This window comes from Astatotilapia calliptera, chromosome 15, assembly GCF_900246225.1.
Source record: "Astatotilapia calliptera chromosome 15, fAstCal1.2, whole genome shotgun sequence".
Lineage (NCBI taxonomy): Eukaryota > Metazoa > Chordata > Actinopteri > Cichliformes > Cichlidae > Astatotilapia > Astatotilapia calliptera.
In genome coordinates, this window is record NC_039316.1 from 36,510,545 (window position 1) to 36,613,486 (window position 102,942).

A 102,942-nucleotide genomic window follows, 5' to 3' on the forward strand; every position below is an offset into this window, starting at 1 on the left:
GGACTCACCCCCCTCGGTTCCCATCATCCATCAGGCAGGCAGCAACCTGGGTGACTGCTGGAGCCTCACTCCAACTTGACTGGACATCCAGGCAGAAATGACACAGAGAAGTAGAAAAGATAAGATGGATAAGAAAAGTGAGCACATTCTTGTAATTCAGCCCTTTTTTCCCTGACGTGGTAAAGGTTTGAAAGCCTAACATAAGTTTTTATACACTTTAAATGACAGCTTAAAAAATTAATAACAAATCAGGTCGGTGAAATTCAACACAGAAGCCTATTTCCTCTAAAGTCCAAGTCAAAGTGGCTCAGAGATGTCACCCTCTCCCCCTCACTCCTCTCCTTTTATCCCCTTCACCTCTTTCTACTCTGTTTGTTTTGCTTGTATTAGCACCCCGAAGGGCCAAATTATGGATCGACGAAAGGACATCCATCTCCATCTCGCCTTAGCCCCTCGCTCGTGCTAAAGTAAGTGGCCAATTAACTCAGCGACGACCGTGTGTGCTTGTCCCCCATCTCGCTCTAGATTAATGACCAACCAACGCTTTCCCTCCCCAGGCCCATTTATCAGAACCCACAACTAGGTCAGATGATGATTAAACATCCGGACCGCTGGGGCCTCCTGGGGACCAGGTCCCAGCATTACTGTGGGCTCCAATTGGATTTAATTGCTCTCCCTTCTCTTGGCTTTGAGAGGAAAAAGAGACAGTTTCATTGGCAGGTCCTATTAGCCTGTGAGGCGACGAGCACTAAAGAGTCTGGGATGTCGCATTTCCTGAGACTGTGTGTTTGAAGAGGACTTGTAGGGCTTAGTGCACTTCATTAAAATACACTCATTTAGACCAACTGGACATCCCTGGAGTTGCTACAATGTGGCTGTCTTGTATCAAAGACTCGATGGCCTAGAGTAAGTTGGTACAGGAGTAGAGAAGCTGGGAAACAGGAAGGCCATTTATTAAAGAGGAATTCAAGTTTTATATAACCTGGGTCTTAGTTTTGGCCATCATGTGATACTATAACTGAATTGTCAAAGTAGCTGATTGCTCAGATTGGGGACGGAGTTCAATTCCAGCCCAGCAGCAGTAAGTAGTTGTATGAGGATGTTTTTTACAAGCTCCTGCGTCATTAGCCAACCTAGCTGAACACGCTATTTTAAATGATGCAAACTCCTCGCACACCTTCGTTTTGGGTCCTGAAGGACCTTTCAGTGGCCCCGCTCGCACCCACCACGCTTCCTCTCCCTGCACGTGTAACTGATCAGTACTTGCTCTGCTGAATGTGTGAGCAGTGCGTGAAGTAAGTTAGCCGGAGATCCTTGATGAAATTAGTTTGGGAGACAGTTCTAATAGAATTAACTCAGTCAGTCAGCGAGTCAGTCTCTTCAGGCGGCCCAAAGCCATCAGCAGCTGGGTGAACTGAAGTGAATTAGGAGTCTGGCAACATCTTTTAATCAGCTGCTAATTCAGTCCTGAGTCAACAACTGGAGGAAGTACTGTGTGTGTTTGTGTGTTTCTCTGTAATTGAATAGCCTGCTACACTCCTCCAAGACTCTTTTTTAGTCCTATTTCCAATTAGAAAAACTAGTTACACAAAAGCTCTTCTGATAAACATAACTGCAGCAACAAGCAATATTTTTTATTTAATTTTTTTTAATTGTTGTTAAACAGTAAATCAAAATGAAACTCTTGACTCTCATAATTCACTAAAGGCTATTTCTGATTCTACTGATGATTGGTAAGGAGACGAGGAGAAATTTTATATTCTTGAAAACATCCTCGTCGCCATCGTGGCAGAGCTCGTCTGTGGCTGACTGCTTGTCACGCGGTGCTGGCCAGAATGAAGGAGGGTATCGATGGCATTTGAAAAGCAGCAGAGCGCTGTGGCCAGTCTGACCCTGTCATGCCCCGTCCTTTCAGCACAAGGCCTTTCAAACGCAGCTGGACAATAACAAATGTCGTCCGGCCTCTGAGCCGATTAGGAACCGGACCAGCCACAGAGGGACAGCGACATGGTCTGACCCCAACGAAATCTAACAACACCCCTCTTACTGACCCATTTGGGGGGGGCATAGGGGCCAAGGTCAGCGGCCAAGGTGACCTCTGATCTCCCGCCATGTTTGGACACGTCCACACACAATGCGTGGCCTAAAGCTGGTGATTAGAATATGTGGCGATGAAGGCGGGCAAGAGGGCTCTGAACTGTTGCAGGCAAGTTGTTTGCATCTGTGTGTATGTTGTTGGCATGGTGACCTGGTCAGTGGACCTCAGACCACCGGACCTTCGCTGAAACCCCCTCCTTACCTCCCCCTGATGTGCAGCTCTTGTCTCAGGTCTCTTTGTTGCAGGGCCAGGAGGGAGGAATTACACCAGGGATGATCCCGTATTACTGGGCCTGCCTGCCTTTCAGGTTGGGCTTAGTTTTGTTGGCTGGCTTTGGTCTTATTCTCCTCGTAGTCTTGCCACCAGTGAGTTGATCCCTTTGATGTCCCCATACACTGACCACCAGATTGCAACAATTCCCAGTTTATCCTTGCACAAACCTGCCTGGACTGTGTGTCAGGGACACACAGCACAGAGGGTGAAACTGAATCATTATTTTGTACATGAGGTGAAACTTTGGCTTTTACTACAATGCAATTATACACAGGACATGTTGACAGGAAGTAATTCTTCAGTAATAAAAAATATTTGATCATAAATCGTGTTTATTGGGCTTCTATTTAAACTCCAGTCTATATTGTAACATATACATACATACGTATTATTGCAACAAAAACAAAAATGAGATAAAAAAAATAATGCAGTTGTTTATTTTCAAATCATCTGAACTCGTGCCAGCATCCAGTGATGATGAAACTTTCAAATGTAAAGATGGTGAGTTGTCCACTGTGTGGACAAGTTGTTGAACAATTTAAGAGCATTGTTTCTGAGCATAAAATTACACAGAATTTAGGGGCTTGATTGGTTGCAGTGCTTAGTAACTTTAAAGAATTAGAGAATCGGATAAACTCGGTACACAAGTGCCAAGGCCAGAAACTAATAACCTGAGGAATCTTCGGTTCTCAGATGACGCTGCTTTAGAAATGAAGAGACATAATTGTCAGTGAAGACACTTTGTGCCTGCATCCACAAATGCATGTAAAACTCTATCATTAAAAGAAAAGGAGAAGAACTTAAAACAGCTCCAAAAATGGTGCAACCTACTCGAAACCTCGAGCTCATTCGAGATTGACTGGTGCAAAGTGGAAAATGGTAAATGTAGTGATTCTCATGTAAAGCTTTTCTTCTCTACTTGAGCACTCAAAGCGCTTTATGCAACATGCTTCATTTACTCATTCGCACATATTCGTGCAAGCGCTTCTTTTCTATGCCTAAGTGTTGTTTATCTAACATTCACACTCTGTTGAAAGCAACTTGGGGTTCAGTATTTTGCCCAAGGATACTGTGACATGCAGGCTGGAGCACCCCGAGATTGAACCACCAACTTTCTAATTAGTAGATGACCTACCTACACAGTTTTCCCTCTTTCTCCTGAGCTAAAGACACCCCAAAAAACCTCTCCTGTGGTATGATGTTTCAAAATCTGAAGCTGTTTGTAGAAATCCTCCCTGGAAAGGAGACCCTGAACACTTGAGGAGCTGAAATTCTTTCTCAAGTAAGGAGGGGAAACACTTTAAGGTGCAAACTACAGTAACAATAATTGAAACATGTCCTTCTTTTAACTGTCACTGAATTCCATTTTTGTTGACATTTTGCTCAGCATCCAAACTTTTATGAAGACGCTGGTTTTAATTTGCCATCATATTCATGAACAATGTGGATAAAATCAAACAAGCATGTTTTTGATACTGAGGTTTACACTTCGCCAGCTTTGCTCTTCCTCGTCTTATTTCGTTTTCTCACCATTTCCTTCTATTGATCTTATGTTTTAATCAAGAATTATAAAATCCAATACCACTTTCTTTTTTGTGTCATATAAAAAATGTAAAATCTAGACTAAGCCGTTCCTGATCTCAAATCAAATCAAATCAAATCAAATCACTTTTTATTGTCACATCACATGTGCAGGCACACTGGCACAGCACATGCGAGTGAAATTCTTGTGTGCGAGCCCCACAAGCAACAGAGATGTGCAAACACAACAACACAAACGAGCAAAATACAAGAATGGCCAACCTGAAACTAATAAATATATGTACAATATATAATAGTGTATGCATTTCTGGATGTGTATACTAAATATTTTCCTACATGTGTGTGTGTGTGTGTGTGTGTGTGTGTGTGTGTGTGTGTGTGTGTGTGTGTGTGTATATACACATTTTTACAAATTAAATAGTAAAAAAATAAAATAAAATAATAATAATAATAATAATAATAATAAAATATATAAAATATACAGAGTTGAATATGTGCAGCGCCCCCTGCATCCTGTAGCTGGCCCGTCCATTTGGACTGTATTAATCTGCGACCCACAGCTAACCCCTCACCTGGCAGCGCTGTGCGCATATGTAGGAGGCAGTGTAGTGAGACGCCTTGTGTGACCAGTGGTCCATACAGGGTATGTGCGTGTTTGTATGTTATTGTGTGCATGTGTGTCGCAGTGGAGCAATAATCGCTGGGGGTCTCGCTCTAACGCCCCTGTGTGTACTCATTCAGCACAGAGGTCGTGTGTCAGGGGGTCAAAGGGTCTACTGGGGGGAGGGGGATGTAGTGGTTATCACTGGTGGTGACTTGGGGGTACGAGGGCGGCGAGTGGGGAGGGTGCAGAGGGGGTGGTCGGTGCACATGCCTCAAGGTAGATAGACTATCTTAATTGGCCTCTGGAGATTACAGTGTGTGTGTGAGTGCTCACTGTCTGGGAAGATAAAGCTGCTGTATCTCTATGGACATGAAATAAGAGGATAGGATGATGATGATGTGCACGTAAGTGTGAGGAGTTTTTGTGTTTGTTAGCAGAAATGTGTTTGGGCACAGAAAACCTACAAGTGGACATCAGCTGGATTCAGCTGGAACACTCGAGCTTATACAAAAGAAAAGAAAAACTGACTTGAAACAAATGAGCAAAACAAGAAAAAATGATCGATCCAAAAAACAAACCTACAAAGCAAATAAATGGAAACATTTCATCTTTGGCTCATCAAACCTTAGTAAGACAGACGGATCCCCAGTGTTGGTGAGCGTGGCTTTCAGTACTCTGAACACATGTAGGAGATCCTCAGATCCTTACACATAGCAAAGATGAGGCAAAGACTAACACATTTCTCCTTCACATTCTTTATATCTCGTGTTTTCTGAAAGCAGCTGGCCTGTGTGTGTGTGTGTGTGTGTGTGTGTGTGTGTGTGTGTGTGTGTGTGTGTGTGTGTGTGTGTGTGTGTGTGTGTGTGTGTGTGTGTGTGTGTGTGTGCACTGCTATGCCCGTGTTTGCTCAAGAACAGTCAGTCTTGTGCCCTGTGACCACATTATCCACCTATTAAAGTCCTTATTTACCTCCCTCCTCTTAAAAGGACAGGCCATGTCTGGCTGATAAAAGGCTGCTAAGTGTGTTTCTCTCAAGGCTGGAGAGACGACGACGACTACAGTCGCCGAGTGTTGGCAGAGCAAACATTCCTGAGAACTCAGGATTACATATACACACACACACACACAAACCCAGGCAATGGCTGATAGAAATGAAGGTTTAATCTAAAGGAAGCAGACTTGTTAACAAGCACATGCAAACACACTACATGCAAAGAACTACATGCATTGATATCATTGTATCTTTTTGCTTGTTTTAATCTATGAAATGCATTGCATTGTGGGAAAACATTAAGGACAAACATTAAGGATTTTGCTGGTCTTTTGACAGTGAGTGAGTATGCAGTCAAGATTTGGGACATTGATGTTCTTTATGTATATTAACACCAACTTAAACTGATGCACCCCACGCTTAAACTCCATGAAAAAAACCATACTCACACACACACACACACACACGGCCTGTAGTTGTCCAGCAGTATTACAGCTGCTCTCTAGCAACAGTCAAACTCAGTGGGCGCAGAAAAAACTTGACTGACTGGTTCAATATTTGCTGGTCCAGAGAGGAGGCGTGTGGAGGTTGCAGGAGGTCAGGAGTTCAGCGGGGCGAAGCGTTGACCTTTCAGCTCTGACTCGACTGACCAGCAGGTGAACAAACAGGAGGATGATCGAATGGCACAGAGGTGGGTTTTACTTTGACAGTTTAGTTTTGCAAGATGCATGGGGAAGAGGGGGCGGGGGCCAAAGAAAGGCACAAAAAGCTTAAAGTTTACATTTTGAAGACATCCCTGACAAACTGCGATCAGACAATGAGAGCTAAAAGTCGCACACACAGAAGAGTGAGGCAAGTTTATTTGAAAATACAGCAAATCAACACCACACAGTTTTGGCGTCATGTTCAATTTAAACAAACGTGCCTTTCTCTGGGCTGTTCGTCATTCGGTTCAGCATCCTGCTGAATCCCGTTTAATCTCATTTTCAGGTCTCATTTGTGCAGAGGTCATGTGAAAAAAGGTGTAAAACAAACGCGCAAAAATTCCTGACAACACTGAATACGTAACGTGGCAATTCTCTTGTCTTAATCCGGCGTCATGTCAGGCAGGTTGAAGTCCAAGTATTCTGGGAAACACTGAACCATTCACGTAACTTAAGCCTGTTTTTTACTGTTAATTCCCTGAACACATGTAAAACAGGCCGGGTTGAAAATGCAAATCTAATTAAAAGTGTAAGCTCAGTGAAAATGAGATTAGGACTCGGTGAAAAAAGACAAAAGGCGCGCAAAGTTGATTACTTTACCAAAGGTGTCGTCATTTCTGCTCGGCTTTAATGCACTAATGAAACAGAGCCTCGCCTCAAACATTCACATTCAGCCACGCTCTGTGTTTGCGTTTGGTTTTAGTGCCTGCTAAGATACTATTGATGGCCAGTCAAGTAATGTCACCAGACCGTTTTTGGTCTGCCCTCACTATGGCACTTAGACGATGAAAGCCGGTCCTCAGCGTCCCCCATCCTGCAACAAGTGCAGTCCCCTGCCACTGCCACTGTGCAGGAGGACTGATGTAAGTAGTGTGGACAGATACAATTTCAGCCTGGCAACACAGCCAGGATCTGTCAGCCCTCCCCTCTGTTTACCTAAAGGCTAAGGCTGCTGAGCCCAGGCCTCACCTGCTGGCCTCACTGGTTGCCATGAAGGCTCACATAATCCCACTAAGTCCATGCAAGCCCAGAGCCGCTTCATGTGCTAAAAGCTCCACATCCCTCCCTCTCACTAAGACCTCCACTCGATCAAGAAACAGTTTGTGGGGTGATCGGTTTTTCCATGGCAACTTTGCATATCTCTATTCTGCGGAGGGAAAGTTCCCACCCCTCTGTCACACACACACACACACACACACACACACACACACACACACACACACACACACACACACACACACACACATACCTCTGCCCTGGGTTTCAGCATTTCAGCACTTAGCTGAGCCTAACTGCCATGAATATTTGAGGTGGGATGTTCCTGAATCCCTCCAAAAGCGTCACTCATTAAGACTGCAGTCACACTGTAAACTCAGTTCTTTATAGAATCAGCTACAAAATTAGGACAATAACTTGTAAAAATTTTACCTTCATACTGTGAAAATTGTCTTAGTTTACAGGCCCCTGAACTATATGTGGATTGGTTGAATTATATCTTAAGTTTTCTTTCCTGTATTATTAAACCTTTATAACATCACAAGTTCACAATAGAGCCACATAAAAGGGCACATTTGATCTCTTTAAAAAATGCAACTAAGTCAATTTTACTCAAAGTTCCACAATCTAAAGCTACAGTCTCATCTTTGTTCAGCAAAATGTTTCTTTAACCATCTTTAGGCATCAATCTGATAAGAAACACTGTATCATAGTTTCAATAGTAAAATAGTAAATCTATTCAATTCAATTCAATAGTAAAATCGAATTTAATTATTTAACTATGATGGCTTGGAATAACATGTTTGCTTCCTTAATTTCAAGAAGTGCATTTTGGGTAAACTTTAAAGGGTCGTATCAAGCATTCAGCACAATCACTCATCGGTGTAGCCACCTAATCACAGAGACGCCATATAAAGGCACGTGTATGAAGCAGTCTTGTTTTTAAATAAAATGCTGTTATACTAGTCTGCACACAGAGTTCAGCATCCGTTATGACTGGATTTGTCTCTTCGCATTGATTACCCAGCAACAGAAGAATTAGACACATTTTTAATACTACTAAAAAAAATAAGTGATTCAGATGTGAGATAACCCTTTGATGTGATACTTCATGTTACGGTTTGGGGTATGTTTGTTTCTCTCACACAGCTGAGCCTGCGTGTGGGTTGGTAGGAAAATACAGGTCGGCCTGTGGGGATTTATTCATGGGGACCGGTTCCCCTCGACAATGACCTGATTCATTTATGACGTCCTGCGCTGTGAGACGATGAGGTCATTTCATGGATTCTTTCGGGCGGGATGTCAGACATGAATGGTGAGAACATGCGGCGGACCTCTGCAGCGCCACTCCCGTGGACACACACACGCTCACAGATACAGGACCACCACGGGATTCACATGGTCGACCTTCGTGAGCTCAACATAAGCACAGAGCGCTGCAATAATTTATAACTGGCACAGAGCAGGAACCGGCTCTATCTATGTGTGTGAGCCTGGGTTGTGACAGGGAAGGTCAGTGACCTCTATGACTTGGCTAAAATCCCCATGGGCCTAATTCAGCTCTGGAATGGACCCCACAGAGCAATGGGAAGATGGCTTCAACATAATGAACACAAAGGCCAATTGTGACGCTATTCTCTGCAGGGCAGAAAGCAGCGGGCCCCGGGGACAGTAGAAGGTTTGTTGGTTAAATCAGAGGAGGAAGCCTGTTGCTTCAACAAGCTTCTGATAAGATTCATCAGCAGTGACTCAACAGTGGCCGTTTGTCTCCTGGGGCACAAAGTGTTAGATTTACATCCACTGTTTCCACTGAGGGGCTGATAAGTGCCTCCCATCAGCCAAATCAGTGTCTTTTATGTATTAATAGTGTCCCCTTAAATTTTACAAGTAGCCCGTCATGCAGCGAGACTAACACAGTGTTTCTTGTAGTATATTTCCTATGGTCTGTGGAATAAATTGCCATTTCTTTAAATATACTGTAATTTTAGCATTTTACTGACTGTTATTGATGTATTCAGATGTTAGGTGCTACAAAAGCAGGATTGGCCCCATTCATCATTTCTTATTTTTTTGCATATTTATCACACCCAGATGCTTCAAATCACCACATTTTTATATTTGACAAAGATAAAGAAAAAAAAATCAGACTCAGATTTATTGTCATTCAATTATTGACATTATATCAACAAATAACCGATTCTTTAGGTCTTGGCATTTTCACCAAACAAGAGGTGAAATAATTAGCATAAACACTAGAATAATCTTTAAAAACAAAGCATTAAATATGCCAATTTAAAGTAACGAATAATCCTCATCATGCCATCTGACTGGTTACAAATTCATTTTGCAACACGACTACAACAACATACCGCCAGAAACATGAAGAGCTGTCTTTACTGGGAGACTGTGACTCCACCGTTATGGATGTAATAATTGAAAGTCCTCTGACTTTGCCTTGCACAAAATCAATAGAGAACAATTCATTGAGCAAGCACAAGAGTGGATGTCTTTAACCCTCATCCACCAGAGGATGTTTTAAATCAGCAGACATGTACAATAAATTCTGAATTTCTGCCTCTCCCTCTGAGTCAACCAGCAAGCCGATAAGAGAGGAGACAGAAAGGCGAGAACAAAGTGGGTGCTGCCAACAAGAAGGCAAACAAATGCTAACACTGCTGCTACTGCCAAAAAACGCCCATCCCCACAACTTATTACCCTTTTCTTGGACTCATTCAAGGTTTTCATCATCTGCCGAGCCACCACACCCCCAGTGAAAAGGCCCTGAATGTGTCTGTATGATTAGATGGTGGATTTAAAAAAAATGAAGCAACAAGATTGGGCTTTTCTTTTTCTGCAGAAAGACTAGAAATGAAGCTTTGTGCAGGTCCACTGCTGTGGCACATTTGACAGGTCTGGCCTGACTGCTTTTGTGTCAGCAGCATAAAGGGGATTGAGAGAAAACACAAACCGCGTCACTGTGCTGTTGTGGCGCCTGGCTATTAGTCAACGTGACGGTCTTTGCAGATGCTAATGGGTTATAGTGTGTCCAGGCCGGCCTCCCTCGCTCCCTGAACATGGCTATCTGATAGCACAAAGGCCTTCTGCTGAAGGTTGACTTTTCCCCCTTTCTTTTCATGACTGCTAGAGTCATTAGGCTTTTTTCTTTTTTTTCACTTTGTTTTTAAGAAAACAGCGGGATATAATAGTAGGACAGAAAGAAGCATTTTCATGTGTAAAGCCTCAGGTGATGGTTCAGAGGCTGATGCCCTTTGAGTAATGCAAGGATGCAATAACAACCAGGCTCTTGTGAAAGAAGAGAAAATGCCCAGAAGTGGAGGACCTCTGGACTCTGACTTATTAATCAGGCAGAGCCTCTCCCTGCTGCCTCGGGCTACAGTGAGTTTCAGTCTGATCTGGGATAAGATAGCAGCCTGCAGAGTTTGTTCAAACCCGGGCCAGGGGCTTCACTCCAAACAGCAGCAGCCAGCTTTATGATAAAAGTACACAACATGATAAATCCATACATAGAACACATAGACGCTTCATCAAACAGGGAAGTAGCAAGCTTGACATCACCCCCGACTTGTTCTGTCTTCAAACTTCAGGCTGAGTATTTTTACTATTGCCACGAGTGTGCTTTTAAACCAGATGTGATGAGCGTGGGGCAGATTTGTATGTCTATATGATATTCACCTGTCAGCCACAAGTAGGCTGTTTATTCATTTCATTAAATTTTCATTCAATAATGAATGAAACTAGTGATTGAGACCACAAAATTATCAGTAAAGCATTTACTGAGAAGGTAAATAAAAAAAACATCTGTCTTTTATATACGGTTCATGTTACAGAGCAGACAAACACTGAAGGTTCAGACAGATGGAGTCTCGACTCTTAATATTTTATTACGTACACCTTGCTGGTACTGGACTAGATCCCCTTTACCTGCCTTCATTCTTCATGGTGCAACAAGATGCTGGAAACATTTCTCAGATATTTTGGCCCATGTTGACATGATAGCATCACACAGCTGCTGCTGCTTTGTTGGACATCTTTCATGAGATGCTCCTGTTGTACCTCACTCCAAACAGGCTCTACTGGTGTGTGATGGCTGCAGCTACAGCCATACAGTGGTAATATCTACCAAACATCAGGGTGTTTTTTGTCTGCTGATCAGCCACCATTTATTTCCCCTTTGTCTCTTTAGGCAGGTCTGCTTGTTTGAGTTTGTATTATTGGGTGTCATCAGCTTTTGAGTAGAGTTCTGTTACTTTGACCTCTTCTATGGGCCCAAGATTTAGATTTCTCTGCATAATTTAACCACGTTTGTGTTTGGGTTAAACAAAAAGACGGTCCATCACATGGTGACTGTGGAGGCCATCCGAGTACAGTAAACTCAGTTTTGTAACATGGTGGTTATCCTGCTTTCATGTTGTTTTTATGCTTAATTCTGCCATCTGAATGTTGCAGTAGGAAATCAGACTCAGAAGAACAGGCAGCATTTTTTCTTCTTTTCCCTGGTTTTGGTGGCTCTGTGTTAATTGTAGCCTCAGTTTCCTGTTGTTAGCTGACAGGAGCGAAGCCTGCTGTGTAGCACATCTGCATCAAGGTTTGCCATACTGTGCACTGACAGATGCCTTTCTGCATACTTTGGCTGTAACAAGTGGTTATTCCAGTTAATCATGTCTAGAGTTTCTGTCATGTGATTGGCTAAATAGATATTTTTATGAATGTGCAGTATAGGTGCACCTAAAGACTGACAAGAATGGAAGGAAACTACGTACAGTTAGTGTACTGGAGGCATTATAAGAGAATCATAAAGAATTCTGCCTTAAACTCATTGGGAAAATTTATTAAGAGCAAAACAGCCGAATGAGATGACAAGAGGTTCTAGTGATTCTAAGAATTTACTTTATTTCTCTGTGACCAAGGAAATGAATGATTATTTAAATTGGAATAGCAGTTTGTAGGACGCTGAAGTGCTGGTTAATACAATACCCCCTCCACTGCTGGATGGCCAGAACAGCTGCTCTGTGGATTAAACTGCAAGCTAATAAGCTCACAGTGATAATGTTCACATGCAAACAGGTAGACTGCACAATTTTAGTTTACCCGTTAGTCTATTAACATTAAAACAACCTATTAAAGTTTTTTTCATGTAATTCAGAAAATCATAGCAGCACAAAGCTATCACGAGTCACCCAGAAAAAGCAATCATCTTGATGATGGTACCTTAAACAAATCAGAGGGTCACGATAGTATAATTAGTCATGTTTTGGATCCTGAATATAAAACTGTTATGTCAGTGTAGACTCACCTGAGTAGCATTGTTAGAGGCCACTAGCATGAACCAGCAGGCAAAACTGCAAAAAGCTTCCAGCGCTGCAAACATCGGTTTAACGCTGACATGTCATGAAACAACCAAACAAACGAAATAATGATTTCTTTATTTGTCAATTTTATTTTCAATTTGTACTTTTAAACACAATTTAATAAATAAAGCACAGCGGATGGGATACACCATGCAAACATTATTTTCTACAACATAAAACACGTTTTTGAACCAACTCAACAACTCTGTTACACAGTTCTGCGTTCAGGTGCTGTACATGATAGTAGCTCCACGACTGCCCATTAAGTTTTATATTTTATCTTTTCCCCATGTACAGATAGGAAGGAAGGAAGAGGAACTAACACGGTCTCACCACCCCCCCCTTCAGGCAAATATAAACAGTTTTCCCAGCTTGGTACAATGAGGAGATGTCTACGTGGGTGATGGAGGTGCAAGATAAGAGGGGCTGAAGATAAGAACGAGGAAAGAGCAAAAAGACTGGAAACGAGTGGCTGATGGGAGAATCTGTGATTTGACCAAAGCATTTAAAATCTTCCCTTCCTCTTTTCTTCTTTGTGCGCGATCAAATGCTTAAGCTACAACAGCATAAGGAGGGGACAATCGTGCCTGTGCTGCATACACAAACATTACCGCGAAAGAACATGAAACCTGGTGTAGGTTGGAACCAAACCCACCCTGAGTGACTGGACACTGGACCGGGATGGACTAGGCGAGTCCACAGAAATGTGCGATAACTGACAGATGATATCAGCTCTGATCTTTCAAAGGTTATGTAACCTGTTGTGTTTGTTTACTGAAAGCGCCTCAAGCAAACTGCAGAGGTCTTTTTAGTAAGGTGTTTACATTATGCTTAAGGATTCTAAATTAATTCTTAATTAATTTAGAATACTTGTTTTTGTATTGCACAAACCAAGAAACGCCACATAGACAGATCTGCATGGACTCAGACATTTGAGCTTGGAGCTAAATCAGGTAATTGTATGCAAATACTTAATTTTTGCTAATTAAACTTCAAAAGAACCAAATAATAAGAAATAAAATCAAAGTGTTGCATTGTATATTGTATATCATATCCTCTTAATCCTGCAAAGAAGTAGTATGCAGTATTAATTGACTATGTTCTGCAGGTTGCAGAAGGAACACCTAATTTAGGGGAACATATAGCCTGCATGGAGAATCCCCTCGCAGCACAGAGAGACAACGGTAAGTGCTTTAAGTTGGAAGTGCAACCAAACTAAACCAAGACTTGTTCTGTGCCTACCAGCCTACTAACTTGGCATGTTTTAGGAGCACCAGGTGAGACAAAAGGAGCCAATGGCAATAGGGTCTCTCTGTACACAGATCAGTGAATACACACCTGCATAATTACATATACACAAAGAAAACCAGGACATAACGTAAAGTGGAAAAGAAATAAGAAAGTTGGAGATAAACATGTACACAATTTACTCATTTATTGAAAACAAGCGGTCAGACGTCTGTCAGGACTCTGCAAGCTTCTTATTAGGTTTGGGCTCCTGTACAGAAGTCCCTCTGGTCACCCCAAGAAAAAGTTACAAGAAAATCGCAGAGAAAGCCTGAAAACTGTTCCTTCATCTTATCGCTCTGTGCAGGTCCGTCTCTCCATAGGTGTCCGCGGGGTGGAGGGGTGGGTATGATGTGTGTGGTGAGTGTTTGGGGCGAAGACAGTCATTTACAGATGAGTCGTCTTTGCTCAGTGCATTTCTCTGTTGTGATCCAAACTTTATTTTCAAGAGCTCTGATAACAACAAGAATATAAGACGGGCTGCGTTTAGTGAACAGGGCATCAGTTTGGTTAGGAGCTGACAGTTACAGAGACAAATACCTGGTTCATCTATTTCTCCTTGTGAAGAGCTTCTATGAAGGCTTCAAGTTTCTCCTGGATCTCACGAACTTTCTCTGCAGAGAAGCAAACGGTGGGTTTGTTAAGAGAACAGAATCGTCAGCAAACACAAAATTAGCTGGCAATAACTTCAGTAACTTTAAAATTGTTTGTCCTCCACTAATAAAAGAAACCACAGAGGTAAAGTTAATATATTACTGGGAACACGTCATACTTTTTAATCTCCGAGGACCTGGCGTCCATGTATGTGGACATTACACTTTGGGTTGTCTAGACCAAAATAATAAATTTTGCTCTACAAGGGCCTGATATCCACTTATGAGGATGTTATACTGCCACTGTTCTATTGAAATTTGAAGCAAATGTCCTCCTACGGGGATCTTATTTTTCTCAGAAACAAAAATGAGGTGAAAAGAAAAGAAAAGAAAAGAAAATCACATCATTCTTTGTTTTTACATTCATCAGGTCCCAATCAGCCCAAATAGCAAAGAGAAATTAAAAATGAATGCCATGAAAGAGTTCAGGTCTTAGGAGGTTAATAACACAGTAAAGTAACATGTTACTGTATGAAATTGAGTAATTAAAATGACCTCCTAAGACCCGAACTCTTCCACGGCATGCATTTTTAATTTCTCTTTGATATTTGGTCACATTGGGTCCCAATGAATGTAAAAACAAAGAATTACCAGAATTTTTTTTTTACATTATTTTTAAGAAAAATAAGAGCCACATATGAGGATATTAGTTTAAAATTTTAGAGCCTTGTAGAGCAAAATTCTGTATTTTGGTCAAAATAACCCAAAATGTGATGTCCACATATGGCCTGGTCCTAGGAGGTTAAAGTTACAATTATGTTGTTACTTGTGTCGAGTAGTTCTTCAGTTATCAGCATGTCAGGCAGACAGAAAGCAAATAAATAGAATGTAAAAAACAACATGAGCTGATTTCAGTTCATGACGATGTTATAATATTTATTTATTGTGATTTGCCTGCCACAGAGAAAAAACCCCACTTAAAGTTTTGTACATTATTTTTACAAGAGCACAACAATGAAGTTCAAACTGCATCCAGGACAGAAACAACCACATTATTACTGCTAACACAAACTCAGCTCTTTGCAACCATCTGCACAGACAGCATGCTAACACAGAGTGACCCAAGAACCCAGAGTGATGCTGAAGCTGACTGTATGCTGACACCAGCCCAGCAGCCAGAGCCTGAACTTAACATAACAAAGGCAGTGATGACCAATCTGGACTTTAAGCCTCCGTTTCTACCTGTTCATGTTTCTAAGGTAGAATCACTGTGAAGATTGCTTTAAAGTCTCTCTGTGAATGTGTTCATCTTTGCGTTGTGTTACTGGCTTTGTGTTCATACTTAAATACTAAGAGAAAGTACGTACGTGTCCTCGTTAGGATGGGGATTTGTGTTGGCGTGTGGAGATGTGACCTGAGATTTATACAGTGAACTGGTAATTATGCCACTTTGGCTTTCAGATCATCGTACATGTGAGGAACATAACAGTAATTAATGAGTTGTGTGACGAGTAATTAAATAACGTACTGCATTACTGTTAAAAAAAAGTAGCAGCTAATGAATTCAGCTTTTGTTGAGTAATACAAGTTATCTGATTTGTCTTTCTCTGTTACATATACAAAAACTATAACTATGTGGACAAATACTGAGCTTTTATTTGCTTGCAGAACTTTACTGTGATTTCCTGTGCATCAGCCAATTTTCTTTAAAAACTGAGAATTTGATTTCTGCAGCTTTTGCAGTTAAGAAAACACTAAAATGTCAGTAAACAGAACCAGGATGAGGTGGAGGTTTAATAAATCTGCTCTCATTCCTGTGATATACCTCTACAGTTAGACACTTCAACACATTCTCCACCAATACACCAGATGGTCCCCTCTGACAGTGACAGCAAAACCTCAAGGCAGGCCTCCTTCGCACATCATGATGACGGCTTGCGTACCCATTCCCGGTTAGCACGGACCACATCAAAGCTCTCGCTCCCCCTCCCCTTTTAAAAAAAAAAAAAAATACTATGTACCTTCAGGGCAGACACGAAGAGAGACACCGTAACAACAACATTTCACATCAATGGGGGTCTACTGAAGAAATAGTCACTCACTTCTTTTCGTGATTAAACTCCTATTGTCCTGAGACTGCGTAAGACGAGCAATCCTTCCACCCAACGTGTACTGTCACACGAGATGAGCGAGCCGTCTAAAGCGGACTTAATTGCTGATTAAACAGTGGTGGAAGGAAGTCTGCGGGCCAGCGCGGGAGAAAAGGAAGCCGTGGCTTGCGATGCCAGCTGTACCTCCAGGCCCGGCTGGCTGGCTGCGCAGCTTCTCTGTCACCCTTGTTAATCTGTCTGGATCTCCCCCAAGCACAAACTCAAACATGAGCTCTGAAAAACAAACTAGCAGTGCACTATATTGATCAGTCAGCGGCAAAGAGATCCAGAGACGAACCATTGTCGATTGTTTTCCTACGAGGCAGGCCGCAGAAAACACGGCTTTTAAAAGACTTTTAAAGAAGATAAATCACTGAGGCTTGGACCCCGGAGCAACAGTGACCAAAGTGTCCATTTCACATCAGTACAAAAGTGATAACTGCGTGCGTGCTTTGCAGTGAAACTAAATATCACACTCAGGCGCTTGTTTGCAGCCCCCCCTTTGAAGGGAGCATGGCTGCTTAGGTATCCTTTCCTTGATTGATGGGAAGAGAAACAGTTGTTGGGAGAGATGAAGGCACGCCCACACTTATGTCCTACAAAACTGAAAACTGGCAAAGCTGAGAAGTCCTGGATTACAAAAATAACCTAAAAAAAAAAACAAAAAAAAAAAAACAGACACACACACACACACACACAGGTAGGCAGAACTGAGAAAAACTGACTGACAGCCAGAAAAGCTTGGCTGTGAGACGCACACACCACCCAAATGTCTTGAAAACCAGCAAGCGCTGCACAGTCATGTCACCTCCACCTTTTTTCACCTTCCCACACATTTACCGCTGGCAGGTGGCAGGGAAAAAAAACGAAGGAAAAAAATCCCCGGCCTTTGATACTCCGTTAACACACTCGGGCAAAATGGCAGGGCGTTAGGGGGAGATTACAACACCTAATGGAGGCATTAAAGGGGGCCTGTCGAGGTGCACGCTGACAAGTCGCTGCAGCAGGTGTGGGGCTGAATGAAACCTAAACCTCTGGTATGCCATTCGAACACGCAGCGCACAACAAGGCACGGCTCAAAGGCTGCTCGCAGAGTTTGGCTTCACAGGCTGTGTGTCCTGACCACAGGACAACATAACTCAATCCGACCCAATAAGAACGGGATTAGCAACATCTGTCCGACGTGAAGAAAGAGATGGGAGTTATGGGGTGAAGGGGGAGGTGAGGGGGTTTTGGCTGGTGTGAGGAAAGGAGGATACTGGCTGTCAGATCATCAAAAACTTGGGAAATCCCCTGGCTCAAGCTTCAAAGCTTTGCAGTGGGTTTAGATGTGGCTGATGATAAGGTGCTCTATAGAGCTTCAGCATTTCAAATATAGACTGCTTAGCACAGGTCAAACATTAAGGATCCTTTCCAGCTACCAGGCAGAGATTCTGAGCTCTGCTAGCTCACTGGAGGCAGCAGTGGTCTAGAGGTGAGATTAGGGGGTTTGCGATAAAGAAAAGACACTAGTCTAATTTCCCGAACCGCCTGAGAAAGCTTACACTGGGAGGGTGAAATCCACTCTTCTATAACACCTGCTGCTGAGGCAACTGAAAACCCATCACTCATCCAGTGGACCACAGTATTATCTAACTCCTATCAAGTTAAGTAGATGTCATTACTATTCAGGTGTATTTAGAGAATAATAGTGGTAGAGAGCTGCTGAATGCAACTCTTTTTCGCTGCCTTGGGGGCGAAACGGTAATTTGCCGGTCACCATTATATTTTGGAAATATTCGACAATGGCTTGTTACTGCATTACAAATGCTATTCAAACTTTATTTTAAGACTCTGACATCTGGGCCTGTAGGGAAGCTGTCAGAGCTGGTTTGGTTGATTATGTTGTGAAAGGGTTACAGGCTTCACGCCGACAGTTTGTTTACTCTGTTACAAATTCATTGACGGGTTTGTAAACTTAAAGCTTTTACCTGTGATTCTGCTTAATGTTTACGCAGAGACAATGTTCAGCCCGCTTACTGGTCAGGACGGGAGCAACAAAAGTAAACACAGGAAGCAGGTGCTGTGTTCTGGACTATTGGACAGCATGAAGAATTTACATTTACAGCTAGTTGCTAGCCCATAGAGATCTTTAGCTTGCCTCATCCCAGAACAAGAAGCTGTTTTTAGCTCATACTTACAATGTACACCTGGTAGTTGTTCAGATCGAGGTCGGAGCACGTTCACACCATAAACGAACCGCTCCGGAGACCCTCCGAAGGGTCTCAGTGCGGCTGTTCTGGTTAGCACCCGAGTGTGATTACTGTCTTTACCTCTACGCAAATGAACTGCACCGAAGAGGAAAACAAACCAGTTCGATTTAAGCAGACTAAACACCACAGACGTGAAAACACCTGACACATGGAATAGCAGGAAAGCACTCTGATAAAACAGGCTGGTTGCTTGTAAAGTTAGATCCGTGTAAAAAAAACCAAAAGCATACATGAAGTGTAATGGCTTCAGGTAGACTGTAGCGGAGTTTGCAGTAAAGCAAAACGTTGATTTATGAAGTAACTTGCTGTAATTCATCAGTTCCACTTGCAGCCATGCTCAATTAGCTGTACATCAAATAGCCATATATATTTTATTTAGACTAGATGTAGATCAAAGGAGCAAAGCCCATTTACCATTCTCTTAAAGCAGGATGCTTAACGACTTTAAAATGAGCAGCTTTCAGGAGCCCAGGAGGACACGGGTGGATGTGAATGGCATCTTTCAGAACAGCCAATATTTTCTGTGGATAGAAACTGTGAGGAACAGATATTTATTCCCTCCTTTACCATCTGTTTGCTACCAAAGGACCGGATAAAAAAAAAAAAAAAAAGGCCACAACAAGGCTTTCTTTTCACCGTCCTGTGGAAACGCAACAAAAAAAAGTGGACAGAGTCACCATTGCCTGTTCCACACTGAGCAGTGGGAGTAGCGATCTAAAACTCAATTTAAGCGCCTGTTTACCTAAGAGATGAGCCTCAAAACACATTCATTCAACCGCTCACCCCTTTATCTGGTCATGAATATTCCCATAATCCTCTGGCCTCTATCCCAGAGGCCCCTTCTTTAAGATGCTTGGTGGTGTGTGGGTTACCAAGTGTGGAGGGACTAGCAGACTAAAAGAAAGACAGGGGAGCCTTTTCCGTAAATCCTCTTTTTCAAGGCCTTCCCTCGGCTGATCTCCACATGAAATGATATCTCATTCACTCTCACTCTGTAGAAACTCCTAAGCCTGCCATGGCTGAACTGCTGGCAGAAGGACTGATCCCGAAAGCCTTTAATTGACCTGTAATTAGACTGTGTGGCCCTGCTGGACAAGTAGCCACCACAGAGGAGAGAGAAAAAGACCTGGGGGAACTGCAACTTACTGTGAAGAAGGAGGGGAAAAAACCTAATCCCCTTCCTCTGGGATGTGGTCACTCTTCTTCATTCAATGTGAAAGGGAGGGAGCAGTGAAGAAAAGATGGCTGTCGTGAAAAAAGTGGCGACAGAAAGATTTCGCTGGATGAGTTTGGCGCCAAGGTTCAGGCTTCTTTCGCATGCCGCTCTGACAGGAGAGCAACAGTTTGCAGAACGGCCACTGGAGAGAGTGGCGTGGGGGCTTGGTTCCTGTCCCAGCCTGTCATCATTCACGAAGAAACTTTTTATAGCTCATGACTGCCAAGGTCATAGTGTAGGTGGGGACAGCGAATATTTAACTCTCTGGCCTTTCCTTCTCCGAAAGCTGATCTCTTAATGTAACAAACAGAAAAGCCATTTTCCTCAGCATGCTATTGCTTGATTTGTCACTAAATCTGGATAGTCACGCTATAACAGAAACTGGTCCATGGGAGACCCCGGGAGTGCCGGTATGTCAACAGCCCTAACGCCATGTCAGTGACAGAGCAATGAATCAGCCCTCGCACTTGAGTCTCTTATCTAGAAAACAGATGCCTGTGAGAACGCAGTTTAACCTGGGGAAAGACACAGAGTGGTCTGAACAGGTCAAAACGTGGGGTCAGCCAAAGGGCAGTCTAAATAAAAACAGCAAAATGCTTTGAAAAGAGCCAGGTGATGACTGCTGGTCAGACTTTTAGTGCAAAAGATTGTAAAACTGGGGACAAATTTGGAATAAATTTGCATTTTCGATGGCTTTAACTCTACGGTACATAACAGACATATTAAAAATATATCAGGAAATTCTATAAAACAAGTCTGAGACAGTAAATCTGCTCATGACTCATGGTGTAAATCACAGCTCGTCAGGAGTAGACGTTTTCCGAGACTCACCTCGTGCACTCAAATGGAGGCCAGTTGTGAGGCTAAGTGGCAATCAATCACGAGGATCCACATGAGCCCGGGGATGTGAAGCAGAGTCTGGCTAAACTGATATCTTGTCATGATTCCTCAAAGAAACTCCCCTGCACTGAATCAGCCACAGGTGTGCGGCTAAGGTTAACTGCCAATGAACTCTGCATTAAGCACATGCAAGTAAGACGGGGCCAGCGTTCCTCATCCCTTTTCCACCCTCAGGTAAATACATGCTTCCAGCTGCTCTGGACTCCACACACCTTATATCGATATAACACCGGAAAGACAGAAAACGCCTAAAATACCTTTGAGCCACAAAAACTTGGTAACTTAGTGAACTGCAGGTGTTTTACCTGCAAAGATGGAGAAAGTAGCACCGTTTCCTCTTTTAGTTTACAAGTATTCTTGTAAAATACGCTGCTCGAGAATCCCTTTTATTTATAAAAAAACACTTATGCAAAGCAGCCGGCATAATAGATTTTTTGGAAACCTAATGATTTCATATTTGCGCCTGTTTAGTTGGACCATTTCCTTGCAAGCTCTCCAATCAATCCTACATTACTTTTATAATAGTATAATGGAAACAAAATGCATCATATTGGCAACAAATCTCTCGCATTTGCACCACATTTTTATTTTGCTATACTGCAACACAGAATCCACAACAATAAAAATCCATTATAAAAAACAAAAACAGAAAACTACACCATGTGCTGTTTTAAACTGCCTACAAGAGAGAGCGTATGGTTTTCCTATTACCTCATTTTAAACAGCACCTGATGTCAGAGCTTGGTGTGTGCATGTGTGTGAGTGACACGGCGATCAGTGGGAATGGCTCCCCGGTGGCCAAACTGTGCTGGGAACATGTGAACAGAAGCCTTGCTTTTCCCTCCCATCACCACACATCTTTCTCTTTCCTATTTTCCCACACTTAACTCTCTCTTTCCCTGAGGGGAATGAGAGATGGCTTCACAATCTCCTTCATTTTTCCCCCTTTTTTTGTTTGCATCACCACTTCCATCATCACCTCTTGCCTGGTTGTCATCTAAAGCACGCAGCTTTTTTTCCTGCTTCTGTAGTCCATTTGATTTATTCACAGATCTTCTATCTAGGGAGGATATTTCCAAGCAGACAAACGGGTGTTACGACGCTGTGGTCTGAATAATGCAGTCCAAAGATTAACAACAAACTGAATAACACTGGAGCTGTTTCAATGAATGAAACTCAATTTTTTAATCTTGTACTGCTTGCGTTTCTTCCTCTTTTTCTAAATTAAACGGTGATGCAAAGGTAATTAAGTCCTCTGTCTAACCCTGTTTAAACAAATGCTCATGACTAATGATCAGCAATAACAACAGCTTGTCAATCATATGATGGGCATGCCTGTGTGTGCACAAGTGTGTGTGTGCAAAACAAAGATTCCTGGTGCTTGACATGGGAGGATGGATAGATGGATGCGCCAGAGTGCAGGAAGGAAGCGAGAAGTCAGCGAGGAATAAAGGGGAAGAGACAGATGATGGGAAAGTGGAAAGAGAAACAGGTCTTGACTTTGGTAAACGGTGGCAGCTGGCTGGTGGGAGAGCTTTGATAACAAGAAAAGAAAGAGCACAATGAAAGAGAAACCAGTAATACACAGCAGTTGGAAAAAACTGTTGATGGTATTATAGCTGGAAGTAACAGAAAGGAGACTTGAAGAAACAGTTAAGCCGAGCAAAGGTAACGAGGGAGTAACTGAAGAAGCAATCCACTTTATTGTGGTAGGAAGTTCAAGCTAGACAGTTTCAAAAATTACCTTGAAAAACAAGACAAGACGCGTTGAAAATCAGCTGGCATTTATGTAAAGATAGCTAGTCTTATTAACCACTCAAAACGCAATTGTGAACCACTATTCATACACACACACACACACACACACACACACACACACACACACACACACACACACACACACGGAGCTATTTGGAGTTCAGGAGGAGGAGAGGGGGAGCTGGGAATCAAACCAACAACCTTTTGATTGCTAGGCATCCTGAACAACGGCTGCTCTCCGTATGACAACAGCAACAATCAGCGAATATTACGGGGAAATAAAACTCCCTCTAATAAAGCAGATATTATGGAAAAACATCTTAGTCTCTCTTCACTTGTACTTTACTGAACAAGTGAACAAAGAGAGCTGTCAAAATGTGGAAAAACCAAAAAGGATTTACAGATATCTGATTGTGCCTCACAACAGAAAAGCAGTAAGTCCCACAACATTTACCAAACAACATGAAATGAAATACACAAAGTACTGCTTCATATTTGCCAGTGTTATGACAACTTCTAGATCTACTGTTGGTGTACTTGATGCTCCCAAGGAGAAAATGAATCATCTGGCAGTGACTCTGCAGTCTGAGGTTTCCTTCTTTGTGGGGGGAAGAAAAAAAAAAAACCTACTTGTAACACTAATAAGACTCCCGGTTTACAAAACCACACTTCTGACTAGTGTAGATGCATTCAGAGGCAATTAGAGTTAAGGCAGGATACCACAAACAGCTACACACGTCTGATTGGTGATCAGATATATACAAAACACAAACGTAGTACACACAGTAGGTGGGAGGTGACAAGAAGCTTTATACTATGTAGTTGCCAGTGGACCAAAAAAAAAAAAAAGCTTTGTTAATAAGTGAGGACTAACATTTAAGAAAAAAATAGGAGTGCAGAAAAGTCTGTCTGCAAAATCACTGGTCACTGTAGAGCATGGGTGTCAAACATAAAGCCCTGATACCGAACTTCGTCTGACAAAGATGAATCCAGCCAATGGGAAGCTTCAGAAAAAGGTGAAAGAGGGCATACAGTTTGGACTTTTAACTTTTCACAAGTTTTACAGCTTTTCCTACTGATGACCTCCCCCAAGGCCATTCATACTGGACCAAAGTATTTAAGTAATAGAGTGAAGTAATTGATTTTTTATATATTAAGATATCTCAGGAATTAAATGTGTCGTTTAACTTATTCACACTGTCAGAAGAGGGAGTCAGATCTGGGTTGTGGAGGCAGCAGTTTAAACTCAAACATTCCTCATCCCAGCCAGCTGAGGGACATAATCTCTTCAGCCTTTCCTGGGAATGCCAGAGGGGAGAGTCCCAGTTGGACATGTTCAAACCCCTCACCACACACATTCTGACAGTTCCTAGACAGACGTCTGAACCACTGCAGCACGGTCCTTCTGATTTGCTGGAGTAACAGCTCTGAGTTCCTCTCTCTGAGCCCAGGCACCGTTTCTGCTGCTTGTATCTGTAATATTGTCTTGGTCGGCCGTAAAAAAACCCCCAAAAAAAACAAAAAACAATATAGTGGCAGTTCTGTCTTCACAACAGCAGATCAGTACAGAGGCCACATCACTGCAAACACTACACAGAACTGCCTGTAAATCTCAGGTTCCACTGTACCCTTGCTTCTGAACAAGACCCTGAAACAGTTGAATTTGTCCACTTGGGGCAGCAACTCATATTTAAACCTGAAGTGGGCACTCACCCTTTTTCGGTTGAGAGCCATGGTACACGCTGCAAGAGTGTGAGCTTGTGGTTGCCATTCAATGAAGCCACCAGGCCCACATCCTCAGCAAAAAAGACAACCCGAGATCCTGAAATCTGGAAGGTGCTGGGTTTCATGAATATAGTCAGTGACAAAGGGCAGCCCTAGAGGATTCAAACACCCGCTGGGAAAGAGTGTGGAAATGCTGTGTTCTGAATGCAGTTGTACAGAGATTAAAAATTATTCATGGAAATTTCATAACTGGTGAGTGTTTTGGCCAATTCCTTGCTGGCTGTGATTTGACAACTTGCAGTATCAATAGCATAAAAAGTATGAAACCGTGGTAGAATCTGCTGAAATGGGAAACTGTCGTTCAGCTGTGGACATCGTGGCAGCTGTGTTTATTGTAAATGTTCTCATTCTGAATAAAAAGACACCTCTGACCGTGTGCCATTGTAGTTTGACATAAAAACATAGTTGAGGAAAAAGCTAGTTAAGCATCTTTAATGATTGTTTGTGTGCAGATCTGGAAATATGTCTAATTCTAAACAAGCTTCAATAGCAGCAGCATTAATTCCTAATGAATTATGACCTTAAAGTCATAAAGAAAAGCAACAGAAGCACCGCAAATCTTTGTACAAGCAACAGCAGCAACAGCATGCCACCACCCTCTGCTCCCCTCTCTTCTGAATGAGGGAACATGTGCACACAACACCTTAAGATGATACGTCATCCCTTACAGCAGGGGAGAACAGAGGAGCACTTCTCAATGAGCCTTCCCTAATCACTCTGGAGGAAGCTGCTCAAAAGAGGACGAGGGGGAGGAGATGAAAGGAAACGAAGTGAGCGTGAGGCTGAGAGGGCATTCCGCTGAGCAAGCCCAGACAACCACAGCCTCATTGTGTTCGGCTTCCACGCGAGAAAAAGGAGAAAGTGACTGCATGTGCAAACACGCAAACACTTCACACATTAGCACTGTTTTCAGAGCACCTTCTGTTGACACCTTTCATTCCACGACCCTCAGCTAACCCTCGCGTCACAAAAGCTCAAATCCATAATTTTCCACACGCTCTTGCATTTATCAGAGCCAATGAGCCTGCTGCTGAGGAGATGAACTTAATGTAAAAGGTTATTCGGTCCCAGGTGTTCATCTGAATCGACCCCTCCCAAAATGTGTCAGCAACCAAAGTGTGAGACTGATTGATTTTGTTGTCCAAGCAGCGTGAAATGCCTAACTTCCCGTGTAGTGACAATCATGAGCTGTCAACATGGATTCAAACTTTAAAAAAGGAAAGAAAGACTAAATGTGTTTTATCATTTCATCTCAAAACAGTCAAACACATTTGTGGTGAACACTGTAATCAATTATTCAGAAGTTTTACGTTTAAAGCAGAGATGCTCAGTCTTGTACAAAGGAATAACAGACAATAAGTTCACAAAAAAGATATCAAAGAGTGATCAAATACATTTAGAAAAATCAAAAAATCCCCCCCAAAAATCCCAAATAACAGATCCCAGAGTAGTCATGCATCGCTAGCAAAGCTGAGCAATACATTTTTTTGTGCTTAAAAACGCCACTGCAGCATGTTCATAGATAGAGTCTAGTCAGTGTTCTGTTAATGGCTTATTTAATGAGTCACAAATACACAACAGTGGCAGTACAGACATACTGCAGTTTCATTACTGTTTACGTTCAAGTTCTGCCATGATGGCTAACACTGGATTGGTGGGTCTACTGTGACTTTTTGAGTTGGAAATCGAGTTGAGGGGGGCGTTGCAGATGAAAATACCACCTGGGAACTTGGAAATTCAACCGTAATGACCAAATCTGAAATATATTATTACAAACAACCATGACCAGGTTTTAAACTCGCCAACTAACCTATTAAAAATAAATAAATAGGGATGTAATACTGTATGTTGAAAAAACCCATCCATTTGTGGAGAAATATGAGTTTTTAATCTTGGGACTGAAAATATTTTGGGGAAAGTAGAAAGGAGGTGCAAATGTGCATTTCTATTTATATATTCAGGGACCAGTGCACTGTGTGCACGTTCTTCAACAATCTGACAAGGTAGATAAAAAGCCACCAATGTGGGAGTGACTGCTGGAATCTGCTCCTTCCTGTTCCAAAACAGCCAAACTGGCTCTAGGAAGAAATAAAAAACTGTTCCACCTTCCATTTACACACCGGATTTCGATTTGTGGACACTGCAAGCAAAGCAGTATCTATTATTGTATGATCTACTCTGCAACATAAAGCGCCTTGAGGTGACCGTTGTTGTGATTTGGCGCTATATAAATAAAATTGAATTGAATTGAACTGCAGATGTGTGGTGAAATAACGAGTCTGCATTTATACTAATAATAGTATCAGATGATTTTTTTTAAGTATAAAAACGCATGAATACACATGAAGACACATGAATACACTAAACTCAATGTTAACATAAACATTAAACACCAACTCCTTGAACAGATCTGTGTGTTACAACTGACAAATATCTCACACAAAACAAAGTGCTGACATAGAAAAATGGTGCAAACTCACGACATTAAATACGACATTCACGGCTTGATAAAATAAAAGCAATCCTTGAAACAATGTGGTACAGTGCGCTGTCTATAATCAGCCACCACAGTAGCTCTAACAAGCACAGACACATGCAAACACACTCAAACACATACACACTGCACTACGTTTCTATGAGGGTCAATGAAGCAGCCAAGCGACAGCCCAGTGGTCTCCTAAGAGGGCTCTGCCTGCACATTAGGCCTGGGCTTTGCTCCAGAGACGGCACTGTGCCATACAGCTGGTCCGGCACACGCTGACAAACACACACACACCCCTGCTTTGCAGCGTACTATTAATTAACAGAGTTTTCATGCTCTCCCTCACGCACACACCTGACCTGTATTTGTAACCCGAGTGATCGTAGGTCTGTCTGCGAGTAGGGGCAAATACGAGTTTAACAGCAGTCCACCCCTGGAAGCGCATTTCTGCTTTTAAGTGTGTTTATCTTTTCTAATGTCTCCCATCTCTCCCACTTTCTCTCCTCTCTAACCAGAGAGGCTATAAAGGTGAAGGTGAGCCCTCCTCTGAGATTTGCCCATTGTGTTTTTCTTTCCCTCTGCCAAGGGAGAAAAGTGATAGACAGGATCAGGTGGATAGATTTTAACAGAGGCAGTGAAATAGTGTCACAATGACCCAGGGAGTTGGAGCCAGGTTAAAAAAAAAAATAGCTGGATCAAGTAGCCTATGGTATCAGCTGGCTGACCTGTGGGGTCAGGCCATAGTTTGGGCCTGAGGCAATCTGACCTGTTGTTTCTAAAAGGTCTGGAGAATGAAGGAGAAACGATATTGCAAAGAAAAGATGATTTCATGATTGATGGAACTACATTGAATAAGGCTGTTTCACACAGATGCAGACAAAAAAAAAACAAACAAAAATCTTCTCCTGTCGAGAACTGCATGTTTCGGAAGGAACCATGTGTGATTCCTATCATGTGTTCTTAAATGTAGTAACCGCCTGATGTTGCTAAAGACAGATTTAGGGTCTCCTAACAGCGGAAATGTCCTTAAAAGTACAAAGTAATCACTACCTGATACTTCTAATTAAGAATGCTTAAGTTGGGTTTTATTAATTATGCTTTGCCATGTCCAGTTACTATATTTGCACGAGTGAAAAGCTTCTGCAAAGGAAACCTTTATGATGAGCCTTTCAGTTAAAAAAGGAACCAAAAAAAAAAAAAAAAGAAGAAATCTTTGCCCAGAGGAGATTGAGGCATGTCACCAACTCAGCCCATAAGCCACGTGGTTCAGTCTAGACTCAAGGACCCACATACCCACACACTTAGGTCTAGGCTGTGTTACACCGAATGCCCTGCGCAAAGTGTCCGACAGCTAATGACCCAGATCCTCCACTCACCTACTAACTCAACCTGACAGACTGACAAAGCTCAAACTCTGGAACATACATTTTATTAGCAGGAGGAAAAGAAAAAAAATTGACATCACTGTAAAATTAGGGCTGCAAAAGGGCGGCGTGCTGTGAGGTACATTTCCAGCAGACTGCAATATTAGGCTGGAATGTTAGTTATGAGTTACAACAAAATAAGTGGTGTTATATTTCAGTCGGCAGTAGAGATAGGAGTGAAGGGAGTGAGATATGAGGAGTAAAATGCAATAAAGAAAACTGCATCTCATGGTCAGTGGTTCATGGTGACTCACAGAGCATTTTATTCTGTTTACATTTACGTTCATTATACCTTCAAATTACAATAAACAGATTTGTTTTTCCTGATGTCAAAATTCCCATCTGACCCTCCAAATGATGGCTGCTTGTATTGATGCAGATTTAAAGAGTGAAGTAAACACTTCACTACAAATAATTCATAAAGAAACAAAATAAATGTGTGTGCATGCACAGGTGTGGTCCTACACTACATGGTTTCTTAAGAAATTCCAGACACACTCCTACATCTATTAGTGAGGACAGTCTTTCCAGATGGAAAGTGGGGATGTCATGTTTGGAAAAGTTTATGGATCCACTTGCCTTATAGAATTTGCAAGGCCAGGCAGGTCTAGACATGGCTGACGGTGTGTGGAATGGAGAGGGGGCTCTGTGACAGAAAAACCCTCAGCAAAAACCTCCGTGTGTGTTTCTGTCTTCTCTGAGTGCCTCTTAATGTAGCATGACTATGCCTACTTAAATACTGTACATGTGGTCTGCTGTTGTTTACATGGAAGGTAATAAAAGCACTAATGTGTTTTTGACAATCAGAGCTTACATGCAACATATGAAAGTCAACAAAATCTAAAAGAAGTTGACAGGAGAATGATTCCTGCAAAAACTGACTTCACTCTAATGTGTGTATTTGAGGCACGTATTGTTCTTTAAACTCTGAGATCATGCAGGCATTTGCAGTGTTTTAACACTGTGCTTTGACTTGGATTAAATGTGAGAAAATTACAACTTAAAGGCAAGTGTGTCTAAATTGTTGTGTACTTCTGTGGTGACAGGAACAGTCATTATGCATGCGCATGCTCGTGTGTGTGTCACAGATACTTCTGAAATGGCAGCAAGCCATGTGTGCCACTTTGCAAACACAAACTGCTTAGCAAGCAGAGCTTCTCTGAATAAGACCAATGCTGGAGAAGACTCATTGCACCAGCTTTTAATTAAGAGCCTTCAAAAGGCTGACAGGTAAAAATTAGCAGATATATCGGTCCACCCCCGAGAAAAGTTTCCCAAAACTCACTTACAGAGGAGATACAGCACATGTGCACTGCGTCGCTGTAGGAACAGAGTGTCTTATTTTGTAATTAACATCAGTACGAATTACTTTTGAGAACGAGTCATTTTATTTGCAAAAACATCTGTGCTTAAGCAAGAGCAGTTTCCTCAAAATTACAGAAGGAAAGGAGGAGATGGGTCAATCATTAATAATCAGTTCTTGCTAGAGTCCAAGTGAACACTTGTGCAAAATTTAAAGGAACTCCCAGTAGGCGTTGAAGAGATTATGTGCACAAGATTAAAAATCTCTTCTGGGGTTGTGTCAGGAAGGGCGTACCACGTAAAACACAGCCAAATTAAACGGGCAGAGCTAGGCGCTGTGGTTACCCCTTATCAGATTGCTGAAAACAGCTGCTTCTTTTTTTAAATAAAAAGTATAAATTTAAATACACTTCTATTATTTAGCTAATGTCTTAATTTCTTTGCTTATTTAAGCTTAATGTGAGAGCATCTATGGTGCGTGTTGTCATTTATATTAACCTACTGTTACTTGATGACGACTGATATAGATGAATTAACCTCAGCGATTTCTCCAACTCTTTTTAGTTTTAAAATGAGAAGCAGTTTTATTAAACTGAACTATTGCCTGAGCTCCTCTCCATCTCTACTCCTCAAAGACTCAGCATCTCTTTTTATATCCAATCATGTATTTGAACCTATTACTAATTCAATAAATTAGTTCTGAAATGTTCCACGTGATGCGTTTTTAAGAAACACAAAACTTTTCTGGTCTTTTCTGTTATTCTGTTTCCCCCGTTTGAACTTCTCATTGCTGTAAAAAATAAGCTTACATATAAATAAATATTCCTTTAAATAATGTTCTTCTGCTTGAACAATTCATTTGTACGTCTTTGTACATTTTTCAAATAGAAACAGCTTTAAATGCTTTACAAATATTTTCTGTCTGCTTTTACCTACTTCTTAGAGAGCATCCTATTTTCTAGGCAACTGAAAACAGGCCTTTTTAGCCGGCCTGTACTGTTAGCTTAACTTAAATGCAATAATACTGCCATACTGGACTAATCAATATAAATTCCTGAAGCATCACTGCCACCTACTGATGACTCTAGGATTTTATAGAATGGATCCACGTGCTTAATATAACGTAGTTGACCTGAGTGGTCAAAGTAAGATATGCATACAGTACGGTGCAAAGGTTTTAGGCAGGTGTGGGGAAAAAAAAAGAGAAAGTTTTCAGCCGAGTTCCTTCAAAAACTGTGTGCAAGTGTATCAAGAAGAATTGATGCTGTCTTGAAGGCAAAGGGTCGCTACACCAAATATTGATTTCATTTAGATTTCTCTTTTGTTCATTCACTGCATTTTGTTGATTGATGAAAATAAATGATTAACACTCATTCTTTGTTTACAGCATTTTTTTTTCTTACCTGGCTAAAACGTTTGCACATTACTGTATATAATATCTGATAGTGTAGTAGGTTAGCATGCAAACTACTGTGACGTTGAGTTAAGAACTGTGAAGCTTAAATAGGAACAATCAGACTCAGCAGGTGTTTCTTTATAGCCTTTGTGTATCTGCAGTGTATTTTCTGCTCTGCAAGTGTTTGTGTGTCTTACTGAGATCCTCAGCCAGCTGGACTCGGCGGCCAGTTATGAGTTGGGTCTTCTTTTCCATGTCTTCTCCAAAGTCATCCAACACTTCCTTCACGTTTTTCTCCAATCGGCGCACTGGCGAGCACGGACACAGAGACAGATACACAAGAAACAATAATAATCAATGCCTGGCCCAACAACAATGAAATGCACTTTTCTGTCGATCTTTTGTTTTGATGAATCAAGTTATGAAAACACTTTATAATAATTAAAAAGACTCGGAGAAGGACTGTCACTCTCACATTTGTCTTTACTTTATAGATAATCTGGATAACTACTGGAACCTTGCTAAAGGATATAAAAATCACTAAGCCCAACAATGAAAGTGCAGAGACGACTTCAGTCAAACATTTCTAACCAACAGTGAAATCTGATCTCAGTATCAGCTTTGGGGATGGCGTGCAACTAGATTCACTGCACTGCATTTTTCACATGTTTCACACAAAGTACCACTGATGGAACAACTTACTCCACCAGGAGGGAAAAAATCAAAAGGAGGAAGTAAAATTCCTGCCAATAACCTGTTGGTTTTACAAAAAGATACAAGAAAAACAAACCCACAGAAATGACAACTACAAGGCTGAAATCATTAAAAATAGAAGGTTTGATATTCTATAGTTTTACCTTTGTTCCATAAATAGCTACAACTGCTGTTATGGAAATAACATAGCCCCCAGCCCCAGTCCACAGTGCTCACCTTCAGTGTTGGTAAGTTGCTGTCGTAGAGTGTTGGCTGTTATAACCAGCATCCTCTGTATCCTCCAAAACAGCACCACATCATTGCACTCCAACTGCAGAAACAAACAGGGATATCACATTTTTATTTTTTATTTTTGGCCTGGGACAGACACAAATCAAGGGTGTGTACCCGCTAGGTCTTCCGCCTTCAGTACACAGGGTGCCCCAGAGTAAAGTTACATTTTTTCCAAACTAACCCTGACCTCAGGTGAAACTGCATAAATACATAAAAAAAAATAAAAGACAACTCTTTCTACTTACCTCAGAGTCAACAAAGTGTCTCTGGTAGTAGTAGAAACCCCTCTTGCAGAGGTTGCAGTGTGACAGTGCCTTCTGTAAGAAGTGTCGCCGATAAAGCTGATGCCACGTATCCTTGATCTGAGCAAGTATGGAAATATTTCACCAGTTAACAGAGGCCAAACATAAGTGCCAGGTATTGCTGTTACAAAAAAAATGTTTGGAATAATCCGTTCCATCTCACCAGCATCGGGTCAACTTCTACACTCCGTGCCTCCAGGTTCTTCCGTACTGTGGTGACTTCATCATTAGCCAGGTAAGCCGTGTGCTCATCGTGCAGCTTCAGCAGGCGGTCCAGCTCATTTTTTGTTTCATTCCGAATATGCTGCAAGGTTTAGAAAAGCAAGTCTTCACTTCAAGGAGCATTTGAATGTAAAATATTACATATTTATATGTAAGCTCTACAGTGTGGATGGAATTAGACCATTGTGTAAGGTGATAGCTTTTATTGATCTTCCACTTCACAGCTTCAAAGCTCCTTATAAAAACTACTGCACCATCACAACTATGACTTCTGAGGAAATCCTGCAATTCTGACCTGATCTGGTGTACGATTCTTCCAACTCAGCCACCTCTCCTTCCAGTCTGGGCCCACCATGTCTTTGATTACTGATTCAGCTGCAGGTCGAGAGCAAAGAGCAAAACAGAACAAAATTAAATCATACGTCAGAAAAAACAGCATGCCTCATTGTGGCAGCAAAAGCACCACAAAAGCATGATCACCTAAAACCTGGTCAGGACAGGTGTGTGACTGATGTCTGGGACAAAAGTAAGAACCTGAAACTGTGTTGATGTGATTCCAACTAAAAACCAAAACTACAAAGAACCATAAAAGTCTACAAATGTTTTTGTGTGGTTAAGACTGCGAGGAGAGTTTTAACATATGATCCTATCATAGCCAACGTACTGTCTTTGAGGCGTGACTGCAGGGTTTCCTCCATGAACTGGATTGCTGCATCCCACTGGGGCTTGTCTGTGATGGAGCGGTCTTCGAGGGCATTGTGCTGAATCACCCTCTGACACAACCACACACAGAGGTACAAAAAACACATTCCACTTGTTAGCATCAGTGCTTCTTTGCATCACGACTACATTCTCTATGCTGATGGCATCTCATCATGAAATTCTGTCTGCTCTGGGAGCTTCAATAAACAAGTGTGCACTTTCTGCTTGTGAGGGTATTTTACTGTGTGTTTACCAGGCTGTCCAGGGCCCTCTCATTCCACTTATGCCTCTTGATACTGTCATCCTTCACAGCCTCCTTCAACTTGTCAAAAATGTCATCCTGGTCTTTGCCTTTGTATTCAGCCATGAAGCGGGCAAACTCCTCCTGCAGTGTCTCCCAGGCAATCTGACAGGGGCAAAGTATGCAAAATATAAGGAGGGAAAAGGGGCTATTAGAATAAAGCCACTGCTGGATTTAATTGTTTTTACAAGTTCTACAGTCTGTGTTAATCGAGTTAGAGTCAAGATACTCATAAAAAAAACAACACACAGCAAAAAGAAAAGAAATACTAAACAATAGAATATGACAGTGAACTAGGGCTGTGCAATATGACCAAAATCTCACATCCCGATATAAGACATCTATCGTCCGATAACGATATAAATCACAAAAATGTAACATTTTTTTTGTAAATTCTGTGAATCTCTGGCGGCTCGACTTGCGTGAAATGTTTCCAGCTGGGCGTTGTGTAGCTGGAGTCGAGTTTTTTTAACCGATGCATGAAACGATACATTTTTAGACATAAGTTGTAACGGCCGCCGTTTTCTTTGTGAGTATTTATTACACGGCGTGCTGCGGGGAAAAGCCTGTTCTAACGTTTGAGTCTAAGGTCTATTTTTTAGCACCCGACGGCTCTTTTTTGCTTCTCATCCATAAACTCTGCATACTCTTTCACGTGATTCAGTTTATTTTGAAAAGTCTCAACAGGATCTTGAGCTTTATTGTGAAAGGTTTATGTGGAAAATAAACAAGCGGACACGTGACGCGATGGAGTTACCGTTGTTGTTGCTAACGACAACGCATAAATACAGGCGCTTGTCTGTCCGTAGTGTGGTTATATTAAATATAAGAGAAAGAGAGAACTTTAAGAAATTAATATAGCCACTACAGTGACCATCAAAACGAAAAAATATTGCAGTAAACAGTTTATTTTTGCGACACCACGAAACAAACGATAGCGTAAAATTAAACATAGACATTTTTATATCGTCATCCGATATATATCGTTATATCAAACAGCCCTACAGTGAACTCACCAAAATGTAATAAAAAAATTCTTAAAATAACAACAATCACTTTAACTGAATGAATCATGATATGAGCTGACTAATAAAGCAAGTGTGCTGCACCTCCAGTGCTTTGTGCGGGAGCTGCTTGTCAGTCCACTGTTTGAGCTTGATGTCTACAGTGGTGTTAAAGGTACCAGAGTCCATTGTTTGGGCAGCAGGCAGGTAGATGTTCTCAATTACATGGGTGGAAACACGTTCCCACAGCTTTTTCTGTAGAATAGATTCCCTACAAGAAGGAAAAAAAACAAGTCAGTTCTGAAAGAGATGTGCGCCGACTTGTACCAAACTTTGTAGCTCAATAACTCTAACCCATGTTAAGATCTTGAAGATTTGGATTATCACTTTTAGTTACAGATAGAAGACAGACAAAAACACAAAAAGAGTGCTTTGGACCAAGGTGTCCAGCTGAGTGCAGTTAAGTCGTCAGCCGGAGCAGGAAAACAATGAGCAAAGAGGGACGCTCGACTGTAAACTCCAACATCTATACTATGACCCTGTTAAAAGCTAACAGCATCCACACTCTCCACAGCGACGCAGAACAAAACCCAGGATTCCCCCGAGTCCCAAATCCCGCTGAGACCAGGGAAGCGTTGCACTTATCTCATTTATCATAAACGCACAGCCATATTTCATTAGGTCCCCTTTTGTTCCAGCTAGCACTCCTCACTGTCAATAAGAGCCATTTCCAATAATGCTGGCTGGCTGCTGGCTGGCTAACAGGGCCACCCCTGCTCCTGTCCATGGGCCATTCATCAGATTATTGATCAGAGAAAACTGATGCCACGCACACAGGCGATTCCCACAACAGCATGCATAGATCTCATTTAAGCAAGGTTTTACTCATTGTGGTATTCACATACAGCTACATGCAGACAAAGATCTGCTTTTTAGCTCATGGCTGGTTAAGTACTAATGCACATTTTAACACTGCTCTTTCCCCATAACATGAAATATCATTCACCTCACAAACAACTAAAACTAACAAAGTCACTGAAATGATGGTGAGACCAACTAAAGAATAATAAATCATGATGTTAGTTCAAGAGGAACTTACCAGTGTTGTGGAGTCACCTGACTCAAACTAATAACTTCATCCAAGATTTCATTTTTAGCCTTTTCAAACAGTTCATTCTGCAAAAAGATTAAATACTACATTAAAAACCTTTAATGTAATTTTAAATTACATTATGCAATTTTAACATATTAATAAACTCTTATTTCTTAAGGACATTTTTTTAAAAAAACACAAATGTAATTTATAAAATATCCATCACTAATGAGCAAGCTTGCTTTTATAAAGAACTATGTGAGAGTTCAAAGAAATGGCTGTTTGTGTTTCCTACCCTGTCCAGCTCTCTTAGACGAGGGTAGTTGTTCTTCCATTCTGTCTCCAGGTTGAATCGTGAAGCTGGTTAAAGCAGGGATCATGAAAAGGAATATTTAAACAAACATTTTCAACTTCAATATGAACAAATTTCAATCTTACGTGGTTTAAAATCACTGCACACCTGAATGACCCACAGGAAATAAACAAATAATCCTGATAAGAGAACTAACTGGTAAAAACTTCCATAACGACAGTAATGCAATTGTTGGTTTAGTGATAAAACCTCTAAATAAAGAGCAACTACTGTTATCATCGATTACATCCACACAGTTCTAAAGAGGGACCATCAGCATTCAGACTGGATGGATTGTATGAAAACTGTTTTGTACCTGATGAGGGTCACTTAGTCTGAGATGTTGTGATTTAATAAAATAGTAGTAGGTGAGACAGTGTGCAGAGGCTATAATATATTTTTAAACAGTCTTACACATGAAACGTGACATTATAATTTTAATATAGACGGCAACATCATAAAGCTCCAACAGACCCTAATCATCAAATTATCTAGTGCTCATTCTTCTGCCTGGCTGAAACTGAACACTTAAATCTTTCTTTCTTTTTCACCATGGAGATTATGCTCCATCCTTTGACAGATCTCGATCATCATCAAGCAATGAGCCTATACAGAGAGAGCCTGGCCTTTTCTCACATAGCATGATATGACGGCAGCCTTCAGTCACCAGATGGTGTTTATTCTCTAATAACAGGGGATGAGGGTTTTGCACACTTACTCTCCCTAACTGGTCTCTGGGGAGGAGGGAAGATGGGGCCAATCACACAATTTTATCAAAAGTCAGAGTTTTACCTCTCGCGTATGCACACAGAGACACACTAGCACACTGAGCTTCTTGCCCCTTTCCACAGCTCCCTACCCACAGTGGAGATTAGGCTAATTGCTGGTTTGTGGAGATGTGGTGGCGCCAAGAATGGAGGATGGAAGTTGGCTGCATGTGATTTGATGGGATATGGATCGATGCTCAACACAATGGACCTATGGGATGTGAAGTCTCATGGCCATAAATCTCTTATGCTGTTAGCAATGAGCTTGAGACTGTCTAGACTAATTGTAGTTGGAAGTCAAGACAGAGGGGGTGGAAAAGTATGGCAGAGTGGCTGAGGAAAGCCAATATAGGGAGACTGAAAAGAGTAAGATCAGCTACTCCTTTTACTGTTAATCCTAACATGCCTATTCACATTATTAACATGCACATCACTGCAAACAGATCTGACCATATAAATGTTTCATTGCAAACAACCAATCTATATGAATCAATTGGTTCTTTATAGGATAAAATTAAATGCTGAAGGTGCTGTCATACCTTTGAAGACATCAGCTTGTTGCTCTACAGACTCCCGCACCATCTTCCAGAAGCAGTCAGCGACGGCCAGACTCAAGTTCTTTGTAGTCACCTGGTGAGCTTTCAGCATGCCGTCCCTAGTTGTGCACACAAATTATTTCTCAACTCTGGAATTACTTATTTGATGAACTTTTAGAAGCTGCATATTAGATGGTATAACTTGCCTGAGTAACCTAGAGTTCTGAAAGAAGTCCTCTTCATAGTCTTTGATGGAGTCTATGCTTTCAGCACTGCTTCCTGGACACAAGCAATTAGCAATAAAAAGTATGAGCAAATAATTTAACATAAATTAGCGACTATTCTATGCAATGCTGTGTGTTACATAATGTATTTCTATCAAATAGTGGCCGAGTCTTTTATTTAGCCCAAAGGCAGAAGGCCTTTATTTGAGAGCAAGCTTGTACTAAATGTAGCCTTCATTTAGTAGAATACGTGTCATGCTCATGTAGGAAGGCTTGCTGCTCTGCTCCAGTTCGCAATTTAAAAATTACTGCATTTGCATTACTGCATTTCTCTGAATGCATCACAGAAAACAATGACTTCCTTATGGCAAAGATGAATGAGACACCTTGTGATTCCCTGCACATGTTCTTTGTTTTAACAGCAGGCATCCCTGAATGCTTTCTGCTTTCCTCACATAGGGAGGGTCATCTACCTGGCTACCTACTTCACCTGCTGTTTAGTTAAGCTAAAGTGGAGATAAAACATTTTAAAACAAATTTCTCTATGGAAATGTGACATTATTGACCTAAAAGTCATCATTAAGGGACACAAAAATAAATGTAGCATGCTGGAGTTCACAGTAGTGGACGTCACCTTTTCCTGTTACAACAGCAAAGTAGCCCAGGGCTTTCATGGGAAACAGCTTGCCTTCCACTATTTGCTGAATCTGAAAAAGAAGATGGCAAAAAAAACCAAAAGACAAATATGACTGAAATTCTCTATTCTGTTGTGTGCACACTGTTTTCTGAAACCAGGTGCTGACTTGCCAAGAAAATCTGGTTAAACTGTAAGGATTTAGCGCCCTCTTGTGGTGTAGTTGCAAATAGCTCTAATCACACTGCAATAATTGCATGACGAATCAACATGATCACTTTTAAGAAGTCATTTTAACACGATGAACAACAATGTCATGATAATGTTTTTTTCAGGTGTCAAGAATCATTAGGCAGACCTGTATTTTTGCCACTACATTAAGAAATTAAAATAAAATAAAGCTTTCGAAGCTGTTAATAGTATATCTTTTACCTATAAAGTAACTATTTTACAACATTTTCTTAGATGGCAAAGATTAGTTACTCTGCTTGGGCTGGCCAGGTTCTTCTCAGCCAGGTCCACTTTGGTCAGGACAAAGATGGTCCTCTTTCCCTGAGGGTCCATCTGGCTAACCAGGTCTGTTACAATGCTCCGCTCTGCATCCACACTGCCATCTGGACAACGAGCAAGAGGGTTAGTCCACGTAGAGATCACCTCTTCTCTCACTTTGATATGTGCTGGTTTTATTACTGTAAATGGAAACATATGCATATCTTACCCTGAATACAGAGGATGATTGCATTGGGGTTTTGCATGTAGGCCTTGCTGATGCTGAAGATGGTTTCCTTAGTGTCTGTTGCCATGCCCGCAGTCACCGTCTACAAGACATTAAATAACTTTTTAAGACTGCAATTTTCACAAAAAGTGAAATAGTGACTCTAACAGCAACTTCTACACTTTAGGAAAACAAATAAATTTTTGATTTTTTAAAAATTATCTATTACATATTGGTAAATCAATATAAGGTAAATTATAGAAAAAAACCCAAATGAAATCCTAATACAGCCAAAGGAATTTGAAACATTATTATACGCAGAATATAGACTTACACTGATTACACCCGGTAAGTCAACGAGTACCATCCTCTGGATGCCAGGCCCTTTAACGCTCAAGGATATTGTCTAACATACAGAATAGAAAACATCATTTCATGAAACACTGCAGGAAAAAAAACTTTATGTTTAATCTGAGTGTTAGTATATGTACAACCTCAGAGCTGACTGTCTGTCCTTCCTTCACACTTTTCCTCATCCTCAGCTCAATCTCATGCCTGAGAGCAGCCAGCTGTGGGACACAGAAAGAAAGAGCACAATAAATACTTTAATGAAACAACTAGCTTGAAGTTGTAGTTTCTATCAAATGGATGGATTGAAGACTGTGTCACTTACATCTTCCTCTTTGGTTAGGTCAAACTCTCGGCCACTGTCCTTGAACATGGCCACGTGGTGAGGGCCTTCACTTAATGTTACCTACACAACATAAGAGTTTTTATGTATTTAAAAAAATGAGTCAATGTTGGTTTAACTTCCCAGAATGCTTGTGTGACAACACTCAAAAACATCTTTGTTGTTCCTTATGTAAACCTGTTTATGATGACATTTTCTGACCATGTTGTGAAAAAATATTCAATTAAATAAGGGCCATATAAATATGAAATCTTTCACACACACGCGAACCACACTGGCCACACACACCTTGACGGGAGAGCGTGTCATCATCTCTCCTGAGCCCCTGGGAAATATCCTGGCTTGTGCTATCATCTCGAGCACGCTGGTCTTTCCAGCACTCTGATCGCCCACCACAACGACCTGAAGCACAAGTTTAGGAAGAGGGTGAGACCACACAAAGAGACAGGGAAAGGTAAACAGCTCAACCAAACAGCGTTGGGATAATGGAAAATGAAACAGAAGGCCTTCTGTGATCCAGTAACAATAAATGCAAGTTTGGCAACATATTTACAAAGTTTTGATGCACACTCAATCATCCACGTAAGGAAATCCCAAAAAGTTGATTCGTTGATTAACAGAATCAACCTTTCGGGTATTTAGGAAGTTGTTTGTTGATTTTTATGAGTCAAGCTATCAATTCTAACACACACCCACGAACACACACAAAAATGACACAAAAATGTTGTTTCTTAAAAAACACACAGATGTTCAACAAATAAAGCTCATATGTACCCTGGGTAGGTGGTCCTGGGTGTTGTAGTTGGCATCATAGTCCGACAAGACATCCAGGACTTCAGAATACATATCAATAAGGGATTTCTACACAAGGAGACAGAACAGTAATTAATTATCAGTCTTTGAGTAATTAGCTGTCACAACAAAGAAGAGCTGGAGAATAACTAAATCTATGAAAGGCAACACTTTTTTTTATCATTAACAGATATTAATCATAATAAAATGTAACTGCCCAACACTCTGGGACCTATCTGGAAAATATTCCAGATATCTGCAATGCTCACATCTGAAAAAGCAATCCCAATTAAAGTAAAATCTAGACCAGGAAAAAGAGAATCTGTATGTGTTTAATATGTTCATAACCCACCTTCACTTTCCTTTGGTGAATGCCCTTATCATCTTTTTGCAGCACCACTTTCCTCAACTCTTTGTTTTCCTTCTCCAGTCTCTCCAGCATGCGCTGATATCTTAGCTAATGGACAAATAGCAGTGTCAAAACTAACAACCAGAAACATTTCAACATTTACATTTAAGCAAGGAGAAAGTCACAGCTACTGTACCTGAGTGCGCAGCAGCTCTTCTTGGAGCTGGTCTATCTTTTCTTTGTCAGATGACTAAAGATCACAGAAGAGACAAAGAAAAAAAAAAAAAAAAAAAAAAAACAACAACAACAAACGTTAATGCTTCCTTTCTCTTCTGAATACAAGAGCTAACCCCACGACTCTCACAGAACACCTTCAAACAACTGAACTCCCACCGGCATCATAAAGGCTCAATCCGTGCATTCTGTCTACGGAGAGAGTTGAAAGTCAAGTTAATGCAAGAGAGGAACACAAATTTCAGGCACATACTATCATTCTGGCATCGCTCAGCTTCAATCAACACACTATGATTCACAAACAGGCACAAATCACAGAGTGAACTTAATCACAAATTCACTGCCATTACAGCTTAATTTTAATGATTGGACAAACTGTATTTTATTTTGTATATTATATATATGCAACATGTTTGGAACAATGAGATGTGGGACAGGAAGCAGGAGGCACAGCAGACATGGACAAATGATAGAAGAAGAAGAAAAGGAATTTAAAGACACACCAAACTATTTCATTAAAAACCATTTCTATACTGCACAACAGGGGTAAGAAATGTTCTTCAACTTACATTCTTGCAATACATAGCAAAGATTTTTGAAAAGCTAAGAGATCGCTTCATTATTTTTAAGGAGCTTTAAGGAGCTCTTAAAGAGCTTAAGCGTGTTGATGAAGTAAATTGATAAAGAAAAGTTAGATCCACTCATGAGAGTTTAAAAAAAAAAGTGTAGCTCACACCATGCGGCAGGCTTCACTCCACTCCATGCAGCGCTTCTGCACAATAATGCAGTACTGCTGATGATTATCCAGCCACTTGCGTGGGAGAATGACGCTGGCTATAGTCACCATTTCTAGCAAACCCAGCTGTTGTGGTCCATGCAAGCCCTTTCAACAGCACACTGGCAAAACAAACTCAAACTACACAGTCAAAGAAGACGACTGCTTTTTAATACTGTAGAGGGTGGAATAAAATCTGCTGACAGGCCAATTTATGTGGACTACAAGTTTAACAAAAACAAATATATATACACCAACTTTACACCAGCTGAAAATCTTATGAGGTCACCGCTACAGTAACTGTTTAGTATACTCATGTGTGGTTATTTTCACACTTTTAATTGTGCCCATCAGCACCGCTGAGGTAAAGAGGCTTGAACCTTTCAGAGAGGAAACACTGATTTTCACTGGGTGTGAAGTTACTCTAGTGTTTTTTTTTTAAGGTAGCGCTGGCTGACATTACTTAGTCCAACGATTTAAATCTGTGCTGTAGCTATAAAGCTTTAGGAGTCTCTTGTATGATAGAGCAGATCTAAGCGGGACTGGACCTTCACCTTGCGTGACTGTTGAGGGGGGCTGGGGTTCGGAGCAGGCTCTGACGGTTGGGGGCGTGCACTACTGGCTGCAGCGGCCCGTCGGACCTCCTCCTCGTGCCGCTGGATCTGCTGCTGAATAAGAATGAGCTCGCCAAGCAGACCCTGCTGAGGTATGTCATAGTGAGAAAAAGGCAGGAGGCGCAACAAAAACATCTGCAGGCCACGGGGCAGGCCAGCATTACAGGCCACTGCAGTAACCCAACACAGGGCTACAGCAGAGGGCGTCTGTCTTTGTCTCTGGGATTTATTTTGTTTTTGAGTCAAAATTAAACTGTATTAATTAAGGGTTGTCATTAAAACGAATCACAGTCTTTGGCTGTGTTAATCTTGCCACCATCATCAGTGTAACTGAGCAAAGTCAGCCTCTCCTAAATCCAAAACACAGAGATGCTGAACTTTGTCAGACTGAAGGCAGAAGAGGCAACTAATACGACAACCAGTGCCTCTCAGCGAGTGGCAGCAACTGTGATACTGTTGCATTTGCTCATTATTATGCTCCACTGAGGATTTTTGGCTATCTGCTCATCATGAGTGGAACAACACTTTGCCTGAAGTTCATAATTCCTCAATAACACAACTTCTGTAAAACAAGTTTCAAGTTTTGACCAAAATGTTTAGATGTGCTGCAAAACAACGTTAAATGGACCTGAAAACAACTGGTCGGAAGTTGATGATTAACCAAGCGAAGCAGGCACTGAGATATCGGTCAGGGTGAAGCACAAAGCATACTAAATAGCAGGAAAAATAGTTCAAGAGTCCCCACCATGACGTATGTCAAATTGTGTGCATCCTTTTGCTTTTTCACTCTGTGAAATGTGCAAATAATATAATAAAAAGTGGTGTTTTGTTCATGTTGGAGACCATGATCATAGAAAAAATAGGGAATAGGAAAGTTTTGTTTTGTAAAAGCACCTCCTAATACTCCAAGTCGCTGTCACTTTCCTTTAAACTTTAGAGACTGTTAAACAAGCACACTTATACACAATCACATACACCACACATATGCACGCAGACACAAACAAGGTAAAAATAGATAAATAAATAATAGGACATGGATGCGCTGAAACAGAAAACAAAACAAACATACATACAAAGTACAAAACATACAAAACAGCACAAGGACAACAGAAATGAAATAACTGTGTAAATAAGGAAATAAAGTTAAAAGAAGCAACTATCCACCGACGTGAGACAACAGTCAATAAACTTCGCACATGTTCAGCAGTGTGTGTAAGAACTTGCAGTTAACACTTTGATTTGGTGCTGTACAGTTTGCAGGTACAGGTTTAAAACTTTGATGAAGATCAAACTACTCTAGCAGCACTTACAGACAGCTTTTTGGCAATTTACCATCTTTAATTAACACTGTTCTTGTACAAACTTTGTTCTCACTATTACACCTTTATATATCTGTGTATCGGCTGGTAAGATTGTGTTTAACTCACATTTCACATTCAGAAGAACTCACTGAATCAAAACGAACCCCAAGTAGTACACTGCTAAAGACTATGGACCTCAATCGCTGCCAGGTCTTCAAAGCACATTACATTTAAAAATGTACAATTTTTTCGAGTAATACAAACTAACATTTACGTTTCTTGGGGGGCATTTTGATTTAAATGATCATAGTTCTTTTCCTTGAAGCGAAAAGTAGCAGACAGGAGCTGAGCGAGACCAAGCTGTGTCAGAGTAAAGAGAAGAAAAACTAGGAAGTGTGAGTAGATTCTATCTACTTGCCTTTTTGTACTGCTTGTCACCAGCTTCATGTGCGACTGCAGCAGAGGAATCTGTGGCATTTAGTGGAGGATCACCTGAAGTTTCTATCAGAGGAGACATAACAACCCAGGATAAGATTACTAATGCAAATACATAAATATTATTACATGCAGCTCAAACTAGGAGAGTTGTGACTATGGCTAAAAGACCCCCGATAGAAAAATAGAAGAGCAGAATGACTAAAATTCAAATGTCTGGAAAATGTAGCACTACATAAGTTTTTCAAGCTATTCAGGAACGTATAACAGTCTGATAATCATCAGAAAACTTAGCACAGCTAGGACTAGATGTTGAAGCACTGAAATACTGTAAATGGTTCCATCCGTTTGACGCTGACGTCTTTGACTCTGATTAACTTCCATACCTTGTTAGGAACACAGTTTTAGATGGACAAAAAGCAATTCAAGAATTGACTTCTTTAAGATCTTTACATTTAATTTTCTAATATTCCTTTGGCACCTAATCAAAACTGGTGAAATTAAGTTTTCCAGACATGTTATGACAATGCACAAGGAAAACTCTACTAAGCAACAGAATGAACATGTACAGAGAAAAATGTAGTAGCATTGGGAATAAGTATATTGATTATATCAATGGACAAATATTTTTCCTGAAGCCATTACAGGTACATTAAGTGTTAATAGTGCGTGAGTAAGAGCCAGAGACACTCCCTGCTGTTATTATGACTCCTTGCAAAGGCGTGGTCACATCTGTGTGGGAATCCCTTCAGGTAAATATTTCACATACTGTTGTGCAATGAACTACCTTTATTAATCTTAACCCATTTAAGGGTTACATTATTGTTATTTAATTAATTTCAGCTAATTGTTTGGATTGATTATTAGAATTCATTTACATCTTAATCAGCTTTGTGTTCATTTTCCAACCATTTGAATAACAATAAGTTTGAGCAAAACAAACCTGCCCCAACGATTAGTGATGAAAGAATGACAGAAGCAAAAAACCCTGGTGAGAAAAAAGGGTGGAAGTCAAAGGAGGCAAAGAATACACAACACAGTAGGACAAAGCACAGCCGAGGACAGTCCGGTTTAAAGAAAGGAAAACGGAAAAGGGGAGATACTACAGGTAAAAACAATGATCTGCATTTATGAGCTCTCCAGACCCTTTCTGTAGATTTTTCTTAAAAATAAAAAAATAAAAATTTATGCTCTAAATTAACTATGGAAAGGTAAACTTCAAGGTTTCTATGAATTTGGGGTGACTTCAAGATGCAGTAGAGAAATCTTCTACCAATTCAAGCAAAGCTTAGTCCAAGATTAGACCTTTTAACCCTCATAGTTACACTTACTGAACTCGGTAAATAGTCTGAACAATGACAGCAGCATTTAACTGCATATCCCAGGAAGATGCTCTGCTACTGCCTTCAGAGCCAAAATCATGGCCACCATGCCAGTGCTGTGGCGAGACAATTGTCAGATAGCCACAGAAAGAAAAGAGGGGAGTGGGCAGCACTACTGAGAGCTGGGTTTACACACCTAACAACAGATGCAGACCAGAAGCTCCTTTGACTTCACTACCCAAACTCACACCTGTGAAGAACGTGGAGGACAACAGGAGGGTAGGGGGGGAGGAGAAAGGAAGAACAACACAAGATAAAAATCATAAAAGACAGAAGCAAAGGGATGATGGTCAAAGCAGGGACACAGCTAGCTAGATGATGTATATTAATACAAAGATACTGCTGTGCCAGAGCTTTAAGTGACCTAGCTAATTAATAGAAAACTGTTAAAATTGATAAGAACACCCTCAAATGGGCGTCATCTTGAAAAAAGCCATAAATGTTACAGTTATCATTAGTGCCTTTTCATTATGAAAGCATAACCGATCCTTCATCATTTGTAGGCAGAATATAATATTTAGTATTTATTTAAACATTAATGCTGATGTACGATGACAAAAAACATGATCAAATCCTCATCCAGTCAAAATGCCTCCTACACAATACTCAGTGAGGCTCATTAGTACAAAGTGTGTGAATGTGTGTGTGAATGGGTGGATGACTGGATATGTAAAGCGCTTTGGGGTCCTTAGGGACTAGTAAAGCGCTATATAAATACAGGCCATTTACCATTTTATTTAAATCTAAGCTTTCATGTTCCCAGGAACAAACTTGTACTGTAGTGAAATTCCTTATCACAGGAAACGTCATACAGTTTACACAATCAGTTTGTACAGATAATGTTTTTAAATGAAAGTCATGAAATAACAGACATGTATACATTTATATTGGTATAATACCACACATAAATGCTGCACATGGACCCATCTAAATGGTGACACCATGAAACCAAAGTCAGCAATAAAACAAAATCGCAATTACTGGACGGTTCAGTTAATAAGGAATCATTTAATAACCACAACCAGAGGTAGAAAGGGTGTAGCAGAAAAATCAGCAAGTAACAGGATACAGAAGTCTACTTGCTCATTCTGCTCAGGTCCCTTAGAGGTCGGAGACCAAAAATGCAACCCTTGGAGTATGTTACAGGTAAGAAGGTAGAAGAGGAAAGCAGGTTTGCTTCAGTGAAGCTACTGTAACCTTCATTCTAAATCCTGACACTCAGATGTCTGCACATGCTATTTTTTACAATAATATGTAATTGCATTAAGTGAATGCTGATGCTTTGTTTACTCACCAGAGGTGAGGAGGCTTTTGAGGAACGTGAAGTTCTCCCCAATTTTGTCAAAGTCGGGTAGTAGTTTGGCTATTTCTTCCATCTCTGGTAGAGCTTTGGCCAGTTTATCTGCAGGTGAAAATGGATAACACAGTCAGGTGGAAAAGACAGAGCTGCAGCTCATGATACAGCTGGTGGAAAACAATGTGAGGGATTTAATCATTATTGTTTGTAAAAAAAAAAAAAAAAAATTACCAAGATCTATTTGTTCGCTCAGTTCCCAAACAAAATCAGGAATCACCCAGTTGTATTCACTAAAATCAGGCAGCATTTCCTTCCACTCATCATAGGTCTGGTAGAAAACATAAACAAACAAAAAAACATCACCGCTTCAGTATGTTTAACAGTTTTCCTGCATCTCACATGACAAGCAAAGCACAACACTCCACACTGACCTTCTTAGCTGTATACCCTCCTCCCACTGCACTCCCCAGCAGAATATATCTGAGCTTCAGCAACCGAGCAGCAAGGCGAGCCACCCAGAAGTTGCGCTGCTGCTGGTACCCGTGGCCCCCAGAGCCCGGGTGAGGCTTCGGCGGCCGCATGGGCAACCGAGACATGGAGGTGAAATAGCGGGCTGCTGTGCGATGAGGAGGGCGCTGAGGGTTGCCGTTTCCAGAGTAACGGTGATGGATAGCACGGGAGAGAGGGTGCAGCTTCTGCAAGGGTATCCGAAATCTCACCCCCATGTTGTTGGCCACCAGGTTCCTGCAGGCCACGCTGAGATGAGGTGTGGATGAAAAAAATAAAGACACCTCATTTCCACAGAACAGTTACAAAAGCAGTCATTTTTGTTCAAGGTAGCCCCAATAGACTGCAGCAACACGCAGGAAAGCAGATGGCACACGTTTTCAGGTTTGACATTGAACGTTATAAACAACCCAGTTTATTACAATAAATCACTTAACTAAGTGTACAGACACAGTTAACAGGGGTCTGTCAATCTATCGTTTTTGTTTTTAAATAACGCAGCTGCTGTACACACTCAGCGACCGAGCTAGACTTTTAGCCGGTTTATGCTAGGGTAACGTTTATGCTGCAGTAGCACCAGCAACATAAACCAAACGCACTCCACACGTAGACAGCCGTGATAACTCCTATAATATGTGTCCTTTATCTTTCTTACTATGACATGGGGCTGCTGTCATCTACACAGAACCAGGTCGGCCGTCCTGAGCTGTCAGAGGAAGCAGCTTCATATGTGCTCGCCTCACACCGTAGCTAACCCTGGCTTCTGTTTCCTTCATTAAATACAAACTCACCAGGCAGCTCTGCTCCCTACACGCAGCATGATGCTGTTAAAGCAGCTTCACGGAGATGTCGTTCAGATTCACTACTTAGGTACAGTTTAATTCATCTTCCCAAACAACACACATTTGCTTGCCCGTTGTGGCGGCTAACTAGCTAACAAGGACACAATCGGAATGACAGTCCACTTCCGGTGAGTGGTTCCACCGCCTAAAGAGCACTGACAAAATAAACGATGTAGGGAATTGGTTCCTATACGTACCTCTGCTATAATATCTCTTTTCGGTTTGACTGCAGAGTTTTATAAATCATTTTCTAATCTCCTGGCTCCGTTTTTACTGCAGATTTTTACAGAAAGTATAGAGAATAACACCCTCCCTCCTCTTACTCAAGGTCTCATAACACTTATTCCAAAACCAAACAAAGACTTACTCTTTATTGATAATTGGAGACCCATCTCCCTGCTCAATAATGACTATAAGATTATGGCTTTAATACTTGCTAACAGAATTAAAGAGGTCTTGGAAACAATTACTGATGAGACACAATCAGGCTTTATGAGAAACAGACACATTTCTAATAACATTAGACTGGTTTTGGATTTACTTGATTACTCTGATCTGGTACCTGACAATAGCTTCATTCTCTTCCTGGATTTTTATAAGGCTTTTGATACAATTGAACATCAATTTATTTTCCACTCTTTGGAAAAATTTGGCTTTGGCAAGTTTTTCTGTAAAGCTGTCAAAACCTTATACACAAATGGCAATGGTTCTATTAAAATGATTAACGGCTCCACCCCGAGATTTGACCTGAAACGTGGTATTCGCCAAGGATGTCCTATTTCACCATATTTATTTTTACTTTGTACACAAATTCTTGCAACTAATATTTCAAACAGTGTTGTACAAGGAATCACCATAGCTGATAAGGAGCTCGTCATCAGCCAGTTAGCCGATGACACCACACTCTTCTCGAAGAATGCAAACCAAATCCCTCCAGCTCTTACTGTGATTAGTGATTTCTCTGAGGCCTCTGGTTTATGCCTAAATCTAAAAAAAGTGTGAGTTACTAGCAATTAAAGACTGCCCTGCAAATACTATCTGTAATATCGCTGTTAAATAAGAAGTCACATACTTGGGACTGTTAATATCCAAAGACTAAAAATCAAGATGCTCTTCAAACTTCACTCCAATTGTACAGAAAACCCTAAAAAAGTTCAACCAGTGGCTGCAAAGGGACTTGTCTTTGAAAGGTAGAGTGTTAATTACTAAAGCTGAAGGGATATCCCGATTAACATATGCTGCTCTCTCCTTACATCTGGATAAGAAAATTAGTAAAGATATTGACCGTATGCTCTTTAATTTTATATGGAAAAACCGTACGCATTATATTAGAAAAACTGTTGTGATGAATAAATATGAATCAGGTGGGCTTAACGTCTTAGACTTTTCTACTTTAAATAACACTTTCAAAATTAATTGGGCTAAACATTTTCTTAAAAACCCTACCTCTATCTGGAACTTTATACCATATTATATTTTCTCTCGTTTTGGTGGCTTTAATTTTACTTTAAATTGTAATTACAATGTTGAGAAACTCCCTGTAAAGCTTTCATCCTTCCATAAGCAGGTCCTCTTAAGATAAGATAAGATAAGATAAGATAACCTTTATTAGTCCCACACGTGGGAAATTTGTTTTGTCACAGCAGGAAGTGGACAGTGCAAAAGTTATGACGCAAAAATTAGAATACAATAAGAATAAATACAGTACACAACTGTACAGAATAGAATAAAATAAAATACTATATACAGTAGAATAAAATAGAATAAAAATATACAATAAGATAAAAATAGAATACGAATGCTATATACAACTGAGTAAAAATACAACGATGCCAGAAAAGATTATTGCACTTAGTGTTATTGCACATGTATGGATGTGTGTGCTTGATCAGTTAAAGTCTTTGTTGTGGAGTCTGACAGCAGTGGGGAGGAAAGACCTGCGAAATCTCTCCGTCCCACACCGTGGGTGCCGCAGTCTCCCACTGAAGGAGCTGCTCAGTGCTGTCACAGTCTGCTGCATGGGGTGGGAGATGTTGTCCAACAGGGATGACAGCTTAGCCGCCGTTCTCCTGTCACTCACCACCTCCACTGGGTCCAGAGGGCATCCTAGAACAGAGCTGGCCCTTCGGATCACCCTGTTCAGTCTCTTCTTCTTCTTCTTAGCGTGGACCCTCATTTATAAACACAACTTCTCACCTCACAAATACCTTATCTGGAACAACAGAGATATTTTATATAAAAATAAATCACTTTTCCTGGAAACTTGGGTCCAAAATGGGATCCTATTGGTGGCTCAGCTGGTTAATAAAGAGGGACAACTACTTACTTACAACGACTTTATTGCACTATATAATTTTCCAATCAGTGTTCAGGAATTCTCAATGGTGCTTGGTGCCATACCCTCAGGGACTTTAATGTTATATAAAAACACTGACAGCTCAATCTCTACCTCAGTCACTCTCCCTGATCCAGCTGAGTCACCAATAGGAAAAATCTGCTTTTCACAGGAACTTGGTAACAGTAATAAGAAAATACGTCGTTTATTCCAAGAAGATATCGTCTCTCTCCCATATATAATATCTTATTGGAACCGATATGTTCCAGATATCAAGTGGAAGACAGTCTGGATGGTCCCCCATAAATATTTGATTGTAAATAAGGTGAAAGAAGTCTCATTTAAAATTCTACATAAATGTTATCCAGCCAGTCACTACATGGTAAAATTTAAAAGGTAAATTAATACTAATTGTACTTTCTGTGGGGATCATCCAGAAACTGTGAGACATCTTTTTTGGTACTGTTCTTTTACACAGAGATTCTGGAAGAATTTAGCAGCTTTGTTATTGTCCATATTTTAAGGGAGTTTTCTTTACGATGGGAAAATGTTTTATTCTGTTTCTTTAAGTTCCCCAAGAAGTATGATAAATGTTTACTAACAAAACACCATATTTCTGTCATTATTTTAAGGATGTGGAAATGTACATACAATCAATATCAGACTGCACCAACAAAAAGGCTCTCAAAACAATATATGTATGTGAATTTTTGCGTGTATCCTTATAATTGTTACCTTTTTCTTTTACCCTTGGCTTTTTGTGTTAATGTTCTGTTGTTTTGTATACTTCATCTGTTCGTATGTTGTATACTCATTGTTTGTTAAATAAAGTTAAAAAAAAAAAAAAAATAATAATAATAATATCTCTTTTCAAATGACACCCCCGTCATCTGTGTCGGGGTTTTTAGGGATAACCATAACAATGTGCACTACATATGTTTAGGAAATAAAGCTGCCATTATTTCTTCTTTTTATACTGTGTTTTTTCGATTTTTAAATGTCTCTATAGTTCAATATAATTCAATGTTATTTATGTAATGTCAATTGACAACAACAGGTGCCCCGGAGGCTACTAGAGCATGCACCTATAGTATAAGTTTGACCATCCTAGATGACTTCCTTCTTTAGTCATTACATTCACAAGATGCAGAGAAAGCGTAACTTTTCAAATACCTCAGGCTTTCGTCTCCATTTCCCTTCCTTAAGGATGGCTTCTTGATAACCAGCCTTTGCTCATTTCAGATGAAGCTTCAATGAACAGTGGCTCACACGGATCTCAGGTTTTTGTTGGATTTTTCCCTATTTTTAAAAAAAATGCATACGGTCTATGTGATGTAGATAGGACAAGTCGAGGAAAAAAGAAGTAACAGGCCTGAAACTCTTTCCAACACTGCACTTTACGCTGAGATATTTTCTGGAGAAATTGCCTGTTAATGCAAAAGTACGGTTTCATGCCTCGCAAATTATTATCTCCGGCATTTTACGTAGATTCAACTAAAAAGAAGGTAGAAAAATGCGATGGGCTGCTTGCACCTTGCCTAAAACGACCATTTTAATTTGGTTCTTTACCAAGTTGTCTGTTACAAGCAGACAGCATTGCTTTACCCTTTGAGTTAAGTGTCTTTTTATGCTTTAATCAGTCATAGCCCATTATAAAGAAAGTCTGGCTCCTTGGAAACATAATATAGGTTATGAGAGGTGACTCAAGACTTTCACACAACACTAACAAAAGTAATATATTTTAAAATGTTTTAATTTTACATGCAAATAACCCATATCCCAGTTTGGGGGTTCAATTCTGTAAATAGGCAAGCTAATGTATTTTCTGCTCAGGTTGATTCTTGTTAAATCTTCTTCCACTTCATTTTCTGTAGCATTTCAACCCTCACATTATCCTATTCACGAAAATTACTATTATCATCAAGGTTGCTTTAAAAAACATTTATTGAAAAGAAAGAAATCAAGATAAATTTGAAATACAATCCTCAGGGAAAAAGAACTTAACATAAATAAGAAATAAATTATAAAGTACAAAATTCTTTAAAAACAATTTACATCTCTGCTAAAAAGTAAATACATATACCCTCTTGCTGAGGTAAGGGACCTGCAAATAATAAGCACAGCAAATAAATTGCCCTGAAAGAAAAAACAAAAACAAAAAACCCAGATTGGCTGTGATAAAGTTATTAAATCAACTGGGTTTTTTCCCCCCATTCAGTTTGGGTTTCAACTTTTATTTCTTAATTCGTAACAAATACATGATCAAATAGACCCAGTTCCCTGAGGAAACGACATCCACGAGTGTTCATTCACTCAGATTTAATTCAGATTAAATTTAGATTTAATCTAAATGCCATTCGGTGGTGTGTTTTAAATACATGGTTTAAATAAGAGGCCAATGCTAACTGAACAGTTGGTGTCCTGTACCTGTTTAAGAGCATAGAGGTTTCAGCATAAGATCCACTGCTTCTATACAGTTGTTACAGTAAAAGGCAAAACCCGAGTACAGGGAAAAGCAATAGTAGTACTCACACTTTGCACATCTATAGGTGGAACTGTTTGTGTTGAAGTGCACAGTGATGATGCAGCTGAGACTGAAACATTTTGCTCCTAAGCAGCTATGTATGTATGACAACAGGCCTCTGATGTTGAACAACAATGCACATTCTGCTAAATTACATTTACACTTTACATGGAAGTGTTTAAAAAACTCTAGACAAAAAAAAAAAAAAAGAAAAAAGTAAAATACATACACATGACGATCAGGACAAAGATTGTCAGATGATGCTCATATTCTGAATGAGCTAAGCAGAGATGCCTAACCTACTGCAGCTGAATTCCCTTTTTGTGACAGAATTTAATTCATAGTTTACACACAAGAGAAACCAAAGAAAAAGTGAAAAACAAAACAGAAACCGATCTTTTTTTTCTTCTTCTTCTTTTTTTTTTTTTTTTTAAAGAGAAATCTTTGAAATTACGATGGTGAACATTTCACTTCATCCAAACTCTAAAGGTTTGGATGAAGTTTATAACACGTTTTTGCCCAAATGATATTAATCCAAGTGCCCTAATCATACTTTGCAAAACTCGATTCAAACTATGAAATAAATGCCCAGGATTTATGCCCCCAAAACAAAGATAATGCAACTCCATAACAAAAGTGAAAGTACAGATTAATCCATAATCCAAAAATAGACAAATGATTGTAACACAGTACCAAAAAAAGTAGAAAAAGACACACCAGCCCTTTGATAATTCAAAAACCATAATTGTTTTTATAACTTTCGACTCTTCTGCACACACTAGAAATGTACATCTCATATATGATCCAACCTCTAACATTATTAACATTATCACCACTAAAAACCGTCTTTTGCTTTGTTGAAACTGACACAGGACAGATGAAACCTCTCTCTTTCACTCAGTCTTTTTTTGGAAAGAAAAAAGTGTGATGAAAAGTCTTTGGAAATATCAATAATTGTAATATTGCATTGGATTAAATTTTGTAGGTTTTTTTGCATTACATTCATTCTTAACCTCACAGGTCACCTAGAAAAAAATATATATAATTAATATAGAAAAGCGAGAAAGTCGTGTGACGGATGTGACCAGTGTCAGAGCACACATGCCAAATCGCTTTCAGTCAACATGACGACACACTTTAACCATTCTGCTAATGAGCACAAAAATGCCAATGTGAGCCATGCTTTGAATTCGCATGAATACAAATCATCACATCTGCATCCCATCTATAGAGCCTTCTTTACGCACAAAGTAATAATGAACAATGCATCCAAGGAAAGGTTTATGCAACATGGAGCCCAACTTTCACATGAATGCATCTGAATAGACACTGCTGAAATGGCTTTTAGCACTGGAGCAACCTTACATTATTATTACTAATATGACAATTTCCACTGTATAGAAAAACAATCAGTGAACCAGATAAATACTTGAAGAAGAGTCAGACAATAACAGCGCTGTTAGGATGTCTGAGAATTCATTTGCTCCATTTTCCCCTGGAGGAATCAAGTTTCTTTTTAATCGTTTTTCTTTCTGTACGGCGTCACATAATCTCTAATGAGCACTCTGAAGAAACCGAACCACTACAATTCATGAAAGGCAACCTGCTGTGCTTTACACTTACACTGATACAGTTAACCTGATTTGTGCAAGTTGGTTTAAAGTGATACTACAGTCTTCCTATACTGGTTTTTAATCTGCCTGTAAAGAAGTTTGCCCATTTCTCCACGTCCATGGCTATAAATGCACAATGTAAAAAAAATCTTCATACTCTTTCATATGAGAATGCTCATCTTTCTCATCCATCTGTTTGGTCAGTAATGACTGAAACCCATTTTAAAAGACTGAACTTTCCCCATTAGATTTTATTAGGGAGAGCCTTCAATCATTTACAGCTCCTTCAAAATCTAGTGGGGTGAGTCTGAAAGACATTTCATGGAGTATTACTGTAAATGCCAAATAAAGAGGAGTGAGCATAAATACAGCTCTTGACTCTTTGCAATCAGGCTACGTGTAATATAGAAATTTGGCTGCGTAAACATCCATCTTGTACAGGTTTTGTCATTTCATGATTGCTTTAAAACAGCGAGTGGATCAGTTGCACAGCTGCTATAATGTAGTACAGTATTGTAATCAGTCTTCCATAGGAAGAAATCTCCTTTTAAAACTGAAAATGTAAGCATGTACTTCTGCCTTTTTGGAGCCAATCTAAAAAGGCTTTGAATATGCAGATGCTTAGATTCATATGGTATCATGCATGTGGTTAGCTGTCCACAATAATCAGACAGATTCATGCCGTTTCTGATGTAGATTCTTTCCTTTTTTGTAATACATAAATGTAATGTTAATCTTTCTTAATTCTATAGTTAAGCTTTGTAACTGAAGTGCTATTTCTAGCATTGCAACCATCAACTATCTTCAGAGCGTGGCCATAGAGAGCTGGTTTCATGCATGTTTTTCCATGTTTTCTGCAGACAGGACATGGCTCATACAGTAGATGCAAACAAAATATTTATGATTTAAAGTTCCACTAGCAGCCCATAATTCTATAAAGCTTATTACACACTAGAAAACAATTTGAAAGAGTAGAGAGAAGCACAGTAAGTAGAGGCGACTTTGCTAGATTTTCAGCACTAGAAGGCCAAAGCAGTATAGATCAGCGGTCCCCAACCCGGGCCGCGAGAGTTGAGGCTCAGGTGTGAAATTTATGGTTTTCAGGGGTTTTATCGGTTTTCAGCGTTATTTTGTTATCGTTTTTATCATTAACTCTGTTTTCCTGGGTCTTTTCACGTGTGTTATGAATAAATCTTCTTTTTTTTCAGTACCGGTACTAGTTTAAATTTGTTGTATTTATCCGCGACACCTTAACGGCCGGTCCGTGAAAATATTGTCGGGCATAAACCGGTCCGTGGTGCAAAAAAGGTTGGGGACCGCTGGTATAGATGGATAGGGAGGTGCCAAACGGAGGCATTGCTGTTCCCAGTCAGCGTTAACAGCATATGATCCTGACAATTATTATAAAGATGCAATATTCTATGTAAATTCTATTAGTATGATATATTAACATTAATGCCAGTACTGTTAAGATAGATGAGAATTCAGTCATTTGTTTTAGAGGTAGCATGTTTGGACAAAACAAACAAAAAAACCCATAATGGAAGTACATCAAATATTCACTGTTTTTTGTTTGTTTTTTTAAACATAATCATATCCTTCTACAGCATCAAGGTTCCCCCCCTATTATTTACCAAGCCATAATGGCCTGACTGAAAGTTGACTGAAACTTGGCATAAATTACACTTAATTTCAATCAATTTGTAAAAAAACACTCTCCCTAACCTTCCTAACCATGGAAATGAGAAGTTCCCGAGAACAGACTGATTTTGAAACAGGTCACATCTAATTATAGCAGGTCAACAAATCATGGAACAAATTTATCTGATGGTAGATTTAAAAAATAATTCTGTATTCTTCAGATGTTTAACATGATCTCCGATAGCCAATTAGATATGAGTGTGTCTTTACTTCAAAGCAGGAATATAAAGGTACTTCCCCTTATGGGTGTGTAACTGCACAAAGCACTAAATGCAGCCAGTATACAATTGCAAACCTCCCCACAGCTGACTGAAATTCTATGTATCTACATTAGCTGCAAAAGAGCACTACACAGTAGCAATTAGAGCTTGCAATATTCACATCAGCTAAGATATGTGCAAATGTCTGTTGAGAAACACATCCTATCCAACGCCGTACTTCTCCATTCTCTGAAACACCTACACATCCCATTCCACTCTTAATCAAAACTCTAGTATTGTGGTCAATATTGTAATCTGCAGACCTTGTTATTTATGACAATCATATAAAAGGAATAACTTAATTAGGATTAAACACCTTAACTGAGATTTCTGACAGAACACGTATGTGAGAGGCTAGCTCTGGAGTGTAGTGGGCCCCGGCCTCTCTTTTCCACCCCCTTGCACACACACAAAGCGAGGTTATGCTGAACCTGTGTTGAACGTTGATTTGAAGGGGCCAATGCACCATTTTGATGGCTTTTCAATGGTTCTTCTAGACTGAGTTGAATGCTGCTTAGTTTCAGTAAAGACACTGTAATAAAGGAGGATTTCAATTTGTGACATTTAAAGGTGAAACATACAAGACTGGTAGCTTAAAACTGCTTAAAAATTTACAAATTATCAGAAGATTGTATGACAGCTACTGAAGTAAGGATGATAACGAGGTAGCGCCAGCCCGTACTGAAGTGTAATACCGCACTGTATCTCAAGGTGAGACACTGAGTCACTGTTGCATAAAGCCTGCGTCAGTCTAACATGAAGGAAGGAAGAGCTCTTCCCAGAGATTGCTTTTTCTTTTATAAGGAGTAAAACAGTGGAGCCCAACCTGCTATGGTCAGTTTAAGCCTTGTGCTGTTTGCTGCACTTATCCTTCTTTGCAAATGAAAAGCAAAGTAAAAGCAGCACTACTTCCAGAGGAGCTGCTGCATGACCCTGTAAAACAACACTGACCTTTTCGAGAGTAAGGTGTTCAACATATTGCACCTTTAACGATAAATAAAAAGCGACCTGAGAGCGTGTGTGGGGGTGAACCAAAGAGAGCAAGAGTACTGAGCGAAGTTCAATGTAAATTCATTTGGTAGATGTGTGTCATAGATTTTTTTTGCGCAATAATACAGTATCTGAAACTATACAGCATTGGAGCACGAACAGTGAAGGCAAGCAGTTATCCCATGACAGTTCCATTGAAATTTACTGAACACACCTCATATGCATGTTTCCTGTATGAAAGGTAGAAGCTGAATAAGCTAGTACAGGCTGTGGGGTGCTAGGAGTTGATTATGATTTGATAGGCAGAGCCATTTTCTGGGCGTGGCTTGGCTTCAGTGGTAGTGGTGGGCTTCGGAGGCCAGTCAGGGTCCACACTGAGCTCCTGGGCAAGGTGCATGTAGCGAGCTTTGGGTCTCATCTTGCGGGGGCAACACTGGCAGGACAGACACTTGTGTCCATACAGATCATTGGCTCCCTGTGAATACCACAACATGAAAAATAATCAATTAAGTAAAACTGCAGAAAGGTTCCCTGACAGACAAAGTTTGTGTGTGTTTTTTAATGAATACTTGAACAGCCAAATCAAACAAAACTGCTACATGCAAAATATAAATATGCTCATATAGTGTCAAAGTTGTAATATGCATATTTCTTGACACTGATAAACTATAGCAACTGTGCGTGCATGCAGATTAAAACAAAATTCAGCATGATTCTGGTCTACAGACAGCTTAAAGACTGAGCCTTCTCCTTAAAAACAAGCTCATGGATTCAAAGAACAAACAGACAAAGGATCTTTACATTACAAACATAGACAAAAGGGTAACTTAGAAACCACACACTGACAAAGACATTTAAGGTCTCACTATTCAAATACAAACATACTACACTTGATGAGATCCAGTGACAATGTTGAGTGATGCTAAGAAGGGCAGCAAGCAGAGGGCCTGCAGACTACCACAGGGGGTGGAGCGGTGGGGGGGAGGGGTGTGTGTCATACTTGCTAGGCAATGGGAAATATGTATTATTATTATTGTTGTTATTATTAATAAGAGTAGATGAATGTTTTGCTCAGCATTCTGCATGTCTATTGCATGGAAGCATATCACTTATTTAAATGACCTACAGTACAGAAAAACATTAAAACTACACACATTAGATATGATGAGATTATGGGTTTACTTCACCGAAGGCCAGCGCTGCTTCAATAGCAACAATCTATGACATCCAGCAATAGTTTCAACATTTGATGTCATGTGGCTCAGCCTGAATAAAACTGAGTTACCACGTTTTTAAGCCCTGACCAGAGTGCCCGTTAGAGGGACAAAGGGAGGAGCGTACAGATCAGAAGACTGAGGTTTTGCACATGCACGTGGTTAGCAGTTACATTAGAAGAAAAAAGTGGGAACAGAGAGAGAGAGAGAACACCACACAAGAGTAAAAAGAAAGGGCTAGAGAAAAAGGTGTCAGATATTTCCAACCTGTGGTGCCGGGGCGGCAGGAGTGACGCCAAAGTTGCCCTGTTTGTCTCGGCTGAACACAAGCTTCCGTAAGACGATGTCAAGGATGATGGTCTATGGGATGGTGCAGTGGGCAGGGGAAAGAATTACAGAGAGTCTGGTTTGATTTCACAAAGCTCCTGTTATAGAGGTGCGCAACTGATTTTTAGTGCCACACTGCTTTAAAGTACCAAGTATAGCAGTTTTCTTTCCTTCCATGAAACTGAGTGTTAATCATTGCATGTGAGGTTAAAATTAAGCTTATTAGTAAGAAGGCCGTGCATGGTTATTGTCGTCTAAAAAAAATACTGCAAGCTCTTGATGAAACTGAATCTGCTTGCTGTGTTTTTGTCCCTCCAATTCACTTCAAAGATGAAGGGAAACTGCACTGTTAGTTTAGGAAAAGGCTCCATCTACGGGGGCATACTAAGCAGTACGTGAATGCAAGGGCAGCCATCTAAAAGGAGGGCAGAAACAGTGATACTGCTCCAGCGAGTCAGCAGGCAGGCATTAATAATCCAGTGTCGTGAAGGTTTACAGAAATAAATTCTAAAAAGCATCCTTAATTAGACAAACATGTGGAGTAAAATACCCACAAATGCACATATTGTAACAAAATAAAGTCACATTCTTTAAACGGTTAACTATTAAAAACCTCACACTTTGCTTCTTTCCGTTTCTGCTTTACAACACAAAACTGATCTTGCTGTCCAGTTAAACGAGATAAAGATGAGCACACTGCATGAGAAAACAAAATCTGAACATGGGGAAAACATCAGCTGTTACCCAAGTGTGAACGTGTGGATCTTACCTCCACCAAAACAGACACAGCAGCATTGACTAAGATGATGAGGAAAAGTTTTAGCCTCCATTCAAACGGGATGCAAACAATCTACACAGACAGAGAAACACTCGTCAATGAAGCGACAAGAAAAAGTTATAAAGTTAGTCTTACCAAGACAGCCCTGCCTTAAAGCTTTATGCACGCGCAATACTACAGTAAGTCAAAAACAAAGTCAGAATCTCCATTTACATGAATAAATACCAAGAAAAGATGGAGCCTGAGGTGATAAATAAAGCTGTATCTTACATTAAAGTATATAAAGTGTGCATTTAATGTCTTCCCACCTCCATAAACCCATTAATGACGTCTACTCGGTAGAACAAGATGAACAGCAGGAAAACATATAAACTCCCAGCAGACAGCACAAAAGGCCCTGTGAAGAAAACACGCAAATAAAATTGTAGAGTTTACTTTTTAGGGCATATATATATATGTGTACACACACACACACACACGTACACACACGTACACACACACACACACACACACACACACACACACACGTTAGGGAAAAGTTTCTTACAATTCTTATAGCTCGGCTGCCTGAAAGGTTTGCCTTTGGAGAAAACAATAGCAACAATGAGATACTGGAAGGAAGAGACGTAGAAGAGGCTGGTGTTCTCATAGTTTTGGATGTTGTGCTCGTCCTCTTCTGTCTCATTTTCAAAGTCCATTTCAATGTGTGATGTGAGGTTGCAGACACTGTGTGAAGACAGAGAAGTCATTAAGAAAATTTTCACTCTGTGGTCCTTTTGTACTGCATCTAGAAAGTAATCACAGCGCTTCACATGTTCAGAATCTTATAGCCTTTTCCAAAATGGATTAAATTCATTTTTCAACACAAAAATTATACACACAAATCCCACAGTTACAAAGTAAAAAACGTTACTTGAAATTCGTGCAAATCTGGTCACCTCCCTGACTAAGGCCCTGGTGGTTCAAAGTTGATACAATCCCATCTCAGAGGTCTACAGATAATTCCTCGGACATCCTGGCTTGCTTTGCGCTTTGACACATGGGATCTTATTAATTGACATGTGTGCCTTTCCAAATCATCCCCAATCAACTGAATTCGCCACAAGTGGCCTTCAATCAAGTTGAAGATCATCTCACATGATCAGTGGAAACAATAAGATCAATTCTGAGTGTCACGGGAAAGGCTGTGAATACTTATGCACAGGTTATATATTTGTTTCGATTTTTAATACATTTGCAAGAATTTCATTGTGGTGGATTAAATTCTATTGTGTGCAGAATTTAATCCATCATGTAACAAAATGTGGAACACGATAACATGACAACGTTTAAAACTTATAATGAAACCAAGTTATTATTTGATTTGGGTATTTGTCTGCTACACATTAGAAGTAATAGTCAGTGCTCACTCGGTAAGTGGCGTCCAAACTTTGTACCAGGGCTGCTGTTTGACCCAAAGGAATGTCCAGATCTGGAAGCCCAAGCAGATGAGGATCTGGGTCAGCACAGAGAACAGCAGAGGCCCTGAGATCAGACCTGATGGAGGACGACGGGACACCAGCTCTTTCCACGCTGGGTTCAGACTCACTGATAAGGGGCAGAGTGAATAGTGAGGATTATTACATTCAGAACAAATAAACACACATATCGCTTATCCTTGATACTTTAGTTGTACTTACTGGTAAAGACAATGAGGAGGATGATAGCAATGTCGATGAAGAGGAACTGGAAATCGCCAAGGTTACTTAAAATCTAAAAACCAAAAACAACACGGTACAGATGACAAAAATCTGAATTCACTGGATTTCTCATCTAACTAAGCAGGCAGTTTTACGTACAGAGTAGAGGAGAGTGACGCTGATGTACTGGATGATGCTGTAGAGGGCCATAAACTTAAACACACAGAAGGAGGTGATAAGAGCAGCACGGCCCTCCCTGCAAAAACAAAGCAAACTGTGTCTTAACAACATAACTGGGGGGAAAAATTGCTCACGGAACAACAAATTCAACTCCTCAAAACATTTGAATAATAGTGTGACACTGTGTGTAAGAGCCAAAGTCAATGTTTATGTTTTTCCTTTTTTGTTCTGGTGGCACAGGTGTATAGCTTTACCTGCGTCTCAGGTGATGTATGTGGGTGTGGTCACAGTCTATTTACCTGATGTCGGTGTACGCAGCAGGTGTGTTGGGTGAGTGGTTTGTGGGCAAACTTTTCTGTTGAACGTCATTTTTTGGCACACCAGTTAATCCATGCGCTAGTTGTAAATTGATTGAAAGCGCAAATGTTTGTTTTTGTTTTGTTCTTAAAATAAATGCGCAAAGTATAAGTTCGACTCATTATGGATTATTGGAGGCGCGTCACAGGGACACAACCAACTCAGCCGGCCGCGGCTTTATTTACGGATGAAAGTCGCAACACTGTGTATATTTGCCAGACTGCAAATTCAGCCTATAAGATACTTATTCTTAATACCGTTTTATTCATTTATGGATCAGCATGTAAATAAAAATACAGACCTGATGAGGTTAGGGACACAGGAGATGTTGGGGGTCCTTGAGGTGAAGGGAGATGCTACTGAGGCTTCGAGCTCCGACAGAGAGATCCCACTATGAGCCCTCTTCAAAGCCTGGGTGAGATAAGTTAGCATTATATACATACTGCTGTCAGATTGTGTCCATTACAGAGAGCTGTTGTCCAAATGATGAAGGTGTACATACCCCACAGTCATTCGCGCCATCACCACACATTCCAACAAAGTAGCTGCGAGCACATGAGAACAAACAGTAAATCTTTACTCAGTGTAATGCTTTTTAAAGTCGTTGCAAGATCAAAGCTACGATGCCACAAACTTTCAGTTTTGACTTAAAAGCTGATTCTGCTGCTCATTAATGACAAACTGTCCAGCAGCACACGATGGGAATGTTAAATAACAGAATGTTGAAATCTCATTTTTGACAAGTTCAAAGCTACATCCCATATTTGACTAAATACTCACTCGACACCCTGCAGCGTCTCAATCAGCTGGGTTTTCTGGTCAGGTGCCATTCTGGCAAACACTGTGCCGCGCAACACGAGCTATAAAGCAGAGCACACAATCAGGAGTCAGAAACAAAGACGTATTTGATGCAACTTCTGTTCCATTTTCGTTTGAGCAGTTTCTTACCTTTTGAAGCATATCTGGGAAATGTTCATCGATTACAGCAAATGATTTTCCGTTCATAGCAAAGTGGTAGAGCTCTTGGCTTTTGGGATCATCTATGTGACAGACATCCTCCAGGCTTATGTTCACTTCCTGTTCCAAAGTATGAGAAATTTTAAGAAATGCATCGAGATTTAAAAAAACAAAAACAGGAACATTCAATAATTACTAAAAACCAAGTCTTTGAACTGTTTTAACAATCAACAAAGACATCTTTATATTATTTAACAAAGGTTCTGAACCCACACAGAAATTCACTATTGAATGTTAAAATCTGCTGCATTTTATCTAATCAATAAATAACTTCTATAACTTGTAATCGATGTTAATCAAATAACAGGTAATGGGTTTTGGATGATCTGATCACACACCTTTGTTTTGTATTTGATCTGCTGAAAACCTTTACATTTCCTTTAGTAGACAAGATACTGCTCAATTTATATGTGACATTACGAGCTATGTTTAGCTGAAGTATGTTCAGCTGCCTGTGTGTTGTACCAGTGTTAGAATTAGACCCATCGATTCACCTGAAGTCGGGATGCACTGCGAGGTTTGTCAGCGTATCTCCAGGTGATCTTGGCGGCTTGTCCATCGTGTGGAGGGAGGGCATCGGCAATTATGACTGTGTCCTGGGGAGGGATCATTCCGCAGTCGCGGGCCACAGAGATGGCCGTCAGCATGTTGTCACCTGCAAAGTGATTACGATATTAATTTTGCTATAACATCCCACAATTCAGTCATTTGCTTGTCATGTTTTCATCTTCAGCCTTGGGTTATAAATAAGTTACCCAAGGGTTTGCTTGGCTGTGACTGATGATAGATGATGAATTATGAATGATGAAATACAAGCTCAGTGTCACCTCACCCTAAGTGACACCACAGTAGAGTTTGGGGGCTAATGGAGATGGATGAGCTTGCAAAAAACAGGTTAAAAGTGAGCCAGAGTACGTGCAAACCATGGATCAATTGTGAAACAATCAATTCTTTTTAAGGCTCAAAGTTGAATTTGATTCACAGCCAAGTACAGTGAGTCTAGACAGGAACACCTGGTTAAAGTATACACGCAGAGTAAACTATTGCTGGCATACCTGTGACCTCTCATTTGTTATGCAATGATGGAAAATACCAGCATGTTCTCACCAGTAACCATGACTGTGCGAATGTTGGCTTGATGAAGGTCCTGCAGCACCCCTGGAGTTTCTGGCTTCAGCTTGTTCTGCATGATGATGAGACCCAGGAACTCCATGTTTGCTTCTATGTGATCCCTAATTCAACGAAAGACATATGAATGTGTTTGTGTCTAACAAAATCCCCATATTAAACATACATTTCTTCCCAGTAAATTATCTCTCATTAAAATATTTTTTTGTTCCACACAGAGCCACTTCCCTTTATTTTCTTATTCAGATCACAGAATGCATGTATTACATCAATGCAAAGTACACTACCTGTTGATGTTCTGGACCTTGTGCCAAGTAAGTTTTGATTCGAGCCGCCGATGAGCGAGAGCAATGACTCTGAAACCCTGCTTCGTGTAGCCTTCCAAAACCGCTGCAAAGTTTTCTGGCACTGCAAAGAAATGAATACAATAACAAGAGAGCCAATCAGTGATTCATCAGTAACAAACAGCAAGAAAAGAAGACAGAAACCCAAGAATTATAGATTCACAGTGCAAGCACCAACACTAACAACAACACTAAATACTAATTTTGGAGCAACAAAATCATTATCTTGAAGTATGCTCAATCATCCAGGGAAGAAAGTCCCAAAAAGTTGATTCTGCTCATCAGAAAACAGTTTCCAGATGAACAGAATCTACTTTTGGGACAAAATCATGGATATACCAGGTCAAAGATACATTTGTAGAAAAATGTATAAAAGAAAAAATAAAACAAATTGTAAGACAACATGCACATCTCTACATTTTGGACACCTCACCCGTCTCTCTTCTGCAGAGACTAGTCACAACCTCTGGTGCACCTTTCATGTAGGCATCCATACGTTTCTCCCCGAGGAGACGAGCTACTACACTCATTCTCTGGAGCGCTGAAGAAAAAGGGAACTGGCGCACAATACCAATCTCATAGGCTGCCTGCATATGCACACGTAAAGACAAACAAAATAAAATTATTTGTTTATTAGAAAGAGAAAGATGAAATGCTAAAATCGAGTTAAAAGTATACCAGTTATACACAAAGGCACTATAGAAATGAATAAAACACAAATACTCACATCACCAAATTACTCTTTTTAAAAATAAAATGAAATGAACAGTTAACTTTGACAGGCATGAAAAGAAATACAACTACTACTTACCGAGAGCTCATAGAGTTCCTATAAAAACAAAAACAAAAACACACAACAACAAATAAACCAGTCATTAAGAGTAAAAATACACTGTTCTTTTTAATGTTATAATAACATGGACACACACACAAAAAAATGCACGTTTAGATGCTGGACAGATATATTCATATAATTTTATACTTTTTCTAGACTCTGAAGGCCTGTGGTGTCCTGCTAACAACCGGGTTGCTGTACATACCATGTCCTGCTCTGGTGTTACAGCAGGCTCCGGGGGCAACAGCTGCTTAGGCGGTCGAACGACAGTGGGCATGATACGATTATGAAGAGACGTTTCCTCCTCGGTAGCCTCTTCCAGGATCTGGGCAGGTAAATATAAGTAAATGTTTACATTTCATACCAAGAAGCTTTTTAGATGTGCAACATTAAGACATTGAAATAATGCTTACATGTCTTTTAGGCAGAGGTAACATTTACTTTGAATAATTTTATCCAGACATGCCAAAGACATACTAAAAATCAGAACAGCGCAGCTTTTGTATATAATCTAAAACTCGTACACTAGATTAGTACAAAAGAAGAGGACCTTTCTAATCTCGAGCCATCAACATGATTGGAATCATGCAGATGTTTTTGTGGCAGGTTATAAAGCAATAATGCGTTAATGCCCAGTTTAGCAAAATTGTATCCAGCCTAAATACTGACAGAAGGGAGAATAAAGGGGACACTGCATCACAAAATGGATTCATGAGTCTCATAACTCTAGCCTGCCCTTACAGACATTTAGCTCGTGGATAGATACAGATGAACTCACCCAGCCTGTAGCCTCAAACATTTTGAGGTCCAGCGGGTCCCCAGACAGCTGGCCTTCTATTTTGGTAAGTGAGTGGCATGTGGCCATGCAAGCCACAAACTGGGACTTGACAAGATTTTCCTTGTAGGCATTTTCTTCTGACAGGTGGAAGCTGGAGAGGCAGAAGAAGTGGGCGGTGAAGAGAGATTAAATTATACTCCTTTAACTACATTGTGGGAGTCATAAGAAATTGGGATGATCTGATATCGTCGTGTTGGTGTTGTTCCCACATCATCATAATAAATGTTGTTCCAGGTTCAACATTGCAAGTGACCAATCACCTTCTTGTGACATAACACTTCTGCAAGCCAAGCGATTCGTTCAATTATGAAATTCCAATGTTGCAAGAACAATATGTATAATGCTTACCGTTCATTAAAGAACAGTATCCTGAAATGCAAAGAATTCAAATCGCTGGATCGGAGGACAGAGGGAGTTTCTCGCAAGTTAAGTACTTTTCTTTTCACGGCTGTTTTTTTTCCGAAGTCGCAACAGTATGACGTCACAACAATGTGATTGGTCACTTGCAATGTTGAACCTGGAACAACATTTATTATGATGATGTGGGAACAACACCAACACGAGGATATCAGATCGTGCAAGAAATTGATTGAGAAATGAGCATTTGCAAGATAAAAACTTTTAATCTATCTGGTAAATAAATGATTAGGCCTTTAAAATTCAGAGCTATTACAATTCAGTTTTCTAACGATAACCTTAGTACTAGAAAAAAGACATATCATCCAGCCACTGCTTATTACAATGCATGATCAGTTTTAGGCATCACTGGGAATCTCAGAGACAAGCAGATTTCTTGGTTTCTGCTCGTATCCAAATTTCTTCTGAGCTGTTTGAAACAACCATGACAGGAACAACACATCCGAGTTGATTAAAAGACTAGTAAATGTCTATGTAATTTAATGTTAACACCCCAGATCCTCAGTGTAATTTGTGCATTTACAGCAACTGTGTCAAACATAAGGTCTGGGAGCCAGAATCAGCCCAGCAAAGACTCCACTCCAGCCCACTGGAAATCTTTGAAAAATGAAATGAAAACTTTATATTTTGTAGTTACTGAATTTTACACATTTATCAGAGTTTTACTGTTCTGACCCATTTAAGATCAAAGTGGGCAGCATGTGGCCCACAATGTAAAATGAGTCTGACATCCCTGATTTAGAGGGATATGAAATGTTACACAGATACACTCCAGTATATTCTAAGCTCTTTTTAACAGTTTATCAGTGGCTGAAATAAATGACACCTTCAGATTTTTAGTTTCTTTAGGCTACAACATGCAGTAAAATAGGCTCACGTTTACTAATTTAGGGCACAGAGCATCTTACCTGCCATTCTCAACCCTCTGGACTCCCCACAGGTCTAACCCATCTTCTGTCAGAGTTCCAGTCTTTAAAGATAAAAGATAATGAAATTCAACTGAATCAACACGGGGTGATCTTTGCTACCAGTTGCTTCTACATATGACATGGCACTAAAATTCTACAGAGTGACTTAAGCACCGTCTTTTACAACTGATAATCTGAATAAATTAGAGACTCACTTTGTCAAAGCACACCAGATTGATCTGGCCGCAGATATTAATTCTCTGTGGGCTGATGCAGAAAATGCCAATACGTTTTAGGCGTCGCTGTGCATACACAATGCCGGCTGTCATAGCGGCTGGCAGCGCTGGTGGTACTGTTATGGTGACAATGTCCAGGGACTCAATGATGATGGTCTTAGCTGGCACCTAACAAACAAAAAACTGCAGATGTTTGCATGTTTGACAACCCTGATTCTCGACAACTCACAAAGAGCCCATGTTCTTCAGTGCTAAGAGATACACAAATGTGTGAGAAGACTGTCAGTTTTCTGGAGAACAAAATATTTGTTTCTACTGGCCACAGAGGATGACTCACTCCTAGAACAGCTGCCTCAGGCATTTCAACCAACCCGATTAAATTGTATTGCATTAAAAAGGGAAACCATCTGAAAACGTAATCATCTTACAAGATTTTTTGGAGAAAAAGAAAAACTGAAAGAGGAGACCGATCATTCTCCTTTAACTTTCTGCATTACCTCGTTCATGATACTGAGTACAATGGAGTAAACAAAGCCGATTCCAGCCACAGCCACCAGACACAACAGGAAGAGGTAGGCATCGCGGTACAGCTTGAAGTCGGTGGGTTTGGGATAAAGGATGGAGCGCACCAGCTGGCCTTTAGCTGTGCTGAAACCTGAGTGAAGAAAATGAATCTTTGGTCATTTTTAAGTCTTAGGCCCTTTCTCAATTCTCAAGTACGCGAGTCCGTGCTCGCGTTCTCGGCGAGTCCGGACTTGCCGAGAATGCGAGCACGGACTCGCGATTTGTACAACTGGAACACCAGCGTACTTGATGATGTCACAGGTCTGGAGTTTTTACTGCCGTCCCCTCTTAATTTAGCTGTGAGTAATATGTTATGAAGCTTAACTTTAATCACAGCCAAACCGGTTTACTCAGGAACAAATAAAACACTGAAATAAACCAAACATTAACATTTAGAAGTGAACGAAGTGACTTATATATCATGTTTAACCTCAGTAGCGAAATCTCTATTAATAAAAATAGTGTACATGTGTGACTTAATAAAAACAAGCAGGTGAGATGTTAGAATGTTTTTATTTTTATTTTAGTGGACACTCAATACAATAGACAGCTGCTGGGGTTTGTTTAACCTGAGTAGCGAAAAGACCGCGGGGGGGTTGAAAACGATGTGCCGGGAGTCCGCTGTTCTCGCCGGCTCTAGTGATCCTCGACCTCGCGGTCTGCTATGGAGCTGGCGGGTCACAGACGTCTCCGAAAACGTCAGAGCACGTTTGGAAATATATAATATCTTGATAAATCGAGCAGATATTTGAAGTTTACACAGCTACATTCTCGCTTGAAAATAACTTAAAAGTTTATTTTGTGACCCAGAAAGAGTAATATTTAAAAGTTTTTAGCCGCGCTCGTCCGCCATTGCTGCGTTTTGGACGAAATGCATTCTGGGTTATTTAGCTGTACCAAGTCCACACAATAATAATAATAATAATAATGGATTGGATTTATATAGCGCTTTTCAAGGCACCCAAAGCGCTTTACAATGCCACTATTCATTCACTCTCACATTCACACACTGGTGGAGGCAAGCTACGGTTGTAGCCACAGCTGCCCTGGGGCAGACTGACAGAAGCGAGGCTGCCATATCGCGCCATCGGCCCCTCTGGCCAACACCAGTAGGCAAGTAGGGTAAAGTGTCTTGCCCAAGGACACAACGACCAGGACAGAGAGCCCGGGGATCGAACCGGCGACCTTCCGGTTACAGATACGCTTCCCAACCCCCTGAGCCACGGTCGCCCCAATGCATGCGCGATAAAACGGGCGGAGCGAGAACACATCCGGGAATTTTTCGCTTTCTCGGCTTGATGCGTACTTTGAATTGGAACAGTACTCGCTCTCCGACTGATGACGTGTCACGAGTACACGAGAACGCAAGTACGCATATTGAGACAGGCCCTTACTTTCTTTCATTCTGTCATTTGAACTGAGGCAAAATGTTCTGACCAAACGGACTTTTATAGATCAAACAGCAAGCTTGTTGTTCTAAATTGACAAACCATTTTATTCCAGCCAACTTTATCAAGCTCCCACTTTGCAGTAAAGTAAAGGATTTCATTAGAGACTATGTCACTAACTTAAACATATGGTAAATGGTAAATGTCCTGTATTTGTATAGTGCTTTACTTAGTCCCTATGGACCCCAAAGCGCTTTACACTACATTCAGTCATCCACCCATTCACACACACACACTCACATACTGGTGATGGCAAGCTACATTGTAGCCACAGCCACCCTGGGGCGCACTGACAGAGGCGAGGCTGCCGGACACTGGCGCCACCGGGGTCTCTGACCACCACCAGTGGGCAACGGGTGAAGAGTCTTGCCCAAGGACACAACGACCGAGACTGTCGGAGCTCGAACCAGCAACCTTCCGATTACAAGACGAACTGCCAACTCTTGAGCCACGATCGCTCCATATAGGCTAAATCTCACTGTTATACTGTAACAGTACCCCATTTCATTTTAAAAGATCTGGATTATTACAATCACATTAATCATTAAAGCACTTGAATCCAGACCCCCAAACTAACCTGTGCGCACCACTACAGCCTTGACCAGTTCGCCTGTGTAGAAGCGGGTCTGGATTACATTGGTGCCACAGAAGAGTGTGTGTCTCTTATGCTCCTCTGTGTTGTAGGCACTACCAGCCTCCTCCCCCCTGTCCCCTGGCACTGGGTTTGGGAGGTTGGTCTTTGTCACTGGAACGCTCTCACCTAATGAAGATTAAAAGACATTAGCACTGCGTCCAGAAATACATAAGAGGAAAACCAGACTGTTTGGAACTTGCAAAGACATAAAATTTGAAGAACGAAGTCTTTACATGTGCTTCTCTACCAACCTGTAAGCATGCTTTCATTGACGATACAGGTGCCACTGACCAACACGGCGTCACATGGCATGATGGTCCCATTGCTGGGGATGACTATCACGTCACCGGGCACCAGATCAGTAGACAAAATTTCCTCGATATCTGCCAGGAAATATGTGGTAGAAACAAAGTGAGTGAATGTGTGCAATCAGATACAGACATCATACCTAAAACAGGAGAGGTGAGAAATGTATTCCAAGTGTAGACAGTGGACATGATAGGCAACAGGGATGAGGAGATTGTAATAAACCCAAGGCAGACCCGACCACTCGCTCATTCTTTTCAACATATTGTTGTTGTCCTTTACAGACACACACAACAACAACAGTCAGTCAGCACAGAGTTGCAGATGCCGTGCAGGTGTGTCCGCCTCCCCTGCAGCAGCACTGGCAGCAGCCCCGCCACAGAGATATTTTGTGTTTAAGAGCCTCATAGTCTTGTTCAGCACTTCTCTCATTAATAATGCCTCTCTACGCAGCAGTGGAAAAAGCTGAGGCATCATAAGCAGTACCTTACAGCTTATGTGCCCCCACAGCTATGTCTGACAACTCTAAACCCAAGTTCAACCACCCTCCTTTGGACAACTAATGACATGCATTTTGAGATGGTGATGGTATTGTCATCACTTCTGCAAACACAAACAGAACCTTTTGTGCAGAATAACAGACCAAACTGTCCATCCTTATTGTCATATAGACTCTAACGTTGCAGTGTTTCACAGCAGAGGACATTTAGAGGGCAGCCAGTGCAGGGTCTGGCTCGGCATAAATGCAGAAAAATCCCCGTTGTCAGATTTGGATTGGAAATCCCTTTTTGAAACTAGCTGAATATAGAATACCTGATGCATTTTTCCTATGAAAATAATTTTTGAATCTCAAACAAAAGATAAAATCAAAGAAAAAGTTTTACAAACCATTATTGGCTCGGCATACGGACACACGAACAATACTGTGAGCTGCCACCATGTCATGAAGCATGACGTATTGCTGGAGAAAGAGAAGAAAAATAACAATGATTAAAAAACCTTTTTAATTCCCATGAACATCTGTGAATTGCAAGGATGTTTTCATTTGAGTTAGTCAACCATGAGCCAGTAAACCACGTGCATGCGTTGGACTGAAAACGCTAGATTAGATACTCAGTTTAGTCACTGGTATAAATCATAATGGTAGAAGGAAATAAGAGGGGGAAAAAGGTCTTCAACAGGCAGTCGTCCGATTCTGTGGTACTTAATGTAATGTTCCATATAAATGAGTCAGCCTTTGAAGACGTTTATCTGAGACTGAAAACAAAAACAATCGTGGGAACGCCATCAGGCAAAAACACAGCTGGACAAACTGGGCTTAGGCCCCATTGCTAATGAGGTGGGAAAAAAGCAAAAGCTAAGTAAGCCGTCATCATTGTGTTTTGACATAATGATACAATAAGTAAATCTAAGGATACGTTATCAGTGGCTGATATGACATAAATACTTGAATAGTTTAAGTTATTCCAAGGATGCTGAAGATTTTCAAAACAAGTGTTTATATTAGAAAAAAAGAATCAACCTGTTTCTTCTTTCACACATTTGCTGATTAATTCTGTATTAATAGAGCTCTGTGCTAAAATTTAGTTTCATTAAACAAAATCTAAGTATTACAGAAAAACAAAGTGAACTAATTTTCAATCCACTGACTTAAAATTGCTCCTGACAGAAATACGAGTTCAATTCAATCTCATGATGTTGTAGAGCTCACCTTTTTGATGGTGTACAAAGAGGTAGCTATGGATATGACCGACATTAAAACAATGGCCGCAGCATAGTAGTAATACTCATCGGCACTCCACAGGATCACACTGAAGAGTTGGAAGATGTAGAAAGGGTTGAGGACCTGCAGAAGGATTTAGAGAGGAATCGGTATGGCAAGCAAAGAGGTCAAATAAAATAAAACAAAACAAAACAAAGAGAGAAAAACGGAGAAAGATCCAGAAATCACAAGAAAACAGAAATATTTGAAAATGTTGAACCAGTACAATTTCCTTAAATATAAAAAAAAAGAAAAGAAAAATTTTAAACACAGTTTCATTCATAATGCGCTGAAATGATTAACAACCTACTTCAGCTAATCGCATTAACATGAAAAAGTAGCAAGACAGCAGTACATAAGCACGACTCTGTTCTGACAGAAGAAAAGGATTTCTGTTCTCAAATTATTATACGTGTGCCACACAATAAACTAATTCACTAATATTTGGTGCAAGGTGTCAATAAACCCACAAGATGAAAAGATGTCTCACACACATTCATGCTGCATACAGAAACTCAAACTTTGCTTTTACCTCTTTGATAAGCAGCTTGAAAACAGAAGGCACTTTCACTGCAATTTCATTCACTCCGAAGAACAGTCTCCTAAAAGACAGGAAGAAAAATTGTATTTAGTTTGTGTGTAAATACCAAAGACTGTGGATATTCCTCCTCCACTGTTCATTAACTCCAGTTACAATATCAGGGCTTATAGTTTTTAACCCCAACAACTGAACAACAACAACTCCTTGCACCTACAGTGCCGTACAAACTTGAGTGACTTTGTCTTTTGATTGAATGTTACCTGTACTCCTGCTGGTTCATAGTCAGGCCTGTGCTGTGCTCCGAGTGGAGGGTGGAGCAGCTGACCTGCAGATCCTCCAGGCCACTGTAATAGGAACATTGGAGGAGATACTTTAATTCCACATAACCGAAACAGCAAAAGCAAAACAAGCATGCAAGTTGCTATAAAATGAAAATCTTCTCCCCCTCAAGTTTTTTTTGTTAGTCAACATACAGAGCAAGAGTCATATATTTACTTGTCATTACTGCTGTGTGCAACCTTTGAAGAGTTTACTTAAGAGGATTCTGCAGTGAAAATTGAAAGTTATATAGTTATAAAAGAATGCTTACGTTAAAACCTCAAAGTTCTGCTTCTCGTCGTTCCAATAATACTTTGTGCTATGAAAGGTAAAGTAGCGAATCTGAGGGGAAAAAAGAGCAAAGGGACCAAAATAAGAGACAGATTTATTTGGCAAAAGTAATCATATTTGTATTGTTGTCCATAAAACAACCCTTCTATGAACTTTGAAAAACGACAGTCACATTCATTTATGTGCTTAGTGCATTTCCAGTTTATACTACAGATTTATGTTGAGACAAGTGTTGTGCCTACCTGCGTGGGCTGGTAGTCTGCAAATTTCCTGATGAGCTCCTGAGCAGGGCTGCCATCGGAGGGATGAATGGTGTGTCCGTTGGCCTGAGGTGGGGAAGCAGAGGAGGAGAAGGGGTAGGAGAGGGAGGAAGGAGAGGAAGGGGAGGAGGGGGAGGTGGTCTGGGTCTCCAGGCTGTGGAAGGGGTTTCTCCCTGGGGCAAGCATCACTCGCACCCTGGCCAGGAACCAGCGCCGGAACTCATCCTAAACCACCCAAACAAAGTTAATCTAGTGAATTTCTGAGAAGCTTCATTAAGTAACAACAAATTTCCCCCTATTAAGTGCAACGTTTATGAGGAGGAACAACATTATTCTATATGTCTGTCTCCATTTTTAGTCACTGGGAAGTGGGGTGAGAGCTCATAACTATATTTCCATTAATATAACGGAAAAATACAGATGTGAAATTTTTTACTAAAATAATAATAATAATAATTAAAGCTGCAAGCAGCGTTATGAGGGTCCTCGCACCCCAGCACGTCAAGCCACGCCCAACACCTACAACCAGCACGTCCGATCTGATGTCAAATTGATGGAATTCATACATTTAACCACCAGCTAACATTTCATCTCATTCGATCATGATTATAGTCGTCCCACTAGGTGGCGCTCTAAACATTACTGACAAATGGCATAACAACAACTATTTCTGAGCTCGAGTCTCATCGTGCCTGCGACCTTTGTGTGAGATTGGACATTGTGTTTTTGAGTGACAGCAGATTACTGCTTTTTGGCGAGTGTTTGAAACTCCACGTGCCGTAATGACCACCCCGTTTCCCTCAACGTAAAAAGCTTCGCAATTTAACATCACAAAGGTCTTCAGATTCCACGCACTGCAGATCACGTCAATCTGATGAAAATCTTTGGAGGAGTTCGTTAAATGATTTGAAATTTTGTAGGGAGCCATTTTGCGCTATTCAAGGAAAGTGATCACATAACAACAAAGCCTGAAAAGAGGGGAAAATGTCGTGAAAATTACACATTCATCTTAAAATGGCTGACTTTCTGTTGGATTTGGGATATTGCTCCAAGAGACTTTTTTTTACATCTTGATATCTTCTACAAGCTTACCAGGTTTCAGACTCATAGATAAAACACAGAGCAGGGGCTGATGATTTGAAATTTTGTAGGGGGCGCTGTGGAGCCATTTTGCGCTATTCAAGGAAAGTGATCACATAACAACAAAGCATTCATCACATTGGAGGTGTGTGCCAAATTTCAAGACTTTTTAAACTTTCCAAGCCCCTCAAAAGCCACTTCATTGTTAATGGTGAACCGCGCTGCCACCAGGGTGCGCCGTTGAGTTTAAAGTCACAGTTTTCGCACTGAAGCATCATGAGGGACTGATGGTGATATTCACCGCTTTTGAGGTGTACACGATGAACCTGTGAAAATCAGTACAACAAAGTACACATGACATTTCCTGTTGCCACTAGGTGGCGCGCTGCGTATTCCTGACAATGGGAATATCAATCTATTCAGGGCGGGTATGACATCATGTCTGGTGCTGATCAGACTGGATTTCATTGAGTTATACTAATTTGTTTCTTCATGGCGAGACATCAAAGTTCGCCATGCTCTCGGGGTCACACCCTTTCGCGAAAACTCACAGTTTTCACTGTAACCCAAGACCAACTCCTTAAGGCTTTCCTGGAGAAATTTGAAGCTGCAGATGTCACCCATCACAATACTGTACCCCAAAGTGTAAAACATGACATTTCCTGTTCCCACTAGGTGGCGCTGTCCTTGATGTCAAATGTGGCAGTTGAAATATGTTCAGGGGTGGAGCCTTATCATATGTGTGCTCTTTGGTCCAGATCGGACAATGTATGACAGAATGAGAGGCAATAAGATTTTCATGGCGAGTCATCGAAATTCGCCGTGGCGCCACGGCCTCACCATATCACGAAAATTCAAAAGCTCCACAATTTAACATGGCCCAGGTGTGTAGTTGACACTGACCAAAGATGAAGCTTATACGACCAAATCCCAAGGAGGAGTTCGAAAAAGTTCGAGGCATGGAAATGGCAAAATTTAGAGCCAAAATGTCATCTTTACGTCCAAATGCCGGACTTCCTGTTGGGTTTGTGTCAATGTGCCCACAGACTTTTTTGTTCGTCTTGGCATGATACACATGTGTGTCAAATTTCATACATGTAGCTGAAATGATGTGGTCGTAGGGCTGCATTTAACAAGGCATAGGTGGCGCTGTAGAGCCATTTCCCAGTGCTCATATTTAAAACCATTAAAATACAACATTTTTCACCAGACCTGGCATGTGTGCAAAATTTCATGAGTTTTTGAGCATGTTTAGGCCCTCAAAAAGGCCCTTGTTTTGCCTGAATAATAAGAAGAAGAAGAAGAAGAAGGAGAAACGGAGCAGATACAAAAGGGCCTTCGCACTTTTAGTGCTCGGGCCCTAATAATAATGTAGACAGACAGAAATCAACAAAAAAAACAACAAAGAAAAAGCCCACAACTGTGTTTGCACATATTAAAATTAAATGTTAATTATTATTATTATTATTTACTAGTCTTCAAAATAGTTACTTCTAATTACGTCTTTACCATTTTTTTCATGAATTGGCAACACCAAATAATAAATAAAAAAGAAGCCAAAATTGTTTTAATATGTTTTGATTAGTTTGTTGATAAAATGTTTAATCTCTAAAATCCACCACTTCCTTTCTTGATTAGATTTTTTCCAACCAAATATTAAAAACCCATTTAATACGAAGAAAGAGAGAAAAAAATAGAAAAACTTATTTTCTAAGTAAATAATTTTTCTCTTTTTTGAATAATAATGACTCACTGCTGCTTTACTTGCTACCTACCGTGGAGCGCAGCAACACCACTTTGGCCTCACGGGCTGTGGTACGAGTGCAGGTGGACTTGACGCACCATTCTGGCATCCAGTAGAGCACCAGGAGAAGGAAGCCCCCTGTACACAGCACCCCGAGGCCCACCAGGGCCAGCCGCCAACGACACAGACGGTAGCCCTGCAGCTCCTTAACAAAAAAAAAAAAAGAGAAAACAGGAGCACAGTATGGCACGTTAGGTAACACAGTATGTAACTTTCTGGTAGTCCCACAGGAGTTAGCAGTGAAGACAAAGTAAGCGTAGCGGTCATCACTGTAGACTGGACCGCAGGTGGGGTCGAGCAGCGTGAGCTCACTGGGGTTCAGGCTGGGAACAGACTCCAGTTTCACAGCCAGGGTGGTTATGGTACCATTAGGGAAACACTCAGTAAGCAGTGAGAAGAAATTGCAAGCCATCAAGAAGTCACTGATGGGCACATTAGATTCTGGATCCTTCAGGATCACGTCAATTCTGGTATTTTTTCAATATGCGTATATGTGAAATGAAAAATACCATCTCCTCCTCTTCCCCCTTGTTGACAATCTTGAGGTCTTCCTTCTCCATGCTGCAGAACAGTTTGCCAAGCCCCTTCCTTAGTCACTGCAAACAGATCAGACAAAATGTCAACGTTGAACAGTGCGGGAAACATTTAATGCTGGGCTTACACTGTGCGATTTTTTGGCCCATTTTGAGCCGATTTTTGAGTCGTGCGACCGTTTTGGCGATCGGCCCGATTTTGGCCTTCATCATGCGTCGTGCATCGTGTAGTATACGTGGGGTAACGAGACGCGATTAACACCTCACGACCAGCTCCCGATCATCAATCGCTTGGTCGCGAGGATTTCAAACAGGTTTGAAATCCTCGCGACCGTCGTGAGGGTGTCACCGCAGATTGTCACACTGCGCACGCGCAAACACAAATGTCAGCGAAAAAGACGGCGCAGCACGGCAGTGCAGCGTGTGATCTGGACACAAGCGACGGAGGCACAACTTGTAGAACTATGGCAAGCTGATCCGAGCCTTTTCGATGTGGCCTCACAAAATTATCACGACCACAACAACCGTGAAAATAGTTGGATCTACATTGCTGCTCAATCACAGCTGCCTGATCAATGTTTTTAGCAATTTAGCAAAGTTGATGGCGGTGGTGTGCGTGTCTGTGTGTGAAAGACAGAGAGGGAGAGCAAGCGACAGAATTTCTGTTATAACCTTCATTTTATGGACGCACAGTGTGAGCACTCGGGTCGCATCAGAGCATCGGGCCGTATAGTGTGAGACCCTGCATCGTGACCTATGAACTTCTAACCCCTGCGAGTCAATCGTACAGTTTGAGCAGGAGCTGAATCGCGCGACTGAAAAAAAAATCACACAGTCTCTGCCCAGCTTAAGCTTCACAGCAGGCTTTGAAACCGAGAGCTCAACAGCACAGTGTCGGAACAAGTCACAAGATAACACCACATTATTTGTTTAAATTAAAGATTGATTAATCAAAGCCCTGTAAAGTGCTTAACAATGTCAAATGTCAAAGACAAATGTCAAAAGCAAATTACAACTTTGGAAAGCAAGTTTCTGTCTTTTTAATCAATATTCTTAACGCAATCTTCTTGATTGAAGTGACCAGGGATTTTGTATTTAAGCTCCACGTGGCAGGTCGGATATTGCTTAGGAAGGAAGCTGATTTTCTGCATCATTCACAAGATCAAAAAAACATTTACCAGCACTCAAAGTATGCACTTTAAGCCAAAGAGGTTTGGACCAGTGGAAGTAACGGCAACTACAGGAGGGTTTTAATCTATAACACATATAGTCACACATATAATCTATAGAATATATATTTTTAGCTAGCAGATCATACACATGTTATACTCGCTAACCCTGCGAGCATGCTATATATTTAATTTTTAGATTTCTTGAAAGAAATCTCACTTGTGGATTTTTTTCCCCCAATAAAGTTTGAAGTGACAAATCCTCACCCCCCCACCTCCCTCTTCACCCACGACTGCAGACCTGCCAATGGTTCCAACACCATCATTAAGTTTGCAGATGACACCACGGTGATTGGCCTCATCAGTGACAACGATGAGGCCGCCTACAGGGAGGAGGTGGATCGTCTGGCTGAGTGGTGCGACACAAACAACCTGCTGCTTAACACCGAGAAGACCAAGGAGCTCATCGTGGACTACAGGAGGAATGCTGACCCACATCCACCCATCCACATTAAGGGGACGGCTGTGGAGCGTGTGAGCAGCTTCAAGTTCCTGGGAGTCCACATCTCCGAGGATCTCACCTGGACGACCAACTGCTCCAAGCTGGTCAAGAAGGCTCACCAGCGCCTCTTCTTCTTGAGGACTCTGAGGAAGAACCACCTGTCCTCAGACATCCTGGTGAACTTCTATCGCTGCACCATCGAGAGCATCCTGACCAACTGTATAACAGTCTGGTACGGGAACTGCTCTGCCTCGGACCGGAAGGCGTTGCAGAGGGTCATGAAAACTGCCCAGCGCATTGCCAGAGCACCACTTCCTGTCATAAAGGACATCTACAGGAAGCGGTGTCTGAAAAGGGCTGGGAAAATCATCAAAGACCCCAGTCACCCATCACATGGACTCTTCACCCTCCTGCCCTCTGGGAGGCGCTACAGGAGCCTCCGGACTAAGACCACCAGGTACCGGAACAGCTTCTTCCCCACAGCTGTCAGACTCCTGAACTCTGCCTCCTGACATCTGACCCACGTTAAACTCACGGACTGGACATACACACACACACAACCACATACACACACACACACACACACACACACACACACACACACACACACACACACACACACACACACACACACACACACAGGACAACTGTACCCTCAAACACACAATAATAACATGGACTGAACCACCACTCACAACCACTAGCACTTTATATAGCCTCTTAACTGCACTACTGTATAGTTCTGTGTAAATAATCATACGATAATTTTTAATTCTATAACTGTTCGCAACTTGCATAGTTCCCATTTCTGTATAAGTGTATATCTCATATTTCTGTAAAGTTCATTATTTCATATTCTGTATAGTTTTTTTCATATATATATCCTGTTCATAGCTTGTACTCACAACAGCCTGTACATACTTATAGTTATAGCATATTCATAACATACTTCATACCGTGTACATTATAACATACCGTAATAGACCCATTTCTGTAATATACTTACATATCTATATTATTGCTAATATATATTGTAATATATCTATATCATGGCTAAAGCACTTCTGGATGGATGCAAACTACATGTCGTTGCCCTGTACCTGTGACATGTGCAATGACAATAAAGTTGAATTCTATTCTATTCTATTCTTTTCTGGCTGCCACTTCAAACAATACTGTCTTTATTTCTGTGGCTCTCTCTTATTATGAATCACTTTGTGGCAGAATACACTTTAGACAAATGTAAATGAAAGCATCGCCGTATGCCAATTGTAAACTGCAGGCATGTGCCAGTCAGTTTAGAATAGTTCCCATTAACTAATTTCACTTGGTAAGGATAAAATTGGAATAAAATATAAATTAAAACATTATGGACATAAAGTTAAGAACATGTCTATGGATACATTAGTGAACCGTTTTGTTTTTCCTATCTCTGTCCACATACAGTCGTGCAGCATTTACATTGGGTTAAAGAGATTTTAGCAAATTACAAATTCAGATGTAGACTGTAGCACACAAAACATGGCCCAGCAGCAATGAACAGCACTTCCCAAAAAGCTGCTCAACCTTAGTACACCTGAGACTATCTCTTAAGTCAATACACCCACACAGTCTGAATGACTCATCAAACTCATGCATTACTCCATATCAAACTTGTTGCTCCATTCCTCTCTCAATTCCCAAGAGGACTACACATCCCGTACAGAAGGAAAATTGCCAGTGTGTTTGGACGTGCATGTGAATTTTGCTGTATTATCCACTGAACAATCTTTGTCAAATGATTCCTAAGGTGCTTGTAAACACAAGTTAGGCTATAGACAGTTTCACTTTTTACTTAAAACCCCAGCAAACCGTCACTAAGTAATATTACAGACAGTTGATCAGGTTCACTCCAGAGGGGCTAAATGGGGCTACTTGGGGAAACATGGCACACAAAGATGCAAATTAATGTTTCAAGAAGTAAGGCCCAGACATTAAAACAGTGCCGCATTTGACCATTTCTACATTACACAAAAGACAAGAGAAAGTAAAAAAGAAATCTGAGAAATCAGAGAATCCAGCTTCTCTGATTACATCAGGCACCACTGGTGGGGTGTGGAGTAACTGAAGGTGTAGCTCTGAAAGTCAAGAAAAACAAGTCAAGAAAAACCAAGGAGTGCTTGACCTTTACCTTCCACTGTGCTAGCCTTATACAGGTCAGTATAGACAGGAGTCAAAGTTAACTGAAGTTAGACTCAGGTTACAAGCCTGAATATTAAATAGCAAAATACATCAGTACACACAAAGATAAGCAAATCCAACGAGGTATTAAGTCAGGCAAATGGTTAGGATACCCTCTCTGACAGCAATTATCACTGGAGAGTTCTGGTATGATATGTCAGGACAGAGTGCCAATAGGGCCACCCTTCTACTGCATCCAACGCCCTGTATAACCCAATTATCCTATATCACTGCCTCGCACACTCAGATCTTATCTTGCCTGCTGCACCCGGGTGGACTTTTTCTCTGGCATACTGCGGGATATTTTGCTTAGGACCAAGCCCTTCCTTGTATTTTTCAATAGCAGCCCCCCTAGCCAGCGCTCAGCGGTGGCTGCATAACAACAAGAACATTCCCTCCTAAATTTCTGCTATAACTGGAAATGCCAACCCAAGTACATCATGGACACAAGCACCCACATGACTGTCCAGAAATGCATTGGGAAGGCACAAGCACAACCCGATTGCATTACAGAAACATTTAAGCTAAAGGGACTGGACTGATAAACACACACACACACACAAATCACTCAGCTTAACTCAACTACTCAAAACATTGAGACTGGACTGACTAATCAACACAAGTGCAAACACACTGACCTACACCACCAAACTATCGTACACACCAACCTGTAAATGCTCTTTTGCACAATATTATTACTGGACTTTTTGCACTAACTTCTTTACTTCCTAATTTTTGCTGCTACACTAAGGAATGTTTACTGTTCCTCCACTACCTCAACTCATCATCACAAAACCTTATTATTATGTTACGTTGTGTTTTTTTCTCACACTGTCACTTTGTTGCTCTTGTTCGCACATTTGCACGTGCACTTTGTTGTCTGCTGTCTGTTAACAAAAAAAAAAAAGTCTTCTTTAGATAGTTAGATTTTGTTAATTTATGTTGTCATTTATGTTAGGTCAGTCTGTCTTGTCTCTGCTAGCCAGCTAACTAGGCCTCTTAGTTAGCTAGTTTAGTGTTTTCTGTTAATTTATGTTGTAAATTTATGTTGCATGTACCACCTTGGTCCTGGAGGAACGTTGTTTCGCTTCACTGTGTACTAACTGTATATGGTTGAAGTGACAATAAAGCCGACTTGACTTGACTTGAAAAAGCTCAGGTAATTAGTTCCAGTGATTACCATGGACCAAATGGATTTAAATTTATTAACGGGAATCATTTCATCTTATTTTAAAAGCTTGTACAGATTCTCCCACATACAGCTTAATAATTACAAGCCATTTTTCCCATTTCAGTATTAACATCCTTCTCTTCAAGGACCAAACAGTCTTGGGATCTGGTGTAGGTGAAGATGTATACAGTGGGGAAAAAAATACTCATGAGACACCCAGAAAATTTGCCAAGACAAAGTTTGAAATAAATGGAAAAAAGAAATTAATGCGACAATAGTTAGCATCAAGGAGGATTTATAGGCAGAAAGCATGCTTGGCAATCTTTCCATAAAACTATTTATGGAAATGGAATGCATTAAAACTATTTAATGCATTTAGCTTGACAACAATTTAAGGTTAATCAAAGATTTTTGTACATAAAACTCTGGTAACAGAGAGTGGTGTTATATGCTTTGGACCGTTAAAGGTTACACCTGAGTCATTAACTATTTTGTATTAAAGTGGTACTACAATAGAACCCTGTGGCACACCTCTGTTGACACTAATGAGGCTGGACTGTAAGCCATCAGACCCCACAGCTTGTATAACACAGCTGAGACAATTTGCCACCAAAACCAAAAAAAGATGCCTCATAAGACAGTCACGATAAAGAGTATCAAAAGCCTTAGATCAATGACTAAATATAATCAGGTACTGTTTTGTACCCCAAACAGAAGAATGACAAATAAATGACACATTTTAAAATAGAGTACTATGTTAAAAATGACCTCAATGACATAACATGACACTAGGGCTGCTCAATTAATCGAATTTTAATCAAGATTACGATCTGGGCTTTCAACGATCATTAAAAATGACTGAGCCGATTATTAGCCCCTCCCTCGTGCTTTACTCTCGCGCTGCTCCGTATGGCAAATCGAGCGCACCTCTCTGCATTTCGAACACGCGTCACAACAATTAAGAGGACCCGAGGGAAGCTTGGAAAGCTAAGCAGAAGTTATTTGGAGAGGAGAGTGACTGCCGTTGGTTGAAAAGAGAGGTAAAAAAAAAAAAAAAAAAAAAACTTCAGTGGTGTGGAAACATTATGGGTTCGCGGAGTCAGACGTGGATCAAGTAGACATAGTGTGTAAACTTTTCTACGGTGTCATAGCATAGCTGCACCACAGAGCAACACTGCAAAGTTCACTAAAAGTAGATGTTTACATTTTTCATTTATTTTTTATATTGCAAACATTTGCACTATTACCAGTATTTGCACACTATTTTATATTATTTTTTTAAAGTCTTTATTCAATACATTGTTATTGTTAACCCTTTAAATCCCTGTAGAACCGGAACCGTGTAAGCTAGCGCAATAATTTGTTTTGCATATGAAACCGGAGGAGTTGTACTTACATCTTATGCCATCAGCTTGTCCTCGGTCACGGTTTCCTTCCACATAAAGCTTTGCAAAAATTGCATATAAAGCGCTTGCAGGAACAAAAACATAATATTCCAGAAACACGCTTTGCCGTTCCTATCAGCTGTTCGTAACACTTCCCACATTGAAAAAGACGTCAACGCGAACTATCGCATGTCCGCCATTTCCTGTCCGAAACCGGAAGTGACGCCATTTTCGTGGAAAATGTAGTTTTTTACTTGTAGGCCTTAAAAGCCTATACTGGTGATTTTATAAGTCATGTTTGACTCTATACTTTTCTGAATAGTTTCTGGGATGCTTGGAACTCGAATTGCACTGCTGGAAATAGTTTATTTTGATGCACCTGCTGTTTTCTTTGCAAATTTGCATCATAGGATTGTTTTTTGTTTTTCCTGCAGTATATAAAAATTGCTGTATCTCCAAAATAAAACTATGAAGACACTCAAAATAAATTTCCTGTGGTGGGAAACTATTTTTTGCAACTTTTTTGTATTTAAAGTTTTGAGGGATAAGCCTCTTAAATTTCCCCAAGTAGAAATATATGTAAAAAAAAAAAAAAAAAAAAAAAAAAAAAAACGATTTTCAATTTTTTTGTAGTTTATTGCACTTTTTTGCAATTAATGTAATTACTATGGACTTAATGCATACATATTATTAAAATATGGGCTATAACAGTTGTATTGATGTATAGCAACTTGAAATGCTCCCAAAAATGGCACTACAACATGTAAAAAAAATAATATAAGCTCTGGCGGACTTGGTTCTATGGTAGGTCTTAAAGGGTTAAATAAATATCGTCAAATAATCGAGATCTCAATTTCAGTGAAAATAATCGTGATTATCATTTTTGCCATAATCGAGCAGCCCTACATGACACAACATCCAAATATAAATTGCAGCTAAAAAGGATTACAGAGTATCAAGTTTATGTGGTTACTGAAACCAAGACTGTTACGTAGTCTATCCAGATAACAGAGGGTGGTGACCTCTAATTACAGGTTCCAAACAGACAACAGCAGTTGAAACCTTACCAGACTTATGACCCCATTTATGATTCAAGTACCACTATGTGACAACTTAACTGAAGCTAAGAAAAAGTCGAGTCAAATTTTTTTTCCTATCTGCCAGGTTAGGAATGGTTACAAAGTAAATAAATAAGGTGTATGGAAATATTGCAACATAATAAGAAAATTGGGTATGGTTAAAAGTTTGCTAAAATGCCGTAACAATAGAACATTTTGCATCATAACAGAGAGAAGAAAAATATAGTATTCGTTGTTGCCTTCCTTTTACTTAATTCATGAAGTAAAACAGAAGCTGGCCATCATATTTGCTGTGCAATTGACCCCTTGGGGATTAATCAGAATCAGAATACTTTATTGATCCCTAGGGGAAATTATTAACACTTTGCTTGTCTGGTAATTAAAATGAAGATTTTTTTCAGATATGTGGATAAATTAGATATTGAAAACCACAAACAGTTGAACATAACTAAATTACTGCTTAACGTGAATGTTCAACTGACTAATATTAAAGCATGCCTCGGCAGATTTCAGCAACATAACTGAGTGAGTATATCACAAGTCTTTTAACAAAATTATGTTTTTTGAAGGTTTCTGTGTACCTACCTTGAGAGCCAGGGACAAAATGCCCCAGGCGGTCCTCTTCCCCACAGTTAGCTTGCTCTCTAACCACACTAACCTGGAACCCTGGATGGAAAAATCCAAGAGAAAAAAAACATTAAAAATTACATCACACAATCTACATTACAATTGATTTCCAAATATTCTGAGTCTTAGGTAGGTTGAAGGTTAACTGAGGATACACATTTACAAACCAATATTACCAAATAGCCAAAACTGTTCAGAGTTTCTCCTTAATTGTCACTTCATCAAGATACAGAAAGATTGCTTCAGAATTTGATTGTAGTTGATCATTTGATTTGGTCCTATTGCCACCTTTTCCAACAACACTTCAATTCTTCTTCTTTTTTTTTTTTTTTTTAAAGTTAAGTATCTAAAGAATTAAATAAATAAATAAATAAAAATGGGTTAAATGTGAGTTTAGTCCAAAACCTAAACTGGCACCACTGTGGAATAAGAAGTCTGTTCATATAAGATGGATCTGTTGGGTTTCAAAACTTAAGTTATTCATTACGATGTTGTACCTATCTTAATAAAAGCTTTTGACCTATTTTACACCTGAAATTATTAAAAGATTTACTGTGTGACAAACTGTTCATTTGGTTTTGTTATTTATTCATTACTGAGAATATACAAGCATGTTGTGGCCTCCAAACTAAATGTTGAGGATGAAACAGGTTCCAGTTTTACATCTTCCCAGGGACTTCAGAATCTCAGTACTTCAGGTGCCAAGATGATAAGAAATTGTTTCCACTTCACTCCAAAGTTTAGAATTACACCAGCCAATTGCTCAGCAGATAAGGTATGCCTCCTGCTTTGAATACAAGAGTGACAGGAGGAACTAGTATTCACACTGGAACACTGAGGACCTTGTGTGAGGCCTCCAGGAGCCAACATGACTTCACAGATATTTATAGATCGCTTGAGCCCAGCCTAAGGCCACATTGTTGTCTCTTATCTAATCAAATAAGAGACAACAATGTGGCCTTAGACTAATCAATCTGCCATTAATAAGCAATGTTTGCTTGGGGAAAAAATAAAACATTAAGCAGCTGTTGATCTTTTTTCCCCAAACAAGAGAAAACATTGCAATCATCCGAGTTCCTGCAAAAACTCTGTAAGATGAAAAAAAAAATCCACTTAATATAAATTTATAAAACCTCAGAGGCTCAATCATGAACACCTATTTGAGTCCTAAAGCATCTATGATCCTGTACAGCTTTTACACAGCCCAGTGCCTTATATAACCACAATATTGTCAGCATGTATTTGATTGCGGAGTTTATGGCTTTAATATACAAACAATCATTAAAGTCAGCAAGTGGAACATTACATATGGAAACAAATTCTACCAAAGTGGGCTACCAATGTTTCTGGATTTTTATTCTGTGAAATATTTTTTAGTTACTGTACCAACTACAAAAATTGTTAGAAAACACTAAAATATGTCATCAAAATTCTTTGATGCAAGTATATCCACTTACATAAAATTTACACGGCATACAAGAAGCGTCCAGAGAACCGTTCTTGTTCTCCATTCTTTTCTTTTTTTAACAATAACAAATGATTAGCAGTCAAAGATTCACTTAGCATGTGGGATTTAATTAAAAATACTGCTTGCACATAATGCTCGGGCACTTTGTAGATTTTTATCTTAGCAAAGAGACAAATAAATAATGAGAGTAGACATATACTCCTTTCCCTTTCTGTCCTGTTCTACAACACACAAGACAAAAAGGAAAAAGTGAACAATGAGCCATGACCTAATGACATAAGTCTATAATTCATGGAAGCATTTGGAGGAAAAAGTGTTTTGTTGCCATCATACTCTGAACTCAATGCGCTTTCTTTATCACTTCCCCTCCTACTCATTGGGTATTAAAGCCAAACTATGTTTCCCATCATGAGCCAGTCATGTTGTTTATCATTATAGCTTCTGGGTTCACTTTAAAAAATAAATAAATAAAATCTTTTAACTACCTGCCCTTCCTCGCCTGTGTAGACTAAAATGAGTTCCTGAGACAGCCTTCAAAGTTCTCCACCACATAACATAAGTTTATAAATAACTGAATACAATTTTAACTTGCTTGTTTTACCTAAAATGTATGTTCCATTCATGCACATAGAGCATCTACTGCATCCTTTGGGTTTAGGTACATACACAGATATGGAAAAAAAACAATGATGTAAAGTGTTGACTTGTTGGTTATAGTTAATCAGTTTGTGATATATATTGTTATTGGGATAAAAACAAACAAACAATCTAAACACTTTTTCTGTAAATTCAGTGAATAATTTATGTAATCATCACATGGGGAGTACTATTTATTTATTTTTTTACATCTGACAAAGTCGGTGTCAGACTTTGTTACAGAGGTAGTCCCAAATTTAGGAACAAGCGCCTCAACTTGTTTTGGCTGGTCTCTCTGGGATGCCACGGTGACTGTTGCAAACTGTCACCTAAAGCAACGAAAAAACTATTGCAGTAAACAGTGCATTTCCTGCAGCATGAAATAAACAATAGAGTATAACATAAAACGATAGACAAAGTTGTCATCCGATATATTTTGTCAATCTGGGGGAGCATCACAATGGCATAACGATTATAACGCACAACCACAAACCACATGAACCCTAAACCTACACAAACAGAAAATAAGAAAGAACTGCAAGGCTGAGGCTGTGTTGAGCATTCCAATCTTCAAATCTTTAAACCCGACCTTTAAAAAGAAACTCGGACTCTCAAACGTGGGCCGACATGCAATTAAGAACGGGAATCCAATTTGTCTGAAGTGCTGAAGCTAAAACTTATCGAAAATAAGAAGGATTTGAGTGGTTAAATGCTTCATTTATTCAATACAAATCTTGAAATGATTTCAGTGTGTTCATCGGCACGTATAAAGGCATCAGTATAACCACGACACAGTAACACCAACTCTGATCACTAGTTGCAAAATGTTAACAGTAACTCTTCTATCTCATACCTGCCGTGCTCATATTCAATTTTAATGCGATTAAAGAAAGATCAGGAGTCTCCCCATGTATGAACAACAGAATTAATAACGATAGCTGTGTAAGGAATCTGAAGAAATCCAAACATTAGTTATGGTTATAATCGCAGCAATCACACCAGAAAGCCATGTCAAATTTATTCAGCTGCAAGACATCAACCAGAAACACACAGCTTAAGTTGTTTTAAAAAATACATGAAAAAAAGTCCTGCAAAAGATGGTATCTGTTTATCTCAACATCATGAATTCTGTCAGGAATTACCTAAGTCACAGAACCTAAAACTCACAGAGGAACTGTTACAACTTCTCCATGTTATTCGAAGAAACGTCCAGCCGAGGAGCTTGAAAAACTGGTCTCAAGACAAACTAGGAAAACTGGCTTAGTTTAAAGGTAGTTAAAGGTGAGATCACCTTACATCATATACTCTTGCACCTTACTGCAGAAACAAATATAACAAAAACACAAAACTGTGAAGAGAGCTGCTGAAATGATGTGCCATCGTCATCTGTGTCAGGTGAAAACGGACTTCAAGGGATGACTCCAGACGGTGAAAGACAAAAAAGAAAAGAAGACAGAGAGCTTGGTTTCCTTTCCTATGGAAAGAAAATACTAGAGGGAAAAGCCTGGGAAAAACTTTAATCCTCAAGATCAAAAGTATGCTAAAGTTCAAGTCTGACCGCGTGATCTTGGATTAACAGGAAAATTGTTTGAAACTGTGCTTTTCACTTTACAGAGGTGTGTACTAGTACACAATTTCAATTAGGTATTAACTTTTTCAACACGGTCGTAACACCAAGACAGCTTTTTTACACTTTCCTATCCTCATATGAGAAACGAGTGAGGAAAATAACCCAAACAGTAGCCACAGTCTGCCAAGTCACAGGGCTGGACTGCCAACGTCTGGTATATTCAGTAGGTACTCTGATTACATGCTACAAGCTAACAGAGTAAAAGGTAGAATTACAGGTCATTTTTAAAGCTACAGTGTGTCAGCAGCAAAGGAGCCAAGTCTCATTCAGCATTTCATCCATGTAATGGTAGTAAAGCTCGACTTCAGCAGTTGTTTCTTATTATGAAACATCAGTTTAGGAAACCCAAAACTTCCCCTGTGTCAATATAAGTGCGTGGCTCCGCTACTGCAAGGTGGATTAGTGGTACAACTGTGCTGTTAACATGCATTACGTATTTTAACCCGGTATAAGGAAAGTTAAAAAAAAAGTTTATATATTCTTTTAATATAACCAATGATCTAATTATCATTAGAAGATGCCTCTTGAATAAACAGACTGGTTCTTTTATAGAGCTATTCTACTCTGAGTAATCAAAGTGCTTTATATAACTTCCCTCATTACCCATTCACACCGATTCATACAAGCACTTTTATCTATGGTTTACTCAACTCAGTCAACAAGTGCTTTTTATCTAACATTCACACACATTCATACTCCAATAGATGCATCAAAGAGCAACTTATAACTTAGTAGAAGACCTACTCTACTTAGACTGTATCTAGATTCCACTCATATCACTTGTAACAATTGATTATGCTGAAAGAGCCCGACGGGTGCTGATAAGAGCAAGCAACAGTCACGATCTGCAAATAAGCTCTGCCATATAAGCCTAATAACACCTGATAAACAATGCTCTAAGGTCGTACAGCGCATGTTTGTCAAGATGTTTTCGGTGTTTTTATGACCTCACTTTGCTACCTAAAGCCTTAAAAAGTCTTAATCAACATGACACTGCAATCTCAGGTTTGCACTGGTCTGTTAAATTTTGCAGTTGTTCCTATTTTCATTGAAAGCATTCTCACTTTTGCTGAGAACTTGAGTGTTCTGGTCTTACTGAAGGCAAACTGTGATACCAGCAGTAGAAAGCTGCGTTTCTCTATCACACTGCTCCGAGGCTCCCACATCAAACAGCGCTGGGCTGCTGAGAGGACTTTTACCATGTCAGGATATTTGACATCTCTGCTCTGAATTAACACTGGCAGGCCTTCCATCACAGGTTGATGTGTTCAAGCTCACCTGTAAAAGCCCTACAGGCACTGGCTCAAAGGACAGTGGAATACTGGCACCAAACTTCTTAATTTAAACCGCTTTCAAGTGCTCAGCTCGACAAGACCTCAAGCTCCCTCACAGAGAAGAGCCAAGTCCAAGGGTAAAAGGGCAAGTTAGCTTCTTAGTTCTTCAATTCTTCTTTATCCAGTTTAAAACAAAAAATAGTTTTAAGTGCTGAACAGACCTATCTTATTTACAGACCAATAGTGTCAAATTTTATGAATAAATGCAATTCATCTTACATCTGAATCCCATATTGCTCAAGGTCTCACGTGAAAGAAGATCTAGAGGAATGGATATTACTCCACTCAACTCAACGTTCATATTGTCACTAACTGTAGTGATACTGAAGATAACACTGGCTCTGTTAAAGTGAAAAGACATCAAATATTTACAAATATATAAAACACCCAGCACGCCCCTGCGGGCGGTTTATCCTTCAAGCTCGGGTCCTCTACCAGAGGCCTGGGAGCTTGAGGGTCCTGCGCAGTATCTTAGCTGTTCCCAGGACTGCGCTCTTCTGGACAGAGATCTCCGATGTTATTCCCGGGATCTGCTGGAGCCACTCGCCTAGCTTGGGAGTCACCGCACCTAGTGCTCCGATTACTACGGGGACCACCGTTACCTTCACCCTCCACATCCTCTCGAGCTCTTCTCTGAGCCCTTGGTAGGGGCTACATGAATAGGATGAGGGACCTATGGATAGATATATATATATATATATATATATATATATATATATATATATATATATATATATATTACTCAATGCAGCTACCACGAGAAGCCTTTCACAAGGCCTGTGATTAAATGCTATCAAACATTAGTCAAAGTTATTTTATTAGCATGTTTTCATACGCTGTAGTTATTGCAGGTGTATTAACTTTTCCAATCCTACAAATTACTCGAGGATGAAATGTAGCAGGTGTGTTAGATTAAACTGTACGCCCAACAGTTTAAAGCGTCTTCAGATTTACTTTTTATGCCAACGAAATGATAACTGGATAAGAAAAAAAGCCTTCTGCAGATCAAAAGGCTCATCACAACTGCGCAACTGGCATGCACATGTTTACAACTTGAAGGGTGAAAATTCTTGATTTTCTGTCACTACGTACTGTCAGTATCATAAAGGATATGACCGGATGCTGTCCAGCAAAACTGATCTGTATTAAAAATGGAAAAATTACTCCGGGGGAACAATCCTGGCTACAATCCCAGGTATCCACTTAGGTGGGTCTGGGCAGATAAGAAGACATGATTGAATGTTTGCTAGCTGGCTAACATTAGCCAAGTTGCATTGTTAGCCTGACTAGCTTAAAAACAACGTCCAGGTATCCTCCACTGTTGAGCTGTTTTCCCAATTTAATCGCTGCCAAAAGGAAAACTGTATCTCAGAGGCAATCGTGGTGATTCTCCACCCGTGCTGCTAGAAGGATGAGGCTGACGTCTCCACACGCATCAGCTAGAACCATACCGCTTTTAGCATTTAGCCGCGCTTGATAACGAAAGACACATGGGTGATGATGATGATGGTGGTGACAGCGATGAAGGCAAAACCGCACAGATATTTCATTATAAGACACTCACCCAGAACCACCTGGACACGCTGAAGATCACCTTCGAGTCATATTGAGAAGAAAGTAGCTGTTATCTGATGAAAAACGTCGCTGACGGAGAAAACGGGCTAAGTTGATTAGAAAAATGTTGTCGCGGCAGAGGAGGCTTGCAGTGTGTTGACAGCTCAATGGGATAGACCGAGTACTACAGCAACGATGAACTGGCCTGAACTGGCTGTCTGACTGCAGGAAGTGACGTCCATCTTTTCGCGTGACGTCACGTAAGTAAGCGACGAGCACTTTTCCCTTAGAGAAAATATTATAACAGCTGCAAAGGGAACGCTGCCTCATGCTATAGCCTTGAACGCAATAAATAAATAAATAAAATAATGCTGGGCTAGCAAGGAGTCAGTGATGCCTCTAACACAGCACAGTGTACGCACAATATCAGTGTAAGGAGGAAGTACAGATTTTTTATTGGTTATTTACGAAAATGTTTTAGAGTTTCTCAAGAAGAAGCGATGACGAAAGCCATTGTTGCGAGATCGATCAACTTTAGACCAGACAACAAACGACGGAGGCTCCGGAAAAGTGCAATCAAACGATGAGTTTTATTATCACAGGAGAACAACCAACCGTCAGCATACGGAATGGGTTGCTCTGACAAGAATACATTGGGTTCTGGTTTTATAGGACAAAATATCACACCTACGTCAATACAGTTCAAAAATACATGGTGACAGACGGGCAAAAGTTCAATTCGTGCAGACAAGGGTTCATCACGTACATATAACCTTACACCGACATATAACTTCTCCTTTCTACATTACTTGCCTTTCAAGGTAATAACTTCAGGTCTTAGCATTTCTGAGAGCTAATAATGGACCCTCGTCATTAATCCCTAAGTAGAGTACTTTTGCAGCCAGTCTCAAACTGAAGTAGAAGACGCTTAGGCCTTCACTCAAACCTGCTACTAGATTAATATGTGTATTGTAAGCATGCATGCAATTAACCTGCTATGTTCTCATCTTCTCTCAACATGTATCATCTGGACACTCTCACCAGTGAAGCTTAAAACCTTCTAGAATGGAACATCAACTCTTTACCAAGCACATTTATGCATTGTGTATAAAATGAACTCAACCTGTAAAAATAGAAAGGTCAATGTGATGACAGACATATTCAATGCAATATAAACCCTGTAAGAGATATTACTGATAAATGATACTGTGAAACATTTTATTAATACATTCTTCATAAGGCAAATTATATGGTAGCAATAAAAGAATCTCTGAATCCCAACACCATCAAACGCTTTATTGCTAAATAGAGTAAGAGTTTTAGAGTTTCCCGAGATTCGGGGTATCAAATATCTGCTCTGTCAGCTGTTCATCGTCCTTTTTCGTTGTATTTTTTGCTTGTTTGTTTTACGTTCTACATAGTTTTCAGAGCAGGTTTGCTTATTCCAGCTTTCATTGTTTAAAGTATTTTTGCTTTGGTCAGTTTTGTGTAAGAAGAGAGTATAAAGGCTCTGTGGATCAGGGGCGGATCTAAAGGGGTGGCATGGGGTGGCAAGTGCCACCCTAGTTTTGCATATGACAGTGTGGGGTGGCGTGGGGTGACATGTGCCACCCTAGTTTTGCATATGACAGTGTGGGGTGGCGTGGGGTGGCATGTGCCACCCCTAGTGCCACCCTAGTTTTTCGCATATGACAGTGTGGCAGTGTTGTTTATTAAAATAAGATAGCATTAACACTTTAGTCTAGCACTAAACTTCACCATGATATTGTCATGAATAGTAGCGCACACTAAACCAGGTAAGAGCCACAAATATAGTTATTTCACTGTGTTTATTGAGCACATGTTGAATGCTTTCTGCTTTTTGCAACTTCATAAATCTTGGGGGCTTACAAAGAACTGATCAAAAGAAATTAAGATATCCAAACTTGACATATTTAATCCCTAATTCAGCCAAGCTTCATAAAAACTAGATAATTCTTTCTCCTGCCAAAAGCAGTGAACACACAACTTAAGTTCATATACCCCATTTGTAAAACACATACCAAATCAGTTGCTCCTTTGACAAAGAAATTCAGCAACCCACGATTATATAATCCTTTATTCAGTAACAACCATGTATTCATGAGTGAAGATTTAGTTTCTGATTTATTCCTCACTTGTGCACTTCAACTATTGTGTCACTCCTGTGCAATTCACCTCCCCCCTTTGCTAGCCAAATTTCAAGGTAAAAAAAATGTTCTTTTTTTTTTTTTTTTGCCTGTCCCGTTTGGCTCTTTTGCCATCAGAATTGTTGTCTAAAGGCAAACAAAGATGCCTAACGGATTTACTTTACCAAATTGACCATCCCAGCCTTGCCGTAATGGTCCATTTGATTGACCTTTTATTGTTTATTTTATCTTCACTTACTGAATACGGGACAGACTTGACTGGGAGAAAGAAGGGGAGAAAGAAAGAGGGAAAGAAACAGCTGAGAAGAGGGACGGGGAGAAGGGCAAAAGACAAAAACCAACAGAACGGGCAGAGAGAAAAAAAAATGCATATATCAATCACCTGGATCACCTGCTGAGAAAGAAAAAAGAAAACAAGCAGAAGAGAACAAGAGTAATAGAATAAACAACATCACAATGATATATGGGAATATGACAGTAAATACCAAATATTAAACATTATTGTGCAGCACATAAGATCAACAGAACACAGTGTGCTTTGAGGTAGGAGCCAAAAAGGGTGTAGTTTGTGGGTGTGATCACCCTTGTGTACACCTGTGAGCATGGACGCGCTTGTTTTTAAAAAGGTTCCTTCATCTAATGATCTGCTAGAGGGTGTGGGGGGGCCACAGCCCCGTCCTCCAGGGCATGAAGCAGGTATGGAGGAGATCAAAACTCCAGACATCCAGAGGCCCCCAGAACACAAGAGACCAAGGAAGACCAACAGAGGGGCAGCCGCGCCACTGTCCCAGAAAGAGCTGAGGAGAGTCCCAGATGAGGGCTCACTCAGCAGCCGCGGAGCAGAAGCCAGGGGGGGTTGCAGTGACGCGCCCGTGAGCTCCGCCGGCAGCCAGCCGTGCCTGAGTGACCGAGCCCCAGACCGAGAGGCCGGGGGCACCCCACCTCCGAAGTGGCCCGAGCGAGCCTCAGGCTCCAGGCCCCGATAAGCGGCCGCCAAGGAGTGAGCCGGTGTTTACCTGGACGCCCATCCCCGGACACAAAGAACCACCAACGCACCGATGTCTGAGGGAGTCCGCCACTGGCAGGGGAAGTGGTGGTAGGGGGAGATAGGCCTCCAAACCTTGGAGGGCCTGAGATGTCCCCAGAGAGGTGGCGCCTGACACCCAACCTGACATATAGACACAGAAATACAGGCACACACAGATACAAACATCCATTCCCACCCTCATGCTCTCATATGCACTTACTCCACACTCAACCAACGTGGAGACAGACATAAAGAGACGCTGTACACACGATCACACTCCCCAAGCGTACTCTACAAACCGGGTCTAGGTACCCTTGCCCCTGGAGGGGGGAACTGCACCCAGACCCAGGTGGTGTTACCCTTTTCCCTGCGGTGGGGGGAGGCAGACCGCCCCGACTCCGCAGCAGCAGGAAGGCCCCACACTCCAGACCGCAGTCGGACGGCCAACTCCTCCTCCTAGCCCCCCCGCTCCAGCAGGTCGCAGAGAATGGGGAGAAGACTCCAAACCTCCCTCCACCCGCTCATATGTAGTGTTGATGCATGTGTGTTCTAAGGTGCATTTAAAACCCAGGGGGGCATGGAGCTACCTGCCAGAGAGCAGCAGGTAAGCGCATAGTCCCTCCTGCTAGCCCTCAATGTCTACGTGTATTCAAAATTGAGAGGTGGGCAACGACGCCAGGGGTGAGGTTGTACACCCTGATGGTACTTTGGATTCCGTGTATCGTGCCCACCCCCAAGATCCTATATGTATGTGTAATGAGAGTGTGAGTAATGTGAATGTCTAAGTTGTGGGATAAAATTGAGGCACAGGCAGCCAGAAGGGGACAGAGGGCGGGGGGGGGGGGGGGGGGTAGCCTCCTCTGCACCCTGGTGACATACCCCTACTCCAAGGTCCTGCATGTGTGGGTGGTTGTGGTGGAGCGGGAAGAGGGAGGCAGCTGGAGATGGGGAGGGGGTCAGCTCCCCCGCTGACCCCAGTAGGCACCCCCATACTCCGCGACCCGCCAGGGAAAGGGGGCCCAGGCCCATCCAGACCGGGGCCCAGTGCAGCAGCGCCTCCTGGCCCCACAGAGCCCGGGACAGTCCACCCAACCCCACCACAGAGAAAACTGCACCCACCCCACCATCCACTCATCTTCCAGACTACATAAGACAATAAACACCCAGGCTGAGATCTTCCTCCACCTCTCCTGTATCTCCCCCTCCTGCAGAGGGAGCTCCTGAGGAGAGGAAAGCTGTGACAATCTCCCCCACCAGTTGAAGAGCCCCCCAGGTGGCTCGATGCACCGGCGGCACCCTGCTCCAGGGCTGGGCCCCCATGCACCCACCCGCCCACAACCCCGGCAACACACCAACCAGGACCCAAGCCCCCGAGGCCCAGTCCGGGTCCCAGCCCAGAGACGGAGCGCCCCCAGAACCTCACGCCCATCCCGGACCCACCCAGGGGCAGCCAGGCTACCAGGTCAGTAACCCACGTCCGTCAGCACAGACCCTCCCCTAGCCCCGCTGCACGCAGCCGCGAGGAAACAGTCACCTGAGAGCCAACAGAGCCCCTAACCGGACATGACCGCTACCCCGGGTTGAGCCCCCCAAGGAAGATGCCTCCGGGGAACCCCCCGACGCCCTAAGCCTGTCCCTACCCCCACACCAATCACAACAGTGAAGGCGGGACCAAACTATGACCCCCCACCCCCACTAGGTGATGGAGCTGATCAAAGGAGCCCAGAGCAATTGATCTGATGTGGTGGCAGAGGCTGTATCAAGACTGATGTAATCTAATAGATAATTTCTATACTGGTTAGAATTAAGATTATTTTTATTTTTCCAGTTCATGAGGACTGTTTTCTTGGCTATGCATAGGGCAGTGAAAACCATATGGGCGATATTCTTTTCTGAAGTGACATTATCTAAGCTGCCCAACAAACACACTAAGGGGGAAGTTGGAATGTTACATTTCAGACACTTCGATAAGTCTTCACATATCTCGCGCCAAAACTTCTGAACTGGTGGACAGAACCAAAGAGCGTGGATATAATTGTCCGGTGAATTGGTTTGGCAGTGTGAGCAGTTGTTGGTAGACGTAAAGCCCATCTTGAACATCCGATGACCTGTATAGTGCACTCTGTGTAATATTTTGTATTGAGTTAATTGAAGACTGGGATTTCTGATTAGATGAAAGGTTTTTAAGCAAATCTGAGACCAGAAGTTTAGGTCTAAGTTAACTGATAAATCCGCTTCCCATTTTGCAATAGGAAGTGATATTGATTCGTCTGTTTTAGAAAGCATTCTGTATATTTTGGATAGTAATTTGGGGGTTTTAAGAGTAAGAAATTGAACCACACTTGGTGGTGTTTGTAGTTCAACTTGACCCAGTTTAAATTTCTTTTTTACTATGGATTTAATTTGTTGATATTCTAAAAATCTTTTCTTGTTGATCCCATATTGTGTAACTAGTCCGTCAAATGAAATAAATTCTGTTCCTTCTAGTATATGTTCTAAATATTTGATTCCTTTACCACTCCAATCTGAAAAGTTTATCATATTATTGTTTTGTAATATGTCAGGGTTGTTCCAGATAGGTGTACGTTTGCATGGGATTAATGAAGACGCCGTCAATTTTAGAAACTCCCACCATGCTGTCAGAGAAGAGCTGATGTTGATGCTTTTAAAGCATTCATGTCGTTGGATGTTTGAGCTGATAAATGGTAGGTCTGAGATCTCTAGATTATTGCAGAGTGCTTGTTCTACATCTAGCCAAGGTTCATCTAAGAGGGTGTGTTTTAGCCATCCTGAGATAAACTGAAGCCTGTTGGCTAAGAAGTAGTGCTGAAAGTTAGGCAGTTCTAATCCTCCTCTATCCTTGGTCTTTTGTAGTGTTTTTAAGCTTATACGTGGGGGTTTATTTTTCCAAAGGAATTTGGACATACATGAATCTAGAGATCTGAACCAGTCTTGTGGCGGTTTAGTTGGGATCATTGAGAATAAATAATTTATTTTTGGTAAGACCATCATTTTTATAGCGGCAACCCTTCCTATGAGTGATATGGGTAGACATTTCCATCTAGCCAGATCATCTTCTACCTTCTTTAAAAGTGGGATATGGTTTAATTTAGTTAGATATGCAAGCTTGGGAGAAACATTAATACCTAAATATTTTATATTTCCCGATTGCAGTGGTGTAGAAGAGGAATTATGGAAGGAGCAATTAATCGGTAGGACTGTAGATTTTGACCAGTTAATTGAGTAATCTGATATTCTTGCAAAAGAGTTTATCAATTCAATCACCCCAGAGATATTGGTTTGTGAATTTTGGAGAAAGAGTAACACATCATCCGCATAAAGGCTGATTTTATGTTCCACGTTCTTGCATTTTATGCCCTTAATTACTGAATTCTGTCTAATTGCTGCTGCTAGTGGTTCAATAAAAATTGCAAACAGTGAAGGGGAGAGTGGGCATCCCTGCCTGGTGCCCCTCAAGAGACAGAAGCTGGAGGATGTCTGGTCATTTGTTCTAACACAAGCTGTTGGGGAATTATGTAATATTTTTAACCAGTTTATGAAAGAGGATCCAAAACCAAATTTGTGTAAAGTTGCAAATAGAAATTTCCAGTTAACTCTGTCAAATGCTTTTTCTGCGTCTAAAGAGAATATTGTAGTTTCTAGGTTTTTACTGTATGAGTAGTCTATCAAATTAAGTAATCTACGTGTATTTGTTGATGAGTGCCTACCTTTTATGAAACCAGTTTGGTCAGGATGAATTAAGAGGGGGGTTATTTTCTCCAGTCTCTTTGAGAGAGCTTTGCAGATTATTTTAAGGTCTACATTTATAAGGGATATTGGACCATAGCTTGAGGGATATACAGGGTCTTTGCCTGGTTTTAGCAGGAGATTAATGTTTGCAGAATTCATATTTGATGGAAGTCTGCCCTTTTCTTTAATTTCCAACAACGTTCTGTAGAAAACTGGGGCTAGAATCGACCAGAATTCTTTGTAGAATTCTCCAGGAAAGCCGTCTGGACCTGGAGCCTTATTATTGGGCATACTTATCAGGGCTTCCTGGAGTTCACCTGGTGTCAGTGGTGAATCCAGTGCCATTGCTTGAGTGTCCAATAATTTTGGAAGAGTTATGTTGTCCAAAAACTGATCAATTTCTTTTTTAGATGGGTTTATTTGTGGTGAATACAACATTTTATAGAAATCCCTGAAAATGTTGTTTATTTGTATCGGTTCATATAATGTGTTCCCAGATGAATCTTGAACAGCACATATAGTTGTTTTTTCTTTATTTATTTTTTGCTGGTTTGCTAGAAATTGACCGGATTTATTACCATGTTCATAATTTTGTAGGCGTAGTCTTTGTACTAAGAATTTTGTTTTTTTTATCAATTATCTCATTTAATTCTAGTTTTGTTTTGCGTATTTTGTTCAATGTTTCCTGATCTTGGTGGGACGCGTAGGCTTCTTCTAGTGATTTGATGTTTTTTTCTAATTCCTGAATATTTTTGTTTTCTTTTTTCTTTTTATGTGATGAGAAAGAAATTATTTTACCTCTCAAAGAACAAAATGTTCTGCAGGATCGAATCACTCAGTGCCTTGCATGCTCTGCAGTGGAGTGGTCGCTGACAAAGGGCCAAGAAAAACAGAAAGATCCTCTCCCCACTGCAGCTTCAGATGTGCTAATCCAGGCTCTTCATCACTTTTGCAAACAAAATTCCACCTTTTTATATGGGACACACGGGTTGTTTTCTTTTGGCCTCAGAAGGGACTGACATGAGGCCCAGATCAAGCCATGCTAGCTCAGCGTTTGTAATGGCATCAGACCCCTAAATGACAATTTGTCTTTGGGTCTATTTTTAAGATGGTAAAAAGTTTTAATTGCCAAGTCTCCAACAGAAAGGTTCAGGACAGATTTTTTTCAATATAGAATTAAAGTCAATCTGTTACTATGGTTGCAATGACTGATCTGAAGACTTATACAGCTACATACATGGGATATCTCCATATTCATCAATATTCGATAAGCTTTTGTGCATTCACTTTTCAAAGGTAGTTAAGACAAATCTATTGCAGATATATAAATTAGAGATGGACCAATCTGATATTACGTATCGGTATCGGTCCGATACTGACGTAAATTACTGGATCGGATATCGGAGACAAATAAAAAATGTAATCGATCCATTAAATATCAAAAAAGCACCTCACAAAACTTGTGACATGGCGTAACTCGGCTCATAACCGTAGCACGTTGCAGCAGTGTGGTCACATGATAGAGCGGCTGTGTGTATTTGTAGCAGGGGCGGAGCCTGGGGGTGGCTTACTGGGCTTAAGCCCGGGTTGTTTTGTCAGAAGCCCGGGGTCTTTTGGAGTGTAATTTTTCATAGTTAGATGCCTGGCTGACAACTGTATAAAACAAAAAGTACACACAATATTCGAAGCACATAGTGCACACTGTGGGAATTTACGACTGTGCGTGAATCCCCCCTGATATTGGTATGATCCGAGCTCAGGCACTAAGCGACTGAGCGAGGGGGCGGGGCAGCTGCTGCCTGTGAGTGCGCTGTTGGAGAAACTGAGCCAGCCATACTAAGGAGAGCTTAAGTTTGACCAGGTACCAAAGCAAATCATTCGTACCGTATAAATAATGTAAATATGACGGTGCATCACGAAAGATTGATATCAAACTGATCACTTGACCAATATTACGTTACTTGCTCTTCAAGTGAATCAACAAATGGCGAAATGAAAAGCGAACAAATGCAATTTTTTTAAGAGTCTTAGCTTACATGTGTTTATTTCATATTTTCAGTTCTTACCCTCCCCGACTAAATCGGTTTCAGTTATGTACTGAAATATAAGAATGGACATTAGAGGGTTCTTTCAAAGAAAAAACTCTGGTAAATGTTATTTTATATATTATGCTTTGTATGTTGTTCAGTATATTTCTATGCAAAACAAGAGGGGTTTCAGTACACAGCAGGATATTCACATTTGTAACCAGATATTTACATACACTTTAGGGAGAAAATTTTTTTACTGTACAACATCAATTTAGAGTAAACTTTTGTTAGATAAATATTGAAATATCTTTTGAATTAGTTTAATGTCAGAATAAAGAGAGACAGAGCCTTCTGTTTTTTTATCACTTTGATCCAATTTAGGAGTACATGTACACTAAGTTTGTTAATTAATAAGAAACTCCAGACGATTCCATTCTGAGCTGAAGAAGCTTCTGATAGGTTATTAGAGTCCATGTGAGTAAATTGGTGGCACAGCTGTGGATGCATATAAGGCAAAACACAGAGCCTGTTTCTTTGAAATGGGAAAATCAAGAGATGTCAACCAAAACACCAGGAAAAGAATTGTGGAGCTCCATAAATGTGGCTCAAGTTTGAATACAATTTGGTGCCATTTGCAATTAAGAAATACAGATAGTTTCTCTCTTTACCCTTAAAGTTAACAAATATGTTTTTTATATTTATCAATCTAAAAAAATAAACATTTAGTTTGATTTGATCTTACAATTAAAAAAGTGTTTGTGTTTTGATCTGAAGAGTACATAAATATGTGGTTTCAACTGTATATTTGATGATTGTCAGCACAAAGAGGGAGAGAGAGGAACAGAGAGGGAGATGGAGAATGAGGACAGAACAGAGATGAAGAAGAGCAGGTGAGACATACATGTTAGTCAAATGGTTGTTTACCAAAAGTATCACCGTATCATAGGTACTCGTGTATCTCGTACCTAGTGTTTCTTTTTAGGTTTGTTATTTTTCAAATTCTATATTTATTAAGTTATGCAGGCTTTTTTGCACAACAAGGCTAAATAATTATATAAACTTTTCTCAATCTAAATAGTGGACTTTGGTAGAATTAAAAAAATAAGTGTAGTGCAGGTCTATGATGATTTTTAGTGCTACTATCATCTAGTTCTGATTCTGGTTCTGTCTTTGTTAAGTCCTAAGTAGTCCTGATTTTGAACTCTTGTAGTCCTGTTTTAATTCCGGATCAGTTCTGGGTCTGGTTGAATTGGGGTTTAGTCTTCGTGTCTTGATACAGCCCCGACTTTGTTCTGCCTTGCTGCTTAAGTAAAAAACTAGTTTAAGGTGTCCTGCACATGTGATATATATTTTTCCCTATATGAAGTCATTCATTATTGAACAAAACTCAAAACAGAGCCTATTAATCTTTCAGTCATTTCTAAACACCCCCCCCCCCCCCCCCCCCCCAAAAAAAAAAAAAAAAAAATCCCACATGCATACTACCCTTTAGGGCTAAGCCCCGGGTGTTTCAAATGTCTGGCTCCGCCTCTGATTTGTAGCCTCGCTACCAAACCAGCATTTCATCTCCGAGGAAGTGATCCCAGAGAGAAGTAAAGCAAGTGTGTAAGTTCATCTCTGAATGTTTGTAAAGCATTCCCGCGTTAAGCTTAACAACCGATTTATGGAGCGATGGCCTCTTCTCTCTCTCTCTCTCTCTCTCCTGCTGCTACTTCAATCATGAAACTGATCAATGATCAGCTGATCGGCTTTTCTGTCGCTAGTCCGTCACTCTTCTTTGTTTTTGGCCC

General features: G+C 40.6%; 2 protein-coding genes across 6 annotated transcripts; both read right to left on the reverse strand.

The window, feature by feature from the left end:
* Positions 1 to 13,995: 13,995 nt before the first annotated feature.
* Positions 13,996 to 48,336, reverse strand: opa1 (OPA1 mitochondrial dynamin like GTPase). 4 transcript variants are annotated; one of them, XM_026194566.1, is made up of 31 exons: positions 48,130 to 48,336; positions 47,263 to 47,587; positions 47,063 to 47,159; positions 46,829 to 46,936; positions 45,671 to 45,724; positions 44,136 to 44,218; positions 42,357 to 42,500; positions 40,990 to 41,043; positions 40,797 to 40,901; positions 40,427 to 40,513; positions 39,941 to 40,054; positions 39,635 to 39,715; positions 39,456 to 39,530; positions 39,296 to 39,367; positions 38,965 to 39,064; positions 38,730 to 38,860; positions 38,247 to 38,319; positions 37,595 to 37,667; positions 37,392 to 37,507; positions 36,029 to 36,093; positions 35,740 to 35,816; positions 34,746 to 34,911; positions 33,589 to 33,741; positions 33,298 to 33,406; positions 32,929 to 33,008; positions 32,575 to 32,715; positions 32,355 to 32,471; positions 32,053 to 32,146; positions 31,320 to 31,430; positions 14,405 to 14,478; positions 13,996 to 14,317 (listed from the first exon to the last, which is right to left on the reverse strand). In XM_026194566.1, the coding sequence occupies exons 1-30, from the start codon at positions 48,156 to 48,158 to the stop codon at positions 14,414 to 14,416; spliced, it is 3,099 nt and encodes a 1,032-aa protein (XP_026050351.1). In that variant the 5' UTR covers positions 48,159 to 48,336; the 3' UTR covers positions 13,996 to 14,317; positions 14,405 to 14,413. The 4 variants fall into 4 exon arrangements, with proteins under 4 accessions (XP_026050351.1, XP_026050352.1, XP_026050353.1 ...); XM_026194567.1 differs by lacking the exon at positions 45,671 to 45,724 and having other exon boundaries at positions 48,130 to 48,335; XM_026194568.1 differs by lacking the exon at positions 42,357 to 42,500 and having other exon boundaries at positions 48,130 to 48,335.
* A 9,332-nt stretch (positions 48,337 to 57,668) lies between these two features.
* On the reverse strand, positions 57,669 to 93,176 carry atp13a3 (ATPase 13A3). 2 transcript variants are annotated; one of them, XM_026194423.1, is made up of 34 exons: positions 92,188 to 93,176; positions 85,514 to 85,594; positions 77,379 to 77,465; positions 76,841 to 77,014; positions 73,968 to 74,210; positions 73,706 to 73,776; positions 73,377 to 73,460; positions 73,108 to 73,177; positions 72,525 to 72,659; positions 71,702 to 71,774; positions 70,759 to 70,890; positions 70,451 to 70,633; positions 68,359 to 68,516; positions 67,841 to 68,029; positions 67,626 to 67,687; positions 66,241 to 66,391; positions 65,668 to 65,787; positions 65,439 to 65,456; positions 65,061 to 65,214; positions 64,571 to 64,691; positions 64,263 to 64,387; positions 63,650 to 63,810; positions 63,087 to 63,215; positions 62,919 to 62,998; positions 62,641 to 62,683; positions 62,440 to 62,549; positions 61,761 to 61,857; positions 61,602 to 61,674; positions 61,332 to 61,509; positions 60,470 to 60,648; positions 60,231 to 60,319; positions 59,914 to 59,994; positions 59,085 to 59,177; positions 57,669 to 58,078 (listed from the first exon to the last, which is right to left on the reverse strand). In XM_026194423.1, the coding sequence occupies exons 3-34, from the start codon at positions 77,427 to 77,429 to the stop codon at positions 57,881 to 57,883; spliced, it is 3,825 nt and encodes a 1,274-aa protein (XP_026050208.1). In that variant the 5' UTR covers positions 77,430 to 77,465; positions 85,514 to 85,594; positions 92,188 to 93,176; the 3' UTR covers positions 57,669 to 57,880. The 2 variants fall into 2 exon arrangements, with proteins under 2 accessions (XP_026050208.1, XP_026050209.1); XM_026194424.1 differs by lacking the exon at positions 59,085 to 59,177.
* Between the last annotated feature and the right edge of the window lie 9,766 nt (positions 93,177 to 102,942).

Bases quoted from the DNA above. Each gene is read 5' to 3' on its own strand.
- atp13a3 (XM_026194423.1), bottom strand. From the start codon at position 77,429: ATGGAGAAGGAAGACCTCAAGATTGTCAACAAGGGGGAAGAGGAGGAG. The intron at 64,692-65,060 runs GTGAGGTGTCCA...ATTTCTTTGCAG, and splicing joins TCTCTGCAGAAGAGAGACGG to TGCCAGAAAACTTTGCAGCG. The intron at 60,649-61,331 runs GTGAGCACTGAC...GTCTTCACACAG, and splicing joins GTTTGGACGCCACTTACCGA to TGTCTGCAACCTCACATCAC.
- opa1 (XM_026194566.1), bottom strand. From the start codon at position 48,158: ATGCTGCGTGTAGGGAGCAGAGCTGCCTG. The intron at 46,937-47,062 runs GTAATTTTTTTT...TTTCACCTGCAG, and splicing joins GAGCGAACAAATAGATCTTG to ATAAACTGGCCAAAGCTCTA. The intron at 39,065-39,295 runs GTAAGTCTATAT...AATGTCTTGTAG, and splicing joins ACTTACCGGGTGTAATCAGT to ACGGTGACTGCGGGCATGGC.